The sequence below is a fragment of the Salmo trutta genome, chromosome 25 (assembly GCF_901001165.1).
Source record: "Salmo trutta chromosome 25, fSalTru1.1, whole genome shotgun sequence".
NCBI classification, from domain to species: domain Eukaryota; kingdom Metazoa; phylum Chordata; class Actinopteri; order Salmoniformes; family Salmonidae; genus Salmo; species Salmo trutta.
The window spans coordinates 48,155,767-48,299,945 of record NC_042981.1 but is presented as its reverse complement, the minus strand read 5'-3'; the positions used below and the strand labels follow the sequence as shown (position 1 = coordinate 48,299,945).

At 43.7% G+C, this 144,179-nt stretch overlaps 2 protein-coding genes and 1 non-coding gene across 8 annotated transcripts; 1 reads left to right on the top strand and 2 right to left on the bottom strand.

The window, feature by feature from the left end:
- Positions 1-22,909: 22,909 nt before the first annotated feature.
- Positions 22,910-28,830, bottom strand: LOC115162647 (transcriptional repressor protein YY1). The gene is made up of 5 exons (XM_029714137.1): positions 28,236-28,830; positions 27,036-27,198; positions 26,549-26,609; positions 25,443-25,601; positions 22,910-24,439 (listed from the first exon to the last, which is right to left on the bottom strand). Exons 1-5 carry the CDS (start codon positions 28,729-28,731, stop codon positions 24,257-24,259), a joined length of 1,062 nt encoding a protein of 353 aa, XP_029569997.1. The 5' UTR covers positions 28,732-28,830; the 3' UTR covers positions 22,910-24,256.
- Positions 28,831-30,650: 1,820 nt separating this feature from the next.
- Positions 30,651-30,726, top strand: trnat-ugu (transfer RNA threonine (anticodon UGU)). Its single transcript has one exon. It is a non-coding gene; the product is annotated as a tRNA-Thr (tRNA).
- Positions 30,727-43,877: 13,151 nt separating this feature from the next.
- Positions 43,878-143,969, bottom strand: LOC115162646 (ena/VASP-like protein). 6 transcript variants are annotated; one of them, XM_029714131.1, is made up of 16 exons: positions 136,166-136,851; positions 135,732-135,798; positions 110,521-110,689; positions 109,985-110,162; positions 100,018-100,086; positions 99,657-99,714; positions 74,583-74,659; positions 73,063-73,956; positions 72,461-72,732; positions 72,073-72,191; positions 71,800-71,827; positions 66,535-66,565; positions 66,353-66,413; positions 45,598-45,649; positions 45,414-45,471; positions 43,878-45,069 (listed from the first exon to the last, which is right to left on the bottom strand). In XM_029714131.1, exons 2-16 carry the CDS (start codon positions 135,752-135,754, stop codon positions 45,032-45,034), a joined length of 2,127 nt encoding a protein of 708 aa, XP_029569991.1. In that variant the 5' UTR covers positions 135,755-135,798; positions 136,166-136,851; the 3' UTR covers positions 43,878-45,031. The 6 variants fall into 6 exon arrangements, with proteins under 6 accessions (XP_029569991.1, XP_029569992.1, XP_029569996.1 ...); XM_029714132.1 differs by lacking the exons at positions 135,732-135,798; positions 136,166-136,851 and adding an exon at positions 143,447-143,969; XM_029714136.1 differs by lacking the exons at positions 135,732-135,798; positions 136,166-136,851 and adding an exon at positions 115,279-115,361.
- Between the last annotated feature and the right edge of the window lie 210 nt (positions 143,970-144,179).

The window sequence follows — 144,179 nt, the reverse complement described above, 5'->3', positions numbered from 1 at the left end:
GCACCCTCTATAGCCATTATGGTCTTTAAAAAAATCAAATCTATGAACGTTTGAAAGTGTTTTTCTGTGCTCTATCCTGTTTTGATTTATCCATCGGTCTGACAAGCATGCACACCATGAACCGCTTTTATTGTGCTTCTGCATTGCTTGCTCTTTGAGGTTTTAGGCAGGGTATCTGTAAAGCTCTTTGTGATGCTGTTTTACAACTGCTGATGTAAAAAGGCCTTTATAAAATACATTTGATTTGATGATCTCTAACTTGTGAGCATTGCACATGTAGAACTCAGCACAACTGCCAGTGTGGTTTATTTTGTTCTGCAATAGATTTAATTAGGCCCTTAATTATGTTGTAGGCAGCACAGTCGGACGTTGAAGTTTAGACCTGTCAGATAAAGGGAGACCCTCACAGACAAGAGGATGTTGTTCCTTACCTGTTAGAGATACGTGGAAACTCTCGCAGAACAACAGTAAGTCGCGTAAGTAGTTGCCACATATCTGACCTAAGGTTTTATCCTATCTCTAAACACCCCTTTCTGTCTGGCTTAGCCCTACCAGTAATGACTGCCACATTCCTATACCTTGCTGTGTCCTGGTCCCACAATCTCTTGGCTCTGTATAGCTACTCCCTGTGACTTTATACTCTTATCACCACCACCTGCTGTCACCTGACCCTTTCCACTATATATCCCAGAAACATGAGTTCCCACACCCCTGCTTAATCTATTCTACAGTCGTGGCCAAAAACTTTTGAGAATGACACAAATATTAATTTCCACAAAGTTTGCTGCGTCAGTGTCTTTAGGTATTTTTGTCAGATGTTACTATGGAATACTGAAGTATAATTACAAGCATTTCATGAGTGTCAAAGGTTTTTATTGACAATTACATGAAGTTGATGCAAAGAGTCAATATTTGCAGTGTTGACCTTTCTTTTTCAAGACCTCTGCAATCCGCCCTGGCATGCTGTCAATTAACTTCTGGGCCACATCCTGACGGATGGCAGCCCATTCTTGCATAATCAATGCTTGGAGTTTGTCAGAATTTGTGGGTTTTTGTTTGTCCACCCGCCTCTTGAGGATTGACCACAAGTGCTCAATGGGATTAAGGTCTGGGGAGTTTCCTGGCCATGGACCCAAAATATCGATGTTCTGTTCCCCGAGCCACTTAGTTATCACTTTTGCCTTATGGCAAGGTGCTCCATCATGCTGGAAAAGGCATTGTTCGTCACCAAACTGTTCCTGGAGGGTTGGGAGAAGTTGCTCTCGGAGGATGTGTTGGTACCATTTTTTATTCATGGCTGTGTTCTTAGGCAAAATTGTGAGTGAGCCCACTCCCTTGGCTGAGAAGCAACCCCACACATGAATGGATGCTTTACTGTTGGCATGACACAGGACTGATGGTAGTGCTCACCTTGTCTTCTCCGGACAAGCTTTTTTCCGGATGCCCCAAACAATCGGAAAGAGGATTCATCAGAGAAAATTACTTTACCCCAGTCCTCAGCAGTCCAATCCCTGTATCTTTGGCAGAATACCAGTCTGTCCCTGATGTTTTTCCTGGAGAGAAGTGGCTTCTTTGCTGCCCTTCTTGACACCAGGTCATCGGCCCTGACGCCTTCTTCAAAACAATTGAACTGCTCTCCTTGAAGTTCTTGATGATCCGATAAATGGTTGATTTTAGGTGCAATCTTACTGGTAGCAATATCCTTGCCTGTGAAGATCTTTTTGTGCAAAGCAATGATAACGGCATGTGTTTCCTTGCAGGTAACCATGGTTGACAGAGAAAGAACAATGATTCCAAGCACCACCCTCCTTTTGAAGCTTCCAGTCTGTTATTCGAACTCAATCAGCATGACAGAGTGATCTCCAGCCTTGTCCTCTTCAACACTCACACCTGTGTTAACCTCTCTGGTTAACAGCCAGTTGAATCCCGTGGCGCGTTATTCAAATACCTTAGAAATGCTATTACTTCAATTTCTCAAACATATGACTATTTTACAGCATTTTAAAGACAAGACTCTCATTAATCTAACCACACACTCCGATTTCAAAAAGGCTTTACAACGAAAGCAAAACATTAGATTATGTCAGCAGAGTACCCAGCCAGAAATAATCAGACACCCATTTTTCAAGCTAGCATATAATGTCACATAAACCCAAACCACAGATAAATGTAGCACTAACCTTTGATGATCTTCATCAGATGACAATCCTAGGACATTATGTTATACAATACATGCATGTTTTGTTCAATCAAGTTCATATTTATATCAAAAACCAGCTTTTTACATTAGCATGTGACGTTCAGAACTAGCATACCCCCCGCAAACGTCCGGTGAAATTACTAAATTACTCACGATAAATGTTCACAAAAAAAATAACAATTATTTTAAGAATTATAGATACAGAACTCCTCTATGCACTCGATATGTCCGATTTTAAAATAGCTTTTCGGTGAAAGCACATTTTGCAATATTCTAAGTAGATAGCCCGGCATCACAGGGCTAGCTATTTAGACACCCAGCAAGTTTAGCCCTGACCAAAGTCAGATTTACTATAAGAAAAATGTTATTACCTTTGCTGTCTTCGTCAGAATGCACTCCCAGGACTTCTACTTCAATAACAAATGTTGGTTTGGTCCCAAATAATCCATTGTTATATCCAAATAGCGGCGTTTTGTTCGTGCGTTCAAGACGCTATCCGAAAGGGTAAATAAGGGTTACGAGCACGACGCATTTCGTGACAAAAAAATTCTAAATATTCCATTACCGTACTTCGAAGCATGTCAGCCGCTGTTTAAAATCAATTTTTATGCAATTTTTCTCGTAAAAAAGCGATAATATTCCGACCGGAAAATCGTTTTTTATTACAAAGACGGTGAAAGTAAAAGCATGCTATCCCCTCATGCACGAGCCTCAGTCTAATGGCCCTCTGATAGAGCACTTGCCAAACGCGCTAGTGTGTTTCAGCCTGGGCCTTGAATTAAGTCATTCAGCTTTTTCCCGGGTTCTGAGAGCCTATGGGAGCCCTAGGAAGTGTCACGTCATGCCAGAGATCCTCTGTTTTTGTTAGAGATTATCAAGGAGGGCAAGAAATGGTCAAACAGGCCACTTCCTGTAAGGAATCTTCTCAGGTTTTGGCCTGCCAAATGAGTTCTGTTATACTCACAGACACCATTCAAACAGTTTTAGAAACTTTAGGGTATTTTCTATCCAAAGCCAATAATTATATGCATATTCTAGTTACTGGGCAGGAGTAGTAACCAGATTAAATCGGGTACGTTTTTTATCCGGCCGTGCAAATACTGCCCCCTAAAAAACGTACCCGATTTAATCTGGTTATTACTACTGCCCAGAAACTAGAATATGCATATAATTATTGGCTTTGGATAGAAAACACCCTAAAGTTTCTAAAACTGTTTGAATGGTGTCTGTGAGTATAACAGAACTCATATGGCAGGCAAAAACCTGAGAAGATTCTGTACAGGAAGTGCCCTCTCTGACCATTCCTTGGGCTTCTTGGCTCTCTTTTTGAAAACTGAGGATCTTTGCTGTAACGTGACACTTCCTACGGCTCCCATAGGCTCTCAGAACCCAGGAAAAAGCTGAATGATGTAATTCCAGCCCCTGGCTGAAAAACATTAGCGCCTTTGGTAAGTGGTCTATCAGAGGACAATGAGACTGAGGCGTGTGCACGAGGCGACCCCATGTTTTTATTTTCTCTCTCTTTGAGCTAAAACACAGATTCCCGGTCGGAATATTATCGCTTTTTTACGAGAAAAATTGCATAAAAATTGATTTTAAACAGCGGTTGACATGCTTCGAAGTACGGTAATGGAATATTTAGAATTTTTTTGTCACGAAACGCGTCGGGCGCGTCACCCTTCTTTACACTTCGGATAGTGTCTTGAACTCACGAACAAAACAGAGGATATTTGAACATAACTATGGATTATTTTGAATCAAACCAACATTTGTTATTGAAGTAGAAGTCCTGGGAGTACATTCTGATGAAGAACAGCAAAGGTAATACAATTTTTCTTATAGTAAGTCTGACTTTGGTGAGGGCTAAACTTGGTGGGTGTCTAAATAGCTAGCCCTGTGATGCCGGGCTATCTACTTAGAATATTGCAAAATGTGCTTTCACCGAAAAGCTATTTTAAAATCGGACATAGCGAGTGCATAGAGGAGTTCTGTATCTATAATTCTTAAAATAATTGTTATTTTTTTTGTGAACATTTATCGTGAGTAATTTAGTAATTTCACCGGAAGTTTGCGGGGGGTATGCTAGTTCTGAACATCACATGCTAATGTAAAAAGCTGGTTTTTGATATAAATATGAACTTGATTGAACAAAACATGCATGTATTGTATAACATAATGTCCTAGGATTGTCATCTGATGAAGATCATCAAAGGTTAGTGCTGCATTTAGCTGTGGTTTGGGTTTATGTGACATTATATGCTAGCTTGAAAAATGGGTGTCTGATTATTTCTGGCTGGGTACTCTGCTGACATAATCTAATGTTTTGCTTTCGTTGTAAAGCCTTTTTGAAATCGGACAGTGTGGTTAGATTAATGAGAGTCTTGTCTTTAAAATAGTGTAAAATAGTCATATGTTTGAGAAATTGAAGTAATAGCATTTCTAAGGTATTTGAATAACGCGCCACAGGATTCCTACCCTAGAGAGGTTAACGAGAGAATCACTGACATGTCAGCTGGTCCTTTTGTGGCAGGGCTGAAATGCAGTGGAAATGTTTTTTGGGGATTCAGTTCATTTGCATGGCAAAGAGGGACTTTGCAATTAATTGCAATTCATCTGATCACTCTTCATAACATTCTGGAGTATATGCAAATTGCCATCATACAAACTGAGGCAGCAGACTTTGTGAAAATTAATTTGTGTCATTCTCAAATTTTTGCCACGACTGTACATGAAGTCTTCTGACCTGTGTGCCAACACTTCACACTGCATAATCCACTCAAATGGATTTAGCCTTCCTAACTGGATAGTTTTATGTTGATGCTTTCATACTGTTATATTTTTGCTTATATATTTGTATATTTTCTAGGTCTGACATGATGTCCCCGTCAATCACTGATGATAGGAACGCTCAGTTGACTACTCGGCTTGAAAGGTGAAATCGCTTTTTTTAGTATGCCTCCATCATATTTGTCCCACTGTATTGGGGTTAGTCAATGGAGGTTTTAAACATAAATGTTCACCTTTCAGCCTGGAGAAAAGGTTGAAGGCCATGGAGAAGAGAAACTGGATTGTACGCTGGTTTCTTCAACACTGTGCAGCAATTTTGGAAAGTCTGCAAACTAAGATGACTCTGTCTGCTGGCTACAATCCATAGGCTGGTCCTGTAGCGCTCTTTCTATTGTGGCCTGGTCAGAAAGTATGCAGGTACTGCAGCCAATTGAGTGTTGTTGAACACTGCATCACACCCTAGCATATCACTGCTGTTATCTAAGTCTCATTCACCCAGGTGCTTTGAACTATATGAAAGATTTCTATCATAATTCAAGATTTTTATTAACATTTCTTAAAATTGTTTTTCAGATGGACAAACCGTTGCTGTGCGGCTCTCCAGAAAAATCAAGCGGACATGAGAGAGAATAAAACAGCAGATCAACGCCTACAATTGAAGGAACAAGTCACCTAAATTCCACCCAAGACTGGAGTATGTGGATGTTCTCCAGAAAGACCATACAGTCTGGTCCTAGGTGTCCAACAACTTGGGGGACAGTCTGCTCTGGGCAAAGCAGCGTGCAGTGATGCTGCATAACATGTGCTTTAGGGCAGCAAAGGAGAAGCACCTTATACAAGCAGACCTACAAAATTGCCTTTTTTTATTGCCAGAGAGAGTTGGGGCTTTTTGAAGAGGCCCTTGCTTCTCTTGGGCAGTGTGAGGCTGAGCCAACACGCTTTCACCTGGGTGACTCTGTGCTGCTCCGAAATAAAATGCAGAACATATTAAAGCTCCAGCAAGCATTTTCAATATTGGCTAGTGATGGCTCGGTCAGCACAGATGTAGAGGAGGACAGTGATTCAGAAGATTGAGGAATTAATGTCTGTCTGTGTTTGCGTGTGAGTTCTATAGGGACAAACTATACACTGAGTATTCCAAACATTAGGAACACCTGCCCTCAGAACAGCCTCAATTCATCGGGGCATGGACCTGTACCCCTGCACATTGACTTGATACCAGTACCTCCTGTATATAGCCTCGTTATTTACTTGCTACTTTTTTAAACTTTATTTAGTAAATATTTTCTTAATGTTGGTTAAGGGCTTGTCAGTAAGAATTTCACGGTAAGGTCTACATCTATTGTATTCGACGCATGTGAAAAATACAATTTGATTTGACTCTACAATGTGTTGAAAGCGTTCAACAGGGATGCTGGCCTATGTCGACTCCAATGCTTCCCACAGTTGTGTCAAGTTGGCTGGATGTCCTTTTCCCTGTTCCAGGCCCAGCTCCACTCCCATCTCCAGGCCCAGCTCAACTCCTATCTCCAGCTCTAGACCACCCCCAGCTAAAAACAGATATTCTAAAAATCAAACATTTGCTCCATCTTTTCATAATCAGCAGACATATTGGCCCAGAAAAAAATAAGTGGTAGATGGCCATATATAGCAAAGCCCACCGTTGCCCTTTAGCGAGAGCAGAGAGCAGTGGCCACAATGGGTATCTGTTCAAAGGGAATGTCATGATTATCTAAAGTAATAGGTCAAGCCACTGCCTGTACTGTGCATGTCAATGTTGTTCATCTCAATGACCAAGGCATTACAATTCTGCATTGAAACATTGTAGAGAGTGTTGCATCTTACTTATTGTGAACTTGATGCCACAGCCTGCCACCAAAATGGTAGATAGTTGGTCCATGCCATAGTGGGAGGGCTTTTTTAAAAACTCTATTCCACCTGGCATGCCCTTTACTTCAATGACCACCTTCTTGGCAGCCACAGCCATATGGTACTCTGCCATGTCCACTTGCTTCATCGAAACAGAAATAAGGCTTTAGTGAAGGAAAATCAAGTGTACACATTATTCCAAGCTTCTACCAGTGATCCAGAAATCTGCTTACTTGAATATCAACAATGTAAACCAACAAGGCACAGCTACCACATATGTTTTTATAAATCAAATGTCAGCCCTCTGCCTGAGAATTTTTGTGGGTACATTTTTTAAGCTTGCTTAAAAGCGGAGCAGGACCGTTATTTATTTGTTGAATCACAGATATACAGTACATTTTAATAGTTACTTCAAATAAAATGATACATACTATACTTCTGGTTGAATAGGCTTGTACTCCTTGCACCCTAGCCTTGTCAAACCCTTAAACTTTGACTGTGAAGCTGCAGGTTTGACTAGATGTAACAAAAAGAGGCACAGTACTGTATGAGTGTGTTTAAAGGCATTAGATAGATGTATAATTTAGATGTAGGATCTTAATTTGAGTCAGTTTGCTACAGCAGGAAAATAATCTTGTAGTAACAGGAAATGTGAATTGTTATGTGGATTTTAATAAATTGACATTTTTGTCAGGGTTGCTAAATTTTTCACAAGGGAAAATCATTCTGATTGATTTTTTAAATATGTGTACCAAAAAAGTGTACAGAAAACTTGGCGATCAGATCCTGGCCCTGAACAAATTCCTTTCCCCTTCCAGATGAGGCTGTGCTGACTGGTATGGGGTCATCGGGGTTGTGGACAATGAACGCTGTGTCGACCACCATACCTTCCAACTCGATAACCTAACAAAAAAATAGGTAGAAATAGACAACATAAATAATAAATGAAATTAGATGTAAAAAAATACAATACCTAAAAATCCTTATAGGAAAAGAGTTGTCGAAAAGACTGAAATCCTTCCATAAGAAAAATGCCTGTTCTCTGTATTTTAAATCTGTGTCTCAAATCTAACTCCAACTACCAAATCCAAATTCATTACTTTTGAGGTAAAAGTTTCAACATTTCATGACTTACTATTGTGACCCTATATATTGCCACCATTGATTTCAACTGTCTTAAATAATATTTTACTTTTAATGCCTTCCCCTTCAACTCCTGACCTCTTGCCTGTAGCTTGCAGGCCTCCTCACTGTAATGGGCTTTTGTGGCAGGTGGTAATGCCTGCCAATGCCTACCATTTGCCCTGGGTACCGGGTGTTAAGAGACGCGGTTTGGCGGGTCATGTTTCGGAGGACGCATGACTTGACCTTCGCCTCCCGAGCCCGTTGGGGAGTTGCAGCGATGAGACAAGATCGACAAAGGGGGTAAAATATCAAATAAAGACTGTACAAACCTTTTGCTTTACGGTGATCCCTCATAAACAGGTTGTAAGCTGACACGTTACATGTGTAGAGCTTAGTTTTATTTGAGGGACAGCTTGACTCTGGGCCAATTTTCTTCTTTCATTCCCTAACCAATTCTAGAGGAAATAATAGGAAGATAACACAATAGTAAATAATACTGAATCACATTTTCAAATCAGAGCAATTGCACATTATACTTTATTAAAAGAGTAGAAAAAAACATTGCTCCACCAACTCAGCTTTTTATCTAGCAGATGATTGAAAAAGGAGCCCTTATATAAACTTGAGACAAAACACAAAGAACTATGGGAAAAGTTTAAATAACTTAAGAATTACCATTTATTATCAAAACAGCAGAGGATAGGATCCAGGATTTGAATGTTCTTTTTTCATGAATTTGAAGTCATAACCCTCTGATAGCAAGCCAAGGGGCAGGGGTAAGGAGACCTGACAGCAGTAGTTGGTACTGGTCATATAGTGGGTGTGTCTTAGTAAAATTGTCTGGATTTATGGATGGTTCTTGATTTGTAGAGTAATGGGATGCTTTGAGACTTGGCACTGCCGAATCATACACACTAGGAAGCAGAAGGTTAGGATTCTTTCAATTAATGTCTTATTTAAAAGGTGAGGCCAAAGGAAGTAGTCCTAAGTCAAATGTTTTGCCGAGAACCCACGGAGATATTACAAAAAGACAAAACCATTTCTTATGTTCACAGAATACAAAACAGAACATTAATGACCCTCACCTCCATCACTCTCTCTGACAGTCCGATTCTGGTGAGGCGACTCTGGGATGCTGGCCTTCTAGGCAGAGTTGCAAAGAAAAAGACATATCGCAGACTGGCCAATAAAAAGAAAAGATTAAGATGGGCAAAAGAACAGACACTGGACAGAGGAACTCTGCCTAGAAGGCCAGCATCCCGGAGTCGCCTCTTCACCGTTGACATTGAGACTGGTGTTTTGCAGGTACTATTTAATGAAGCTGCCAGTTGAGGACTTGTGAGGCATCTGTTTCTCAAACTAGACACTCTAATGTACTTGTCCTCTGTGGTGGCTAATTTCCGCATTACCAAATGAGGAGTTACAAAACACACCAGTCCGAGTTAAACTACATCTTTAATACTTAATTAAGATACTTTTGCAAAAGTTCTTGACCCCACTAATGCATTCTCTCGAATGAATCATTTAATGAGGTGATTACAGAATGGCTGCAGGGATCTTTTATAGCAACGATACAGCCCCTTCAACGTACATTGACAAACCACAGATACTTAGTAACAGTTCACAAAGGTTAAGTTTTGTATGACAGATATCAATAAAACACATCAGACAGTAACTGCTATGTCAACAGGATTAATGGTATAGCCCAGTATCTGGTCTCCTTAGAACTGTCCCTCCCTGGTACGGTATTGAACAGAACTATTTCATCCAATGGCATATATCAATTGTCAACTCTAGATACTCCCATCTCAAGCAAACCCCCTCTTGACCCCACTCCTGGACAGGCTCACTGGAGGGAGTGAGCCTCTAGGCCATATATTATCACAGGATAAGTGTGAGATCTAAGAGACCATGGTCCCAGACACTGCCATAAACCTCCCCACAATAAGGAAAAGGAGGGTGTGACTTGCTCACAGACATTGTGGAGACAAGTCATTGGTTCCCCAGTAATCACGCCATCCCTTCACATGGTTTAAGCATAGGTAAAGACACATTCCCATGACGACAAGTCTGACCTCTCCCCTCTCTGGGCCCCAAGTGTCTGAGCCCCAGCTAAGGTAGACATGCAACTGAAAAGACACCAGAGTCCAATGGACACTTTCTAATGACAAGTACCTCAAATAAGCATATTATACTAATAAAACATCTTAATTATCTATGTTACCCAACTAATTCTGATTCATCCACGACACCTCTTACTCAGTTGTGCACTGGGGCCTCCCACTCCTCTTTCTATTCTGGTTAGAGCCAGTTTACGCTGTTCTGTGAAGGGAGTAGTACACAGCGTTGTACGAGATCTTCAGTTTCTTGGCAATTTCTCGCATGGAATAGCCTTAATTTCTCAGAACAAGAATAGACTGACGTGTTTCAGAAGAAAGGTCTTTGTTTCTGACCATTTTGAGCCTGTAATCAAACCCACAAATGCTGATGCTCCAGATACTCAACTAGTCTAAAGAAGGGCAGTTTATTGCTTCTTTAATCAGGACAACAGTTTTTAGCTGTGCTAACATAATTGCAAAAGGGTTTTCTAATGACCAATAAGCCTTTTAAAATGATAAACTTGGATTAGCAAACACAACGTGACATTGGAACACAGAAGTGATGGTTGCTGATAATGGGCCTCTGAACGCCTATGTAGATTTTCCATAAAAAATCTGCCGTTTCCGGATATAATAGTCATTTACAACATTAATAATGTCTACACTGTATTTCTGATCAATTTGATGTTATTTTAATGGACAATTTTTTTTCTCTTCTTTCAGAAACAAGGACATTTCTCAGTGACCCCAAACCTTTGAACGGTAGTGTACATGTAGGTAGAGTTATTAAAGTGACAATGCATAGATAATAACAGAGAGTAGTAGCAGCGTAGAAGAGGGTGGGGGCAATGCAAATAGTCTGGGTAGCCATTTGATTAGCTGTTCAGGAGTCTTATGGCTTGGGGGTAGAAGCTGTTTAGAAGCCTCTGGGACCTAGACTTGGCGCTACAGTACCACTTGCCATGCGGTAGCAGAGAGAACAGTCTATGACTAGGGTAGCTGGAGTCTTTGACAATTTTTAGGGCCTTCCTCTGACACCGCCTGGTATAGAGGTCATGGATTGCAGGAAGCTTGACCCCGGTGATGTACTGGGCCGTAGGCACTTCCCTCTGTAGTGCCTTTCAGTCGGAGGCCGAGCAAGTGCCATACCAGTGTTAGGTTATAATTTTGAGTAAATAATTCACAGACACTAGAGAAGCTGAATCAAGTTTAATTCTTCCCAAAGGGTCAATATAGCTGTAATTCAGACAAAAGACATTTCACACAAGCACTGATATTTAAACCCTTTCTCCTAGGCTGAGTCTCCTCCTACCCATCTGTACAAAAATCATTCTTTACTGCTAGGCAGGACACTAGTGATACGGGCCATAAACTTCTATTTCTCCCTTAAGCTGACCTGACCTCAACCCCCCTCTAACACTAATCCATGGCTCTCTCCCCTTATCAATGCCTGCCACATGTAATCGCTTCCCTGCACTCAACACATTCCAAGCTTAGTTGCACACACTATATATCTTCCTCCTATAACCCTTCTGGTGTAGACTCTCTAAACCTTAGCACTCCATCAATGATATGAATAAGTACACCAGGCAGTGATGCAACCCGTCAGGATGCTCTTGATGGTGCAGCTGTAAAACCTTGTGAGGATCTGAGGACCCATGCCAAATCTTTTCAGTCTCCTGAGGCGGAATAGGTTTTGTCGTACCCTCTTCACGAATGTCTTGGTGTGCTTGGACCATGTTAGTTTGTTGGTGATGTTGACGCCAAGGAACTTGAAGCTACTCCGCTACAGCCCCGTTCATGAGAATGGGGGTGTGCTCGGTCCTCCTTTTCCTGTAGTCTACGATCATCTCCTTTGTCTTGATCACATTGAGGGAGAGGTTGTTGTCCTTGCACCACATGGTCAGGTCTCTGACCTCCCTTTCAGCTGTCTCATCGTTGTCAGTGATCAGGCCTACCACTGTTGTGTCATCAGCAAACTTAATGATGGTGTTGGATTGGGTGCCTGGCCGTTGGGTGCCTGGCCGTGCAGTCATGAGTGAACAGAGAGTACAGGAGGGGACTGAGTACACACCTGAGGGGCCCCCGTGTTGAGGATCAGCGTGGCGGATGTGTTGTTACCTACCCTTACCACCTGGGGGCGGCCCATCAGGAAGTCCAGGATCCAGTTGCAGAGGGAGGTGTTTAGTCCCAGGGTACTTAGCTTAGTGATGAGCTTTGAGGGAACTATGGTGTTGAATGCTGAGCTGTATTCAATGAATAGCATTCTCACATAGGTGTTCCTTTTGTCCAGGTGTGAAAGGGCAGTGTGGAGTGCAATAGAGATTGCATAATCTGTGGATCTGTTGGTGCGGTATGCAAATTGGAGTGGGTCTAGGGTTTCTGGGATTATGGTGTTGATGTGAGCCATGACCAGCCTTTCAAAGCACTTCATGGCTACAGATGTGAGTGCTACGGGTCAGTAGTCATTTAGGCAGGTTACCTTAGTGTTCTTGGGCACAGGGATTATGGTGGTCTGCTTAAAACATGTTGGTATTACAGACTCAGACAGGGAGAGGTTGAAAATGTCAGTTCAGACCCTTGCCAATTGGTCAGCGCATGCTCGGAGTACAGGTCCTGGTAATCCGTCTGGCCCTGCGGCCTTGTGAATGTTGACCTGTTTAAAGGTCTTACTCACATCGGCTGTGGAGAGCGTGATCACCCAGTCGTCCGGAACAGCTGATGCTCTCATGCATGTTTCAGTGTTACTTGCCTCGAAGTGAGCATATAAGTTATTTAGCTCATCTGGTAGGCTCACATCACTGGGCAGCTCTTGGCTGTGCTTCCCTTTTTAGTTTGTAATAGTTTGCGAGCCCTGCCACATCCGACGAGTGTCGGAGCCGGTGTGGTACGATTCTATCTTAGTCCTGTATTGACACTGCCTGTTTGATGGTTCCTCGGAGGTCATAGCAGGATTTCTTATCAGCTTCTGGGTTAGAGTCCCGCTCCTTGAAAGCGGCAGCTCTACCCTTTAGCTCAGTGCGAATGTTTTCTGTAATACATGGCTTCTGGTTGGGGTATGTACGTACAGTCACTGTGGGGACGATGTCCCTGATGCACTTATTGATAAAGCCAGTGACTGATGTGGTGTACTCCTCAATGCCATCTGAAGAATCCCGGAACATAGTCCCGTCTGTGCTAGCAAAGCAGTCCAGTAATTTAGCATCTGCTTCATCTGACCACTTCTTTTATAGACCGAGTACTTCCTGCTTTAATTTTCGCTTGTATGCAGGAATCAGGAGGATAGAATTATGGTCAGTTTTGCCAACTGGAGGGTGAGGGAGAGCTTTGTACGCGTCTCTGTGTGTCGAGTAAAGGTGGTTTAGAATCTTTTACCCTCTGGTTGCACATTTAACATGCTGATAGAATTTAGGTAAAACTGATTTAAGTTTCCCTGCATTAAAGTCCCCAGCCACTAGGACCAACGCCTCTGGATGAGTGTTTTCCTGTTTGCTTATTGTGGTATACAGCTCACTGAGTGCGGTTTTAGTGCCAGCATAGGTCTGTGGTGGTATGTTCACAGCTACAAAAAATACAGATGAAAACTCTCTAGGTAGATAGTGTGGTCTACAGCTTATCATGAGATATTCTACCTCAGGTGAGCAAAACCTTGAGACTTCCTTAGATATCGTGCACCAGCTGTTGTTTATACACTGCTCAAAAAAATAAAGTGAACACTAAAATAACACATCCTAGATCTGAATGAATGAAATAATCTTATTAAATACTTTTTTCTTTACATAGTTGAATGTGCTGACAACAAAATCACACAAAAATAATCAATGGAAATCCAATTTATCAACCCATGGAGGTCTGGATTTGGAGTCACACTCAAAATTAAAGTGGAAAACCACACTACAGGCTGATCCAACTTTGATGTAATGTCCTTAAAACAAGTCAAAATGAGGCTCAGTAGTGTGTGTGGCCTCCACGTGACTGTATGACCTCCCTACAATGCCTGGGCATGCTCCTGATGAGGTGGCGGATGGTCTCCTGAGGGATCTCCTCCCAGACCTGGACTAAAGCATCCGCCAACTCCTGGACAGTCTGTGGTGCAACGTGGCGTTGGTGGATGGAGCGAGACATGATGTCCCAGATGTGCTCAATTGTATTCAGGTCTGGGGAACGGGCGGGCCAGTCCATAGCATCAATGCCTTCCTCTTGCAGGAACTGCTGACACACTCCAGCCACATGAGGTCTAGCATTGTCTTGCATTAGGAGGAACCCAGGGCCAACCGCACCAGCATATGGTCTCACAAGGGGTCTGAGGATCTCATCTCGGTACCTAATGGCAGTCAGGCTACCTCTGGCGAGCACATGGAGGGCTGTGCGGCCCCCCAAAGAAATGCCACCCCACACCATGACTGACCCACCGCCAAACCGGTCATGCTGGAGGATGTTGCAGGCAGCAGAACGTTCTCCACGGCGTCTCCAGACTCTGTCACGTCTGTCACATGTGCTCAGTGTGAACCTGCTTTCATCTGTGAAGAGCACAGGGCGCCAGTGGCGAATTTGCCAATCTTGGTGTTCTCTGGCAAATGCCAAACGTCCTGCACGGTGTTGGGCTGTAAGCACAACCCCCACCTTTGGACGTCGGGCCCTCATACCACCCTCATGGAGTCTGTTTCTGACCGTTTGAGCAGACACATGCACATTTGTGGCCTGCTGGAGGTCATTTTGCAGGGCTCTGGCAGTGCCCCTCCTGCTCCTCCTTGCACAAAGGCGGCGGTAGCGGTCCTGCTGCTGGGTTGTTGCCGTCCTACGGCCTCCTCCACGTCTCCTGATGTACTGGCCTGTCTCCTGGTAGCGCCTCCATGCTCTGGACACTGCCCTGACAGACACAGCAAACCTTCTTGCCACAGCTCGCATTGATGTGCCATCCTGGATGAGCTGCACTACCTGAGCCACTTGTGTGGGTTGTAGACTCGGTCTCATGCTACCACTAGAGTGAAAGCACTGCCAGCATTCAAAAGTGACGAAAACATCAGCCAGGAAGCATAGGAACTGAGAAGTGGTCTGTGGTTACCACCTGCAGAACCACTCCTTTATTAGGGGTGTCTTGCTAATTGCCTATAATTTCCACCTGTTGTCTATTCCATTTGCACAACAGCATGTGAAATGTATTGTCAATCAGTGTTGCTTCCTAAGTGGACAGTTTGATTTCACAGAAGTGTGATTGACTTGGAGTTACATTGTGTTGTTTAAGTGTTCCCTTTATTTTTTTGAGCAGTATTTATGCATAGGCCTCCGCCCCGTGTCTTACCAGAGGCTGCTGTTCTATCCTGCCGATAGTGTATAACCCGCCAGCTGTATGTTGTTAATGTCGTCGTTCAGCCACGACTCAGTGAAACATAAGATATTTCAGTTTTTAATGTCCCGTTGGTAGTATTGTCATGACGTTGGCCTGTGGGTAAGGTCTATGACCCCCCCATAAATACCTTTCTCCCTTCCCTTTCTCTCTGACTCTACTGAAGGACTCTTGAATAGCCTTTGTTAAACATAGAGAGTCTGGGAACATCAAACAAGTGGGGGGAAAGGAACCATATTTCGGTAATAGAACCAGTTGAAAATATGCGTTGGTACTTAATGACAGGACAACAAACTGTATCTGGGAAAGTCTACACATTCTAGTTATCAGATTCACATGGAATTGTTGTGCAAATTAAATGTTTGAATATTAAACTATTTGTGATAAGATTAAATGTAATTTTAGCTTCCAAATGAGAGAATTGGGTTTTCATAAGGTTAGAGCCCTGCTCAATCAGTGGCCCGCCCCTGTGAAGAGACATGGGTTATAAACTATGAAACACACCCTTCTCTCCCTCCACTATATAAGCCCTTGACGAAAATGTAACCTCCTGTTCCGAAGACGATAGGACGACGGGCCATACGTTAAAAAGGACTAACATGTCAACTACAGAACTAAGCCAACCTCAGCGTGAGCTTTGGTTGGGAATGGTATGAACTTTGAACTCTTATTCACTAAAGAAGTGAGACCTCCTAGCCGTTGAGTTAACAACAACAGCTGTAAACGTGGGCTAGGAAAGGACGGACGACGTATCCAGTCTAACACACAACGAAGATACTACAACGTATCTAATTTACCACCAGAGACATTCTTCCGAGGACAGGAAGATCTCTGTTGTCCAACACCGCCAGCATCTACGACCAACCTACCGAAGCTCAGAGTAAATATTTATTGCATTTTCCTTTTCCCAAATGGGTGGTAATTTAGAATGCATAAGATACTGTATTTACGATAGCACAGCTTCTCCCTTTGTTCCTCAGTCTTCCCACTCTTTCATTCAAGCCCAACCCCCTCTCTTTGTGTAACAAGCCATCATACAGGTTCCGTCCACCAGGGACGTTTTCTGTACGACATCATTTGCATTCTGTGTATATGTAATTCTGTGTGATTAGTTAGGTATTTAGGAAATAAATAATTAAACCCAATTTTGTATTGCTGATTCAACTTGTTAGCCAGGGTTCGTGAAGATAACCAAGAATTTACAACTTTCAGATGAGATTGAAATAAGGTGACGATTAATATTGACTGCTATTGATGTAAAATATTACTAGGTCTTTCAGAGTTTATTATGAAGATAACAGCTCTATAAACACTCTTTCATGGTGCCCCAACTTTCTAGTTAATTACATTTACATGATTAGCTCAATCAGGTAATATTAATTACAGAGAAAGGACTTTATAGAATAGCATGTTATATCACTTAATCCGGCATAGCCAAAGACACGACAGTATATACGTGCTCTCAGTTCGTCCCACTTATTTTCCAGCGATTGAACGTTAGCTAGCAGGACGGAAGGCAAAGGCAGATTAGCCACTCATTGCCTGATCCTCACAAGGCACCCTGATCTTTTTCTGCAAAATCTCAGTTTCCTTCTCCAGCGAATGACGGGGATCTGGGCCTGGTCGGGTGTCTGTAGTAGTATATCCCCTCCGTCCGACTCATTGAAGAAAAACTCTTCGTCTAATCTGAGGTGAGTAATCGCAGTTCTGATGTCCAGAAGCTCTTTTCGGTCATAAGAGATGGAAGCAGCAACATTATGTAAAAAATGTAAAAAAATTATGTACAAAACAAGTTATGAACAACGCGAAAAAACAAACAAAATAGCATGGTTGGTTAAGAGCCGATAAGACGGCAGCCATCCCCTCCATCAGTGTCAATCATGAGCACGGCTGGGTTTTTTGCAGATGCATGAGGTTACGACTGTTCAGAATGATGATATGATAAGAGGTAATGATTAATAAGATGACTATTTATCGATGAAATAGATATACGTTATAGAGATTAATTCAGGAGATGGTAAGCTTGACGCCTTGATAAGTTCCTTTCCTGAGGATGGCTCACCTCTCACAGTTCTAGGTGACTTTAACCTCCCCACGTCTACCTTTGACTCATTCCTCTCTGCCTCCTTCTTTCCACTCCTCTCCTCTTTTGACCTCACCCTCTCACCTCCCCCCCTACTCACAAGGCAGGCAATACGCTTGACCTCATCTTTACTAGATGCTGTTCTTCCACTAATCTCATTGCAACTCCCCTCCAAATCTCCGACCACTACCTTGTATCCTTTTCCCTCTTGCTCTCATCCAACACTTCTCACTCTGCCCCTACTCGGATGGTATTGCGCCGTCCCAACCTTCGCTCTCTCTCTCCCGCTACTCTCTCCTCTTCCATCCTATCATCTCTTCCCTCTGCTCAAACCTTCTCCAACCTATCTCCTGATTCTGCCTCCTCAACCCTCCTCTCCTCCCTTTCTGCATCCTTTGATTTTCTCTGTCCCCTATCCTCCAGGCCGGCTCGGTCCTCCCCTCCTGCTCCGTGGCTCGACGACTCACTGCGAGCTCACAGAACAGGGCTCCGGGCAGCCGAGCGGAAATGGAGGAAAACTCGCCTCCCTGCGGACCTGGCATCCTTTCACTCCCTCCTCTCTACATTCTCCTCTTCTGTCTCTGCTGCTAAAGCCACTTTCTACCACTCTAAATTCCAAGCATCTGCCTCTAACCCTAGGAAGCTCTTTGCTACCTTCTCCTCCCTCCTGAATCCTCCTCCCCCCCCTCCTCCCTCTCTGCGGATGACTTCGTCAACCATTTTGAAAAGAAGGTTGACGATATCCGATCCTCGTTTGCTAAGTCAAACGACACCGCTGGTCCTGCTCACACTGCCCTACCCTGTACTTTGACCTCTTTCTCCCCTCTCTCTCCAGATGAAATCTCGCGTCTTGTGACGGCCGGCCGCCCAACAACCTGCCCACTTGACCCTATCCCCTCCTCTCTTCTCCAGACCATTTCCGGAGACCTTCTCCCTTACCTCACCTCGCTCATCAACTCATCCTTGACCGCTGGCTACGTCCCTTCCGTCTTCAAGAGAGCGAGAGTTGCATCCCTTCTGAAAAAACCTACACTCTATCCCTCCCATGTCAACAACTACAGACCAGTATCCCTTCTTTCTTTTCTCTCCAAAACTCTTGAACGTGCCGTCCTTGGCCAGCTCTCCTGCTATCTCTCTCAGAATGACCTTCTTGATCCTAATCAGTCAGGTTTCAAGACTGGGCATTCAACTGAGACTGCTCTTCTCTGTGTCACGGAGGCTCTCCGCACTGCTAAAGATAACTCTCTCTCCTCTGCTCTCATCCTTCTAGACCTATCTGCTGCCTTTGATACTGTGAACCATCAGATCCTCCTCTCCACCCTCTCCGAGTTGGGCATCTCCGGCGCGGCCCACGCTTGGATTGCGTCCTACCTGACAGGTCGCTCCTACCAGGTGGCGTGGCGAGAATCTGTCTCCGCACCACGCGCTCTCACCACTGGTGTCCCCCAGGGCTCTGTTCTAGGCCCTCTCCTATTCTCGCTATACACCAAGTCACTTGGCTCTGTCATATCCTCACATGGTCTCTCCTATCATTGCTATGCAGACGACACACAATTAATCTTCTCCTTTCCCCCTTCTGATAACCAGGCAGCGAATCGCATCTCTGCATGTCTGGCAGACATATCAGTGTGGATGACGGATCACCACCTCAAGCTGAACCTTGGCAAGACGGAGCTGCTCTTGCTCCCGGGGAAGGACTGCCCGTTCCATGATCTCGCCATCACGGTTGACAACTCCCTTGTGTCCTCCTCCCAGAGTGCTAAGAACCTTGGCGTGATCCTGGACAACACCCTGTCGTTCTCCACTAACATCAAGGCGGTGACCCGATCCTGTAGGTTCATGCTCTACAACATTCGCAGAGTACGACCCTGCCTCACACAGGAAGCGACGCAGGTCCTAATCCAGGCACTTGTCATCTCCCGTCTGGATTACTGCAACTCGCTGTTGGCTGTGCTCCCTGCCTGTGCCATTAAACGCCTACAACTCATCCAGAACGCCGCAGCCCGTCTGGTGTTCAACCTTCCCAAGTTCTCTCACGTCACCCCGCTCCTCCGCTCTCTCCACTGTCTTCCAGTTGAAGCTCGCATCCGCTACAAGACCATGGTGCTTGCCTACGGAGCTGTGAGGGGAACGGCACCTCCATACCTTCAGGCTCTGATCAGGCCCTACACCCAAACAAGGGCACTGCGTTCATCCACCTCTGGCCTGCTGGCCCCCCTACCTCTGAGGAAGCACGGTTCCCGCTCAGCCCAGTCCAAACTGTTCGCTGCTCTGGCACCCCAATGGTGGAACAAGCTCCCTCACGACGCCAGGACAGCGGAGTCAATCACCACCTTCCGGAGACACCTGAAACCCCACCTCTTTAAGGAATACCTGGGATAGGATAAAGTAATCCTTCTAACCCCCCCCCCCTTAAAAGATTTAGATGCACTATTGTAAAGTGGTTGTTCCACTGGATATCATAAGGTCAATGCACCAATTTGTAAGTCGCTCTGGATAAGAGCGTCTGCTAAATGACTTAAATGTAAAAATGTAAATGTAACTCTTTAAACAACCTCTTCCGCGGTACCCCAAATCCTAATGAGTTAATTGTTACATGATTAATTTAATCGGGTAACAATTAAACATAGTTAGTGGATTAACCTCACTAGAGTAGGGGGCAGCATTCGGAATTTTGGATGAAAAGCATGCCCAAATTAAACAATTCAATTTACAAAATCAAACAAGATAATATAAATATAAACAATTAAATGTACAATATCAAACAAGATAATATAAATCATAAGACAGTTATGTATATGCTTCTGTATATGAAATTATATATACATGAACTTAATTAGGATATGCATATAATTGGTAGATTTGGATAGAAAACACTCTAAAGTTTCCAAAACCAAATAATGTCTGTGAGTAAAACAGAACTGATATGGCAGGTGAAAACCTGAGGAAAATCCATCCAGGCAGTGCTATTATTTTGAAATGCCTGTTTTTCCATTGAAAGCCTATCCACCATACAAAGACTTAGGAACCAGTTCACGATCCCTATGGCTTCCACTACATGTGGCCAGTCTTTAGGCATTGTTTCAGGCTTTTACTCTGAAAAATGAGGGAGAAACACCACTTTCAATGAAAGGACAGTGGATATTTCCAGACATGAGTCCTGCGCGTGACCAGGAGCGTGCCTTTCTTGTTTTTCCTTTTGTATTGACAAAGCTATGATCGATTATTTATGACAAAAACAACCTGAGGATTGATTATAAACATTGTTTTACATGTTTCTACGAACTTTTATGGTACTTCTTTGATTTTTCGTCTGTCTGTTGTGACCGCGGTTTGTTCCAATGGACAAAACACACCAACAAAACGGAGGTTTTTGAATATAAAGAGGAACTTTATCGAACAAAACAAACATTTGTGTAACATGGAGTCTTGGGAGTGCAACCATATGAAGATCATCAAAGGTAAGTGATTAATTTTGTCGCTTCTGTGGACAGGTGTCTTTTATACAGGTAACAAACTGAGATTAGGAGCACTCCCTTTAAGTGTGCTCCTAATCTCAGCTTGTTACCTGTATAAAAGACACCTGGGAGCCAGAAATCTTTCTGATTGAGGGGGTCAAACACTTATTTCCCTCATTAAAATGCAAATCAATTTATAACATTTTTGACATGCGTTTTTCTGGATTTTTTGTTGTTATTCTGTCTCTCACTGTTCAAATAAAAATACCATTAAAATTATGGACTGATCATTTCTTTGTCAGTGGGCAAACGTACAAAATCAGCAGGGGATCAAATACTTTTCCCCCTCACAGTAAGGGTGCCTCAATGCCTAGGCTTACCTCCACTGTACTCACATCCTACCATACCCTTGTCTGTACATTATGCCTTGAATCTATTCTTCCGCGCCCAGAAACCTGCTCCTTTTACTCTCTGTTCTGAACGCACTAGACGACCAGTTCTTTTAGCCTTTAGCCGTACTCTTAGCCTACTCCTCCTTTGTTCCTCTGGTGATGTAGAGGTTAACCCAGGCCCTGCAGCCCCCAGCATCACTCCCATTCCCCAGGCACTCTCATTTGTTGACTTCTTTAACAGTAAAAGCCTTGGTTTCATGCATGTTAACATTAGAAGCATCCTGCATAAGTTTGTTTTATTCACTTCATTAGTACGCTCCGACAACCCGGATGTCCTAGCCGTGTCTGAATCCTGGCTTAGGAAGACCACCAAAAACCCTTACATTTCCATCCATAACTTTACCATTTTCCGACAAGATAGACCTGCCAAAGGGGCTGGAGTTGCAATCTACTGCAGGCTATCCAGGTCTATGCCCAAACAATTCGAGCCTTTCCAGAAACAAGTCTCTCACCGTTGCCGCTTGTTATAGACTCCCTTCGGCCCCCAGTTGTGCCCTGGACGCCATATGAGAGTTGATCGCCCCCCATCCATCTTCAGAGTTCGTACTGTTAGGTGACCTAAATTGGGACATGCTTAACACCCCGGCCATCCTACAATCTAAGCTAGATGCCCTCAATCTCACACAAATCATCAAGGAACCTACCAGGTACAACCCTAAATCCATAACCATGGGCACCCTCTTAGATATCATCCTGACCAACCTGCCATCTAAATACTGCCTCATTGCCTACGTGCGTACTGGGTTTGCGGTCAAACGACCACCCCTCATCACTGTCAAACACTGCCTAAAACACTTCAGCAAAAAAATCTATTCACTTCAGCCTTTCTAATTGACCTGGCCCGGGTATCCTGGAAGGATATTGACATCATCCCGTAAGTAAAGGATGACTAGTTGCTCTTCAAAAGTGCTTTCCTTTCCATCTTAAATAAGCATGGCCCATTCAATTTTTTTAAAACTAAGAACAGATATAGCCGTTGATTCACCCCAGACTTGTCTAGCACAGAAACATCCTGTGGCGTTCTGCATTAACATCGAATAGCCCCCGCGATATGCAACTTTTCAGGGAAGTCAGGAACCAATATACTCAGTCAGTTAGGAAAGCTAAGGCTAGCTTTTTCAAACAGAAATTTGCTTCCTGTTGCACGAATTCCAAAAAGTTTTTGGACACCGTAAAGTCCATGGAGAATAAGAGCACCTCCTCCCAGCTGCCCACTGCATTGAGGACAGGAAACACTGTCACCACCGATAAATCTACGATAATCGATCATTTCAATAAACATTTTTCCACGGCTGGCCATGCTTTCCACCTGGCTGCCAACATCGCAGCACCCCCTGCAGCAACAAGAAATTGGGTGTTAATTTTAGGAACAAATCTTACTTTTCAACGTTAGTCAAGGATCTTGTTCAAAGCACTTTATCAGTGCCGGATTATAGGGATAGTCTATATGCAGACCTCAGTAAGTACCTTAAACTCTGGACACAGTGTATCATGGTGTTTTAAGATTTATTACAAATGCTAGATCACTCACCCATCACTGTATGCTATGGTGCAATGGACCTCTCTAAACCACTGGTACACTTGTGTACAAACATTGATAGGACAACTCCCTTTGTATCTCTGTTCCTTACGAACCAGATCAGTCACTCAAAGTCTTCGTTCACAGTCGCTGCTGTCCTTGTCTGTTCCTAAAGCTAGAACTGAGATGGGGATTTTTTTCTCCCATAATGCCCCTTCATCCTGAAACATGCTTCAAAAGACAAAGTTAGGGGACTTAGTGTCCTTGCCTGTTTTTAAGACTGATGGACAACACTGTTTGCAATAGCTTCAGTTGTTTCTAATCTTTAATTGTATCCTACTTGTGACACTGTCTTGTTTGTATTTAGAATTTTTCTGTAATATTTCATGTACACGCTGCTATTTCCTTATTTGCCTTCTTGCCAGGTCACCCTCGCAAAAGAAGTTTGACCTCAATGGGTCTTACCTGGTTAAATTAAAAAAATACAATCTACTGTACATAAAGTAGAAATTTTCTGAAACAAACTAATAATTGCTTGCTTATGGACAGGTTTTTATTGGCCACTTATTGGGGAGGTCAATATTAGCTAAAGTTAATTGTGCCTGTAAAAAATATCTCAATAACACAACTGATCACCAGTTCTGGTTGTATTGTGTGTTCAACTAAACAGAAAGGATTTGATGGATATGACATGTTTTTGCTCTCTGGCAGTGCAGGGAAAAAAGAAAAACACTACTTAAATCACATTGCTATTATTTACATGATTCCAATATCTCTGTACATTACAATTATACAAAATGAAAATCTGTAAAGAACACCCCTACCCACCCAAATAAACGTTTTACAGGGGAGGGAAAGCAGGGAAGTACAATAAACTGCAAATTCTCCTCCAAGAAGAGCCATCATAGATTTCAATTCTCAGGGAAAACAAACATGCATAATACCACTAAGCCAGAGAAAGTGTACAATATGCACACTTAAAATAAGGGTACAAAATTTAAAAGCAATTATTTTGCTATGCTGATGGAGAACATAACTTTAAATGTCAATTCTTTCTCTTTGGGCACTGCAGTATAAATAACTTGTCTTTTCGGTTGCAGGTCCAAGAACTTCCTATCTTCACAAGAAGAAACGTTATGCTTTTCTTTCGAGATTGTGCCAAGGTGGCAGGGTAGGTGTTAAGCATCATCTTTAGAGTTTGTTGTTTTCTTCTCTGTACATTTCCTAGCTCTTAGGTGGCACAAGGTGCTGCCGCTGAGGGAGGCAAAGATATGGGGGTCGGGGGGCGTATCCTCAAAGTGGTTGGTTGGTTCACAGTCACTGATTGTTTTTAGCTTTAGCATGTGTGAGGATGTGAGACTTGAGGTTGGTAGATTGGGCAAACTTCTTGTTGCAGCCGTCGAACGGACAGACGTAGGGTCGGTCTCCAGTGTGAATCCGCACATGCGTGCGTAAGTTAAAGTCCAAAGAGAACCGCTTTCCGCAGCCCTCAAACGTGCACTTAAAGAGAAGGAGAGAGTAGATTTTATTATAAGGCTACAATGCTGGTTGACAATCTGGGCACCTATGGGTGTATGGCTATACATGCCATGTATAAGTTAAGTTGGAAGTGTTGCAAATCATACTAAATGTATACACAGGGATGCAAACTAGTGAGGGGCCAAAAAAAGTGACAAAAAAATGTGCACGGAAACAAGAAAAACAGTGTAAACTGCTAGAATGGGGTTTTCAGAATACCAACATTTTACTAACAATGTGATACCAGGACAAGGATCACAATACCGAGTAGAATTGCAGTAGAAAGCGGAGAAGGTAGCTCCGGTAATATGGGGCATAACTTTTGAGTTGTTTGGGCTAGAAACTGACGGTTTTCAGTGATGTAAAGGCGCAAGCATGACTGTCACTGTGCTCCGTTTTCCCTCTATGGCAGTGTGACAGCAAAGCAGTCAGACTGGCCTGCTTGTTCTTACAGGCAAAAAGAAAAGACACTAATGTTAGCTTGCCAACTTAAGATGCTAACGTCAACTAGCTCGCTATGGTCAGCTTACTAACGTAATAACTTTGTGTGTAATAATTTGTGCTTTCAAATCATACATACAACTATAGTCACAGCACTATTCCAAACACAGGTTGCTTACCTGGAGTTGCATTCCAAATGTCCCAGTTGTGTGGGGTGCGTGATCACACAGGGTGAGACTCAATTGCATACTCCTCACATTCTCTGGCTTTCTCATCCAATGAGTTTTGAGAAGGTGAGGAGAGAGGACACGAGAAGTACGCAATTGAGATTCTCCCAGGGAGATCTGTTCATGCCTCTCTTTTATAGCAGCGCCGCCTGATTTTTACAACTCTACACTATTCATGTGGATTACCTATTGAGAGCAAAACGGCAAATATCGCCAAAAAGTGCAGAGATGGCATCCCTGTGAAACTGTAATTGTTAGACAAGAAGAAGTAGATCTCTCAATATGAAGCCATTTTGAAGGGGCTGGGGGAAACATACCTGGAAAGGCTTCTCTCCGGTATGAACAAGTTGATGCCTCTTCAGTTTAGAGCTTTCAACAAAGGCCTTTCCACATTCGGCGCAGACGTGAACACGCGGTCCGTGGGTATGCAAATGCTTCCTCATCGCCGAGTTATCCCTGAACATTTTAGTGCACCCCTGCAGAGGCAAAGGTAGCAATTAATCATTGTGTAACTTCAGAAATGACAAGACCAAAAAGTCCACATCAGAGCACTTAAAAAAACCTTTCTCCAGGTTTCTGTTTTCCCAAAAGCATACTTTTTTAATAGATGTTTGCTGAACAAATGGCCACTGGACAGATACAAATAATCAAATCATTCTGACAGGTAGCCATGGGCTACTTTTTAGTTAACATTTAACTGAGAAGGTTTTTGGGAACGCCTTTCCATCTCTACCAGAAGAAAGTTATCATTAGCATCATCGCTAACGGCTACACAACGTGTAGACATGCGCACGCACGCACCACACACACACACACCTGAGTTTCAGAAAGTTGCATAAATACGAATAACTGATGCATTAGTTCTGGATTCCGTCCGCAATGCGGATTTTATAGCGCAATCACATTGCATACCGGCTAGGTGACTACCATTATTTACCCAAACACTGCTCTAGTGGCTGTGTTACCATTCTCCAATACCAGTTAGGCCGACATTGGCATAGCGATGTTTTGACGGCGCAACTGCGGTATGAGCTGACAAATTGGTGAGCGTCTGCTCGTGTCAAAAGCCACTCTCTTCCTATTATCCCTACCAAGTTAGAAGTTCAAAAACGGCGCTCGAAAGTCTAGGCTCTATCGATGATAGAAATAATGATAGGCTTATATGCATGTTTTCATGTAAATTTGGATGGCGGGCTATATCTTATCAGTCTAATCGAGCTGTAGACAATAGAACATCACGCATTCAAATGTTTGAACTTGTAGCGCAGTGGCATAAACTTACGTGGCTGCGAGGGATTTGGTACCACTTGTGGATTTGACAACACTAATGCAGTTTCACTTCAACCAAAACAACCGCTATGCAGATTTCGGCTAATTCGGATTTGATAGAATCTAGTCATTAAGACTAGTAGAGCACGCTTACTTTGTGGGGGCAGGCAATCGTCCTGGGAGAGTCGTCCTCCTTTATTTTCCGTGGCTTCATCCTGCAAAAGACATGATAGGTCAAAGAACTTGTATTCACTACACTTGAGGAGAGTTCAAGAGGGGAATGTTGTAACAGTACATAAGCCTACATATGGTTTTATTTATTATATCACGCAACGGGCGGCAGGTAGCCTAGTGGTTAGAGCGTTGGACAAGTAACCAAAAGGTTGTAAGATCGAATCCCCAAGCTGACAAGGTAAAAATCTGTTGTTCTGCCCCTGAACAAGGCAGTTAACTCACTGTTCCTAGGAGTCATTGAAAATAAGAATTTGTTCTTAACTGACTTGCCTAGTTAACTAAAGGTAAATAAAAACAGGAAATGTTTTGCAACAGAAAATGAAAACAAGGGTTTCTAAATGGACAAGTCCTTCCCAGTTTCCCTCCGTTAGGTGCCTAATTAACATGTCCTTGTGTCACTAGCTCACCTGGCGAACTCTGCCAGCTGTTTAGGGTCTGACAGGTCAATCCCTGGGATGCCCCCAGGCGGGAGCTTCTTTCCTGTCATGTACTCGGAGTAATCGGGAGGGGAACTCTCCCCGATGACATGCTCCTCCACCATAGTGTCATGGTCAATTTCCTTCTTGTCATCTGAGTCCGAGCAAAAGAGCAGAGTTAAAACAGGTGCACAGGGATATGATTTGCATTTGATGTCTGACCCAAATGGCCAATTAAAATACCAATCACTATTCCCAGCACCTGGAAAATGTATAGCCTAAAAACTGGGGAGCATAATTGTGTAAAAGATATACAATCTCATATTTTACAGTTGAAGGCAGTATTTGGTCTGCACAGTTGAACAGCAAGTGATTGCACATTTTAGTTCCATTTGAATGGCCCTAGTTTTTAAATGGTACGACTTAGTGTGTTGGTCTTGCAACAATTATTATTATTAGCTTAGTGAATATACTTGCAACAATTCAGACAGACTAACATCGGGATTTGGAAAAACTAAATCAACGTTGCTAGCTAACTGGCTGCCGTTTCAAGTCTGTAAACACACATTAGTTTGTTACTAGTATTAAAGTTAGCTAGCTAGCGAACTGTCTGACGAAAGTCAAATAAATCGAACGACATCTCACTCAGGTCAGTCGGTCTCAAAAAGCCAACAAGGCAGACTTTGCACAATTTAGTAAAAAAAAAAAAAAAGACAAATATAAAGAATTGAGATTCCATTCTTGTCGACTCTTCGCCGCGGTTAGAACGGTGGCTAGCTGTAGCACATCCAGTCTGACATCTACCCTCCCCCGCTCTTCACGAGTTTGGAACAGAGGCCCCTGTGCTGAACTGCGCCACAGCGGCCTACTCCTGGAGCCAGCAACAGCGCCCTCGCTCCCAACCGCCGCCATCTTTCCCCGGCCAAATCAACGCCATTTTTTCGGTCCGCCATACTGTTCCAGGGGAACATGGCGGCGCCCATCAACACATAAAACATGGCTTCCCATAAAAACAAAAACATTACAAATACACGGCATGCAATTTGGACTTGAAAAACAGTTAAGAATTCTGCTAAAATGAGCCAGAGAACAACGCCCGTACGAGGCCCAATTACAGGGCACACAACGCAAGAACACAGCTGGCAAATTTGCAAGAACACACTTTCAATAGAACTCTAACGTTAAACTTACCCGATGCCCACATGGTCACCGAAAACTCTCCTTCCAAAGTCTTTATCTGGACTTGTTTCTGTTCCCATTTTCTACCACTGGCCTCCGGTGCACCCAAGTAACTATTTTTATTTCTCTTCACGTTTCCCCCCTTCTTCATCCGCCCCGAACTCTTCCCGGCGACAGTCACCAGAGTTTGTTCGATATATTCCTCTTCAGCAGCAGGGACAGGTATAAGAATTTGGTCCTCGTAATCATCGTCCCCGTGCATGTCCGAATCATCCTCACCAACCACCTCTTCTCTTGTTTGCACTAATATTACCTCCTGATGATGGTGAAGCATTGAGTGTGGATCATCTGAGTCAAGGGGCTGTAAAGCGATCATGGGCTGTTCATCGTCGTCCTCTCCAACAACTGTTGTCTCTATGGTCTCCACTTCGATTTCATGGAGTTCCACTATCTCAGCTGGCATCTCTGAGCCGTCCGTTTCGATGTACAGGGTATCGCATGATGCCATGTTGGAAACCCCTGAATTCCTCACACCTGTTATGTTTTTTTACTGCCTTCAACCTAGTCAACTCTGTTCAACTGCCGTCTCCACAGCATTGTGAAACTAGCGACTTTAAGGTCACGTGATTATACGGCTACTTTTCAAAATAAAAGTCCCCCTGAAATAATTTATCTAAATTAAAATCACAACAAATATAGTTTAGTTACTTAAACATACATTTATTGAAAAAACGAACAATATATTTTTGAAATCAATTATCAAAGATCTATTTACTGTATTTTAACTACACTGAAAAATATACGCAACATGTAAAGTGTTGGTCTCATGTTTCATGAGCTGAAATAAAAGATCCCAGAAATGTTCCATACGCACAAAAAGGTTATTTCTTTAAAATGTTGTGCACAAATTTGTTTACATCCCTGTTAATGAGCCTTTCTCCATTGCCAAGATAATCCATCCACCTGACAGGTGTGGCATTTCAAGAATCTCATTAAACAGCAAGATCATTGCACAAGTGCACCTTGTGCTGGGGACGATAAAAGGCCACTCTAAAATGTGTAGTTTGCCACACAATACAATGCCATAGATGTCTCAAGTTTTGAGGGAGCGTGCAATTTACATGCTGACTGCCGGAATGTCCAACAGAGCTAATTTTATGTTAATTTCTTTACCATAAGCCGCCGCCAATGTCATTTTAGAGAATTTGGCAGTATGTCCAACCGGCCTCACAACCGCAGACAACGTGCATGGTCTCGTGTGGGTGAGTGGTTTGTTGATGTCAATGTCGTGTGGGCGAGCAGTTTGTTGATATCATGAGTGCCACATGGTGGCGGTGGGGTTATGGTATGGGCAGGCATAAGCTACGGACAACGAAAACAATTGCATTTTATTGATGGCAATTTCAATGCAGAAAAATACCATGATGAGAATTTTTTGCATGTTGAATTTATAATTTTGTTCAGTATATAATGATGATGTTGGTCGTTATAGTCCCCTGTAAAAAAACAAACAATTACCACACAATACCAACACTGTTGCCGGAGGTGTCAGTTCGTAACAGAACAGGATTTAATCATGCTTTGAAGATAACATTTTCAAATTGGTCCATTCCAAGAGTAACTTTGGATGGGGCACAGTGTCCCCCGACAGCCCCGTGCCGGGAGGCTACGGTCAGTCTGTCTTATCTGGTGTACTGTGTGATCTTAGGCATGCTCTCTCTAATTTCCCTCTCTCTCCCTTTCTCTCTTTGTCTCCCCTCTCAGAGGACCTGAGCCCTAGGAACATGCCTCTACCTCGCCTGATGACTCCTGACTGTCCCTGTCCCCAGTCCACCCAGTTGTGATGCTGATACAGTTCTGCAGCTGTGGAACCCTGACCTGATTCAATGGGTGTGCTACCGTGTCCCAGAACAGCTGTTTTCGCTCTCGCTCTCTCTCTCTCTCTCTCTCTCTCTCTCTCTCTCTCTCTCTCAATCTCTCTCTCTCTCTCTCTCTCTCCTGCTGTTTCAACCTCTAAATCACGTGTCAAACTCACTCCATGGAGTGCCGAGTGTCTGCGGATTTCCGCTCCACCGTTGTACTTAATTGATGAATTAAGGTCGCCAATTAGTAAAGAACTCCCCTTGCCTGCTTGTCTAGGTCTTAAATTGAAAGGAGAAAAAACCCCAGAGACACTAGGCCCTCCATGGAATGAGTTTGACACCCCTGCTCTAAACACATTAAACTATCAGTTGTCAACATCCTCAGACCCTCTACTAATAAGATCCAGTGCCATTCCATAAACAAATATTACAGCCCTATACAGCTGTTTTCTACTGTACTGTATAAACTATAGAAGTTGTTAGCATAAAACGGGGGTATTTAGTATCCTCAGAACCTTTTCTAATAAGATCCAGTGTCATACTATAGAGATTGACTGCATGTACTGGTCCCGTGTGGCTCAGTTGGTAGAGCATGGTGTTTGTAACGCCAGGGTTGTGGGTTCGATTCCCACGGGGGACCAGTACAGAGAAAAAAATGTATGAAATGTATGCATTCACTACTGTAAGTCGCTGTGGATAAGAGCGTCTGCTAAATGACAAAAATGTATAAGATACTTTTTTCAGCCAAAATCTACTGTCACCGGTGACGAAAATGGACATTCTCAACATATATGTAGGTCCTCATTACAGCCCTATACAGCTGTTTTCTACTGTACTGTTATAACTATAGAAGTTGTCATCATACAAGGTGGGTATTTTAGTATCACCACTGACGAAAGTTGACATTTTTAACACAGATCCTCATCACAAGTTTCAAGTTTTATTAGTTGTATGTATAGGATATGCATGGTATACATTGTTCAACAAAATGCTTACTTGCAGGTTCCTTCTCGACAATACAAGAACAATAAGAAATAGTAAAACATAAGAATACAAATATATAATACAAATGACAGTAGAATATAATACATATTTTAGCATAAGTATAATACAGGAAGGCACAATTTATAGTACAATATTTACACGTGTATTGGGAAGGAGGGATGGAGGGCAAGTGCGTAAACTGAGCAGTATAATATAGGTCTGGTAGCAGCAGTGATGTGTGATAATGTGCAGAAAGTCAGAGCAGGTGGTCAGTCCAGTTCAAGTGTTCAGCAGTGTGATGGCTTGTAGCTAGTCTCTGAGCCTGTTGACATCAGACCTAATGCTCCGATACCGTCTGCCGACGACGGTAAGGGAGAGAACAGCTCGTGGCTAGGGTGTGTGTGATCCTTGATGATGCTGCGTGCCTTCCTCAGGCACTGTTTTGAATAGATGTCCTGGATGGGTGGAAGCACTGTCCAACTGATGTACTGTGCTATTTTCACCACCCGCCGGAGGGCCTTGCTTGGACGGAGTAATTCCCGTACCAGGCTGTGATGCAACCGGCCAGGACTCTCTTGATGGTGCAGGTGAGCGTGACGGGGCGATAGTCATTTGGGCATGTCACCTTGTTTTTCTTGGGCATTGGGACGATGGTGGTCTCCTTAAAGAAAGTGCGGACTACAGCCAGAGACAGCAACAGGTTGAAGATGTCAGAGAAGACACCCGCCAGCTGGTCAGCACACACTCTAGAGGACGCGGCCAGAGATGTCATTAGGGCCGGCGGCTTTGTGAGTATTCCCTTTTTTGAGAGTTTTCCTCACGTCAGCCTTGGAGAGCAAAAGCACCTGGTCGTACGGAGCAGTGAGAGTCTTCCTGGATGGCTCGGTATTGTCTGCCCAATACAGCTGTTTTCTACTGTGCTGTTAAAACTATAGGCGTTGTCACCATACAAGGGGAATATTTTTGTATCCTCAGGACCTCTCCTATAAGATCCAGTGTTGTACCATAGAGATTGACCACATTAAATACTTTTTTGCCCCCCCCCCCCGCCCAAACAAAAATATGTCCTCATATGTCAGGAAAGTGCAGTCAGCCACGCACTTAAAAAAGGTAATTTATATACACGATATAAGTACTATATTGCAGTCGACTCTTGTACACCACACTAAAGGTGTATCTATTTCTTTACTAGGAGATTTAAAATTGTTTGTTGTTTGTAATGCTACTCTACAGTGTAGGTGCGAGGGCTATCCCGTGCCAATAGTCAATTGATGGTGGATGACCTAGGGACTAGGCTGCTATAGAATTGACATAGATGGATGTGTATAGCAACAAGCTGCTGGAGCCCATCGTCTCCACTATGCTTGAAAATATGGAGAGTGGTACTCAGTAATGTGTTGTATTGGATTTGCCCCAAACACTTTGTATTCAGGACAAAATGTTAATTGCTTTGCCACATTTTTTGCAGTATTACTTTAGTGCCTTGTTGCAAACAGGATGTATGTTTTGTGATATTTTTTATTCTGTACAGGTTTCCTTCATTTGACTCTATCAATTAGGTTAGAATTGTGGCGTAACTACAATGTTGTAGTACAATGTACAATGTCCTCTGTTTTCTCCTATCGCAGCCATTAAATCTGTAACTGTTTTAAAGTTAGATTAGATTTGTTTATTAGTCACATGCACAGTGTCGCAGATGTAATTGCAAGGTACAGTGAAATTCTTAAGCTCCGAGCTCCAAAAGTGCAGGTCACAAAGAGACCATTGGCCTCATGGTGAAATCCCTGAGGGATTTCCTTCCTCTCTGGCAACTGAGTTAGTCTTTGAGTGACTGGGTGTATTGATACACCATCCAAAGTGTAATTAATAACTTCACCATGCTCAAAGGGATATTCAATGTCTGCTTTTACATTTTTTACCCATCTACCAACAGGTGCCCTTCTTTGCGAGGCATTGGAAAACCTCCCTGATCTTTTTGTTGTTGAATGTGTGTTTGAAATTCACTGCTCGGCTGAGTGACCTTACAGATAAAATCATGTTACACACTATTATTGCACAGAGAGTGAGTCCCTACAACTTAGTATGTGACTTATTAAACACATGTTTACCTCTTAACTTATTTTGGCTATCCATAACAAAGGGGTTAAATACTTATTGACTCAAGACATTTCAGCTTTCCAACTTTCCAACTTTTCATTTTTAATTAATTTGTAAAAATCTCAATTTGATTAATTTTAAATTCAGGCGGTAACACAACAAAATGTGGAAAAAGTCAAGGAGTGTGAATACTTTCTGAAGGCACTGTACATGTGCTGTCTTTCCAATTGATGTAAACTTTCCACACAAATATTCATTTGAGAAAGTTAAAGACCTTTACAGGTCTTTGTAGGTCTGTTGTTTTAACAATATAATACCAATGTATAATGTTATACGTGTCTATAACAGTCAATAACAGTGTAACATAACTGTTTATAACAATGTACAGCACATCTAGCAATGCACGGATGTTTCAAAAGCATAAACTATTTGGTTTCTGAATCCTCAGACCCCTGACTGGGAGCAGACTACAAATAACCACTAGAACTCAACAATATGCCTCAATGCCTCCTAACATGGCATCAAAGGGAGTGGATAGGATCAGAGAAATAGAATGTATCTTGAAGCAGGAAAAATATACTACGATTTGTGATCTTGTTCAAGTAAACGTAGGACTTTTAATTTGAAGCTTTTGAGCAATTTTGAAGCCCTGGAACCCTTCTAGCCATGACCCAGTTAATGTCGCTGATTTCATGGGTCTCGCTTTGGCTACGTAGTCTCGCGAACTTGTGTTTTACACACACACACACACACACACACACACACACACACACACACACACACACACACACACACACACACACACACACACACACACACACACACACACACACACACACACAGACCATTCTTATTGCAGCCTATCTCCGTGACCTAGACACACAGGCCACCCACCAAAACAGCCAACAAAACTGCAACGTTCCAACATCATTATGTAGATAATTTATGAATATGAATACTGTGTAGGTAAAAACGTGTAAAATTTAAACGTTAATTTTGCACATTTTTTGGGCATTTTGGGTAATTTCCCTTAGCAACATTGAGGTTGCCATGTTACATATTTTTAGGGAGTCATACTAAACCAAGGTCTCTTTTACAGATAAGCCCTGAATTACAGAAATGACAGAAATAGAAACATTAAAATACAAATAGGCCTACTAAATGCAAGCAGAAAGAAAACACATAAAAAACAGACACATTCTGTCACGCCAAAACCTGAGAGAGACATTTTGTTTCCTCTATTTTGGTTAGGTCAGGGTGTGATGTGGGGTGGGCATTCTATGTCATGTATTTCTTTGTGTTTGGCCGAGTATGGTTCCTAATCAGAGGCAGCTGTCTATCGTTGTCTCTGATTGGGAATCATACTTAGGCAGCCTTTTCCCCACCTGTATTTGTGGGTAATTATTATTTTCTGTGTGTGTTTTGTGTGCGCCTCAGTAGCGTCACGGTCGATTCTGTTTACCTGGTTTTTGTTTTGTTCAGTTTCACTTCAATAAAATAATGTGGAATTACCGGCACGCTGCGCCTTCGTTAATTTACGACAGGGAATTTGAAGATAGCGAACATAACACATTCATAATAAGGTCCCCGATCAGCTCTCTGAATTGCCCTAGAGGCACCAAAACATCCAATATGAGAATATTTATTAGATTGTTCCATAAATACGGTTCAAAAACTGATTTACCTAACTCAGTAAAAACAGAAGGAATTTCCAGAGTTATAGCATCCCTGCAGGCTACCGGACCGAAGGAATCCCGAAACAATACAAGATAAGAAGCTGTTGGAACGTGCTAAATACAGTGCATTCGGAAAGTATTCAGACAGCTATACTTTCTGTATTTATTTTCTTAGTCAACCTTGTGTTCTGTTTCACTGTGTTCTTGAATGTAGCCCTGTTTCTTTGTGTTCTTGAACGTAGCCCTGTTTCTTTGTGTTCTTGAACGTAGCCCTGTCTTTCATTTTTGTTCATTGATTTCACCTGTGTTATTTACTCACCTGGTCTCATCAGCTACTTATTTAGTTCAGCTCATTCTGTTTGTGCCTTTGTGAGGTATTGGTCGTTTTGACTCTACTCAGCCTTTTCCTAACTCGTTTGTGAGAACCAGTTATAGCCTTCAGTCCTTGTTTTGATTCGCCTGCCTGTTTGCCTACCTGTGTATGACCATTGCCTGCCTGTGACCACGATTCCTGCCTTCTGTGAAGGCAAAATAAACACCTGCTGCGCTCTGCGTGGGACTCTACACCTTTTTCTCCCTGAGTATTCATTACAGTGTGCTTAGGGTTGTTGTTGTGTTGGAAAGTGAACCTTCTCCCCAGTCTGAGGTCCTGAGCACTCAAGCAGGTTTTCATCAAGGATCTTTCTGTAGTTTACTCCGTTCATCTTTCCCTCGACCCTGCCGCTGAAAAACATCCCCACAGCATGATACTGCCACCACCATGCTTCACCGTAGGGATGGTGCCAAGTTTCCTCCAGATGTGACACTTGGCATTCAGGCCAAAGAGTTCAATCTTGGTTTCATCAGACCAGAGAATCAGGTTTCTCATGGTCTGAGAGTCTTTAGCTGCCTTTTACTGAGGAGTGGCTTGGTTTTTGCTCTGACATGCACTGTCAACTGTGGGACGGTATATCCAAATCATGTTCAAATCATGTTCAATCAATTGAATTTACCACAGGTGGACTCCAATAAAGTTGTAGAACCATCTCAAGGACAGTTAATGGAAACAGGATGCACCTGAGCTCAATTTCGAGTCTCATAGCAGAGGGTCTGAATATTTATATAAATAATGTATTTCTGCTTTTTATTTTTAATACGTTTGCAAAAATGTCAAAAAACCTGTGTGTGTAGATTGCTGAGGATTTTTTTTATTTAATCAATTTTAGAATAAGGCTGTAACGTAACAAAATGTGGAAAAAGTCAAGGGGTCTGAGTACTTTCTGAAGGCACTGCAGATTTTTCTCAGATGCCATAACAGCAGGACCTTTCTTGTTTTGAGAGCTGTTTGTTGTCCTGTCTTTAGTTTTAATCCAAAGGTCTTATATTAAGTGAGAAAACCATTGTTTAATGGTTGAAACATATTTCCTCGTTTCAAGGTTCATATGGATCAGTAACCCGTTACTTGAGCTGATACAAGGACGAACACAGAATGCACAAATAAGATAACAAAAATGTATGTGCAACTTTTACAAGTTTTGAATCACACAGTAGGCTATAAATAACATGTTGCTGAATTTTTGCAGATCCGTTTTCTGGGTCACGGAACAATACATTTTTGGTGAGTGGCCCTTGCACCAGGCTATATTATAGCTATTAATTCAGTCGTTCTCAATTGGTTATGCCTCACGACCCAAAATAAACCGGTTGGCTCAGTCGCTACTCGTGGCCCAATATTCGTATAGCAAAAAAAACACCAAAATATCTGGAAAAGTATGTTTTAATGCTATACGCAGTTGAAGTCGGAAGTTTACATACATTTTAGCCAAATACATTTCAACTCAGTTTTTCACAATTCCTGACATTTAATCCTCGTAAAAATGACCTGTCTTAGATCAGTTAGAATCACCAACTATATTTTAAGAATGTGAAATGTCAGAATAATAGTAGAGAGAATGATTTATTTCAGCTTTTATTTCTTTCATCACATTCCCAATAGGTCAGAAGTTGACATACACTCAATTAGTATTTGGTAGCATTGCCTTTAAATTGTTTAACTTGGGTCAAATGTTTTGGGTAATAAGCTACCCACAATAAGATGGGTGAATTTTGGCCCATTCCTCCTGAGAGCTGGTGTAACTGAGTCAGGTTTGTAGGCCTCCTTGCTCGCACACGTGTTTTTCAGTGTTGCCCACAAATTTTCTATAGGATTGAGGTCAGGGCTTTGTGATGGCCACTCCAATACCTTGACTTTGTTGTCCTTAAGCCATTTTGACACAACATTGGAAGAATGCTTGGGGTCATTGTCCATTTGGAAGACCCATTTGCGACCTAGCTTTAACTTCCTGACTGATGTCTTGAGATGTTGCTTCAATATATCCACATAATTTTCCGTCCTCATGATGCCATCTATTTTGTGAAGTGCACCAGTCCCTCCTGCAGCAAAGCACCCCCACAACATGATGCTGCCACCCCCGTGCTTCACGGTTGGGATGGTGTTCTTCGGCTTGCAAGTATCCCCTTTTTCCTCCAAACATAACAATGGTCATTATGGCCAAACGGTTCTATTTTTGTTTTATCAGACCAGAGGACATTTCTCCAAAAGGTACGATCTTTGTCTTTGTGCAGTTGCAAACTGTAGTCTGGCTTTTTTATGGCGGTTTTGGAGCAGTGGCTTCTTCCTTGCTGAGCGGCCTTTCAGGTTATGTCGATATAGGACTCATTTTTACTGTAGATTTTTTTACTATAGATACTTTGGTACCTGTTTCCTCCAGCATCTTCACAAGGTCCTTTGCTGTTGTTCTGGGATTGATTTGCACTTTTCGCACCAAAGTACGTTTATCTCTAGGAGACAGAACGCGTCTCCTTCCTGAGCAGTATGACAGCTGCGTGGTCCCATGGTGTTTATACTTGTGTACTATTGTTTGTACAGATGAATGTGGTACCTTCAGGCATTTGGAAATTGCTCCCAAGGATGAACCAGACTTGTGGAGGTCTACAATTTTTTTTCTGAGATCTTGGCTGATTTCTTTTGATTTTCCCATGATGTCACGCAAAGAGGCACTGAGTTTGAAGGTAGGCCTTGAAATACATCCACAGGTACACCTCCAATTGACTCAAATTATGTCAATTAGCCTATCAGAAGCTTCTAAAGCCATGACATCATTTTCTGGAATTTTCCAAGCTGTTTAAAGGCACAGTCAACTTAGTGTATGTAAACTTCTGACCCACTGGAATTGTGATCCAGTGAATTATAAGTGAAATAATCTGTCTGTAAACAATTGTTGGGAAAATTACTTGTGTCATGCACAAAGTAGATGTCCTAACCGACTTGCCAAAACTATAGTTTGTTAACAAGAAATTTGTGTAGTGGTTGAAAAACAAGTTTTAATGACTCCAACCCAAGTGTATGTAAACTTCCGACTTCAACGGTATATTTTGAAAGCAATTACATGACAAATTTGACCATATTCTTGATGAAGAAAGTTAATACGCTCTGATTTGAGATGCTGGCTGGGCTGGACCACAAAATCAACAAGGGCTGGGTTTCCCAAAAGCTTCATTAGCACTAAAATCATCTTAATTCCATTGAAACTTAATGGACGAAGGCTTTTCGGAAACCCAGCCCAGATCCTCTAAATCAGGTATTCCCAAACTGGGGTACGCACAATGCCCTCGTGGGTACGCCAAATAAAAATGTGATTCACATAAAAAAAAAAAATAATATATATATATATATATACACACACAGTATATCACAAAAGAGAGTACACCCCTCACATTTTTGTAAATATTTGAGTATATCTTTTCATGTGACAACACTGAAGAAATGACACTTTCCTACAATGTAAAGCAGTGAGTGTACAGCTTGTATAACAGTGTACATTTGCTGTCCCCTCAAAATAACTCAACACACAGCCATTAATGTGTAAACCGCTGGCAACAAAAGTGAGTACACCCCTAAGTGAAAATGTCCAAATTGGGCCCAATTAGCCATTTTCCCTCCCCGGTGTCATGTGACTCGTTAGTGTTACAAGGTCTCAGGTGTGAATGGGGAGCAGGTGTGTTAAATTTGGTGTCATCACTCTCTCATACTGACTGGTCACTGGAAGTTCAACATGGCACCTCATGGCAAAGAATTCTCTGAGGTTGTGAAAAAAATAATCCTTGCTCTACATAAAGATGGCCTGGGCTATAAGAAGATTGCCAAGACCCTGAAACTGAGCTGCAGCACGGTGGCCAAGACCATACAGCGGTTTAACAGGACAGGTTCCACTCAGAACAGGCCTCGCCATGGTCGACCAAAGAAGTTGAGTGCATGTGCTCAGCGTCATATCCAGAGGTTGTCTTTGGGAAATAGACGTATGAGTGCTGCCAGCATTGCTGCAGAGGTTGAAGGGGTGGGGGGTCAGCCTGTCAGTGCTCAGACCATACGCCGCACACTGCATCAAATTGGTCTGCATGGCTGTTGTCCCAGAAGGAAGCCTCTTCTAAAGATGATGCACAAGAAAGCCCGCAAACAGTTTGCTGAAGACAAGCAGACTAAGGACATGGATTACTGGAACGATGTCATGTGGTCTGATGAGACCAAGATAAACTTATTTGGTGCAGATGGTGTCAAGCGTGTGTGGCGGCAACCAGGTGAGGAGTACAAAGACAAGTGTGTCTTGCCTACAGTCAAGCATGGTGGTGGGAGTGTCATGGTCTGGGGCTGCATGAGTGCTGCCGGCACTGGGGAGCTACAGTTCATTGAGGGAACCATGAATGCCAACATGTACTGTGACATACTGAAGCAGAGCATGATCCCCTCCCTTCGGAGACTGGGCCGCACGGCAGTATTCCAACATGATAACGACCCCAAACACACCTCCAAGACGACCACTGCCTTGCTAAAGAAGCTGAGGGTAAAGGTGATGGACTGGCCAAGCATGTATCCAGACCTAAACCCTATTGAGCATCTGTGGGGCATCCTCAAACGGAAGGTGGAGGAGTGCAAGGTCTCTAACATCCACCAGCTTTGTGATGTCGTCATGGAGGAGTGGAAGAGGACTCCAGTGGCAACCTGTGAAGCTCTGGTGAACTCCATGCCCAAGAGGGTTAAGGCAGTGCTGGAAAATGATGGTGGCCACACAAAATATTGACACTTTGGGCCCAATTTGGATATTTTCACTTAGGGGTGTACTCACTTTTGTTGCCTGCGGTTTAGACATTAATGGCTGTGTGTTGAGTTATTTTGAGGGGACAGCAAATTTACACTGTTATACAAGCTGTACAGTCACTACTTTACATTGTAGCAAAGTGTCATTTTTTCAGTGTTGTCACATGAAAAGATATACTCAAATATTTACAAAAATGTGAGGGTGTACTCACTTTTGTGAGATATATATATATATATATACACACACAGTATTTATTTATTTTTTTCTTCACATTTTCAAACAGTCCATTTATATTTCCCAACGGGGCTATACATTTTGGTGAGGTTTTTTTCTTACCCGAGTAGCCTCGTTTCACTGCTAAAAATGAAACCATCTAGTGTTCAGCGAAATAACAACACAATGTCAAATACAGGTAGGCTAGTCAAATAATTAACATCCAATCACATTAACCGTTACACTCTCGCGTGAATTCCACTAACGGTCCGTATGTAGCCAAACATAGCTGCTGCTGCTCATTCCGTTTGTTCGAAAATTGATAAATTGTTAAAAAAAGTAAGGTCCGCGTCCATAGAGACACTTACCAGCTCAACTGGTAGTACTGCTACTACCAGCAGTTCTACACCTGCATCTGTCGACGACACAAGTTGTTCTGCTTCCACGAGCACATCCAATGCTGCCCCCTTACCCGGGAAAAGCACCGAACAACACCCGGGAAAGCACCGAACAACGGACAGAGACGTTGGACCATTTAAGAGAGGCAAATACGATGAGAACTACATTGCTTTGGGGTTCACTTACATTGGGAGTGGTGTCTTTCCTCAGCCACGGTGTGTTATATGTGCAAAAGTACTATCTCACAACTCGATTAAACCTTCACTCTTGCGCAGACATTTAGAAACAAAACATGGCAATTTGAAAAATAAGCCACGGGTTTTTTGAGCGAGAATTAAGATGACTTTGAGTAGTAAGACATGTATAAAGCAACAGATACCATTAATATGAAGTGGCTAGAAGCGTCTTATATGGTGAGCTACCGAGTGGCTAGGACAGGCAAGCCCCAATACAACAAATTACTGAGTACCACGCTCCATATTTTCAAGCATAGTGGTTGCTGCATCATGTTATGGGTTTGCTTGTAATCGTTAAGGACTGTGGAGTTTTTCAAGATAAAAAAGAAACCGAATGACGCTAAGCACAGGCAAAATCATAGAGGAAAAACACTACACACTGGGAGCATGACAATAACCTAAAACACAAGGCCAAATCTACACTGGTGCTGCTTACCAAGAAGACTGTGAATGTTCTTGAGTGGCCGAGTTAGTTTTGACTTAAATATATTTGAAAATCAATGGAAAGACCTTAAAATGGTTGTCTAGCAATGATCAACAACCAATTTCATGGAGCTTGAAGAATTTTGAAAAGAATAATGGATAAAATCTTGTACAATCCAGGTGTGGACAGCTCTTAGAGACTTACCTAGAAAGACTCACAGCTGTAATCACTGCCTTTTTCATTATGGAGTATTGTGTGTAGATGGGTGAGAGAATTATTATTTTTTGATCCATTTTCAATTCAAACAACAAAATGTGGAAGAAGTCAAGGGGTATGAATACTTTCTTTAGGCACTGTATATGTGGCCTACTTGATTAGTTGTGGCTCATGGAAACGATTGCTGGTTGCTGATGTCTGTCTGAAAGATAACGCTCTAAATGTCACCAGTGGGAGAAGCATCAGATAACAGACGAAAGCCATTTGAACTGCAAATATTGACTGAAAGATTGGCCTGAATTTGTAACTCATTACCTATAGGTGTATCTGCCTGAGAATGACTGTCACGACTCCTACCGAGGGTGGCTCCTCTCCCTGTTCGGGTGGCGCTCGGCGGTCGTCGTCACCGGCCTACTAGCTGCCACCGATCCCCTTTTCCTTTTTCTGTTGGTTATGTCTTTATTAGTTGCACCTGTGTTCATTAGGTAATTAGTGGTGTTATTTAAGCCCGTCTCCCCACCTGTTCTGTGTGTGGGCTTGTTACGTTCAGTTTCACTGTGTTTGTGTAGTGGATCGTGTTTTGGACTTTGGGTTTTGTTACGCCCTGTTGTTTTGGGCATATACTCTTTTGTGGTACTTATTAAAGAAGTATTGTACCAAACATTTTTCTGCCTCCTGCGCCTGACTCCACACCCACGACGTCCGGTCGTTACAATGACAAATATAATAATTTGACACTTAACCTCTACAAACATGAACTCCAAAGTCAACTGTCGCCGGTGTTTTATTTGTCTTCATAAAATGTGTGCACCTCAGTTAGTTTTGTCAGTTTTTGCAAAGATGATTTTGTGCACAGTATTCTCCTTGTAAATGACACGCCTTAGTAATATTTCATGTTATGTTACCTAGGAAGATGTATCAACATCAAATAATGAAGTAACATGTTGCAGTGAGTCAGAAAGTCTTATGTTGGCTCCTCATGCTGACAGAGCACCCTCTAACTAATTGTTATCTGTGGTAGGTGAAGAAGATAGCAACAGAGTTCTATGACTCCCTACCACAGCACACTTCCTGGACCCGGGTGTTGTCGGACTTTGTCCTTGATGCCAGCTTAAGTCCATACGCCAGGATCAAGCGGGAATATGAGCTTGTCAAACAGGAGTGAGTAGGTGCCACAAAAACACCTCAACATCCAGTGCTACTGATTGTAATACTGAAACATTTGTTTCAGACAGGTCAAAGGAGCTCAACTCTGGTTTGAGAAGCACAAATCGAGTGATAGACTGTCCACCACTAAAATCCATGGGCACAAGAACAAGAGAAGCGTCAGAACCATTCAACTCTGATTGGCTGATGACTTGTTCAAATGAGTGACCAATAATTTTAGAATAAAGGGACAAGCAATAGCTAATCAACTGGCTCTACCAGTTAGATAGGAAGATAAAATAAAAAGACCCTAGCTATATACATTCAATACAAAGGATAACAAGCTATTTCAATCTATTGTATTTATGTTTATTCACCATGAGCGTGCAGTACAGTGCAGAGATGAAATGAGCATTGAAACTTACCTTGCAGTAAGAGGAGCTTTCTTCAGTGAAACTCTGTTTGCCGCTCCCCACAGAATAGTTTTTTCATTCAAGAAGAGATATACTAAATATTGTTAACAAGAATTTAGCAATTTCATTTGATTTTTTGAAATTTAAGGTGAGATGATTCTGTGTGTGCATATACATGTGTAATGCCAGAACTATGTAACTGATATTTCTTTACGAGAACTAACTGTTTTCATAATAAAATCACATAACTTCTATATCAGTCAAGTTTTGTATTGCCTACACTGTAAGTACTAGTTGTACATTCAGGGCTCTATTCAATCAGATCCGCTTTAGCCGACATTCGCATAGCGATTGCATTGGCGGTGTTCGAGGTGGAACTGCGTTAGAGCTGTCAAATCCACAAGCGGCTCCGAGCATTATTCCTAAAGCAGACATTGCCATTGGCTACATGGAGTTGCATTAAGATAAATTCCATGCAGCCTTGTTTAGAAGTTCGAACACTGGAATGTGAGATATAATCTACACCTCGATTAGGTTTATAGAATTTGTCAATATTTCATTGAATTTTGCATCATTATTTCTATATAGCCTACACTTTCTCGTTCTGAACTTCTAGCATGAGTGTGGCTTTGTGACAATGATCAACAGCAGCTGCTTACCGATTTGTCAGCTCCAACGCAGTTCCACCTCCGACACTGCCAAAACATCAGCTATGCGTGTCAGCTCTCGCCGGTTAACGCTTGATTTGATTGAATCTAGGCCTCAGTGTCTTTTTCTATGTCATAACGATTTATAAATCAAACACACCACTCTATACTGTAGACAGGTCTATTGTTTTGATTAAATTAATTTACTTTCAGTTTTGACATTTTATTCAGAACTTAGTCAAAGTTAATATAATGTCACAACCAGTATTCAATCAAATATTTTCCTCAAATAAGCATTTTCCTATCATCACAAATCATTTTTGCACTGATGTATGTATTCTTTTCATTTTGCAAGAGCAACTGGCTCTATTTTCACATATCAAATTCAAGTTCAACCTTAAATAGCAAGGAGGACATTCACAAAAACAAACCACCATTGTAAACATACCACTTTTTTTTAAACCCAATTAAAAAATGTATGAAGATCAGATTCATGCATGGTTAAAACACAGGAACAAATCATATACACATACTGTATAGTAGGTTTCATAGCCTATGGATAATTTGATCTATATTGGGAAAACTTAGATGGTGAATTTACAGTTTTGGATACTTTTTTTGTGAATGATCCCCAAATGAAAACCTTTAGCAACGGACAACAAAAATTTGTGTTTCTTATTGGACATGTCCAGGTAGTCCCTCTCTGGTTCAGTCAGTTGTCTTCTGTTTGGTGCCTAATGAACACTGCCCTGTTACTGGTAAATAGACAAAAAGCTTTTTAAAAACTGCTGAGGTCAGGTGACTAAAGCACAGTATGTGCCATATGGGCTTGTCAAACACCCAAGGATAAAGTAAATCATATAAAATATAAAAGGCTGATGTAAATGGTGTGCAACTTTCCTCCAGGACCCGCCAATGTAGAACAACAGTTTTGTCTGTCTCTATATATAATATTAAAAATAATAAAATAATCACTGTTTTTTAAAATAATAAAACAGTACAAACGTAGAAAACAAAAATATTTTCTTTTGTAAGACTTAGAACAGACAGAGCAGAAAACTGCAAACTGAACTGAGTCTGTAAATGCACGGAGAGGAAAAAATGGAAAACGGTGCAAGCGTCCGTCCATCCTTCCGTCCGTACATCCTTTGTTCATTTAACCATTATTTTATCTTGCTCATTCTCCTTTTCATTCTCACTTTTTTTCATCCCTCTGTTCTGCACAGCAGACTCAATATGTTGGCTCAACCTTTCTGCAGCGTCACAGCAATGTTTCATAGCATCACAGAAACGTTGAGAGAACATTTCTTCAGAGCACATCTTATCCTTCATACTTCCAGCACGTCCCTCTGTCCAGATATTATGATGTATGGATTCGACCAATTTCTTGTCTAATGGCTGAAAGAGAACACAAAATTGAGAAAATCACGTGTGCGTGTGTGTGCGTGTTCTGTAGAGAATGGGTACTGGAGGACAGCATTATCACTGAACCTTCATCTATTTCAAAAGGAATGTGGTTTACTATGAAGAAGTAAATAGGTGAACTGTATGCCTAGCATCATCTTAGGACATAATTAATTAGAATACCTTTGTTCGCCGTAATGGAAAAACTGAATTGGACTACAGAAAGTGTATAGAACATGAATAGGAAGGACCTTAGTCAGTTTGCAGGTAAATTGCTCACTGATGCTGGCAAGCCTTTTCAACAACAACAACATGCATAAACACTCTGTATCACCTACCATTAATGATCTCATCTTTCACCTTCTGCAATTCACGTACAACTTCCTCCAAGATTTCCTGTGGGGATAAAAAATACAGTTTATATTTTCTGCTTCTCTCACAATACTTTTATTCCATTAACGATTGAAGAATGCCAATCTGTTCCATCCAATATGTATTACAGTTTTGAAATGAGATTTGTACCTGCTTCATCCTGTCAAAGTCTATGTCTCCTTCACTGCCCACTGGTCGCACCCTGCAAAACAACCAACCACAGGGATGATTGGAAATTATTGCTAAATATTTCATAGTAAATTAAAACCTATACAGTACATTAAAGCAGACATTTTCTACAGCTAATGACAAGTGACAAGCAACATTCATCCTTGATTATTAGATGAAGGTACAGTATCTTATATTGATATAGCATGGTGGTGTTAGCAATGTAAGGCAGCAATCCATTCACTGTTTATTAAGGCGATAAATCCAAATTGTCGGGCCATGTACAGTACCAGTCAAAAGTTTGGACACACCTACTCATTCAAGGGTTTTAATTTATTTTTACTATTTTCTACATTGTGGAATAATAGTGAAGACATCAGAACTATGTAATAACACATATGGAATTATGTGGTAACCAAAAAAAGTGTTAAACAAATCAAAATATATTTTATATTTCAGATTCTTCAAAGTAGCCACCATTTGCCTTAATGACAGCTTTGCACACTCTTGGCTATCTCTCAGCCAGCTTCATGAGGTTGTCACCTGGAATGCATTTCAATTAACAGGTGTGCCTTGTTAAAAGTTAAGTAGTGGAATTTCTTTCCTTCTTAATGTGTTTGAGCCAATCAGTTGTGTTGTGACAAGGTAGGGGTGCTATACAGAAGATAGCCCTATTTGGTAAAATACCAAGTCCTTATTATGGCAAGAACAGCTCAAATAAGCAAAGAGAAACGACAGTCCATCATTACTTTAAGACATGAAGGTCAGTCAATCGGGAACATTTCAAGAATTTTAAAAGTTTCTTCAAGTGCAGTCGCAAAAACCATCATACGCTATGATGAAACTGGCTCTCATGAGGACCGCCACAGGAAAGGAAGACCCAGAGTTAGCTCTGCTGCAGGGTATAAGTTCATTAGAGTTACCAGCCTCAGCAATTGCAGCCCAAAAAAATACTTCACAGAGTTCAAGTAACAGACACATCTCAACATCAACTGTTCAGAGGAGACTGCGTGAAATCAGGCCTTCATGGTCGAATTGATGCAAAGAAACCACTACTAAAAGAGACCTATAAGAAGAAGAGACTTGCTTGGGCCAAGAAACACGAGCAATGGACATTAGACTGGTTGAAATCAGTCCTTTGGTCTTATGAGTCCAAATTTGAGATTTTTGGTTCCAACCTCCGTGTCTTTGTGAGACGCTGAGGAGGTGAACAGATGATGTCCGCATGTGTGGTTCCCACCGTGAAGCATGGAGGACGTGGTGTGAGGGTGCTTTGCTGGTGACACTGTCAGTGATTTATTTAGAATTCAAGGCACACTTAACCAGCATGGCTACCGTAGCATTCTGCAGCCATACGCCATCCCATCTGGTTTGCGCTTAGTGGGACTAAATTTAGTGGGACTATAATAACAACATTTGACTAGTACTGTATATTATCATCACAAGCTTCCTCAATGCATTAAGCAAACACTCCCATGGTTCTTGTTTCCCATTGAAAATACTGAGAATATATTTCAGTGTCTCGGGTTTACCGAGGACGGTGCAACAAACAAAAAAATCCAGTCAGTGGCAGTCCTGTGGGCGAAAACAGCTTGTTGATGGGAGGTCGAAGGCAAGAATCGTGCAAGCTAATAGGCGGGCCACAAATGGCAAATAACGGCACAGTGCAACAGTGGTGTGCAGAACAGCATCTCGGAACGCACAACTCGTCGATCCTTGTCATGGTGGGGCTATTGCAGCAGACGAACACACCGGATTCCACTCCTTTCAGCTAAAAATAAGAAGCTGCTGCTCCAGTGGGCATGCAGTCATCAACACTTGACAATTGAGGAGTGGAAAAACATAGCCTGGTACGACGAATCCTGGTTCCTGTTGCATCATGCTGATGGATTTGGTGTAAGAAGCATGAGTCCATGGCCCCATCCTGCCTGGTGTCAACGGTACAGGCTGGTGGCGGTGGTGTAATGGCCTGGGGAATATTTTCCTGGCACACGTAAGGTCCCTTGATACCAATTGAGCAAAGTTTCCATGTCCCAAATAATTCCGGCTGTTCTGGAGGCAAAGGGGGGTCTGATCCAGTACTAGTGGGTGTACCAAATAAACTGGCTACTAAGTGCATATCTCCTCATCTAAGAGAACATAATGCAATGTAATATGAACCTCTCAATAAATCCCCTTATTTACCTAAAGCTATAGCCTGGTCCCAGATCTGTTTTGCTGTATAGCCAACAACTGCCATAGGAGTTGGCTATACAGATATCACAGATCCAGAACCAGGCTAAACAGTTACTATGCCTCAGATGAGCAAATCCACACTTATCAGTAAAATCCCACATATAAAAAATAATAATTTTACATTTCATTTGTATATAGTGCTTTTATTACAGTGTAATCTACAACACTAAATAGGCAAAATAATAAAGTAACAATATAACATATCAAATAACATATGCAGTGCCTAGAGAAAGTCTACGCAAGTCTTCACATTTTGCTGCCTTAAAATTAAATCTAAAAAGGGATTCAATATAATTTCCCCCCCTTACAGATCTACACAACGTATTCCACATTTTCAAAGTAAAAGAAAGTTAGAGAACATTTACCAAATTTATTAACAAATTAAAAATATAAGATGTCTTGATTGCATATGTCTTCACACTCCAGAGTTAATACTTGGTGGAAACATCTCTGGCAGCCATTGTTAACCCAACCAGGTTAAATGCAGAAGACACATTTCAGTTGTACAACCTACTAGGTATCCCCCATTATTGTTTGCCACATTTCAATAATACATTATTAGATTTTTCCATTGTGTTAATAATGGGCGGATTGATTGATTTCCACGTTTTTTATTTAAGAAAATTCAAGATGAGAAGAGAATTGTCCAGCCCATTGGGTATTTAACTACACCCCCATATGCCATGTGTTGAAATATGCAGACGGACAGATTAGAAGTAAGTTTACATTGTAATACTTCTGACAGCCAACTTTCTAGCTCCGTTCATAACTTTTAGACTTTCCCAGAAAGCATGGATTATTGAATCATGTTCATTTTACCCTTAAGACATGACTCTGCCGTTGTGCTGTAGAATTTGTGAATGTTGTCGCTTGTATAATAAATTATATACATTAGTTTATACAGGATTTAGCATACATTTTTGTTAACTGTAATTTCGTTAGATATGCTCCAACATTCGCTCCATCTTGTGCCAACATCAGTTCTTTTTAAGGCTTGGTTACAATAGTTTATATATTTTTTCCTAAGTGATTTTCAGTTGGATATGCTTTGCTCTCTGCATGGTATTCTATATCTTACTTATCATATGAACATCATTTTCTGACTCAAAAAATATTTTCTCAAGGTTGCTCTGATGTCAAAAAGATTTCAAAATGAAATTTTGTGATATGTAACTTTTAAGTTGCATGTACTGTATTTGAAAATATCTACATTGGTTAGTCCAAAATTGCTTTTTAATTCTGTCATGGAAATACATTTATTTCCTGTTACCATGTCATTTACGGTTTATATGCCTTTAGTTTTCCATGTGGACCAATGTATCAGTGAATTCTGAAAAGCTACCCAATGATTGTTCCATAGCGTTGTGTTTTTAAGGAGTGATATTGGTTCTTGTAGAAATACATTTTATTTTTCTTCCATATTGTTACAGTGTTCTTAACTATGAAGTTGCTAATGTTCTTAGCTTTATCCTTTGAAAATAGACTCGTAAAAAATGTATGAGGATGAGCATGCGCATCTTCAATATTTACCCATTGTTCCTCTTTAGTGCATTTAACTAGTGAATTGATACAATTCCAATTCTGGAAAGTTAAAACCACCCTCAGACTTTATTGCCTATATAAAAGTCTTATGACAGAGTATACTTTTTTAAAGAATATCTTCGGTGGGGTAATTGGTATTACTGAAAATAGATACAGAAACTTTAGGAGCCATGCTCTGCTGAATAGGTTTATTCTACATGTAAGATGTATAGGAAGATCATTCCATTTGATTAGATCTGTTTTGATATTATTCAGTAATGGAAAAAAGTTCTGTATATATTTGTTGTTACAATCTAAGCTTGATGCCCTCACTCTCACACAAATGATCAATGAACCGACCAGGTACAACCCCAAATCTGTAAACACGGGCACCCTCATAAATGTCATCCTAACTAACTTGCCCTCCAAATACACCTCTGCTGTTTTCAATCAAGATCTCAGCGATCACTGCCTCATTGCCTGCATCCGTAATGGGTCTGCGACCAAACGACCACCCCTCATCACTGTCAAACGCTCCCTAAAACACTTCTGCGAGCAGGCCTTTCTAATCGACCTGGCCGGGGTATCCTGGAATGACATTGACCTCATCCTGTCAGTAGATGATGCCTGGCTATTCTTTAAAAGTACCTTCCTCACCATCTTAAATAAGCATGCCCCATTCAATTTTTTTTTAACTAGGAATAGATATAGTCCTTGGTTCACTCCAGACCTGTCTGCCCTTGACCAGCACAAAAACATCCTGTGGCGATCTGCATTAGCATTGAATAGCCCCCGTGATATGCAACTTTTCAGGGAAGTTAGGAACAAATATACACAGGCAGTTAGGAAAGCTAAGGCTAGCTTTTTCAAACAGAAATGTGCATCCTGTAGTACTAACTCCAAAAAGTTCTGGGACACTGTAAAGTCCATGGAGAATAAGAGCACCTCCTCCCAGCTGCCCACTGCTCTGAGGCTAGGAAACACCGTTACCACCAATAAATCCACTATAATTGAGAATTTCAATTAGCATTTCTCTACGGATGGCCAATGCTTTCCAACTGGCTACCCCTACCCCGGTCAACTGCCCGGCACCCTCCACAGCAACCCGCCAAAGCCCCCACAATTTCTCCTTCACCCAAAACCAGATAGCTGATGTTCTGAAAGAGCTGCAAAATCTGGACCCCGACAAATCCGCCGGGCTAGACAATCTGGACCCTCTCTTTCTAAAATGATCTGCCAAAATTGTTGCAACCTAAACTGCTACAGACCTATATCTATCCTACCCTGTCTTTCTAAGGTATTCGAAAGCCAAGTTAACAAACAGATTACTGACCATTTCGAATCCCACCGTACCTTCTCCGCTATGCAATCTGGTTTCAGAGCTGGTCATGGGTGCTCCTCAGCCACACTCAAGGTCCTAAACAACATCATAACCGCCATCGATAAGAGACATTACTGTGCAGCCGTATTCATCGACCTGGCCAAGGCTTTCGAATTTGTCAATCACTAGATTCTTATTGGCAGACTTGACAGCCTTGGTTTCTCATATGATTGCCTCGCCTGGTTCACCAACAACTTCTCTGATAGTGTCAAATCGGAGGGCCTGTTGTCCGGACCTCTGGCAGTCTCTATGGGGGTGCCACAGGGTTCAATTCTCGGGCCGACTCTCTTCTCTGTATACATCAATGATGTCGCTCTTGCTGCTGGTGAGTCTCTGATCCACCTCTACGCAGACGACACCATTCTGTATACTTCTGGCCCTTCTGTGTTAACAACCCTCCAGACGAGCTTCAATGCCATACAACTCTCCTTCCGTGGCCTACAACTGCTCTTAAATACAAGTAAAACTAAATGCATGCTCTTCAACCGATCGCTGCCTGCACCTGCTCGCCCGTCCAGCATCACTACTCTGGACGGTTCTGACTTAGAATGTGTGGGACAACGACAAATACCTAGGTGTCTGGTTAGACTGTAAACTCTCCTTCCAGACTCACATCAAACATCTCCAATCCAAAGTTAAATCTAGAATTGGCTTCCTATTTCGCAACAAAGCATCCTTCACTCATGCTGCCAAATATACCCTCGTACAACTGACCATCCTACCTGTCCTCGACTTCGGTGATGTCATTTACAAAATAGCCTCCAATACCCTACTCAATAAAGGATTTTTGGTGGTGTTCCTAAGCCAGGATTCAGACACGGCTAAGACATCCGGGTTGGCAGAGTGTGCTAAAGCAGTGAGTAAAACAAACTTAGGGAGTAGGCTTCTAATGTTAACATGCATGAAACCAAGGCTTTTACGGTTACAGAAGTCAACAAATGAGAGCACCTGGGGAGTGGGAGTGGAGCTAGGCACTGCAGGACCTGGATTAACCTCTACATCACCAGAGGAACAGAGGAGAAGTAGGATAAGGCTACGGCTAAAGGCCATAAGAACTGGCCGTTCTAGCACGTTCGGAACAGAGAGTAAAAGGAGCAGGTTTCTGGGCACGATAGCATAGATTCAAGGCATAGTGTACAGACAAAGGTAAGGTAGGATGTGAGTACATTGGAGGTAAACCATTGCATATGTAGGAGGTGGAACTAAATGGTTGGTTAAGGCATATTGAGCAGGGCTAGAGGCTCTACAGTGAAAAAAGACAGTAATCACTAACCAGGCCAGTAATGGACGAGGCATATTGATATTAGAGAGAGGCATGCATAGCCAAGTGAACATATGGGTCCAGTGAGTGGTTGGGCTGTCTGGGGACACGGCGATTCAGACAGTTAGCAGGCCGTTGCTAACAAGCTAATAGTTAGTAGACCGGGGCTAAACAAGCTAGCAGTTAGCAGACCGGGGCTAGGCCACTCCAGGACCTTAATGTGCTTCTTCTTGAGCCACTCCTTTGTTGCCTTGGCCATGTGTTTTGGGTCATTGTCATGATGGAATACCCATCCACGACCCATTTTCAATGCCCTGGCAGAGGGAAGGAGGTTCTCTCCCAAGATTTGACGGTACATGGCCCCATCCATCGTCCCTTTGATGCTGTGAAGTTGTCCTGTCCCCTTAGCAGAAAAACACTCCCAAATCATAATGTTTCCACCTCCATGTTTGAAGGTGGGGATGGTATTCTTGGGGTCATAGGCAGCATTCCTCCTCCTCCAAACACGGCGAGTTGAGTTGATGCCAAAGAGCTCCATTTTGGTCTCATCTGACCACAACAGTTTCACCCAGTTGTCCTCTGAATCATTCAGATGTTCATTGGCAAACTTCAGACGGGGATGTATATGTGCTTTCTTGAGCAGGGGGACCTTGCGGCGCTGCAGGATTTCAGTCCTTCACGGCGTAGTGTGTTACCAATTGTTTTCTTGGTGACTATGGTCCCAGCTGCCTTGAGATCATTGACAAGATCCTCCCGTGTAGTTCTGGGCTGATTCCTCACCGTTCTCATGATCATTGCAACTCCACGAGGTGAGATTTTGCATGGAGCCCCAGGCTGAGGGAGATTGACAGTTCTTTTGTGTTTCTTCCATTTGCGAATAATCGCACCAACTGTTGTCACCTTCTCACCAAGCTGCTTGGCGATGGTCTTGTAGCCCATTACTGCCTTGTGTAGGTCTACAATCTTGTCCCTGACATCCTTGGAGAGCTCTTTGGTCTTGGCCATGGAGGAGAGTTTGGAATCTGATTGATTGATTGCTTCTGTGGACAGGTGTCTTTTATACAGGTAACAAACTGAGATTAGGAGCACTCCCTTTAAGAGTGTGCTCCTAATCTCAGCTCGTTACCTGTATAAAAGACACCTGGGAGCCAGAAATCTTTCTGATTGAGAGGGGGTCAAATACTTATTTCCCCCATTAAAATGGAAATCAATTTATTACATTTTTGACATGCGTTTTTCTGGATTCTTTTGTTGTTATTCTGTCTCTCACTGTTCAAATAAACCTACCATTAAAATTATAGACTGATCATTTCTTTATCAGTGGGCAAACGTACAAAATCAGCAGGGGATCAAATACTTTTTTCCCCTCACTGTATTTGCCGCTGGTGGGACAGACAATGAAATCAAGGTGTATTTTTAACCATGTAAAGTACAATTCAACATTAGAAAACATTCTTGGTCCATGTGCTGGGATATAAAGGAAAACAATGTATTCTTATATATCAGGACTCCTACACCTCTGCTGTTACTACAGTAGGCGGCAGCATAGGCTTCTCCAACTCAGCTCCTCTTTAAATATTCCTTTTCTCCTTTTTTTAAATGTAACCCTTGCAAGAATGTGGGCTGAGCAGACATAAAAACAATTGAAAACCAAGCAAAGTAGGTCTTTGTACTTGAGACGCTATGCCTTTTTAGGGCTCTCACCCACAAACACAAACATCCATAGAACAATTATTGAAAATGATTGACTTACAATGCCTTCGGAAAGTATTCAGACCCCTTGATTTTTTCCACATTTTGTTACATTACAGCCTTATCCTAAAATGAATTAAATTGTTTTTTCCCCTCATCAATCTACACACAATACCCCATAATGAAAAAGTGAAGCGGCGACTCTGGGATGCTGGCCTTCTAGGCAGAGTTGCAAAGAAAAATCCATATCTCAGACTAGCCAATAAAAAGAAAAGATTAAGATGGGCAAAAGAACACACACACTGGACAGAGGAACTAGAAGGCTAGCACCCTGGAGTCGCCTCTTCACAGTTTATAATAGTTTTTTTTATTATTATCATCATCATCATCATCATCATCATCATCATCATCATCATCATCATCATTATTATTATTATTATAAGAAAATTGCTACCTCTTTTTCCTCACCAATTTCATCGTATCCAATTGGTAGTTACAGACTTGTCTCATCGCGGCAACTCCTGTAGGGACTCGGGAGAGGCGAAGGTAGAGAGCCGGGCGTCCTCCAAAACACAACCCAACCAAGCCGCACTGCTTCTTGACACAATGCCCACTTAACCCAGAAGCCAGCCGCACCAATGTGTCAGAGGAAATACTGTACACCTGGCGACCGTGTCAGCGTGCACTGCACCCAGCCCGCCACAGGAGTCGCTGGTGCGCGATGGGACAAGGACATCCCTGCCGGCCAAACCCTCCCCTAACCCGGATGACGCTGGGCCAATTGTGCGCCGCCCCATGGGTCTCCCGGCCGCGGCCGGCTGCGACAGAGCCTGGACTCTAACCCAAAATCTCTAGTGGCACAGCTAGCACTGCGACGCAGTGCCTTAGACTACCTTGCCACTTCACTGTTGACATTGAGACTGGTGTTTTGTGTAGATTGCTGAGGATATTTTACATTTAATCTATGTGGAAAAAGTCAAGGGGTGGTGAATACTTTCCGAAGGCACTGTACATGCTATACTTCCTCTTTTATATTGGTATTTTCAGTGTCAATGTATCTTATTGGCACCTGCTAATTCTATAGTTACTTCCTAGAGTAGAACAGTTACTTGTGGACAATAGAGTCCAGATTTTACTGGGGGGAGGGGGAAAGAATATTGTCTCAATTTACGATAAGCTGGTCTTAGGCATCACTGTATGTAGCCTAGTATGCTTATCACTTTTTTCGCGCTTCTTACTCTCCTCGGGGCATAGATCAGCTTTAATATTGCAGATTGTATTTCTAAAATTTTTTAAATATTTTTTCTTATGTATTATTTTCCCCTAACCCTGCCTTCCAACACTTCCCTAATTGGAGTTAACTAATAAACAACAATACTTAGGCTTCTTCCTACAGCTTATACATATTATATAATTAAGCAATAAGGCATGAGGGGGTGTGGTATATGGCCAATATACCATGGCTAAGGGCTGTTCTTACGCACAACGCAATGCGGAGTGCCTGGATACAGCCCTTAGCCGTGGTATAATTGCCATATACCACAAACCCCGAGGTGCCTTATTCCTATTATAAACTGGATACCAAAATTATAAGAACAGTAAAAATAAATGTTTTGTCATACCCGGTCTGATATACCACGGCTGTCAGCCAATCAGCATTCAAGGCTCGAACCACCCAGTTTATAATATATAATTTCCATTATTGTGTTTTATTTTTAAAAATATTATTGTGTTATTATTTTCCCCTAATGTCACGACGGTGACGGATGGTGGCGCCCCTCCTCGGCCGGGCGGGGCTCGGCGGTCGTCGTCGCCGAACTACTAGCTGCCATCGATCCCTGTTTTGTTTCACTTTCGTTTGGTTAGGTCTAGGTAGGCACGCACCTGTTTTGGGTTAGTCATTAGAAAGGGGGGGTTATTTAGGTTAGCGTAGGATGTATGGTTTTTGTACGTGATTGTGTTTCTCTGTTTGCTTCGCTTGGCGACACTCTGATTTAGTATTTTGCAGTAGTGCGTGTGTTTGCACCAACAGTGTTTTGTCCCCCGTGTTTGGGGCACCTTGTTTTGTTGTGCGCTTTGATCGCTGTTTTGGGAAGGCTTGTGTTTTTGCCGTTGTGCTTATTAAAGCCACTACCCTGTATCGCAGCTTCCTGCATTTGATTCCTCACCCACTACACCCAAGCTTGACAGAAATCACGTACCCTAACGTAATGGAGTCAGCAGGAGCTTCAGCGCCAGCCATGTCCATGGAGGAAACCGTGGATCAACACTCTACCCTGCTCCACCGGCTGGGTAACGCCATGGATCAGGTGTTGGCGCGCCTGGAGAGCTGGGACCGACGCGCTCTCGGTCCCCCGAACGCGGCAGTCCAACAGCCTGCGCCCCCCCCAGCACCCACAGCTCCCAGTACCAGTGGGGTGAAACTCGCCCCCCCCAGGGAGTACGATGGAACGGCCGCTGGGTGTAAGGGCTTCTTACTCCAGTTGGAGTTATACCTGGCGACCGTTCGTCCCCCTCCCTCGGGGGAGGAGAGCGTCAGCGTCCTCGTCTCCTGTCTCACGGTAAGGCCCTGGAATGGGCAAACGCCGTGTGGGACAGTCCGGACTCAGCCAGGGACAACTACCCAGAGTTCACCCGCCGCTTTCGGGCAGTATTCGATCATCCCCCGGAGGGGAGAGCGGCGGGTGAGCGGCTGTTTCACCTGAGGCAGGAGACGAGGAGCGCGCAGGATTTCGCTCTCGAGTTCCGGACCCTGGCCGCGGGAGCAGGGTGGAATGAGAGGGCCCTTATAGACCACTACCGTTGTAGTTTGAGGGAGGACGTCCGCCGGGAATTAGCCTGTCGGGACACGACTCACACACTGGACCAACTGGTGGATCTGTCCATCCGACTGGACAATCTGCTGGCCGCCCGCGGACGTCCGACCCGGGCCCTGCTCATTCCACCCTCCAGCCCTCCTGCTCCCACGCCTATGGAGATAGGGGGGGCAGCAGCCAGGAAGACTGGAGGGGGGGGGTCGCTCCTGCACCTCATGTGGTCGCAGAGGGCACACTGTGGACCGGTGCTGGGGAGACTCCCCTAGGAGTCCAGACGGCAGGCAGAGCGCTCCTTTGACACCTCAGGTGAGTCAGCACCAGCCTCACCCAGAGCCCCCTGTACGTCACATGTATGTGTCAGTGTCTTTCCCTTGTTTCTCCCCTCACTCCCGGTTTAAGGCGCTAGTCGATTCAGGCGCAGCAGGGAGTTTTATGGACCGTGGGGTCGCGGCTAAGTTAGGGATTCCCCTAGTCCAGTTGGACCAACCCTTCCCCATACACGCCCTAGACAGTCGACCACTAGGGTCGGGGCTGGTCAGGGAGGTCACTGTACCTCTGGTCATGGTAATGCGGGGGGGTCATGAGGAGCGGATTAGTCTTTTCCTCATCGATTCCCCAGCGTTTCCAGTGGTTCTAGGGATTCCCTGGCTAGCCACTCACAACCCTAAGATTTCGTGGGGACAGAGGGCTCTTAAGGGGTGGTCAAATGAGTGCTCGGGCAGGTGCATAGGAGTTTCCATTGGTGCGACTACAGTGGAGAGTCCAGACCAAGTCTCCACCGTGCACATTCCCTCAGAATATGCCGATTTGGCTATCGCCTTCAGTAAAACGAAGGCGACCCAATTACCACCTCATCGACGAGGAGACTGTGCGATAAACCTCCAGGTGGGCGCTGCCCTTCCTCGTAGTCACGTTTATCCCCTGTCTCAGGAGGAGACAGCGGCTATGGAGACATACGTCACTGAATCCTTGAGGCAGGGATACATTCGGCCATCTCACTCACTCGTCTCCTCGAGCTTCTTTTTCGTGAAGAAAAAGGAGGGAGGTCTGCGCCCGTGCATTGACTATAGAGGTCTAAATGCCATCACAGTGGGTTTCAGTTACCCACTACCTCTCATCGCCTCGGCGATGGAGTCATTTCACGGGGCGCGCTTCTTCACGAAATTGGATCTCAGGAGCGCATATAATCTGGTGCGTATCCGAGGAGGGGACGAGTGGAAAACTGCATTTAGTACCACATCTGGCCATTATGAGTACCTCGTCATGCCGTATGGGTTAAAGAATGCTCCCGCAGTCTTTCAATCCTTTGTGGACGAGATTCTCCGGGACCTGCTCGGTCAGGGTGTAGTGGTGTACATCGATGACATTCTGGTCTACTCCGCTACACGCGCCGAGCATGTGTCTCTGGTGCGTAAAGTGCTTGGGCGACTGGTGGAGCATGACCTATACGTCAAGGCTGAGAAATGTGTTTTCCAAACCAGCCGTCTCTTTCTTGGGGTATCGCATTTCCTCATCAGGGGTAGTGATGGAATGTGAACGCGTCTCAGCCGTGCGTAATTGGCCGACTCCCACCACGGTGAAGGAGGTGCAGCGGTTTTTGGGATTTGCCAATTACTACCGGAGGTTTATCCGGGGCTTTGGGCAGGTGGCGGCTCCCATTACCTCACTGTTGAAGGGGGGCCCGGTGCGGTTGCAGTGGTCCGCGGAGGCGGACAGGGCCTTTAGTCGTCTGAAGGTTCTGTTCACCGACGCCCCGGTGCTGGCGCACCCGGACCCCTCTTTGCCCTTCATAGTGGAGGTGGACGCGTCCGAGGCTGGGGTAGGAGCCGTGCTGTCCCAGCGCTCGGGCGCCCCCCCCAAGCTCCGCCCCTGCGCCTTCTTCTCTAGGAAGTTGAGTCCGGCGGAGCGTAACTATGATGTGGGGGACAGGGAGCTGTTGGCTGTGGTCAGAGCCCTGAAGGTGTGGAGACATTGGCTTGAGGGGGCGCACCACCCTTTTCTCATCTGGACTGACCACCGCAATCTGGAGTACATCCGGGCGGCGAGGAGACTGAACCCGCGTCAAGCCAGGTGGGCGATGTTCTTCACGAGATTTCGGTTTAACATCTCGTATATCCCAGGTTCCCGGAACACTAAGGCCGACGCACTGTCTCGTCTCCATGACGCCGAGGAACGGTCCACCGAGCCCACGCCCATCCTTCCAGCCTCCTGCCTGGTGGCACCGGTGGTCTGGGAGGTGGACGCGGACATCGAGCGGGAGTTACGGACGGAGCCTACTCCTCCGCAGTGTCCAGTGGGTCGTAAGTACGTTCCGCTCGGTGTTCGCGTTCGGCTGATTCGGTGGGCTCACACGCTTCCCTCCTCGGGTCACCCAGGGGTTGAGCGGACAGTGCGTGGTCTTAGTGGGAGATACTGGTGGCCCACCTTGGTGAAGGACGTGGGGCACTATGTCTCCTCCTGTTCGGTGTGCGCTCAGAGTAAGGCTCCCAGGCACCTGCCTAGAGGGAAATTACAACCCCTCCCGGTTCCACAACGACCATGGTCCCACCTGGCGGAGGATTTCTTGACCGATCTCCCGCCGTCTCAGGGCAACACTACGATCCTGGTCGTTGTGGACCGGTTTTCTAAGTCCTGCCGTCTGATTCCGTTACCCGGTCTTCCTACGGCCCTGCAGACCGCGGAAGCCTTATTCACCCACGTCTTCCGGCACTACGGGGTGCCCGAGGATATCGTCTCAGATCGAGGCCCCCAGTTCACGTCCCGAGTGTGGCGGGCGTTTATGGAGCGGCTGGGGGTTTCGGTCAGTCTGACCTCGGGGTTTCACCCCGAAAGTAATGGGCAGGTGGAAAGGGTAAACCAGGAGGTGGGCAGGTTCCTGCGGTCCTATTGCCAGGACCGGCCAGGGGAGTGGGCAAGGTTCGTGCCATGTGCCGAAATGGCTCAGAACTCTTTGCGCCACTCCTCCACCAACATGTCACCATTCCAATGTGTGTTGGGTTATCAGCCGGTCCTGGGGCCATGGCATCAGAGCCAGACGGAGGCCCCTGCGGTGGAGGAATGGGTGCAGCGCTCAAGGGAGACCTGGAACGCTGTGCAGGTATCCCTGGAACGAGCCAGGGAGTGACAGAAAGCGAGCGCTGACCGGCACCGCAGCGAGGCCCCCGAGTTCACCCCAGGGGAGAGAGTCTGGCTCTCGACCCGGAACCTGCCCCTCCGCCTGCCCTGCCGGAAGCTGGGTCCGCGGTTTGTGGGGCCATTTAAAGTCCTGAGGAGAATAAACGAGGTGTGTTACAGATTACAACTTCCTTCTTATTATCGTATTAACCCCTCGTTTCATGTGTCTCTCCTCAGGCCGGTGGTAGCTGGTCCGCTGCAGGAAAATGAGGTACGGGAGGTCCCTCCACCCCCCCTGGACATCGGGGGGGCCCCGGCGTACACAGTCCGATCCATCTTGGACTGCAGACGCCGGGCGAGGGGCCTGCAGTACCTCGTGGACTGGGAGGGGTACGGCCCGGAGGAGAGGTGCTGGGTACCGGTGGAGGACATACTGGACCCAGTGCTCACCCGGGAGTTCCACAGCCTCCATCCGGATCGCCCTGCGCCTCACCCTCCGGGGCGTCCTCGAGGTCGGCGACGGCGCGCTGCGGGAGCCGCGCGTCAGGGGGGGAGTACTGTCATGACGGTGACGGATGGTGGCGCCCCTCCTCGGCCGGGCGGGGCTCGGCGGTCGTCGTCGCCGAACTACTAGCTGCCATCGATCCCTGTTTTGTTTCACTTTCGTTTGGTTAGGTCTAGGTAGGCACGCACCTGTTTTGGGTTAGTCATTAGAAAGGGGGGGTTATTTAGGTTAGCGTAGGATGTATGGTTTTTGTACGTGATTGTGTTTCTCTGTTTGCTTCGCTTGGCGACACTCTGATTTAGTATTTTGCAGTAGTGCGTGTGTTTGCACCAACAGTGTTTTGTCCCCCGTGTTTGGGGCACCTTGTTTTGTTGTGCGCTTTGATCGCTGTTTTGGGAAGGCTTGTGTTTTTGCCGTTGTGCTTATTAAAGCCACTACCCTGTATCGCAGCTTCCTGCATTTGATTCCTCACCCACTACACCCAAGCTTGACACCTAACCCTACCACTCCTCCACTAATTGGAGTAAACTAATGGACAACAATACTTAGGCTTCTACTTACAGCTTATACTAATCCAATGCATTTTACATTAGTTAACTTTTTTAAATTTGTTTTAATTTGTTTTTAGTCCTATGCTTCAGCTCCCCTCAAGCCGTCCCATATATCTCTGAAAACCATCCAGTGTTGATTTCTAGTTGCCATATATTTTTCAACTGTGCTGTACTGTCACAAAAGTTCAGAATCTTTCTATTCTCATAGTTTCTACAGATTGTAAATTAAAGATGAACATTTTTACTAAGAGTATTATTATATTATTGATCAATTGACTATGGCCTTTCAAGTCGCCCAGTAGTGCCATTTGCAGAGTTAGCTCCAGGTAAATGTTAATTTCTTTTTGCCATTCCTGAACCTGCGACCAAAAACAAGCTACATACTGTAGGTACCAAAACAAGTGATCTAATGAGTCTGTCTCTTCACAGCAAAATCTGCTGAGCTGGGATGGTTGTATCCCTCATATACATAACATTCTATATCGGCTGCAAGAATTGTGTATAATAAATTCAATTGTCTTTGTATCAAGGATAAAGGTGTAGCTCTGAGGAACTAACAAGGTTAGCTAGCCAGCTGTATTCGTTCGTGCCGTTTTCGAAACGGCGTCAACACCATAACACCACAGCTAGCTAGCCAACTTATATTACATTTCATTACATTGGAACGATTTGATTAGTGTATTGTTAGCTAGCTACATAGTTGTATCTGCTGTCTTTGTATCAAGATAAAGGCGTAGTACAGAGTAACTATCGAGGTTAGCTAGCCAGCTACATTCTCTAACATAGTCAACAACGCACCCACTGCTAGCTAGCTAACCCTACCAGCTAGCTGTATCATTTTTAGTCAATAAGATTTTTGCAACGTTAGCTTAACTTTCTGAACATTCGAGATGTGTAGTCCACTTGTGTAGCTAGCAGGACTGACTGTGTTAGCTAGCCAATGTTTAATTACTTCTGCGTTATGAACTAGACACGGACACGAATGATCCATTGGTAGCTTGTTGTTACCAAGTATTGGCGTCATAGGACACGGTGCACTAGGTGGGTTTTCATGGAAGAATACTGTACCAAGTTATCTAGCGGAATAAACTAAGTTTGAGCCTATTCCTGGAAACATTGAACCACTGTAGTTTACATCAATTTAAATTTCTAGTGGTAGCTAGAAAAGTTATATTTTAGCGTTTTAGTGTATCAGTAAATTGTTAGTGAGGGAGGCCCTGCTCTCTCGCTTCCCCAGTTGTTTAGTTCATTTTTCATGCCAATCTCCTTTGCATTAGCGTAGCCTCTCCTCTAGCCTATCAACTATGTGTCGGTCTATCCCTGTTCTCTCCTCTCTGCACAGGCCACACAAACACTTCACATCGCGTGGCCGCTGCCACTCTAACCTGGTGGTCCCAGCGCGCACGACCCACGTGGAGTTCCAGGTCTCCGGCAGCCTCTGGAACTGCCGGTCTGCGGCCAACAAGGCAGAGGTCATCTCAGCCTATGCTACCGTCCAGTCCCTCGACTTCTTGGCGCTGACGGAAACATGGATTACCACAGAAAACACTGCTACTCCTACTGCTCTCTCCTCGTCTAACCACGTGTTCTCGCACACCCCGAGGGCATCTGGTCAGCGGGGTGGTGGCACTGGAATCCTCATCTCTCCCAAGTGGACATTCTCTCTTTCTCCCCTGACCGATCTGTCTATCTCCTCCTTTGAATTCCATGCTGTCACAATCACAAGCCCATTCAAGCTTAACATCCTTACCATTTATCGCCCTCCAGGTTCACTTGGAGAGTTCATCAATGAGCTTGACACCTTGATAAGTTCCTTTCCTGAGGATGGCTCACCCCTCACAGTTCTGGGTGACTTTAACCTCCCTACGTCTACCTTTGACTCATTTCTCTCTGCCTCCTTCTTTCCACTCCTCTCCTCTTTTGACCTCACCCTCTCACAAGGCAGGCAATACGCTTGACCTCATCTTCACTAGATGCTGTTCTTCTACTAATCTCACTGCAACTCCCCTCCAAGTCTCCGATCACTACCTTGTATCCTTTTCCCTCTCGCTCTCCTCCAACACTACTCACTCTGCCCCTACTCAGATGGTATTGCGCCGTCGCAACCTTCGCTCTCTCTCTCCTGCTACTCTCTCCTCTTCCATCCTATCATCTCTTCCCTCTGCTCCATCCTTCTCCAACCAATCTCCTGATTCTGCCTCCTCAACCCTCCTCTCCTCCCTTTCTGCATCCTTTGACTCTCTATGTCCCCTATCCTCCCGCCCGGCTCGGTCCTCCCCTCCTGCTCCGTGGCTTGACGACTCATTGCGAGCTCACAGAACAGGGCTCCGGGCAGCCGAGCGGAAATGGAGGAAAACTAGCCTTCCTGCGGACCTGGCATCTTTTCACTTCCTCCTCTCTACATTTTCCTCCTCTGTTTCTGCTGCTAAAGCCACTTTCTACCACTCTAACTTCCAAGCATCTACCTCTAAGCCTAGGTAAGCTCTTTGCCACCTTCTCCTCCCTCCTGAATCCTCCTCCCCCTCCCCCCTCCTCCTTCTCTGCGGATGACTTCGTCAACCATTTTGAAAAGAAGGTCGACAACATCCGATCCTCATTTGTTAAGTCAAACGACACCGCTGGTCCTGCTCACATTGCCCTACCCTATGCTTTGACCTCTTTCTCCCCTCTCTCTCCATATTAAATCTTGCATCTTGTGATGGCCGGCCGCCCAACAACCTGCCCGCTTGACCCTATCCCCTCCTCTCTTCTCCAGACCATTTCCGGAGATCTTCTCCCTTACCTCACCTCGCTCATCAACTCATCCTTGACCGCTGGCTACATCCCTTCCGTCTTCAAGAGAGCGAGAGTTGCACCTCTTCTCAAAAAACTAACACTCGATCCCTCCGATGTCAACAACTACAGACCAGTATCCCTTCTTTCTTTTCTCTCCAAAACTCTTGAACGTGCCGTCCTTGGCCAGCTCTCCTGCTATCTCTCTCAGAAAGACCTTCTCGATCCAAATCAGTCAGGTTTCAAGGCTGGTCATTCAACTGAGACTGCTCTTCTCTGTGTCACGGAGGCTCTCCGCACTGCTAAAGCTAACTCTCTCTCCTCTCATCCTTCTAGACATATCTGCTGCCTTTGATACTGTGAACCATCAGATCATCCTCTCCAGCCTCTCCGAGTTGGGTATCTCTGGCGCGGCTCACTCTTGGATTGCGTCCTACCTGACAGGTCGCTCCTACCAGGTGGCGTGGCGAGAATCCGTCTCCGCACCACGTGCTCTCACCACTGGTGTCCCCCAGGGCTCAGTTCTAGGCCCTCTCCTATTCTCGCTATACACCAAGTCACTTGGCTCTGTCATATCCTCACATGGTCTCTCCTATCATTGCTATTCAGACGACACACAATTAATCTTCTCCTTTCCCCCTTCTGATAACCAGGTGGCGAATCGCATCTCTGCATGTCTGGCAGACATATCAGTGTGGATGACGGGTCACCACCTCAAGCTGAACCTCGACAAGACGGAGCTGCTCTTCCTCCCGGGGAAGGACTGCCCTTTCCATGATCTCGCCATCACGGTGGACAACTCCATTGTGTCCTCCTCCCAGAGTGCTAAGAGCCTCGGCGTGACCCTGGACAACACCCTGTCATTCTCCGCTAACATCAAGGCGGTGACCCGATCCTGTAGGTTCATGCTATACAACATTCGCAGAGTACAACCCTGCCTTACACAGGAAGTGGTGCAGGTCCTAATCCAGGCACTTGTCATCTCCCGTCTGGATTACTGCATCTCCCTGTTGGCGGTGCTCCCTGCCTGTGCTACTAAACCCCTACAACTCATCCAGAACGCCGCATCCCGTCTGGTGTTCAACCTTCCCAAGTTCTCTCACGTCACCCCGCTCCTCCGCACACTCCACTGGCTTCCAGTTGAAGCTTGCATCTGCTACAAGACCATGGTGCTTGCCTACGGAGCTGTGAGGGGAATGGCACCTCCATACCTTCAGGCTCTGATCAGGCCCTACACCCAAACAAGGGCACTGCGTTCATCCACCTCTGGCCTGCTGGCCCCCCTACCACTGCGGAAGCACAGTTCCCGCTCAGCCCAGTCAAAACTGTTCGCTGCTCTGGCACCCCAATGGTGGAACAAGCTCCCTCACGACGCCAGGACAGCGGAGTCAATCACCACCTTCCGTAGACACCTGAAACCCCACCTCTTTAAGGAATACCTGGGATAGTATATAGTAATCCTTCTAACCACCCCCCCCCCAAAAAAAGATGTACTATTGTAAAGTGGTTGTTCCACTGGATATCATAAGGTGAATGCACCAATTTGTAAGTCGCTCTGGATAAGAGCGTCTGCTAAATGACGTAAATGTAAATGTAAAAACTCTACGTTTTGTGTATAAGTTCATACATAAACCATGTGCCATGGAATCGGCACATCAAAAATCTCTTCCCAACTATTTTGCAACCTGTATAGCGCAGCTGTCAATTTATTGGTCCTTAAATGAAACTGGTATACTTATTTTATTTATCACAATTTTCTTTAACCAATTTGGTCTTTAATGTAGGGTCAACAGACAAGTTCCTTACCTTCTTCCCCTTCCACTTGCCTCTTCCATTGTTGCAGTATTGCTGCAATCAGTTGGTGAGTTATGTCACTCATTCTGTTTTCTTGCTGGTCCAGTTCCTCTTCTAAAATTTGCTACTTTGTTTCAAGAAGGCCAATTTTGTTGTCCTGTTTGTCCAAGCATCCGCCCTGTATATGCATATCTGACACGATAGACTCTACTTTCCTTTCGTGATTGTAACAGTTAGTTTGTTTTGATGTTTTCCTGGATATCCTTTAGCTGGTCGTTATTTTCATCTCCAAGGTGTTCTTTGTATTTTCCTCTAAGGGAAGCCATGGCTTGTTGGGTTCGAGTGGGTTGCTTTACCCACAGATTGGTTCGCTGTTGTATATAACTGACCACTCACTCTCTCACGGTTGCTTGATGTATCGACTTTAGAGGCTTAATTTAAACTATATTGTCTGGCTTCTTCATATAATCACAGTTGACAGTACAAAACAGACCTACTGTCCTATCGGTACACGCATGCGCCTCTCAAAAGGTGATTCTAACATGTATTGACTCAGGGGTGGGAATACTTATGTAAATTATGCATTTTTCTATTTAATTTTCTATACATTTCCATGTATTACCAACATCTTTTTACTTAGTTATTATGGGGTATTGTGTTTTTTTAATCCATTTTGAATTCAGGCTGTAACAACAAAATGTGGAATAAGTCGAGGGGTATGAATACTTTCTGAAAGCACTGTATGTTGTGCAATGCTGGTAGAATCTTATTCCAAATGATTCTCAGCTGTAATGTCTGACAAAGGTTCTTCCATCAAGTATCAGCTCTGGGTTGTGAAGACATCTGCAATCAAGACATCTTTTTTTTTTACATTTTGTATTACTTTCTTTCATTTTGAAAATGTGAAGTAGATTGTGTAGATCTGTAGGAAAAAAATCTAATTAAATCCATTTTTAGTTAACATGTTAAGGCACTAACATGTGAAGGGGTGCAAGGGGTGTGTAGACTTTCACTAGGCACTGTATCCCTTGTCATTGTGCCACTAGATCTTTTAAAAGGTTTGGGAGCCCCTATCAAACAGATGACGATACTAACCTTAATACCAGTGAAGACTTGTCTACAGAGTTTGCTCGGTCCCATGGATTCTTCCCAGCACCTAGAAGGAGAGACGATCACAATTAGAAGAGACTCACTTTAAAAAGCAACATCGCTCTATACAGCCAATAAAACATATAATGGTTAGACTCAGAAAAATGTGGAGGCAAGAGTGTGTATACCTGTAGAGTTCTGCCCTGGCTTGGGATCCTCCTATAATGGAAAATGAAAATGGATGATTGTGTGTGTGTGTGGAGATATATATATATATATATACACACACACACGCGCACGCACGCACGCATCAGTCAAAAGTTTGGACACCAACTCATTCAAGGGTTTGTCTTTATTTTTTTTTACCATTTTCTACATTGTAGAATAATAGTGAAGACATCAAAACTATGAAATAACACATATGGCATTATGTACTAACCAAAAAGGTGTTAAACAAATACAAATATATTTTAGATTTTAGTCTTCAAAGTAGCCAAGCTTTGCCTTGATGACAGCTTCGCAAATTCTTGGCATTCTAGTATTGTTAGTATCGTCATTTGGGGCGGCAGGTAACCTAGTGGTTAGAGTGTTGGACTAGTAACCGAAAGGTTGCAAGATCAAATCCCTGAGATGACGAGGTAAAGAATATGTTCTTCTGCCCCTGAACAAGGAAGTTAACCCACTGTTCCTAGGCTGTCATTGAAAATGTGGGAAGTCTTGAAGGACTTCCCACATATACTGAGCACTTGTTGGCTGCTTTTCCTTCACACTGCAGTCCAACTCATCCCAAACCATCTCAATTCGGTTGAGGTCAGGTGATTGTGGAGGCCAGGTCATCTGATGCAGCACTTCATCACTCACCTTCTTGGTCAAATAGCTCTTAAACAGCCTGGATGTGTGTCACTGGACAGCTCTCAGCTGTGCTTCCCTTTGTAGTTTGTAATAGTTTGCAAGCCCTGCCACATCCGACGAGCGTCGGAGCCGGTGTAGTACGATTCGATCTTAGTCCTGTATTGACCCTTTGCCTGTTTGATGGTTCATTGGAGGGCATAGTGTGATTTCTTAGAAGCTTCCGGGTTAGAGTCCTGCTCCCTTTAGCTCAGTGCGAATGTTGCCTGTAATCCATGGCTTCTGGTTGGGGTATGTACATACAGTCACTGTGGGGACGACGTCATCGATGCACTAATTGATGAAGCCAGTGACTGATGTGGTGTACTCCTCAATGCCATCGGAAAAATCCCGGAACATATTCTAGTCTGTGCTAGCAAAACAGTCCTGTAGCTTAGCATCTGCTTCATCTGACCACTTTTATTATTGACCGAGTCACTGGTGCTTCCTGCTTTAATTTTTGCTTGTAAGCAGCTTTCAGGAGGATAGAATTATGGTCAGATTTGCCAAATGGAGGGCGACAGAGAGCTTTGTACGCGTCTCTGTGTGTGGAGTAAAGGTGGTCTAGAGTTTTTTTCCCTCTGGTTGCACATTTAACATGTTGGTAGAAATGAGGTAAAACGGATTTAAGTTCCCCAGCATTAAAGTCCCCGGCTACTAGGAGCGCCGCCTCTGGAGGAGCGTTTTCCTGTTTGCTTATGGCGGTATAGAGCTCATTGAGTGCGGTCTTAGTGCCAGCATCGGTCTGTGGTGGTATGTAGACAGCTATGACAAATACAGATGAAAACTCTCTAGGTGTGGTCTACAGCTTATCATGAGACACTCTACCTCAGGCGAGCAAAACCTCAAGACTTCCGTATATATTGTGCACTTGTTTAAAAATATACATAGACCACCACCCCTTGTCTTACCAGAGGCTGCTGTTCTATCCTGCCGATAGAGTGTATAACCCACCAGCTGTATGTTGTCAATGTCGTCGATCAGCCACGACTTGGTGAAACATAAGATATTACAGTTTTTAATGTCCCGTTGGTAGGATATGTGCATTATGTTCTTCCAATTTATTATCCAGCGATGGTACGTTGGCCAATAGGACCGATGGCGATACCTCTTCCATCTCTTTCTCCTGCAAATGATAAGGATGAGGGCCTGTTTGGGTGTCTGGAGTAAATCCCTCTCGTCCGACTCATTAAAGAAAAATTCTTCATCCAATTCAAGGTGAGTAATCGCTATTCTGATGTCCAGAAGATTATTGAGGTCATACGAGACGGTAGCAGCAACATTATGTACAGTTGAAGTCGGAAGTTTACATACACTAAGTTGACTGTGCCTTTAAACAGCTTGGAATGATGCCATGGCATTAGAAGCTTCTGATAAATGATGTCAATTAGCCTGACATCCTTTGAGTAATTTACTCAAATGATGTCACCTCCAATTTACTGAAATTATGTCAAATGATGTCAATTAGCCTATCAGAAGCTTCTAATGCCATGGCATCATTTTCTGGAATTTTCCAAGCTGTTTAAAGGCACAGTCAACTTAGTGTTGACTGTGGATGTATTTCAAGGCCTACCTTCAAACTCAGTGCCTCTTCGCTTGACATCATGGGAAAATCAAAAGAAAGCCAAGACCTCAGAAAAAATTGTAGACCTCCACAAGTCTGGTTCATCCTTGGGAGCAATTTCCAAACGCCTGAAGGTACCACGTTCATCTGTACAAACAATAGTACGCAATTATAAACACCATAGGCAACGCAGCTGTCATACTGCTCAGGAAGGAGACGCATTCTGTCTACTAGAGATGAACGTACTTTGGTGCGAAAAGTGCAAATCAATCCCAGAACAACAGCAAAGGACCATGTGAAGATGCTGGAGGAAACAGGTACAAAAGTATCTATATCCATAGTAAAACGAGTCCTATATCAACATAACCCGAAAGGCCGCTTAGCAAGGAAGAATTCACTGCTCCAAAACCGCCATAAAAAAGCCAGACTACGGTTTGCAACGGCACATGGGGACAAAGATCGTACTTTTTGGAGAAATGTCCTCTGGTCTGATGAAACACAAATAGAACTGTTTGGCCATAATGACCATCATTATGTTTGGAGGAAAAAGGGGGAGGCTTGCATGCCGAAGAACACCATCCCAACTGTGAAGCACGGAGGTGGCAGCATCATGTTGTGGGGGTGCTTTGCTGCAGGAGGGACTGGTGCACTTCACAAAATAGATGGCATCAGGAGGACGGAAAATTATGTGGATATATTGAAGCAACATCTCAAGACATCAGTCAAAAAGTTCAAGCTTGGTCGCAAATGGGTCTTGCAAATGGACAATGACCCCAAGCATACTTCCAAAGCTGTGGCAAAATGGCTTAAGGACAACAAAGTCAAGGTATTGGAGTGGCCATCACAAAGCCCTGACCTCAATCCCATAGAAAATTTGTGGGCAGAACTGAAAAAGCGTGTGCGAGCAAGGAGGCCTACAAACCTGACTCAGTTACACCAGCTCTGTCAGGAGGAATGGGCCAAAATTCACCCAACTTATTGTGGGAAGCTTGTGGAAGGCTACCCGAAACGTTTGACCCAAGTTAAACAATTTAAAGGTAATGCTACCAAATACTAATTGAGTGTATGTAAACTTCTGACCCACTGGGAATGTGATGAAAGAAATAAAAGCTGAAATAAATCATTCTCTCTACTATTATTCTGACATTTCACATTCTTAAAATAAAGTGGTGATCCTAACTGACCAAAGACAGGGACAATTTTTTCTTGGATTAAATGTCAGGAATTGTGAAAAACTGAGTTTAAATGTATTTGGCTAACGTGTATGTAAACTTCCAACTTCAACTGTACAAAATAAGTTACAAACAATGCGGAAAAACAAACAAAATAGCACGTTTGGTTAAGAGCCAATGAAACTGCAGCCATCCTCTCCATCCACCCCCACACAATCACACCTCTTCCTCAATGCTTCACGGTGGGAAGCACATATGCAGAGATCATCCTTTCATCTATTCTGTCTCACAACATTTTTACATTTGGACTCATCTGTCCAAAGGACAGATTTTCAACGGTCTAATGTCCATTGCTCGTGTTTCTTGGCCCAACTTATTCTTATTGGTGTCCTTTAGTAGTGATTTATTTGCAGCAATTCGACCATGAAGGCCTGATTCACACATTCTCATCTGAACAGTTGATGTTGAGATGTGTCTATTACTTGAACTCTGTGACGCATTTAATTGGTCTGTAATCTGAGGTGCAGTTAACTCTAATTAACTTATCCTCTGCAGCAGAGGTGACTCTGGGTCTTCCTTTCCTGTTCGGATCCTCATGAGAGCCAGTTTTATCATAGTGCTTGATGGTTTTCGCGACTGCACTTGAAGAACCTTTGAAAGTTCTTGAAATGTTCCGGATTGACTGACCTTCATGTCTTAAAGTAAAGATGAGACTGTCGTTTTCTTTGCTTATTTGAGCTGTTCTTGACATAATATGGACTTGGTACTTTACCAAATAGGGCTATCTTCTGTATACCACCCCTACCTTGTCACAACTCAACTGATTAGCTCAAACGCATTAAGGAAAACAATTCCACAAATTCACTTTTAACAAGGCACACCTGTTAATTGAAATGCATTCCAGGTTGGTTGAGAGAATGCCAAGAGAGTGCAAATCTGGCATCGAGGCGAAGGGTGGCTATTTTGAAGAATCTAAAATATCAAATATATTTTGATTAGTTCTTTTGGTTACTACATGATTCCATATGTGCTATTTCATAGTTTTGATGTCTTCACTATTATGCTACAATGTAGAAAATAGTAAAAATAAAGAAAAACAGTTGAATGAGTACATGTGTCCAAACTTTTGACTGGTACTGTGTGTGTATATATATATATATATATATTATTTTTTTTTATACTGAATGTACAAAACATTAGGAACAACTTCTCTTTTTATGACAGAGGGACCATGTGAAAGCTATGATCCCTTTTTGATGTCACCTGTTAAATCCACTTTGATCAGTTTAGATGAAGGGGAGGCGACAGGTTAAAGAAGGATTTTTAAGCCTTGAGACAATTGAGACATGGGTTGTGTATGTGTGCTTTTCAGAGGGTGAATGGGCAAGACAAAATATTTAAGTGCCTTTGAGCGGTGTATGGTAGTAGGTGCCAGGCGCACCGGTTTGAGTGTGTAAAGAACTGTAACACTGCTAGGTTTTTCACGCCTAACAGTTTCCCATGTGCGTCAAGAATGGTCCACCATTCAAAGGACATCCAGCCAACTTGACACAACTGTGGGAGGCATTGGAGTCAACATGGGCCAGCATCCCTGCGGAACGCTTTCGACACCTTGTAGAGTCCATGCCCCGACGAATTAAGGTTGTTCTGAGGGCAAAAGGGTGTGCAAATCAATATTAGGAAGGTGTTCCTATTGTTTTGTACACTCAGTGTATGAGTAAGTGTGTGCACAAGTCTCTTTAGATTGCTTGAATGCAATTATTGTTGCTGGATATACCCACCCTGGGAAACTAATACTTGATATTTTAAAAGAAGATAAACTGCATTACCTCTTCAGGTCTCTCTGAGGCTTTCCGTCTGCAGGAAAAGCAAATTCAGGCATTTAGATAATGAAAAAGACAACTCCAGTCATTTTGTGTTATTTCACAGGCTAGTAGCCTACTTACTTACAATCGCATCAAGGAATACATTTTTGAACTCCAGAATGTTCATTTAAAAAATGTGGTCTTTTGATGTGCTTTAGTTGGGATAGGGATTTTCAATTACATGTATTTCAATTCGATTAAATAAATATTTCTTTCACACTGTTGTTTTCCTCTCACCTGCGTGCTAGAAGGGCGTTCATTTCCTGCATCAGCCCCTCCCCTCCAGCACCACTACCTCCACTCGAGCGGTTGGCATCGTTCTTGGCTCCACCTGTTCCTGGTGGACTGTTCTCATCCTGAGGAGACACAACATTGGTCACCATACGAGTTCCATCTTATAGAAGCCAACCAACAGGTAATGTGTATATGGTTTGAATGTCCAAGCAATTTTCACAGATATGAATGGTCTTGTTCAGTGGGTCACACCGTAGCAAAACATTTTCAAATGTATTGCAAAGAAAGAAAAAAATTAAGTTTCTTATTGGACATGTTTAGGTAGTACCTCCTTGTTTCAAAACGTTTTCTTCTTACTGACCATGATCCAAGTCTAAGCTGAGATACTAACCCTTGCAACTTTACGGAGTTTGGCTCCAGCGAGGGCAGCCGCCAGTCCTGAGAGTGGCTGCGCCAGCTCATTCCCTGCCTCCCCTACCGGTGGCCCCCCGGGCCCTCCACCAACCGGCAGTGGAGGGGGCATGGGCGGTGGCACCGTGGCCGGAGGCGGGGGGCCCGGTGGAGGAGGGGGGGCCATGGGTGCCATAGGGGCAGGGGGGGGCATAGTTATAGGTGGGGCCACTGGTGGGGCCAAAGCCAGCAATGCGGGAAGAGAAACCGGACCTGGGAGAGAAACAGCATAGGTTCACATCAGGTGACATCGGATTCCTCATTGGCTAACACTGCTGGCGAGCACTGATTGGAACTGATTAGATTAACAGTCTCAGATAAGAAGAATTTAATTTAAAGTTAATCAAAATGCAAAAGTACAGTAACAGATGGCTGAATTTTCTATGGGGACTGTTATAGTATTCATAATAGGTATATGCTTCCATCCACATACGCCAAATGCATGTTGTGCGAGGTGTGTGGAGTGGAGTCCCCCGACACACACACATAGGTCACACACCAGTTGTCCAAGTGCCTTGCTCATTGAGCTATGCTTATACTTACTGCAGCTGGCCGTGGCAGCCTGAGTGACAGGAGAGGTTGTCTGCTTGGGCGAGCCCCCCTCTGATTGGGCTGTGGTGTATGAGGGGGGAGAGAATTGGGGTGCTGGTGGTGGTGGGGGCGTGGCCTGGTACATCTGCTGCTGGGGGTGAAAGGAGGAGGGGTACTGGGGCTGGTGGGCAGAGACAGGGACGGGGCCCTGGGCAGACTGACCAATCAGAGGGGGTAAGGACGTAGCCTCGCCGTAACCTAGCTGCTGCTGTTGCTGCTGAGCAAGGTTATAATAGTCCTCTGATTGGCCGTTGGCGTGGGGGAGGTGGGACGGGATGTGGGGTTGGTCAGGCTGGTCCAGGGGGTGGGTCTTGACGCGGCTGTGGAGGGGCGGCAGAGGGTGGGCCACGGGGACGACATGCTGGGGCACAGGAGGCATGTGCACAGGCATCATGCCCACCAAGGGGGGCGTGGAGGGCATGGGACCATACATGTGGGTGTGGGAGGCTGACCAGGTGCCATGTTTGGGGGGCAGCACAGGGTCCTGCAGGGCATGGCCCTGGTGGAGTGACTGGGTGTGGTGGAGGGCCCGAGCAGTGGGGGGAGAGAGGGGGATCTGGCGCACCTGCCGGGTCGGGGCCATGGGCACCCCTGGCTGCACGGGTGAGAAGGCCGAGGCCAGGGAGGTGGAGAGCTGGGAGAGCTGGGCGGAGTTGTCGCCAGCCCGTCCGCCCAGCACCTCTCTTTCCTGGGAGGAGGAGGAGGAGGAGGAGGAAGGGGAGGAGTTGGAGGCCACTCGGGCGTAGGAAGGCGGCAATGTGGCGGCCCGGTAGTGTCTGTACTCAGGAGGGGTGTTTGACGGGTGAGAGGGAGGGGAGGACACCTTATATTGGAGGGTGGAAGCAACTATAACACACAGACGGAGGAGGGTGGGGTAGAAAACAAAGGATGTAAAAGAGAGTATAATGAGAAACAAAGCAAAGATGAAGAAATAAAAAAGAAACAAAGACAAACAATTACATAAGAAAAATAAGCAAAATGCGAACTCTCAGGAAAGCAGGAAGTCGCATTGCCACGCAGCTGCCGATAGCACACTGGCAGAATGAGTGTGGCTCCTGTTTGTGCATGGATAAGCATGAGTAAATAAAGAGGGGGGGGGGGGGGGGTTCAACACAAGCACAGATGTGTCCGAGGTAGCTCTCTATCCATGGTCGTATTCATTAGGGTACACTGTAGCACAACATTTTGCAACGGAATACGATAATGAGCATATCTTATTGGACATATTCAGGTAGTCCCTCCCTGTTTCAGTCTGTTTTCTCACCATTGGTGCCTAATGAATACGACCCATATGCGCTGCTACACTAGGCTGTGTTTGGTTACCATGATTGTCATGCTATTCCCATGGAGAGAATAACATCTTAAGATGTTATCTGACTTGTGTAAAATGTATTGTGGCTTGTGTGTTGACAGACCCTTGTCTAACATGGTAGTGTTTGTCCACAGTAAGTATGTTTGTCTGCAGGCCTTACCTGAGCCAGACGTCCGTCGTTCCCTCTCTTTGTGGGCCACTCCCTGCATCTGCATCTGATGCTGCTCCATCATTTGCCTGCAGATACACAGAGGACACAAACACAAGTTTTAGCCTCTCCCTATTTCCAGACTTTCAATCTGGGCCCACGAATACATTGTTTCAGAGAGAGAGTGAATAGACACAGAGCATGGGCTCCTGAGTTCTTCTGCAAAAATATAAAATTAGAGTTGGATAAATGTAGATAAACGTGCATTTTTTTGCAAGGACTTATACAGGATACTAACCTCAACATCAAAACCTTAGTTCCAATTCACAATTCCATACCTAAAACCTTGATTTTGGACAAAATTACCTGAATGGACTATTACTACCAAGGACTATCAAGAAAAAAGCAAGCCAAAACCAACAGAAGAAACACAGCGGAACCTGGAAATACCATCAAACACAAAATTGAGTGAGTAATGTTCAGTCTGAAGGTACTTTCTGAAGCCAAAAAGTAAAAGACAATAACCTCTTGGTAATTTTGTTATATAAAGCTTAATAAATAAGGCTACCAAGCTGCTAGGAAAGAACCTGACTGAAATTAGCACTTAAGTGTGAAGAAAGAGGTGTGAAAACTCTTAAGCCTAACAATGGCAGGAGAGTTTCACAGCCCCTTCCCAACCTAAATGCAGAGGCCTTTGAAGCCCCTCCATCTGTGCAGAGAAGATATCCTCCTCAGAATCCCCAAAATACAACAGCCACAGGACAACTTTGTTTGGACGTTGTAAAGGATCATTCGCCGATACTGAAAAGATATAGCTAGCTAACGATCTTCTTTTCCACGTGGAAAAGACGGACAGAGGCTTGTGAGCTACGTTAGCTAGCTAGCTGGGATTTTCTACAAGGAATCTGCCTCCCGAAAAAAACTTCTCCTAAGTGGGTGTCACACCTACTCCCGGTGCCTGCTGCACTGCTGCTTGGATTCCACCTGGCGATCTGTTCACCATCTGCCCTGGCCTGTCTCCCCCTGTCTGGTATAGGTACCCTCGCCACACTCCCCCCTCTCTCCCGAGCTTTAGTTCGCCTCCAGCACACATGCACTGTTGAGGCGAGTGACTGAACTTGCAATGGCTAGCCCCAAGTTGTTATATTTTCCGCTTGTACTCTATGCTATTTGCCTTATGACTCCTGTGTTCTTTGTTGACTATGAACTTGCTTGTTTACCCAACCGGGGGACAGTTTGTTTATTCCCACACTCGGGACTCTGACTCTCTATTGTTTACACAGACTCTTGGACTCCCATCCTATTCTAACCACCTCTTGTCGGCTTTGTGATCATGTTACCTGATGAAATTGCTGTACAATATGATCTTGTTGCCATCTAATGCACATTGAAATGTTATAAATCAACACTGCAGAGCTCTCCCTGTCCTCTGCCATGCCCTGATTGTATTACTGCTGATTGTATATGGAAATGTGCATGTACACCCTGGCCCATCTACTGTTGCTAGCCCCAATTCTGATTTGTGCTCTGAAATCTGCTTCACTGATTTCTGCTCTCGTAAAAGCCTGGGTTTTCTGCACGTTAACACTAGACGCTTATTACCTGAAATGTATCAATTGAAAGTGTGGATTCACAGCTCCAATCCTGATGTGTAGGTCATTACTGAGACATGGTTAAGAAAGAGTGTTTTGAACACTGATGTTAACCTTTCAGGTTATAACCTTTTTGGGCAAGAAAGATCTTCCAAAAGTGGTGGAGTGGCAATCTTTACCAAGTGTCATGACTGTCCTGATCAGGTCAGGGTACAGGAGACCACCACCCTACAGATTATCTCCCAAACCCCCAACAGAGGAGGAGAGATCTAGGGGTCTGAAGATGTGGGGGTTTTATGACACCTCATGCCCATAATACAGAGAAATTCCTTTGTCCTAACAATGGAGAACTGGCCTCAGAACCTTAAACATGCAATAAAGGGACTTTGGAACAATGGTTTCCGTCAGCCACAATGGTGGTTATGACGAAAAGTGGAATATTAAAATGTATGTAACTTTTGTATTTGTTTTTAAAGGTTAAGAGATGACGTTATTATGAAAACATTGTACCTTTAAGAGTTTTCCCAGTATATGCCTGATGTTTATACATTGTACGCTGTTTGGAAAATATCCAAATCAAACAGAATGTTTTGATAAAGATGAAATGTGAAGTTAGTGTCTAAAATCGGATTTTTAGCCAAATCTAAGCCTTGCCCCCCTTTACTTGGTCCGCCCAGAGAATCGCCCTAAAGGCTGTTACACCCACTTCTGACCCGAGGGTATAAGACAGGAGAGTGAAGAATTAACATAGAAGACTATTGACCCCAAGCTGCAGCCAAGGTCTAACAAAGTCGACGAACCCCAAAACGAAACACAAGGTTGAAGACAAAGAAATATTTTTCTACACGAGCTACGGACGAGTAGCTGTGTCTAAGCGGGTGAATTCAAGCCGAACCACCCAGCCTCCACTCTCCATTGAATCGTGGTATCGACACCATTCGAGCCGAAGCTGTGAGCTCTGAGCTACAGAGCTGTCTGTCCTCAGAAGACCCCTTTCCGATCAAGGGTGAGGATCAGACCACTTAGCCAAGAAGGACACTGACATCGTGAGGACAACCAGAGAGTTGCGCCGGAGAACTGCGTCATTTAGAAGCCTAAACGACCCACGCGGAGCTTCCCACCTGAGAACTCCAACACGTAATTACACCATTATATTCTGACCCATAAGAGCGGCAGTTCGGGGCAAGGCTAATTTTAAATAAGCATGGCTGACAAATGAACCCAAATGTATATTTCTCTCGTGTACTTCCTTTATTTCTCTCTCTTTAAAATCACCATTTTGGGTAACAAGCGCCATAGTGTGTTGGCCCGTTATACTAAGTCCTAATCGATAGCTAGACTGTGTTGTGTGTATGTGCATTTTTATCATCATTTTAGCTTGCTAGTAAATAAATAATCAACTAAGATTGGTGTGGTAAATTCAGTGGTAAAGCCCGGGTCCGTGCAGATTCCCGGATTATACGACTTTCAGATTATGAGACTGTAGAGGAAATTGATTAATTTAGCGACTGTTGTAATCGATATTCTGATATCCTTTGAGTTAATTTGGGAAATAGAAACTCAATCAAAACAATGTTCCCATGGTGCCCCAGGTTAATGAGTTAATAATTGCTTGATTCATTGCTTAATTCATTTAATCACGTAATTATAAACCGTTAATCATTCGATGAGCAACAGTCGTCACATTAACTAATACAACGTCACGACATATGGTGCCCCCTGTGAGGAATCTAAGATAGGACTAGGCCGCACTGTTGTGTTATTCCATATCAATTGTGTAGCAATATATATACATTCCATTAATAGCTATAGGCAGGACTAGTGCGGGAGAGAAGTGTGTGTGTGTCGTTCCATTTGACCCAGATACTGGTCGGGAGAGAACGACCCCTGTTGTATATCTGACCAAAGCCAGTGTGAAGGGGGTCTACTGAATGCTACGAGCTAGGGCATATGTACCAGCCGATGCAGGCATTCTGAGAAATAATACTAGTTGGGCCTAACGTAGTGTTATTTCTGTCGATCGCTTTCAGGAGTGATCTGACTCGGTCATAAGTAATTCCTAGAGCAGAGGACATATGAGCCAGCCATTACGGAAATTAGAGTAGATATATTAGTTTGACCGAAGCGAAGTTATTATCTCTCTACCTCTCGCGTTGGGTAACGGGGAGAGGTTAAGGGTTGAACGTGAGACGTCACCAAGTAAACCCGTTCCCTTGTTGGAGGGAACATCCCTTGTGCGGCGAGGGGGAAACCCCGCGCAAGGAAAGCTGAGCCTTGCGCCAGATGCTAAGCTAACAAAGGGGAGCCGCCATTTTTGTTTTCCTCTTTGTTCATAGTGAATTCCCGCGTTAGACGGGAATCCTGTGTGACCTCAGCTTGGGCTATCCGTAACCTCTGGCGAAGAATCGCCAGTCATTTTTCGTGAAATAAGTCAGGTTACGCTGTAGGATATCAAACCAGTCTTAACTGATTAGATATCATTGTCTTGTTCAATTTTATACATACATTAAATTGATACACTACCTCTCCAGGTTGGTTATGGGAATAATACACACACGAATGTGCCATAACCAATGAGACATGGTTAAACTGTTCCACGTTAACTTAGATATAGCAACTATTTCAGGTTAATTAAAGCTAATTCCTTTAGCCTATACGGGGTTGACTAATCATTCAAATTGATTAATAGATTAAAGCTGTTTTACCAGCTTAATGGTGTTTAGGTAGACTTTTTAACAGTTTTGTAAAATTCTATTTTCACTGATACCCTGTCGATTTTAGCTTGTGTTAACAGTGACCTCCGGTGGTGAAGAATCACCAGTAATTATTTTTAAATAATTCAGGTTATGCTGTACGATATCTAACCGGTCTCAACTGATTGGATATCATTGTCTCGTTCAATTTAATATACATTAAATTGCTACACTACCGTCCAGGTTGGTTATTGGAATAATACGCAAACTAATGTGTTCTAACCAATGAGACATAGTTAAACTTTTCAATGTTAACTTAGATATAGCAATTACTTCAGGTTAATTAAAGCTAATTCCTTTAGCCTATACGGGGTTGACTAATCATTCAAATTGATTAATAGATTAAAGCTGTTTTACCAGCTTAATGGTGTTTAGGTAGACTTTTTAACAGTTTTGTAAAATTCTATTTTCACTGGTACCCTGTCGATTTTAGCTTGTGTTAACAGTGACCTCCGGTGGTGAAGAATCACCAGTAATTATTTTGAAATAATTCAGGTTATGCTGTACGATATCTAACCAGTCTCAACTGATTGGATATCATTGTCTCGTTCAATTTAATATACATTAAATTGCTACACTACCGTCCAGGTTGGTTATTGGAATAATACGCAAACTAATGTGTACTAACCCATGAGACATAGATAAACTTTTCAATGTTAACTTAGAGATAGCAACTCTTTCAGGTGAATTAAAATTAAAATTCCCAAATAGCCGATACAGGTTAGATTTATCATTAAAATCGATTTAATCAATTAAACCTGTTTTGGCAAGGTCAGTAATAACCAACTCACATTACTGACCCAGTCTTGATGATTCACTGACGTTTACAAACTGAGTTAAATCGTGTTTGCAGCCTCCAACTAAAAACCCCAAACATTACGTAAATTGAAATAACTGACAATCATAATAATGAGCAATCCCTCAGATGGGTTTCCACCCATTTCCCCTCTAATCAGTGGACCTTCACCCACGGAAAGATTGATCGCGGACCTCAGCAACGATGCAAATCCTAACTATGCCGAGGGGCTGAAAATGTTAGATTTCAATGCCATAAGCGAGAAAAATGCAGACATTGCGACAGACGCTCTTCAAAATAGACCATCAGGCGGAGGCCTTGTGAAGGTTCTCTCCAGTTTAGCCCTCAACTATGCCCACCAGCAGAGATGGACAGTGCACCAGTACCTCAGTGCCCAGCAGAGGCACGAGCAGGAAGCTGGGGAGTTCAAGGTACAGGTGGAGAGAACCAGGGAGCTGGCATCGAAAGCCGAAAAAGATAAGCTACTGCTAGCTGAGGAACTGTGTGTGAGAACAGATAAATTGGAAGATCTGTCTAACACTTATAACAAAGAACGCGAACAGACTCTTGACCAAGTCCGTATTCTAAAAGAACAACTCGGTTTAGCCAAAACTAAATACGATGAAGTCCACGCGAAACTAGATGAATCGGACGAGCTAGCTAGAAAATGGGGCGAGCAAATTGATGCCCTACAAACGGTTGTGAATGAAACCACTCAAAGCAATAATGCTCTATTCCAAAAGCTGCAGACCAAAGACGATCAGTTAATGAACACAATGACCAAGTTGGAGGACAAAACAGCAGAACTCATTGAAGTCGCTGATTTAATGAAGGATGAGAAAGACCAGGTGAGAAAGTTGGAAAATGTGACCTCTAAACAAAAGGAGGACATCGCATCACTGGATCTCTCACTCCACACTCGCGACCTCTCCCTGCAAACCATGACAGACAAGTATGAGGCCGAGCGAAAAAAGGGCGACACCTACGTGTCGAAAATAAACACCCTCAACTCCCAGGTGGACTCTGCGATGCAGCATAACACCACCCTTAGGTATCATCTGGAGGAACTCCAGAACAGTCACGCGCTATCGCGGGACAACCAAACCAAGCAACCTAGCTCACATCCGGAGCTAAGAGAACGAGGGAATGTAGATGACAGGAGATTTCAGCCTCTTTCTCTTGGCCATTCGGCCCACAGTGAATTGGGGCCTCCTCGCCAACACAACCACAGCTTGACTTTTCCTCTTGGCCTCTCGGCCGACAATTCTCCACGGGAGAGTGCAGATGCTCCCCGCGCACTTGGCGGGGATCGCCTTGACAAAATCGTCAAAAACTTCCGCCTCTTCGACCCCGTTCCGGGAAAGCCAAACGACACTGAGACATTCTTAGCCGACATAGAGGACGCCTTGGATGGCTACCCAAACGCTACGAATGCAGACAGGCTCTATCTTTTGAAGCGAACGTCCAACAGACACGTGACAAGGTTCATCCGTCTACAAGAGCAACACGTGCAAAACGACTATGCTAAACTTGCCACGGTTTTGAAAATAGAATTCAGTGTTTCTGCGACTCGCAAACACGATAGTTCGTTGGCTAACAATATCAGACAAGCTCGAAATGAACACCCACAAGCCTACTATCACCGGCTTCGTTCAGCTTACTTTGGCATGCTCACTGAAACAGGAATGGAAGACCTATTACCGTTCAAACAACTTTTTCTGTCAAACATGTCTCCCAACTTCATTAACTACTTGGGCCCTACTGCCCACGTCGGGTTGCCAATCTCGACGCTCCGAGAGCTGGCAAGCACCGCTTTTGAAGCGTCAAAAGCAAGCCGGGCTAAGAGCCCGGACACCTCGACTTTCGAGCTTAGGCGGGAACCATCACTCGAAATAGAAGGGGCTGCATCAGGGACATATGCTGTAAAAGAGGACGATCAAAGGGGGTGGCTACCAAGTAACCACCACCCCGACAACCACCGCCGTAACAATAGCTACGATGAACGTCCCCAATCTAACAGGTCCCGTAGAGATCAACCTAGCCGACATGCCCCTCCGCCTAACTCTCACAAAGGGTCAGGACACAAGGGTAACAAGCGTAACAAGGGCAACAAAGTGTTCAACAATGATTTAAACGCTAACCGAAATGATATAGAAGCTCTGATAAAAGATGTACTGCATCGTAAGAAATTTGAGAAAGAGGACAAGGATAAATCCTCATGACTAGGCGTAAAATCGTTGGAAACCGAGTCCGCCGAAATTCATGCAATTCAAGAGGACGCAAACATTTCCATTACCCCCGCCCCCACTCGAATCCCTGTCCAGGTACCGCCCGTTCTAGACACAAGCCCGCAGGTTTTGTCTACAGACTTGGACACGGAGGTGGAGATGCACGAGATAAGCAGCTTTGCAACAGATGATTCCTCTACCATTCCAATAGAGGACCCACTGGGTCACGTAGGTGACTTATCTGTCTTGGAAATCGACGCAGATTACAAACCGCTCCGTTCTCCCAACCCACTCCATTTTGTTGGGGATATGACGAGAAAAACCAACTCGAACAGGCCATACCTTAGAACAGTCCTGGAGGACTGTGTGACCTGTCACGCTCTGATAGATTCGGGTTCAACAATTTCCCTCATATCCGAAACCTTGCTGGATGAACTAAAAAGGGCAGTGGACCCAACAAAACGTTGGTTGAAAACGGAACATTGCGATACGAATCTTCGAGGTTTCACTCAAGCTACCTCGCCCCTAACCAAACGTCTCCTACTTAAACTCAACTTCGAAAGCGTGTCACTGATACACCCCGTGTATGTGACTAGCATCGAAATCGAACGAATGCTGATTGGGAGTGATTTAATTGACCGTTTGGTACCACTAATGGATTGGAAAACCAATCAAATCTGGTCACAAATACCTATGCCTACTCCGTTGACTTCGCCGCATTCTTCCAAGGCTACCTGCCTTACATTGTGCAACGACGAGGGTCCGACGTCAGCATCTGACGCAAACCCTGTGAACTTGGCCATGAGTCCGCCATTTGTGGCAAAGGACAATGTGAGTTCGACTCGGAACCGAACATGTGGTTTTCTTGTGCGGCTTGGGTGATTCACCAGCCGACACTTACCGCCCTCCTCTGATAGGGGGCGTGTGCCTAAACGGCACTATGGCTGAGGATACCAGGCTGGCCACCTGGTCAGAAAAATCAGCAATCAGTTTGGAAATGTTCAACGAAATTTCGAAAACGGCTAACTGCCATCCCCTTGTGCCGAAAACGTTTAGATTTCCACTGGGAACAACTCCCCAGACAACACTCACCGCAATAGGGGTGTGTGCGCTATCGATCCGCATTGGAACCAAGGAATTATCCCACTACCTACTGGTTGTCGCGGACCTCCCACATACAGTCTATGTGGGAGCGGACATTTTGGTAAGATTGGGTGTTAAACTTGATACCATACACCAAGTTCTTTGGTCTTTGGCGCAGCCAAACCAACATGCCTTGTCTTTCGACCCGGTGCGAATGGCTTCCGGGCAGACTATTCCTGAAGCTTGCAAGACGATAACTGAGTCCGCCATGTTGATACCGGCAAGAACCACAGAGGTTTCTGTAAGACTGAACCTGGCGCCCGGATACCGGATGGAAGGCACCACTGCGTTCTTCCAACCCTCTCCAAAACTATTCGACTTGGGGCTAACTATCAATGGCAACCCACTGTTGGAACTAACCGCTAGATCCACTTACCTCCTGGTACAAAATCTGACTCAAGCGGATATTTCCATTCCTCGGCACACTCAGCTAGGAACATTGATCGATTACGCCTTCCATGATTTTGAACTAGTTGTTCCTGTGATTGGGCCTCTTCCGTCCTCCCTAGACCTAGATGGCGAGGGAGGTACGCTGTTTACTTGTCAGTCAAAAGCAATAGCACTAACTCCTGTATTGCCACTGGACGACACATCGGCATTCCGGCTGGATGTCGATCCTGACAGCAACCAGTTAATATACTCCATCGTCACGGAGGATGATATTGCGTCTCCTCCTGCATGCGAAGTACACTCTTGTGAGGTAACAACCGATGACTCTTCCAAAAGTGACATGCCGTCACCACCCGATGAAGACCTGTACAACTTCGCCGAACCATATCCTGGTTTCCATGCACAGGTAATACAACTACTGTCGGAGGCTGATGCACTTGTCAATGACACTGAACGCCATCAGTTGAGAGAATTGTTTAACAAACACAGTGAGATCTGGTCGACAGACTCGCTGGATTGTGGGGTTACGAGTATCCATGTGGTGCGTATTCCTACGCCACCCGGAGCAACTCCTACGTTCGTTAGACAATACAAAATCCCGCTCGCAGCATACGCAGCAGTACAAGAGATTATCGATTCCTTATTAGCTAAACGGATAATCAGGGAATGTAACAGTACGTACAGCGCTCCCGTGTGGCCCGTTCTGAAACCAACGGGTAAATGGCGTCTTACCATTGACTATAGACAACTCAACAAACTGGTTCCGTTGTCTCGTTGGCCAATGACACAGCTCGACCAAGAGTTGCCAAAGGTGGCAAACGCCAAGTACTTCTCCACCGTCGACGTGGCAAATGGTTTCTGGACCATGACAGTCGACCCGCGTGACCAACACAAGTTGGCTTTCTCTTTCTCGAACAAGCTCTTCACGTTCAATCGTTGCCCATTCGGGTATGCGAACTCCCCCTCAGAGTTCAACATCTTCCTGCACAAGGCGATGCCAGACGCAGCCTCTAGGGGGACGATAATTTACGTGGACGACGTTCTCATGAGAAGTGAGACTTGGTCACATCACCTCAATGAAATGGACCACGTTCTCACCCAACTCGGGACTGCAGGGGCTAAGTTGGCCATCATGAAAGGGCAATGGTGCAGGACCAAGGTAAACTACGTTGGGCTTCTGGTGGGTGCCGAGGGCATCCTGCCACAGTCTAACCGAATCCAAGCAGTCCGCAACATCAAAACACCTACAAACCTTCACGAGGTGCGCAGCTTCTTGGGAGTATGTAATTACTCCCGTCAATTCATCGAAAACTACGCCGACTTGTCAAAACCGTTGACTCACCTTCTTCAGAAAGACACCCCATTCGTTTGGGATGTCACTCACAACGAAGCGGTGGCTTCCTTGAAAAACATGCTTTGCGAGGCACCCTGCCTGGTATACCCCAACAAAGACAAGACATTCTTTTTGGAAGTCGGTTTCTCAGAGCACTGCCTTAGCGCTGGGTTGTACCAAAAATACGACCAAGACAAACGTGTGGTTGCTTACGCGAGCAAAACACTCAACCCCGCCGAACACAAATACTCAGACTGCGAAAAAGCGCTGCGGTCGACAGTCTGGGCGATCAAACACTTCACCAGTTATGTCGGCGGACAAAAGGTGATCATAGAAACATGTCACCAGCCTGTGACTTCTCTGAAAAGCCAACGAATCCGTGAGGGTGCTGTACACAACAGCAGGATAGCGGCTTGGCTCATGACGCTGCAGAGCCATGATGTAGTAATCAACTACGCAAAAGCAAAGAACCTGCCTTTGGGCAGTGCTTTGGCGGTGGGTCAACACTGTAGTGACGATGAAACCGACTCCGGACCACCCCCGCGCGACATCGCTCCGCCATTGCCTTCGAACCATCACTATTTCGAAGAGAACGTGTGTCTCGACATGCCGATGGCATTTGTAGATGGCTGTTCTTACCGCCATCTAGACCACTTGCAAGCTGGGGTGGGATTGGTATGGCACAACGACATTCCGTGCAAACCACTTCAATTTCAGCTTGGCAACAAGACCAGCCAGTTTGCAGAAGTGGCTGGCGTGCTGATCACCCTGCAAGCAGCGGTGAAACACGAATTGGCAGAACTGGCGATCTGCACCGACTCTAACTACGCGAGACTCACCTTCTTATGCCACTTGCCGTTTTGGAAACAAAAGCACATGACTACTTCAAGTGGTAAAGAGGTGAAAAACAAAGAGCTCATTCTAGCTTGTGATGATCTCATCACCAAACACGACATACAGGTGTATTGGAAGAAAGTCAAGGGACACTCCAAATCACCTGGTCGTGACAAACTTGGCAACGACCATGCTGACAACATGGCGAAATCTGGTGCAATTCACGGCACCCCTTGGGTGTTTGCTGCTCGAGACGAAAAACCCACTGAGGAAGCTATGGTGTCTGCGGTAACGCGTAGCCATGTAGCACCACGGAAAACGTTGTCGCACAAACATAATGTGTTGCTAACGCATTCATTCATGAATGGCGACCTGGTAGCAATGCAACACCAAGATGAGTCCCTCGCCACTTTGATGGCATTCCTGTCGGATCCTGTCAACCACCCAGTGTCCGAACTGGCTTTGGCAGGTTCACACGACTTGCGTTCGCTGTACGCAACTAAACAGCACCTCACACTTGTAGATGACCTATTGGTGTATGTTTCAGAAACCGACACCGCTCGAAGGTGGGTGGTTCCTAAAACACAGAGGGGGATAATGATAGCTCATGCCCACGACGAGCCATGTGGAGGCCATAGGGGGGTCAAGGCTACATGCGAAACATTGCGACAGGTGGCCCACTGGCCTCACATGGAACAAGACGTGGCACGATACGTGAGGGGGTGTCTAGTTTGCTGCCAGTTTCAACCCACCAAGCCACTTCACAGAGCACCCCTGCAACGCACGGGTGTGTCTTACCCCTGGAGCTCGATCCAGATCGACTGGGTCGGCCCAGTTGCCAGGTCTGCCAGAGGCAACAAGTACCTCCTCACAGTGACTTGCGCATTCACAAAGTGGGTGGAGTGCCTGCCGGCGACCAATGACACAGCGGAAACCACTGCCGTTCTTTTGCTAAACCACGTTTTCAGTCGTTTCGGCCTGCCAGGAGAAACCGTGGACAGCGACAGAGGAACCCACTTTTCGGCAGCTGTAATGACCGAACTGTGGAAGCTCCTGGGAGTCAAAGCTAAACTCCACATCGCGTACCACCCTAGGAGCTCGGGGGGGGGGGGGGGGGGGGGGGGGTAGACCAGAGCAAACAATCAATTGTCAGAATCTTGAGGAAATATGTGGCAGCCAACCACAAAGATTGGGACCTCAAACTCCCATTGGTACTGATGGCAATCAGAGCCACACGCAACAAGTCTACGGGAATGACACCCTTTGAGATGATGACGGGCCGGCAAATTACCCTTCCTCTGCATCTCCTGTACCAACCGGGAGATGTCGCCGCAGCCACCGCCTACACGGCTCATCAATACGTGACCGACTTGCGGAACCATCTCCAGACTACCTTTGCGTACGCTCAAGGACAATTGGAAAGAAGTGCAGAAGGTGACAAGACCTATTACGACAAAAAAGCCTCACACCAGGTGTTCGAGGTCGGAGATAAGGTGTGGTACTACATATACACCAAACCCGCGGGCGTCGCAACAAAGTTCCTGCCCCACTGGACGGGGCCACACGAGATTGTGGTGAAGCTATCACCTGTAGCTTACCAGATCAAAATCAGCAAAGGTCGACAAACCGCCACATTAAAGTGGGTCCACCGGAACCAAATCAAGTTGTACACTCCCCCCATGGGAATAGAAGGGGTGCTAGCCAGCACCGAATAGATAAAAACCCTAGCAAAAAAACCAGAGGTACTAAGAAAATTCTTAAGTACCCTCAGCTGATCCCTTCCAGGAGACCAGTACGTTGCACCTAATATCTTTTATTCTCTTCCCAGCTACCAGATATACATCTGTTGTCACTAGTGATATCGTCCTGCGCTGTACTGATTAAAAATAAGAAAAACAGAAAAATAGTTGTCAAAACAATTTTTGTTTACGAATACAAATAACTGAAATAATCCAACAATCTCTGATTATGCGTTTCTGTAGGATGGAGTTCCTTTGGATGATCCTGACACTCTGCGCCCTGGTCAAAACCAACCCAGCAGACGTAATCACGAACGGACCCCCTACGGGAATCGTTCTCCGCGACGATCCAGGACTCCTCATAACTAACTGCAGAGTACACACGCAGAGGGTATATGTCCGCCTAGATGCAGAGAATGTGTACCGCCAACACATTCCACCTGCGGCGCATTTGAGTTGGGCCGGGGCTGACTGGACCAGCCAGGCAATTAAGCACGCCCAGCTAGACACTGCCCATATGTTGGCCCAACTCCAAAAGTTCACAGTAACCCAGTCAGAACTAGCTGAGCCCAGGCGAGAAAAACGATTCGTCGGGGCGCTACTATCGATAGGGGCAGCCGTAGGGTCACTATTTGCCCTAGGTACCACTGCCGTCAACGCAGTCAGTCTAGCCACAGTCAAGAGGAATGTTAGGGAAATTACTGAAGAGATGCCACTTATCCAGCAGCAGATGAAGGCACAGGCCCTTAGGTTGCAACATGTGGGAAAGTCTCTCCAGGACACTATTCTGGTGGTCAACACACACGCTACTCTCCTGAACAAAACTATCCTGTCTGTAGGAAAGCTAGCAGAGGTCATGAACCATGACTATGCCCATGTCCAATTGGTTCGATTGTTACTGGAGGATTTTCTCCGTGAAGTTAGCTCTTCTATGGACCACTTGGCCATGAATAGAATCCCCTCATATCTAGTGCCCCTCTCAATGGTGCACGACATATTGACCTCAGCTACTTCAACCACACTAAGGCCGTTACAATCACATTTGGCCTATAGTCTGGGGTCGGCCATCCCAATACACGTTGATGTTGATCGTAATGAAGTGGGTTTTCTACTGACGCTGCCGGTTGTTGAACTGGAGAATATCTATAGATTGAAAACGGTTCTCAATGTAGGATTTTGGCGCGACAGTACCCACGTAAAGATTGCCACGCCCCCAGTTGTAGCTTACCAGGAAAACAACCCAGATTTCTATCTCACCCCTAACCTGCTAATGTGTACTCTAACCAAAGATGTCCACTACCTTTGTCCTAGCAAACCATTTGTCAGGGATAACACTGAGCGTCTTTGTGGTATTAAAGCTATCACCAGCGAAGAACGCTGTAGAGCCAAACTAACAGCCAGGGATGGGGCCACCACCACACAAGTGGAGGTGGTAGGGAACCGATGGTTGGTCAACACACCGTTCGCGTCCGCCACTATGACTTACGAACGCCATGACTCCATCACCCAATTGAACCTCCCCAACCAGACTGTTTTTGTTACGGTACCAGAGGGGGCGATTATTCACGTAGACGACCTCGCTCTATACCACCTTCCCGACGACCGGATAGACACAGAGATTGAAATGCCGGACGCTTTTGCTAAACGTTCCCTTGAGTTACCACAAGCCATTCAATACCAAATCCAGTACGAGGGACCTATGACTGTCGATCTTAGCGTACTGGATGAGGCACTGTTAGTCGACCCGACTGACTACAGACCAAAAGATTGGTCTGTCGCCCGCTCTTGGACGGTGCCGGACAGTATCCTGACTGTTACCATGATCCTTGGTCTCATTTCCCTTGGCGTGTGCACCTACTTACACAGGCGCACACGTGCAATGGAAGACCTAATGAGGTCTTATACTAGGATCACCCGTGGGACGGAAGCGATCCCGATTTTTGGAAAGGTGGCAATGGATCCGGAAACCCTCTTACAGGGCCCAGTCCCAGCCTCCTCTCCCGAACTCGCTAGGTCAGCCCAGTAATGTCCCTAATGTAAGCTTGGCCTTCAGGGGCCAAGTTTTTCCAAGTGCCTTAACTACCCACCTGCAAGTAGGATCAACCTAGACATGACATTAGAGACAATGCCATGATAGAGCTATTTAGCCAAGGCCTTGGACATATATAGAACATAGTCCATATTAGATGATTAAGGTGTGGTAGACATATTTTGTATACTTTTATGTTTTTATTCCAATTTTTCGTTTCATTACCTTTGACACTTAGGAAGCCTTAGAGCCAAGACACCGCTCCTTTGGGGAGGAAATGTAATGATGTATTGCCTGAGTGTTGTGCGTTATTAACGTCTGCCAAGTTACTGCCTAGGTCCACTAACCGGGATAACCGGACGACGGGCCGGAACACAGAGCCACTGCCAGACCTCCTTGATCCATTCTGGTGGTGATCCACAGCTTGCGGAAAGCCTACCAGGGGGAACCACTAAAGGGGGGGGGGCTGCTCTGATGATCCACAGACCAGGACATCCGATGGTCATTCTTATGGTGGGTTGCAACATGCAGAATCATTCCAAGTTGAACCTACCAGAGGGGGACTGTCATGACTGTCCTGATCAGGTCAGGGTACAGGAGACCACCACCCTACAGATTATCTCCCAAACCCCCAACAGAGGAGGAGAGATCTAGGGGTCTGAAGATGTGGGGGTTTTATGACACCTCATGCCCATAATACAGAGAAATTCCTTTGTCCTAACAATGGAGAACTGGCCTCAGAACCTTAAACATGCAATAAAGGGACTTTGGAACAATGGTTTCCGTCAGCCACAATGGTGGTTATGACGAAAAGTGGAATATTAAAATGTATGTAACTTTTGTATTTGTTTTTAAAGGTTAAGAGATGACGTTATTATGAAAACATTGTACCTTTAAGAGTTTTCCCAGTATATGCCTGATGTTTATACATTGTACGCTGTTTGGAAAATATCCAAATCAAACAGAATGTTTTGATAAAGATGAAATGTGAAGTTAGTGTCTAAAATCGGATTTTTAGCCAAATCTAAGCCTTGCCCCCCTTTACTTGGTCCGCCCAGAGAATCGCCCTAAAGGCTGTTACACCCACTTCTGACCCGAGGGTATAAGACAGGAGAGTGAAGAATTAACATAGAAGACTATTGACCCCAAGCTGCAGCCAAGGTCTAACAAAGTCGACGAACCCCAAAACGAAACACAAGGTTGAAGACAAAGAAATATTTTTCTACACGAGCTACGGACGAGTAGCTGTGTCTAAGCGGGTGAATTCAAGCCGAACCACCCAGCCTCCACTCTCCATTGAATCGTGGTATCGACACCATTCGAGCCGAAGCTGTGAGCTCTGAGCTACAGAGCTGTCTGTCCTCAGAAGACCCCTTTCCGATCAAGGGTGAGGATCAGACCACTTAGCCAAGAAGGACACTGACATCGTGAGGACAACCAGAGAGTTGCGCCGGAGAACTGCGTCATTTAGAAGCCTAAACGACCCACGCGGAGCTTCCCACCTGAGAACTCCAACACGTAATTACACCATTATATTCTGACCCATAAGAGCGGCAGTTCGGGGCAAGGCTAATTTTAAATAAGCATGGCTGACAAATGAACCCAAATGTATATTTCTCTCGTGTACTTCCTTTATTTCTCTCTCTTTAAAATCACCATTTTGGGTAACAAGCGCCATAGTGTGTTGGCCCGTTATACTAAGTCCTAATCGATAGCTAGACTGTGTTGTGTGTATGTGCATTTTTATCATCATTTTAGCTTGCTAGTAAATAAATAATCAACTAAGATTGGTGTGGTAAATTCAGTGGTAAAGCCCGGGTCCGTGCAGATTCCCGGATTATACGACTTTCAGATTATGAGACTGTAGAGGAAATTGATTAATTTAGCGACTGTTGTAATCAATATTCTGATATCCTTTGAGTTAATTTGGGAAATAGAAACTCAATCAAAACAATGTTCCCATGGTGCCCCAGGTTAATGAGTTAATAATTGCTTGATTCATTGCTTAATTCATTTAATCATGTAATTATAAACCGTTAATCATTCGATGAGCAACAGTCGTCACATTAACTAATACAACGTCACGACACAAGGAACACTTTCAGTGCTCGGTTGTCTCCACCAAGTCATTCCCCAAACAATTTGATTTGCTGGTTTTACGCATTAAGCTTTCAAATAAATCTTTGTTGACTGTTGCTGGGTGTTATTGGCCACCATCAGCACCGGCCTGTAACCGAAATGCCCTAAGCTCTCTCCTGGCCCCTTACACTAAGTCTGAATTTGTCCTGCTAGGTGACCTAAACTGGGACATGCGTAAATCACCTGACCAAGTCCTAAAGCAATGGGACTCCCAAAATCTTTCTCAGATTATTACCAATCCCACAAGGTATGACTCCAAACACCCAGAAAAGGCTACTCTCCTTGATGTTATCCTTACAAATAATCCTGATAGGTATCAGTCTGGTGTTTTCTGTAATGACCTTAGTGATCATTGTTTCACAGCCTGTGTACATAATGGCTACTCAGTGAAACGACCTGTCCTGACTTGTCATAGACTTTAATGAGCAAGCCTTCCTTCATGATCTGGCCTCTGTAAATTGATATATAAATCAGCTTTATCTCTTATGCCAAAGACACTTGGACCTTCTTTTTTGATATTTTCAGTGGTATTGTTAACAAACACGCACCCATAAAGAAAATGAGAATTAAAAACAGGTTCAGCCCCTGGTTCGACCGTGATCTGGCAGAGTTACTCCACCTCAAGAATTCCATTTGGCAAATCGCTTGGCACATGCTGTCATGACGTGAATTTCGTTAATGTGATGACTGTTATTTATTCAATCCACTAACTATGTTCATTTGTTACCCGATTTAAATTAACTATAACAATTAACTCATTAGGAATTTGGGGCACCATGGAAGAAGTTGTTTAAAGAGTTACCATCTCCCGAATTAAACTCTAGAAGATATAAATATATTGATAACAGTCACTTATTAATCATTACCTCATAATCAGCTCTCATTCTGAACAGTTGTGACCCTCTTGGATCCGCAAGAACCTCAACCTTTGTTGATTATTCAGTAATACACAAATTGGTTTAATTATTTATTTACTAACTTACTAAATAATAACACAGAATACACATACACACTCACATGAGACAAAAGTCCCTAGTGGACTGACAAGATATGACGGCTTGTTACAACATAACGTTAGATGGAGAAGGGGAAAGAGAAAGACAAAGGGACAAAGTGAATACTTATCGTACATTTGGAAACTACACTCACAGTAAACATTTACTTTGAACACGAAACACCGCCCGTTTTGGGATAAGAAGTAATGCATGTATTTACATGTGGATGTCTTTGTTTGTCGTCTATCTCTGTTGAAACCAATCAATCCTTCTATGGGAAGGGGTCGATGGGTGTAAGGCTCTGGTTGTCCACCAGAGGTCACAATGTCCTTCTTCTTAGTTTTCCTGGCTTGTAGTGGAGTGTTTTCAGAGCAGATACTTAGATGCTTCTCTGAGATGGGATTGTCTCCTTCCTTCCTTCCTTCCTTGGGTAGATAGTCAAAGTTCCACATCACTTTACACGCGCGCTGCAGACTGGTGTTGTTTCTGGTCTGGTAGGTGAGGTTATCTACTTCACCTCGTGTTGAGGCTAAGTTCTAACCATTTCCAAAATGTAGCTAACGCTCCAGGCTTTACTGGTCTAAAGTAATTATTCAGTCATTATCCCGACCACTTTACACACCAGTAGCAACCCGACAATGTTATCTTCTCATCTAGTGTTGAGAGTTGCAGAGTTTCCAACCATTTCAAGGTGTGGACCGTGGTCTCACGTCTTTTGGTCTTGTAGTGGAGTGTTCAAATAGAACAGATACTCGGTGATTGTCTGAGATGGGATTTTCTCCTTCCCACCTCGTGTCTTTAGTCAAAGTTCTAGGACCACTTTTACATGCCCAGCTGCAGACTGGCAATGTTAAGGTCTAGTCTTTATCTTCTCATCTAGTGTTATCTTCACATCTTCTTGTATGGTATGTTAATTCTTAGCGAGTCCTTTTAAGCACTCTGGTCCATCACACTGACGCGCTCTTCTGACCTCATTTGGGGTGTGGCTACTTAATGTGCAAAGGGCATGAAAAACCATGATCTTATTAGAAAACCAAAATCACATTGCTATCTTAAAAAAAAAGTTTAATCGTTCTTCATATTGTATTCACAATGTATTGGATGGAAACTTGACAGCCAAAGGGGGTTTCTTTCCTAAGTTAGAGTATTTGGTTCATACTGTTTTTAATAACATCACAAAATGACAAGTAATATGACATCATTATTCTTTAGATCCGCACTGACCATTCCTATCTTAGAAATATCATTCCAGTTTTCACTTTTTGGGTGTTATAGTTTTGGCTGCAAAAGTCTTCTGGGGAACAAAGGCATTCCTTTGGTTGATACTGAAGAGCAGGAGGGAGATTCCCTTCCTCCCTAATTTATGACAGAGTGTTAAGGTGTCAAAACCGGCCCAGCCCCCCCTTTCCTCTTCTGTGGGTGAGAGGGGTGTGGTCATCATCAGCCATTTGCCAAGCTGATCTGATGCCTTGGCTCCTCAGCCAGCAGAGTCATGACAATGCATACTCAAGCTGACTGGCTATTGTCCAGGCAAATTAGAAATAAGTGCACTCAGGCTATCCAGAAGGCCAAAGTTAGTTACTTTAAGGAGCAGTTCTCTTTCTGTGGGTCTAACCCCAAGAAGTTCTGGAAAATGGTTAAAGACCTGGAGAATATACCCTCCTCCTCACGGCTGCCCATGTCCCTTAATGTTGACGATGATGAGCACATGGCTGAGCTCTTTAATCACCACTTCATTAAGTCAGGATTCCTATTTGACTCTGCCATGCCTCCTTGCCTGTCCAACATTTCCTCATCTCCCACCCCTTTTAATGTGACTATCCCCGATCATCCTCCGTCTTTTTCTCCTGCCCCGCAACAAAGTTTCTCCCTGCAGGCGGTCACTGAGTCCGAGGTGCTAAAGGAGCACCTTAACTTCTTTGGGCTCAACTCCCGTTAACGGGATCGATTTAACAACATCCGGTGAAATGGCAGAGCGCCAAATTCCCAAAAATTATTACAAATATTTAACTTTCATACATTCACAAGTACAACACACCAAATTAAAGCTTAACTTCTCATTAATCTAGCCACCATGTCAGATTTAAAAAAGGCTTTACGGCAAAAGCAAACCATGCGATTATCTTAGGACAGCGCCCAGCATACCAACACATGAAAATCAGATTTCAACCCGCCAGGCGCAACACAAAAGTCAGAAATAACGATTTAATTCATGCATTACCTTTGAAGAACTTATTCTGTTGGCACTCCAATATGTCCCATAAACATCACAAATGGCCCTTTTGTTTGATTTAATTCCGTCGTTATATCTCCAAAATGTCAATTTATTTGCCGCATTTGATTCAGAAAAACACCAGTTCCAACTCGCCCAGCATGACTACAAAATATCTAATAAGTTACCTGTAAACGCTGTCCAAACATTTGAAACAACTTTCCTAATACAACTTTAGGTATTTTTTAACGTAAATAATCGATACAATTTAAGATGGGATAAACGGTGTTCAATACAGGATAAAAACAACGTGAAGCACGTGACCTGGAGCGCGCATCAAAACAGAGTGCACTAGGCTGGACCCTCGTTCTGAACTGCCGTACTTCTTAATTTCTCTAAAGAAAAACATCAACCAATTTCTAAAGACTGTTGACATCCAGTGGAAGCGGTAGGAACTGCAAGCAAGTGCCTTATAAATCTAGACACACATTGAAAACACTGTCACCTCAATAACAAAAAAATCCTGGATGGTTTGTCCTCGGGGTTTTGCCTGCCAAATAAGTTCTGTTATACTCACAGACATAATTTTAACAGTTTAAGAAACTTTAGAGTGTTTTCTATCCAAATCTACCAATTATATGCATATCCTAGCTGGGCCTGAGTAGCAGGCAGTTTACTTTGGGCACGTTTTTCATCTGGACGTGAAAATACTGCCCCCTAGCCCAAAGAAGTTAAACTTGACCCCCCCCCAAAACAATCTGGTTCAGACCCTTTCTTCTTTAAGGTTGCTGCTCCTATCGTCGCCAAGCCTGTCTCTCCTCTCTGGGGAGGTTCCCATTGCTTGGAATGCAGCCACGGCGTGTCATTTATTTAAAAGGGGAGATCAAGCTGATCCCAACTGTTATAAGGCCAATTTCTATTTTGCCCTTTTTATCAAAAATGTTGGAAAAACTTGTCAATAATTAAGTGACTAGCTTTCTTGATGTCTATAGTATGCTTTCAGGTATGTAATCTGATTTCGGTTCAGGTTATGGATGTGTCACTGCAACCTTAAATGTTGTAAATGATGTCACCATTGCCCTTGACTAAGAAATGTTGGGCTGCTATTTTTATTGACTTGGCCAAAGCTTTTGATACGGTAGACCATTCCATTCTTGTGGGCCGGCTAAGGAGTTTTGGTATCTCTGAGGGGTCTTTGGCCTGGTTTGCTAACTACCTCTCTCAAAGAGTGCAGTGTACAAAGTTAGAACATCTGCCTTCTCAACCACTGCCTGTCACCAAGGGAGTACCCCACGCTCTTCTCAATTTACATCAACAACATAGCTCAAGCAGTAGGAAGCTCTCTCATTCATATGCAGGTGTTAAAAGCTCTACAACAAAGCTTTCTTAGTGTCCAACAAGCTTTCTCTGCCCTTAACCTTGTTCTGAACACCTCCAAAACAAAAGGTCACATGGTTTGGTAAGAAGAATGGCCCTTTCCCCACCGGTGTGATTACTACCTCTGAGGGTTTAGCGCTTGAGGTAGTCACCTCATACAAGTACTTAGGAGTATGGCTAGACGGTACTCAGCACATATCAAAGCTTCAGGCTAAGGTTACATCTAGACTTGCGTTTCCTCTATCGTAATCGCTCCTCTTTCACCACAGCTGCCAAACTAACCCTGATTCAGATGACCATCCTACCCATGCTAGATTACGGAGATGTAATTTATAGATCGGCAGGTAAGGGTGCTCTCGAGTGGCTAGATGTTCTTTACCATTCGACCATCAGATTTGCCACCAATGGCCTCCCAAGTGGCACAGTGGTCTAAGGCATTGCATCGCAGTGCTAGCTGTGCCACTAGAGATTCTGGTTCGAGTCCAGGCTCTGTCGCAGCCGGCCGCGACCGGGAGACCCATGGGACAGCACACAATTGGCCCAGCATCGTCCGGGTTAGGGGAGGGTTTGGCCGGCAGGGATGTTCTTGTCCCATCGTGTACTAGTGACTCTTGTCGCCAGGTGCACAGTGTTTCCTCCGACACATTGGTGCTTCCGGGTTATGCGGGCAGTGCGGATTGGCTGGGTTGTGTTTTGGGGGACGCACGGCTCTCGACATTCGCCTCTCCCGAGTCTGTACGGGAGTTGCAGCGATGGGACAAGACTGTAATAACCAATTGGATACCACGAAATTGGGGAGAGAAATAAAATATTTGCCACCAATGCTCCTTATAGGACACATCACTGCACTCAATACTCCTCTGTAAATAGGTCATATCTGCATACCCGTCACAAGACCCCACTGGTTGATGCTTATTTATAAAACCCTCTTAGGCCTCACTCCCCCCTATCTGAGATACCTACTGCAGCCCTCATCCTCCACATACAACACCCGTTCTGCCAGTCACATTCTGTTAAAGATCCCCAAAGCAGGGTCGCTCCTCTTTTTAGTTCGCTGCAGCTGGCGACTGGAACGAGCTGCAAAAAACTCTCAAACTGGAACGTTTTATCTCCATCTCTTAATTCAAAGACTCAATCATGGACAGTCTTACTGACAGTTGTGGCTGCTTCATGTGATTGTTGTCTCTACCTTCTTGCCCTTTTCGCTGTTGTCTGTGCCCAATAATGTTTGTACCATGTTTTGTGCTGCGACCATGTTGTGCTGCTGTCACGTTGTGTTGCTACCATGTTGTTGTCATGTTGGGTTGCTACCATGCTGTGTTTTCATGTGTTGCTGCCATGCTATGTTGTCATCTTAGGTCTCTCTTTATGCAGTGTTGTGGTGTCTCTCTTATTATGATGTGTTTTTTAATTTTTAACCCTGAGGGGGAAAAGGTTTGGTCGTGCCCTCTTCACGACTGTTTTGGTGTGTTTGGACCATGATAGTTCATTGTTGATGTTGACACCAAGGAACTTGAAACTCTCGACCTGCTCCACTACAGCCCTGTCGATGTTAATGGGGGGCCTGTTTGGCACCCGCCTTTTCCTGTAGTCCATGATCAGCTCCTTTGTCTTGCTCACATTGAGGGAGAGGTTGTTGTCCTTGCACCACACTGCCAGCCTGTACTGCAGGGCCATCACCGGAGTTTCATAACATTTGGGTCCAAAATAGATAATCCTGTTCTAGATTGATACACTATATATATATATATATATATATATATATATATATACACAAAAGTACGTGGACAACCCTTTTATATTACTGGATTTGGCTATTTCAGCCACACTCGTTGCTGACAGGTGTATAAAATTGAGCACACAGCCATGCAATCTCCATAGACAAACATTAAAATGGCCTTATTGAAGAGCTCAGTGACTTTCAACATGGTACCGTCATAGGATGCCACCTTTTCAACAAGTCAGTTCAGCAAAATTCTGCCCTGCTAGAGCTACCCCGGTCTGTGCTATTATTGTGTTGTGGAAATGTCTAGGAGCAACAACGGCTAAGCCGTGAAGTGGTACGCCACACAAGCTCACAGAACGGGACCGCTGAAACACGTGGCGCGTAAAAATTGTCTGTCCTCGGTTGCAACACTCACTACCGAGTTCCAAACTGCCTCTGAAAGCAACGTCAGCACAATAACTGTTTGTCGGGAGCTTCATGAAATTGTTTTCCATGGACGAGCAGCCACACACAAGCCTAAGATCAGCACGCGCAATGCAAAGTGTCGGCTGGAGTGGTGTAATGTTCGCCACCATTGGAGCAGTGGAAATGCGTTCTCTGGATTGATGAATCACGCTTCACCATCTGGCAGTGCGATGGACGAATCTGGGTTTGGCGGATGCCAGGAGAACGCTACCTGCATGCCAGTCAAGTTCTTCCACACAGATCTCAACAAACCATTTCGGTATGGTTTTTCCCCAGAAAGTTTGAAGCACAGAATCGTCTAGTATGTCATTGTATGCTGTAGTTTTAAGAGTTCCAGCCACTAGAACTAAGGGGCCTAGCCCAAACCATGAAAAACAGCCCCTGACCATTATTCCTCCTCCACCAAACAGTTGGCACTATGCATTCGAGCAGGTAGCGTTCTCCTGGCATCCGCCAAACCCAGATTTGTCAGTCGGACTGCCAGATGGTGAAGCGTGACTCATCCCTCCAGAGTCCAATGGTGGCGAGCTTTATACCACTCCAGCCGACGATTGGAATTGTGCATAATTGAGGCTGCTCAGCTCTGGAAACCCGTTTCATGAAGCTTCCAAGTTGAGTCACAGCTCTTCAGTAAGGACTTTCTATTGCCAATGTTTGTCTAAAGGAGATTGCATGGCTGTGTGCTTGATTTTATACACCTGTCAGCAACGGGTGTGGCTGAAATAGCTGAATCCACTAATTTGAAGTGGTGTCCACATACTTTTGTTTATATAGTCTATGTATTGGATAGTGACACAATCATTTGGGCTTTTTGGGCTTGGGCTCATTAAATGTTGTTAATGTCGAGCTCGGCTCATAAAATGTATTTAATATATATATGGCTCATCAGGCTCAGGTAGCATCAGGTTTGAATTTTCATGCTGATCAAAGCTCTAATCAAATCCAGACATATTTATTTTCTTTTGAATGACACTTCTGGTTTTAGCGAAAAATACTGGGTTACGCGGGAGAAAAATGATTTATTCTCGGGATGGAATATTTGTAAAATACGGCGAAAATATTCAACCCTAATGTGAGTTTAGCACCTCTTTCCACTACTAGAGTGGACTAAGAACACAACACGAGCCACTGGATATGTGGTAGGCCTGATGTGTTTTGTACCCTTAAACAAACTACCTTCAGACAAATTAAACGAAGAACACTTTCAGTGATGGATACAAGCAAGTTTTCAAACCAGTTTCTTTATCAATGTCTTTGTTTTGTGAGTTCTATTGTGCACCACGCTTTATTTGTCATCACTATTTGGTGTTTTTATGAAGGTCAGAGGGGTCTTACCTCCTGTGTGCATCGGGGTCTTCTGAGGAGGGCCCATTTTTATGTTGGACAGCAGGGCCTGAGGTAAGGAACAGAAACAGATTTTTAGCTTTTAGAAAAAGACAACCTGTATGAAAGGACATATATTCTTGTGTATCGTTGGTGTTTGTGAATAGTTTCTTCACACGCCACACCCTCCCTTGCAGTAATAGAGATATATATTTAGCATATTGAATGTAGGCCTGAGGTTACAAACAGTATAACAATAACCAACAGATACATAATGATGTAAGGGTCTGGTTCGCCTCAAGCGATAGTCACAACAAATGTTATGTTTTATGCACCCCTCATCACACTACTCAAGTACTGTATATGCTGTTACCTATTAAACAGTGCTTTATCGGTTTATTCAGATCCCCATTAGCTTTTGCCGAAGCTGCAGCTATTCTTCCTGGGGTCCACACAAAAACATAAAACACGACAAGTAACAAAACACTGATAGACAAGAACAATCACACACATTTTAATACAACGATATACAACTAAAGCATAATGTGTGTGTAGACTGTGTGTGTTAGAGTGTGTGTCAAATAGACTCCGGCAGCAGTGTCTATTTTGCCTGTGGGTCTGTCTTTTTACAACACTGAGCACATACTATACTGTATTTGTACAGTATATAGGTGCTGATATGGTGAGATGTGTCAATTTAGTTTAACAAGAAGTTGTGACAACCACAATATCGCTCATGGCTCTGCCTTTTCTAGTTGAATGTAAAAAAATAAAGAATGACAATATGACCTAACAGCCAAAATAACCGCCTCAAATGCAGACAGGGCTTTGACAGACAGCCAGTTAATTCCATAAATTGCATGCTGGGTCAAATGGCATGTGTCATCTCACAAGGGAAGTGTGTCCCTCCCCCGTCCTCCCTCTTGCTGCTACTGTGTATCCTCACGCACTCCTCTCCTCTAAATTCTCCTGAGAAAGACATAGGATTAGCCATGGCATGTCTTAGTTGTTGACATTAGGATATTAGCATTACCATGGTGTTCAATACATTAGCACTAGACATTATTAGTATGTCTTGCTTGTTTACATTGGAAGTGGTTTATTGTTGTCTGTCAGCTTATTTTGACATTAGGAATTATTTTACAAACATATGCCTGGTTTAGATCCTGCCCAGACATAAATAGTTGTCCTAATGATGATACTGAGACTTTCTGAGACAGTCTTAATAAGTACAAGGAGTTGATGTCTGGAGTGGGGTGGATGCAGGGTAACCTGGTCCGAGATATGTTTGTGCTGTCTTGTCAACTCCTATGTGCTCATTGGCATGACAATGACCATAGGAGTTGGCTATCCAGTACAAGCAGATCTGGGACCAGGCTATGCGGGTAGGAATAGTCAGTTGTGAAACACACCACACATCACATGAGGTGCTATGCCTCTGCCCTGAAGAGACAGACTGTGTTTTCCCCATAGCATGATTGATGTAAATCACAGGCATTTCCACAGGAAACCTCAACTAAACAGGGCCAGCAGCACCGTGGACCAGAATAGACCTGACCTGCCTTCCCCTCCTTCCCATACACATCTGGGTACAATTTCTACAGTGCATTCTGCATTCAACACAACAAATGCCTGAATCCCAACCTTCCTTAACCGCCAATCCTGAACCAGATTCAAGGGCAAACATGATTGTATTGAACATGATTGTATGAACATTTGAACATCTTGGCCATGTTCTGTTATAACCTCCACCTGGCACAGCCAGAAGAGGACTGGCCACCCCTCATAGCCTGGTTCCTCTCTAGGTTTCTTCCTAGGTTTTGGCCTTTCTAGGGAGTTTTTCCTAGCCACCGTGCTTCTACACCTGCATTGCTTGCTGTTTGGGGTTTTAGGCTGGGTTTCTGTACAGCACTTTGAGATATCAGCTGATGTAAGAAGGGCTATATGAATACATTTGATTTGATTTATTGGATTGAATGTAATATTCTTCATTTCCATTGGAAAAACGTCTAACTTCACCAGTCTTTGTTGAAAAATATTCAACACCAGGATCAACAATGACGGACATAGATGGACAATGGCCCAGTGCAAAACAAAAAAACCCAGCGGACAAAACTGTCATTATGACATCACGGTGAGGTATACCAGACATTTTTAGACATCTTTTTAGTGACCAGATAACCAAAATAGGCCGTCTTTGCTTGAAGTCGTTACGACGTGCTTTGATGTCACTGTGGTAGTGTATACTGACTGGGGTACTGCATAGTGTGAACTAAGTGGTTACTGAGTCATACCCTACTGCCCCAACTGAGGATGAGACCCTATTCTGACACCGAGCAATTAAAAAGGGCTATCCGGGAGACCACGTATTTCATATCAGGAATACCGAACAATAAACCCTAGACTCCCCTTTGCAACACTTGAGCGCCCTTGGGTGTCATTTCCGCTGGGTGTGTTCGGCATGAGGGACACATGGAACATCTTTATATGGATACTGCTTACCCAGTGAGCACAAGATATTGAAAATACTTATTTTCAACCAAAAATACGTCTTTTCAACGTCAGAAACAGAGACGAGTCCCTACCATATCCAACCATTTGTAGGTTTGGAATCTTGGTTTGTTTTCAGAATTCGCTTGACATTACTGATGTATTCCAGTTGGCTTTAAAATACATTAATCTCATTCTTAATGAGCAACTAAGGCGAGGATGTTGGCTTCATTTGTGCTGATGGCTGTTTTTTAATTAATAAGGCACTGTAACGCTTTCTAAAACCAGATGAATTCCCAATCCCAAACAGTCTTTCATGTTTCATCTCCCACAGTCATCATCTCATGAAGGGGAAATATTTTAATATTCTATCATCATCATCAAACAGAGCCAATCATAGGCTTCACATTTCTTCCACCTTTTTTTTCAGAAAATAGCGCATAAATATAAATCATGCCCTACTGTACATTGTTTCATCACTACACTGCCTATGAGGAGTTTAGTTGTGTGTGTCCCTGTCTGTGTGTGTGCTGCTCTTCTTTGTTCTCTCAGCCTGCAGCTCTCTGATAGGTGATGTCTTGGGATGTCGTGTTCACATTCTTCTTGACACTACTCTGAACTCCCCTTGTTAGCAGCTGATAATTATCTGTAATGCTTTGTACCTAATGTTAGCACATATCCAGCTAGAGCTTATGTCATAAAACAGCCAAAATACTCATCATAATCGCCATTGAGGGTAGTAATCGATGATGGTGTCTGAGCCAGTTACTCCAACCTGATCTTTTCACGGTTTTGTTTGGAATACATGAAACCAAGAATTTGAACTATATACTGTATACTATTTGCGATCAAAGGAAACCACTGCAAAGCTAATATGCTATTTAGATTTAGATTACTGCACCTGTACATAGTCCATCTATAATTTAGCCCAAACAACTACCTCTTCCCCTACTGTATTTATTTATTTTGCTCCTTTGCACCCCATTATTTCTATTTCTACTTTGCACTTTCTTCCACTGCAAATCTACCATTCCAGTGTTTTACTTGCTATATTATATTTACTTCGCCACCATGGCCTTTTTTGCCTTTACCTCCCTTATCTCACCTCATTTGCTCACTTTGTATATAGACTTATTTTTCTACTATATTATTGACTGTATGTTTGTTTTACTCCATGTGTAACTCTGTGTTGTTGTATGTGTCAAACTGCTTGCTTTATCTTGGCCAGGTCGCAATTGTAAATGAGAACTTGTTCTCAACTTGCCTACCTGGTTAAATAAAGGTGAAATAAATACAAATTTGATGCTATCTTTTGGTAGACATACTTTTGTAGCTACTAGGGATGCACGATATATTGGTGAACATGTCGGTATCGGACGATATTAGCTAAAAAAGTCAACATCGGTATCGGCCCGATGTGTAGTTTAACGCCGATGTGCAAAACCGATGTCAAAGCTGCCGTACATACCTATATAATATAACATTTTGCGCAACACGTGCAACACAGCATTCCTAACCTAGTCCACAATGTCTGCTGTATGGATCGAGCATTCAACAAATCGAGCAGTCATTTGAAAGAGTAAGAAAATTTCAGCGAGACAACTCAATGGTAAAATCCATTAACGCCAAGATGATGTAATTCACTGCCCTTGACAATCAACCGTTCTCTGTCATGGGTGATGTTGGCTTTCGCCACTGGTCGAGCACCAGTACACACTACCAAGTGCCCTATTTTTCAGATGTTGCCCTACCGGAGTTACACAGTAATACTAGCTTCACGGCATACTATGGAAAGCCGTTTGGGTCTTTGCGTGTCAAAAAAGATACACGTCAAATAACACTATTTGACGCGTTAAATACGTTTGACATATCAAATAACACAGTTCTATTATAGAATGTTGTGTGTTCTGAATTTGCACATGCAAGCCAAGCACCACCACCTACTATCAGTAGCATTGTAAAAGCTGTACAAAAAAGTCTGCAAACAAGCAAACACCTGCCACGAACGATGTGTTTACAATACCGCGTTGGTAATAGAGCATTATTTGTTTGACCGCAACTTCTGGGGTAGTTAGCTAGCTTTAGCTTGGTACCTAGCTAGCACCAATACAACCAGCCTGAAAACAATGACCATTAGAAACTGCAGTCAATTTCACTATTCTTAGCAATGATTTAGGAATTCTTGTGAGTAAGAATTAGCTAGGTAGCCACTTGTTGTTTGCCTAATGAAATTGAACTTCAGTTCATGAAAATAAATAGCTAGCCAGCTACTTAACCCTGTTGCTCAAAGCGAACATTATAAGCAGCCAGCTAGCTTCATCTGGTTAGTGAGGCTCGACCAGCCTGGGTTGTGTTGTGAAGCTAGCCACAATTTTACCTCTTGGGGATGTCATTCGAAAACATAATGTTAAATTTCACTGCTATGCGTATGACACACAGCTGTACATTTCAATGAAACATGGTGAAGACCCAAAATTGCCCTCACTAGAAGCCTGTGTCTCAGACATAAGGAAGTGGATGGCTGCAAACTTTCTACTCTTAAACTCGGACAAAACAGAGATGCTTGTTCTAGGTCCCAAGAAACAAAGAGATCTTCTGTTGAATCTGACAATTAATCTGGATGGTTGTACAGTCGTCTCAAATAAAACTGTGAAGGACCTCGGCGTTACTCTGGACCCTGATCTCTCTTTTGAAGAACATATCAAGACTGTAACAAGGACAGCTTTTTTCCATCTACGTAACATTGCAAAAATCAGAAACTTTTTGTCCAAAAATGACGCAGAAAAATTAATCCATGTCTTTGTTACTTCTAGGTTGGACTACTGAAATGCTCTACTTTCCGGCTACCCGGATAAAGCACTAAATAAACTTCAGTTAGTGCTAAATACGGCTGCTAGAATCCTGACTAGAACCAAAAAATTTGATCATATTACTCCAGTGCTAGCCTCCCTACACTGGCTTCCTGTTAAGGCAAGGGCTGATTTCAAGGTTTTACTGCTAACCTACAAAGCATTACATGGGCTTGCTCCTACCTATCTTTCCGATTTGGTCCTGCCGTTCATACCTACACGTACGCTACGGTCACAAGACGCGGGCCTACTAATTGTTCCTAGAATTTCTAAGCAAACAGCTGGAGGCAGGGCTTTCTCCTATAGAGCTCCATTTTTATGGAATAGTCTGTCTACCCATGTGAGAGACGCAGACTCAGTCTCAACCTTTAAGTCTTTACTGAAGACATATCTCTTCAGTAGGTCCTATGATTAAGTGTAGTCTGGCCCAGGGGTGTGAAGGTGAACGGAAAGGCTGGAGCAACGAATCGCCCTTGCTGTCTCTGCCTGGCCGGTTTCCCCTCTTTCCACTGGGATTCTCTGCCTCTACCCCTATTACGGGGGCTGAGTCACTGGCTTGCTGGTGTTCTTTCATGCCGTCCCTGGGAGGGGTGCGTCACTTGAGTGGGTTGAGTCACTGATGTGGTCTTCCTGTCTGGGTTGGTGCCCCCCCTTGGGCTGTGCCGTGGCGGAGATCTTTGTGGGCTATACTCGGCCTTGTCCCGGGATGGTATGTTGGTGGTTGGAGATATCCCTCCAGTGGTGTGGAGGCTGTGCTTTGGCAAAGTGGGTGGGGTTATATCCTACCTGTTTGGCCCTGTCCGGGGGTTTCATCGGATGGGGCCACAGTGTCTCCTGACCCCTCCTGTCTCAGCCTCCAGTATTTATGCTGCAGTAGTTTATGTGTCGGGGGGCTAGGGTCAGTCTGTCACATCTGGAGTATTTCTCTTGTCTTTTCCGGTGTCCTGTGTGAATTTAAATATGCTCTCTCTAATTCTCTCTTTCTTTCTCTCTCTCGGAGGACCTGAGCCCTAGGACCATGCCTCAGGACTACCTGGCTTGATGACTCCTTGCTGTCCCCAGTTCACCTGGTCGTGCTGCTGCTCCAGTTCCAACTGTTCTGCCCGCAGCTATGGAACCCTGACCTGTTCACCGGACGTGCTACCTGTCCCAGACCTGCTGTCCCAGACCTGCTGGAACTCTGACCTATTCACCGGACGTGCTACCTGTCCCAGACCTGCTGTTTTCAACTCTCTAGAGACAGCAGGAGCGGTAGAGATACTCTCAAAGATCGGCTATGAAAAAGCCAACTGACACTTACTCTTGTGTTACTGACTTGTTGCACCCTCGACAACTACTATGATTATTATTATTTGACCATGCTGGTCATTTATGAACATTTGAACATCTAGGCCATGTGCTGTTATAATCTCCACCCGGCACAGACAGAAGAGGACTGGCCACCCCTCATAGCCTGGTTCCTCTCTAGGTTTCTTCCTAGGTTTTGGCCTTTCTAGGGAGTTTTTCCTAGCCACCGTGCTTCTACACCTGCATTGCTTGCTGTTTGGGGTTTTAGGCTGGGTTTCTGTACAGCACTTTGAGATATCAGCTGATGTAAGAAGGGCTATTTGAATAAGGATTGGGCACAATAGTGGAATTTACGGTTTGCCTTCAAAATAAAAGTACCTCTTTCAAAGTGATGCAGAAGGTTACAATTGGTGGAATCATGCCATATTTAGACTAGATAATGTTAAACAAGGTTAGAATGTGAAGAAATGAAATGGGGTATCAGTCTACTCGGTGACACCCACAGAACCCAACTGTGAAGAGTTTACGCAAATATTAGTGTTGTAGCTCTTATCGCGGGACTGTGAATCACCTCCCCAGTCAGCCTATTGGGTGTATTGGCATTCATATTGCACTGTACAGCTTTACCTAAGGATTGGGGATCAATGAAATGGGGTATCAGTCTACTCAATACCCAATATATTTTTTCCCAATACTGTGGTGACTGTGGTGACGCCTCATGCAGTGCCTTAGACCGCTGCGTCTGTGTTAACTATTTATCTGTACTAGAATGCTTAAGGCCCCTAACATTTTAAATATCGGTTATCGGTATCGGGTTTTTGGGCAAGGAAAATATTGGGTATCGGACAAAAATGTAATATCGGTACATCACTATTAGCCACCTACTTTCAGATCCAGACAACAAAGTAACTAAACATAAGATACGTTGGTATTAGGCTGGTAAAGAGTTGCCTGATATTTCAAATACAACAATGTGGACCACTCTAGTCAATATCACTTGACAACTGCAGCCTCACAGCCTAGCGACTGCACAATTAAAGGCTTTTAGATTAGTACACAATAGCCAACACCATTAACACAATCAAGGGTTATTATGAACGCTATACAACACATCTGTTAACAGGAAGGTTGTGTATTTGCCAAATGAGCTTAGCTAGTGCCTAATGTTGCACAGAGAGGCCTGACATGGTGAGGTGAGAGATAGTGACCCAGAGGAGTGCTAGGGCTTGATCAGGCCTGTGCACATTTAAGGACAGAAGCGCTCAAGGGACATAATGAGGCCTGCTTTTTCTCACACTCTAACTCAGATGGTGTTTACCTAATTGCCTAAATGTGAGTTGAGGGAAATATGATGCTAAAAAAACAGTATTCCAAACCTCAGGAGACACGTCTAAGCACCCTGTGGTGCTGTAGCCCCAAAACATGATCAAATATAAATGCTACTTTGCCCCTTAGGGCCACCATGGTGTTTCAGTGGTGATTAAATGGAAAACTTTCATTGGCAGTCAACAGAAATGCATACAGCTTAAGCTTTACATGATTAGTGATGATTAACAGCTTACACATCTGCATAGTGATTTCCAGAACTTCACCTCCCTATTTTAGCCCTACAATGCCACCCAGAGAGGTGTTGCCAATTCCATCAGCCTCACATTCCCAGCAGCACCATCATGCAATAGATCACCCTGATTCCACCCTGATTCCACCCCTCCCTCTATCACCTACTCTACTTACTGAGGGTGATCTTCGCAGAAGTGCACCTTCTGATAGTGGCTGGTGACATCTCTGGAGTAAGAATAATCGTGAGACCCTCTCTGCTGTTCTTACAATGTCTTTAGCAAGCAATTACTGTATGCATTATGCATACTAACTATGGCTTCTAGTCAGGCAGCTGGCCAGACTACTGGAATAGCATTAGCCACGAGTCGGTGATCCAACATGGGACCCCAGTAGCATGTATAAAGCAGGAGAATGCCTGCGACTGCGTTCCCTGGACCGAAGAAGCACCTTGGGTTTGCTTGAGGAGCCCCATAGCTCAGCTCACCTCCAACGTGGCCCACTCCGGTCACATCAAAGTTTCCCCAAAAAAGGAGAGTGCCATGTGAGATTTGGCGGTCTAAGACAGTTTGGCTCCATGGGTATTTTAGCCAGGCTGTGCACCAATAGGAAGGCTAGGGGACGGAATGGAGCCGTCACCGGACTCCCCCTCCCAACAGCGTATAAGTAGCAGCCTGTAACAGGAGAGGCACATGTGCTATTTGTTAAGTATGGGTAGAGTCAGGCAGGCTTCATATAAAGACCTCACTACATTTATGTTGTCATAAACTAGACAGAACCAGAACCATACCATACCATACATCTCCTCTAACTACAGGTCTTTACATAAGTGTCTTTCCTGGCGTGATAGTGTTAATAGTTAATAGTTGTAATAGTTGTAATGGTTAGTTTGGATAGTGTTGCATTAGGCATGCAGTATTGTCACAACTGTCTGCAATCGGCCCTCATACTTTATGCTTAAATGACTAATGTCCAGGCTACTGAACATATCTGGCAGCCTGGGCCCTAGCCTGGGTTGTGTTCAGTAGGGAAAAACATTTTGAAACTAAGTGAAATGGGGATGTACAGTGAGGGAAAAAGTATTTGATCCCCTGCTGATTTTGTACGTTTGCCCACTGACAAAGAAATGATCAGTCTATAATTTTTATGGTAGGTTTATTACAATGCAAATCATTTCATAACATTTTTTACATTTGTTTTTCTGGATTTTTTTGTTGTTATTCTGTCTCTCACTGTTCAAATAAACCTACCATTAAAATTATAGACTGATAATTTCTTTGTCAGTGGGCAAACATACAAAATCAGCAGAGGATCAAATGCTTTTTTCCCTTACTGTACTATTTGAACTTGTCCAATAAGGCCTTTTAAATAATTTTCTGTACAATAACATTTTTAAAAGTTTTGCTACAATGTGCCCTACTGAACACGACATAGGTCACTGAGTTTATAGTCTAGCAGGGTTCTATGGTTTGTTTTGTATTACCAATTTCCCACACACTGCTGAAAGATTTCACCCTGAGCCATACAGATATACTAGTTATGCCTCTGTTTTCACCTTAGAGCTTGATATCCAGCAGAGGGAGGTAGAACGGCAGCAGGTAGCCTCGTGGTTAGAGTGTTGGGCCAGTAACCAAAAGGTTGATAGATCAAATCCCCGAGCTGCCAAGGTAAAAATATGTTGTTCTGCCCCTGAACAAGGCAGTTAACCCACTGTTCCTAGGCCGTCATTGTAAATAAGAATTTGTTCTTAACTGACTTGCCTAGTAAAAAAAAAAAAAAAAGAACTCAGTTGAGATCAACCCAGCAGTCAGACTGACTAGCACCTACAGCCCTAATGTCATTGGCTGAACCAAGTGTAAACTGAAAAGGTTGAAATCCTTTCTGAAAATAGATTATATCTATAAGATATACTATCAACCTAAACATGTTCAACAAAATATTTTGTTGATCCAACAATCCTGGGATAATAGTGGAGTTAAACTGGCCACAAATGACTGGATAAAAATATTTGCATTTTGACTGACAATTAGTAGCTAGCGTGTCGAGTACAAATGACAATTAACATTCATCAGTTTCAGCTACAGCCCAGCTAAACCCTTTGACTGTGACATAAACAGACTGACATACAGGTTATTGCCACACTGGAAAGGGTCCCACCTCCGTCTTGCGAGCTGAGCACATTGAGGGCAAACATCATGGCGGTGGAGAAGGTGGTGGCCTCCTCCTTGCTGGCGAAGTTGAGACCGTACACCTGCCTGGCATCACGCCACTGGTGGAAGGTGGGTGTGGCCTGATTATACTTCAGCCCCTTTACTATGGAGTAGTTGATCACTACCTGAGAGACAGACAGCCAAGTACTCATCATTCATTCATTATTTGCCAAATACTATTGTCAGCTTAGATCAGTGTACAAGATGGAATGCCATCAATAGTACCATAGAGATTACTGGTACATTTCAAAAACATTGTTTGCATTTTTATTTTTATCACAGTACTGAATTTGAAAGAGATTGTTCTTGCATAAGAGATGGACTCTATCTCTATTATTATCCTTAAGGCAGTGTGTGTGATGAAGATGAATAGGCTTGCAGTGTGACATGTCTTCCCACATATCTACGTCACATATGTAGGTCCATAGAAATTACTAGAACAGACAAATTCACCATAGCAATTGTGTGTGTGTGTGTGTGTACCTGCTGGTCCTGTAGTTTGACCCCGACCACGCGGAAGGTGTTGTTGGCTGTGTTGTGGTAGATGTTGATGCGGCTGAAGCCCTGTTGTCCCGGCTTGATTGGCACCCACTTCTTACTGGCGTCATCGTACACCATGACCGAGGCGCGGGCTTGGCAGATACTCTGTTCACTGTGGAGGAGGAAGACACAAGGGTTAGAGGTCAACAAAAAAGACATAGGGTTAATGTAAAAAAATATATAATCGTCAATTTCACCTGTTCTGGCAATGTTTATTTTTAGGTTCCTTGAAAGTTTCCCTGGGAGGTTTTATTAACGCAGGACTGACTTTGGAAAACCCTGATTTAAGAGTATGAATAACAATATGGTGTGATATTCCTGACAGCATGACAGGGTATTGATGTTTCACACATAGAGCTCTAAAAGGTGAGATTGGTTTATGCCCTCAGGGGACTGTGAAGTGACAAAAAGTTTTAAAATGTTCACCTTGAATACCAAAGGGACAGCGAAGCTCTGCTATTTGAGTTAACCTCTCTAGGGTAGGGGGCAGTATTTGCACGGCCGGATAAAAAACGTACCCGATTTAATCTGGTTATTACTACTGCCCAGAAACTAGAATATGCATATAATTGTTTGATTTGGATAGAAAACACCCTAAAGTTGTCTGTGAGTATAACAGAACTCATATGGCAGGCAAAAACCTGAGAAGATTCCTTACAGGAAGTGCCCTCTCTGACCATTTCTTGGCCTTCTACACTCTCTTTATTGAAAACTGAGGATCTCTGCTGTAACATGACACTTCCTACGGCTCCCATAGGCTCTCAGAGGGCGCCAGAACGTTGAATGATGACTTTGCAGGCCATGGCTGAAAAACAGTAGCACATTTGGTAAGTGGTCGATCAGAGAACAATGAGACGGGGGCGCGCTTGCACGTGAAGAGTCCATTTTAGATTTTTAGTCTTTGAACGAAAACAGGGTTTCCCGGTCGGAATATTATCTCTTTTTTACGAGAAAAATCGCATAAAAATTGATTTTAAACAGCGGTTGACATGCTTCGGTAATGGAATATTGACGGTAATGGAATATTTAGAATTTTTTTGTCACGATACGCGCCGGGCGTGTCACCCTTCACTACCCTTCGGATAGTGTCTTGAACGCACGAACAAAACAGAGGATATTTGAACATAACTATGGATTATTTTGAACCAAACCAACATTTGTTATTGAAGTAGAAGTCCTGGGAGTGCATTCTGACGAAGAACAGCAAAGGTAATCCAATTTTTCTTATAGTAAATCTGAGTTTAGTGAGTGCCAAACTTGGTGGGTGTCAAAATAGCTAGCCCGTGATGGCGAGCTATCTACTCAGAATATTGCAAAATGTGCTTTTGCCGAAAAGCTATTTTAAAATCGGACATAGCGATTGCATAAAGGAGTTCTGTATCTATAATTCTTAAAATAATTGTTATGTTTTTTGTGAACGTTTATCGTGAGTAATTTAGTAAATTCACCGGAAGTTTGCGGTGGGTATGCTAGTTCTGAACGTCACATGCTAATGTAAAAAGCTGGTTTTTGATATAAATATGAACTTGATTGAACAAAACATGCATGTATTGTATAACATAATGTCCTAGAAGTGTCATCTGATGAAGATCATCAAAGGTTAGTGCTGCATTTAGCTGTGGTTTGGGTTTATGTGACATTATATGCTAGCTTGAAAAATGGGTGGTCTGATTATTTCTGGCTGGGTACTCTGCTGACATAATCTAATGTGTTGCTTTCGTTGTAAAGCCTTTTTGAAATCGGACAGTGTGGTTAGATTAACGAGAGTCTTGTCTTTAAAATGGTGTAAAATAGTCATATGTTTGAGAAATTGAAGTAATAGCATTTCTAAGGTATTTGAATATCGCGCCACGGGATTCCACTGGCTGTTGAGTAGGTGGGACAATTTCATCCCACATACCCTAGAGAGGTTAACTGCTTTAAATAATTATCTTACTCAGCTACTTCAGGCGACCCAACATTCTTAGTCTTTATTGTACAGACTGGCAAATTAGCACTGCATTCACAGCTGTCATTTCAAGACACCAATTCTTAAAGGAAATATTTTGCAAAGTGGGTGCCTCAACATAGAAAGCCTTTTCAATATCCAAAATAAGTATTTAAAATATCGCAGCTAAATCAAGATTCCACGAGAGACAGACAATGGGTCATCTTCACTCTAAGGCCCCTAGGACATCACTAGCATTCAAATGCCAGCATGTGGCCTTCCTCTGTGATCTCCTTCCTCCCTAAATCAAATCAAATCAAATTTATTTATATAGCCCTTCGTACATCAGCTGAAATCTCAAAGTGCTGTACAGAAACCCAGCCTAAAACCCCAAACAGCAAGCAATGCATGTGAAAGAAGCACGGTGGCTGGGAAAAACTCCCTAGGAAAAACTCCTGAGAAAGGCCTAGAGAGGAACCAGGCTATGAGGGGTGGCCAGTCCTCTTCTGGCTGTGCCGGGTGGATATTATAACAGAACATGGTCAAGATGTTAAAATGTTCTCCACCTCCCTAGGAGGTGGAGAACATGGAGACTGACACTTCAGCCATGTCTCAGCACAGCGAATGGGTGAGGCAGTATGAGTGCAGGATTCAGAACCTCTTGTACCAACATCTACTACCGTTTTCACACTATTGTGCCATCCCGAACCGAACAGCTCAGATAGTTTATTTTCACACTGTCCTTTACCAGGACAGTTCCAGCAACTATGGCAGATGTGTAATCAGGCCAGCGCAGTACACTACAACAATATTAGAGGGTCAGAGGGTCTGAAAGAATGCCACAGGACAGAGACTGACAGCTGTCCCTCCTTGATTACTAACCTACTGTAAGCCTGGCACTGACACATTCTCACTACTCTTCAGTATCAACCATCAGACAGTCATCACACAACCAGTCACCATTACTATCCTTGCAAGTGCTTTTCAAATTAAATTGAAGTGCAGTGTGGTAATCAATCAATTACAGATAATCTAAACATCCAATAATTGCACAGTAAGTCCTTGAGGAGACATTGAACATGCAATCGGATATAGCAAGTTTGGTTTACCCTTTATGTGACATCTCAGCCAGTTAGCGCAGCTGTGCTTCATTTGAGGTTTTGAGTGAGGTTTAGTTTGACACAGTAGGTGAAATAATATCTCAGCAAAAGAAGCAAAGGCTAACAGCTAATAACTAAAGGCTAACAGCAATAAATGGAGGAGAAGGTTTGAGAGCATCTTCATTTACCACATTCAAAATAGGGAAGTCTTGGGCTCAATTGAGTCAATAACTCCATCAATATGGAATCAATAAAAGCCATTCAAATAAATCCAAAATTAGCAAAACCTTACAGAAAACAACCTTATGCCTCTCTGGTATCCTGGCAACCACAGGTAGACCCCAACATGTTTTAGACTCAACTGTGGGCATAGTTCACCAGTCATCTTACTCAGTCAAGTAGGACTTAGTCATGGAGGATATCCCGAGTCAACACATGATGGATTTCCTTACTCAAAGCTTTCAAAGACATTACTGGGACTTAGACCATAAAGATATATTCTATCTGGTTCTAAATTGAGTTGGGCTCAATCTAACCACATAACAGGCGCTTCTACACAGTACAGAGACCACCCATGTCCCTGAGGAGATACTGAGTTCTTTAGTGTCTGACAGATCCCCTTACAAAAACAAGCCCTATTTCTGGAGTCATTTGGGGTCGAGGGTTTATATGCCTTCTCTGTGAAGCATTGGTTTCAGTACCCCACCAGGCTAAGTCAGAAATAAAGCATAGTGCCGTCAATTTGTCTGACTGACATTGCTCAATCATTGCATGTGATGCAACCGAAAGCTTAACGATTGTAGGCTCCTCGAATGTCACTGGGGCTTGCCATCCAGGACCTCTTACCAGGCGGTGTCAGAGGAAGGCCCCAACAATTGACAGACTCCAGCCACCCAAGTCATAGACTGTTCTCTCTGCTACCGCACGACAAGCGGTACCGGAGCGTCCAAGTCTGGGACCAAAAGGCTCCTGAACAGCTTCTACCCACAAGCCATAATACTGCTGAACAGGTAATCAAATACCTACCCAGACTTTTTTTTTTTGCACTGACACTTATGCGCACACACACTTCTGCTACATTGTCACTCCAACACACACACCCACACACACAGACACACATACTGCTACATTGACACTCCAACACACACACACACACACACGCTGCTGCTACTCTGTTTATTATCTATCCTGATTGCCAAGTGACCTTTACCCCTACCTACATGTAGATATTACCTCAATCACCTCAACTACTTCGTAACCCCAGCACATTAAATCGGTACCGGTACTCCTTGTATACCCTCGGTATTGTTATTTTATTGCATTTCAATTATTATTTCTTTGGGGTGCAAATGTTCACAGTTTTTCATACTTTTTTAAATTTTATTTGATGTAGGCTAGTCACTCTCAAATCAGATTCCTGTCTTCTACCACTACAGAAGATAGTGCTATTGTAACCACATTAGAGCTATGCATATAATTTTGGGTTATGACCACTCTTAATGAGGATACTTGCTGTACAACAACCACATGTGTCACGCCCTGATCTGTGTCACCTGTCCTTGTGCTCGTTTCCATCCCCTCCAGGAGTCGCCCATCTTCCCCACTTATCCTCTGGGTATTTATACCTGTGTTTTCTGTCTGTCTGTGCCAGTTCATCTTGTTTGTCAAGCTTACCAGTGCTTGTTCCTGTCAGAGCCAGTCTTTCGCCAGCCTCGCTTTTTCTCGTCCTCTTGGTTTTTGACCCTTGCCTGTCCTGACCCTGTACCCGCCCGCCCGACCATTCTGCCTGTCCCTGAACCTGCCTGCCGTTCTGTACCTTTGCTCCTACTCTGGATTATCGACCCCTGCCTGCCTTGACCTGTCGTTTGCCTGCCCCTGTTACAATAAACATTGGTTACGTCACACAATCTGCACTTGGGTCTTACCTTGCTTCATGATAACATACTTTACAAGAGACACAGATCTCTTATTAATAGTCATCTGATGCTAGCGGCTGTCTCCAAAGCCATTTTTTAAAGAACTCAAATACTTTGCAGTCGCTGGGGACGTAAAAATAACTTAGAGAAAAGGGCAGCCTGACAAATACAACTAAGCTAAAGGGAGCTACAGAATTGCAAGTCAGGGTGACAGAGTGGGCAATGACTACATGACACAATGGGAATGGTCAAATCATACAGAGTGCAAACTCAGTCATACAACTGCAGCACATCTTTAACACATTCTATATTGGGTTAGCCTACACTGACTGGTTTGTGGTTAGAGAATGCTAATATTAGCACTTGGTGGTAGTGGCTGTGTATACAAACACCAACATCTTCCTGATCCAAGACCGGTTCTCATAGGTTGCATACTGCACTGCACCTACAAATCATAAACAGTATACAACGAGCTGAAAATATTGGGACAGTGACAAATGTTTTTTTTTTGTTTTGGCTCTGTACTCCAGCACTTTGGATTTGAAATGATACGATGGCTATGAGGTTAAGGTGCAGACTGTCAGCTGAGGGTAGTTTCTTCCATATCGGGTGAATCGTTTAGAAATTACAGCACTTTTTGTACATAGTTCTCCCATTCTAGGGGACCAAAAGTATTGGGACATTCACTTGTGTATTAAAGTAGTAAAAAGTTAAGTATTTGGTCCCACATTCATAGCACACACCGACTACATCAAGCTTGTGTGTTGGATGCATTTGCTGTTTGTTTTGGTTGTGTTTCAGATTATTTTGTGCCCAATAGAAATGAATAAAAAATAATGTATTGTGTCACTTTTATTGTAAATAAAAATAGAATATGTTTCTAAACACTTCTACATTAATGTGGATGCTACCATGATTACGGATAATCCTGAATGAATCGTGAATAATGATGAGTGAGAAAGTTACAGGTGCACAAATATCATGATTGCATCCACATTAATGTAGAAGTTAAGTGAGGACGTAAGTGGCGACTCTGGCTCTCCAGGTCAGTCACTATGGGCTTAAACTCTGTCGGTCTTCCTTATACTCAAGACTACACCTTTAAAAAACGGATATGCACTTTTCATGTCCAAGTCATGAATAAAAGTCTAAATATTGATAAAAAACACAAATTAACAGAATTATCAGGGGAACAAAACAGACAATAATATGGGGTCTTTGTTTCTAAACACCCCTGAATAATTAAATGGCCATTGACAGGCTGTGTGTGTGTAATATCTACTGGAGACTGTGTGACTTATTTCGTTTTAAGGAACATCCATTCAATATAACACTCAAAACAATATAGCCAGTCAATAACAATGTAGATAAATACAATTAAAATCACCCCTGTACCTGTGTAAGTGTATAGGCCTATCCCACTGAGCAAAATCAGTTGAAAATACATATACTGCTCCAAAAAATAAAGGGAACACTTAAACAACACAATGTAACTCCAAGTCAATCACACTTCTGTGAAATCAAACTGTCCACTTAGGAAGCAACACTGATGGACAATAAATTTCACATGCTGTTGTGCAAATGGAATAGACAACAGGTGGAAATAATAATCAATTAGCAAGACACCCCTAATAAAGGAGTGGTTCTGCAGGTGGGGACCACAGACCACTTCTCAGTTCCTATGCTTCCTGGCTGATGTTTTGGTCACTTTTGAATGCTGGCGGTGCTTTCACTCTAGTGGTAGCATGAGACGGAGTCTACAACCCACACAAGTGGCTCAGGTAGTGCAGTTCATCCAGGATGGCACATCAATGCGAGCTGTAGCAAGAAGGTTTGCTGTGTCTGTCAGCGTAGTGTCCAGAGCATGGAGGCGCTACCAGGAGACAGGCCAGTACATCAGGAGACGTGGAGGAGGCCGTAGGAGGGCAACAACCCAGCAGCAGCACCGCTACCTCCGCCTTTGTGCAAGGAGGAGCAGGAGAAGCACTGCCAGAGCACTGCAAAATGACCTCCAGCAGGCCACAAATGTGCATGTGTCTGCTCAAATGGTCAGAAACAGACTCTATGAGGGTGGTATGAGGGCCCGACGTCCACAGGTGGGGGTTGTGCTTACAGCCCAACACCGTGCAGGACGTTTGGCATTTGCCAGAGAACACCAAGATTGGCAAATTCGCCACTGGCGCCCTGTGCTCTTCACAGATGAAAGCAGGTTCACACTGAGCACGTGACAGACGTGACAGAGTCTGGAGACGCCGTGGAGAACGTTCTGCTGCCTGCAACATCCTCCAGCATGACCGGTTTGGCGGTGGGTCAGTCATGGTGTGGGGTGGCATTTCTTTGGGGGGCCGCACAGCCCTCCATGTGCTCGCCAGAGGTAGCCTGACTGCCATTAGGTACCGAGATGAGATCCTCAGACCCCTTGTGAGACCATATGCTGGTGCGGTTGGCCCTGGGTTCCTCCTAATGCAAGACAATGCTAGACCTCATGTGGCTGGAGTGTGTCAGCAGTTCCTGCAAGAGGAAGGCATTGACGCTATGGACTGGCCCGCCCGTTCCCCAGACCTGAATCCAATGAGCACATCTGGGACATCATGTCTCGCTCCATCCACCAACGCCACGTTGCACCACAGACTGTCCAGGAGTTGGCGGATGCTTTAGTCCAGGTCTGGGAGGAGATCCCTCAGGAGACCATCCGCCACCTCATCAGGAGCATGCCCAGGCATTGTAGGGAGGTCATACAGGCACGTGGAGGCCACACACACTACTGAGCCTCATTTTTACTTGTTTTAAGGACATTACATCAAAGTTGGATCAGCCTGTAGTGTGGTTTTCCACTTTAATTTTGAGTGTGACTCCAAATCCAAACCTCCATGGGTTGATAAATTGGATTTCCATTGATTATTTTTGTGTGATTTTGTTGTCAGCACATTCAACTATGTAAAGAAAAAAGTATTTAATAAGATTATTTCATTCATTCAGATCTAGGATGTGTTATTTTAGTGTTCCCTTTATTTTTTTGAGCAGTGTACTTTCAACCAGTTTTGCAGTTGAAATGACATATTTACAACCAGTTTTGCTTACTGGGATTGGACAGGAGTGCTCAGACACATCACAATTATAATATGGTATTTGCTTTTTCTTTGGGGATACCTTGAAATAGCTTTTACACAGAGGTAGTACAACATCCATTACGATGGCTTATAAGGATCTTGAGGCAGAAGTTGTGATAATGCTAGCCTCCAGACATGTTCTAGCTAGACGACTGGGAGTGAGATGCTGGATGGAGGCTTCTGCTACATTGAGTGCTTAACCATGTCAAATAAGCCTCATGGGTGAGCTGGATAAAGGAGGCCACCATGTTTCTAGCCTTTTGAATTAAGCAAGCTCTGACCCTACACACACACATTAAGCAAGCCTCTGCTGTACATACACCCACACGCACATACACAGGGTCTTTCATGTAACATGGATGTTGGGTTTCGGTGTAATGTGCTGTATGTACCCCATCCATTAGCTGAGTACTTTCTGGTAGTACAGTTCTGGGATGTATTCACTAGCAACCAAACGGAAGCAAACGGCAGAAACAGGGATGTACTAACCTGAACTTGTCCAGTAAGAAACTCTATTTTTCGTTGCAAACCGTTTTTAGTTGCAAAAGTTTTTACAACGGTGTGCACACTCCTGGTTGGCCGGCTTTGTCCAGGAATACTCAAATTGGGGATGGGTTAAATTAATAGTAAGGTAAGGGGCAGCGTTTTTCTAAAAGCAGGATGCCGGTTTGGCACAGAAGTTGTTGGCCTAATTTCCCCATCATGACAAATAAATAACATTTTGCCTAGGAACAATTCAGGGTTTCCATGGGAACCCTGGAGGCAGAGCGGGCATCAAGCGGTGAGAGGACAACATCCCTAGGTGGTGACCAGCCAGCCAGTGGGCAAACCCTTTGTTGCCAGGCAGGGTAATTGTTTAATGATGCTGGTTCAGTGGAACGTACCCGAACAGACCCAAATAACAGAACACAACATCACTCTCTCTGTCTGCTGCATCATGTGAGCTACGGTATTTGATTGGTAAGGCCTTTCTCTCTCACTCCCTGTTTACTGGGTAACAATGATATGTCTGCTAGTCTGCTAATTGTAGTTCACATTTCAGTCACATCAAGTGCAAAGCCAAAAATAAAGTATGAGACCTGTAATAAAAAATGTGTAAAGCAGATTAAGAAATCCCACAGCTGCCTCCAAATGTAAGGCTGATGATAAAAAATGAAGAACCAGGGACACTATCCAGCCTAAAGTGGACAAATAAAATACAAAAAATAAAAGCAGAGATCGTGCACCTGCAGTGGCACCAAAATCTAAGCTTGAGATCTCCCAGCAACCCCTGCTCTATACTTCAGAGCCAGAGTCTACGCTGTCAAAATAAGAGTCTCTCAATACAGGTCCCACACATGCATGCTGTGGAGTACAGCATTGTCTCTTGTCTTACACAGACAGGTGTTAAGGCAAGGGCTGATTTCAAGGTTTTACTGCTAACCTACAAAGCATTACATGGGCTTGCTCCTACCCATCTTTCCGATTTGGTCCTGCCGTACATACCTACACGTACGCTACGGTCATAAGACGCAGGCCTCCTAATTGTCCCTAGAATTTCTAAGCAAATAGCTGGAGGCAGGGATTTCTCCTATAGAGCTCCATTTTTATGCAATGGTCTGCCTACCCATGTGAGAGATGCAAACTCGGTCTCAACCTTTAAGTCTTTACTGAAGACTCATCTCTTCAGTGGGTCCTATGATTGAGTGTAGTCTGGCCCAGGAGTGTGAAGGTGAACGGAAAGGCTCTGGAGCAACGAACCGCCCTTGCTGTCTCTGCCTGGCCGGTTTCCCTCTCTCCACTGGGATTCTCTGCCTCTAACCCTATTACAGGGGCTGAGTCACTGGCTTATTGGTGTTCTTCCATGCCGTCCCTAGGAGGGGTGCGTCACTTGAGTGGGTTGAGTCACTGACGTGGTCTTCCTGTCTGGGTTGGCGCCCCCCCTTGGGTTGTGCCGTGGCGGAGATCTTTGTGGCCTATACTCGGCCTTGTCTCAGGATGGTAAGTTGGTGTTTGAAGATATCCCTCTAGTGGTGTGGGGGCTGTGCTTTGGCAAAGTGGGTGGGGTTATATCCTTCCTGTTTGGCCCTGTCCGGGGGTATCGTCGGATGGGGCCACAGTGTCTCCTGACCCCTCCTGTCTCAGCCTCCAGTATTTATGCTGCAGTAGTTTGTGTCGGGGGGCTAGGGTCAGTATGTTATATCTGGAGTATTTCTCCTGTTTTATCCGGTGTCCTGTGTGAATTTAAGTATGCTCTCTCTAATTCTCTCTTTCTTTCTTTCTCTCTCTCAGGGGACCTGAGCCCTAGGACCATGCCTCAGGACTACCTGACATGATGACTCCTTGCTGTCCCCAGTCCACCTGGCCGTGCTGCTGCTCCAATTTCAACTGTTCTGCCTGCGGCTATGGAACTCTGACCTGTTCACCGGACGTGCTACCTGTCCCAGACCTGCTGTTTTCAACTCTTTAGAGACAGCAGGAGCGGGAGAGATACTCTCAATGATCGGCTATGAAAAGCCAACTAACATTTACTCTTGAGGTGCTGACTTGTTGCACCCTCGACAACTGTGATTATTATTATTTTACCATGCTGGTCATTTATGAACATTTGAACATCTTGGCCATGTTCTGTTATAATCTCCACCCGGCACAGCCAGAAGAGGACTGGCCACCCCTCATAGCCTGGTTCCTCTCTAGGTTTCTTCCTAGGTTTTGGCCTTTCTAGGGAGTTTTTCCTAGCCACCGTGCTTCTACACCTGCATTGCTTGCTGTTTGGGGTTTTAGGCTGGGTTTCTGTACAGCACTTTGAGATATCAGCTGATGTAAGAAGGGCTATATAAATACATTTGATTTGATTTAGACTCATCCTCAGGTGTAGTAGAGAGACCAGTGAGAATGAAACCAGAGCTGCCAGTCCCATCAGCAGTAGAGAGGGACTCCCATTAGAACAGCAGACTTAATTAAAGTTCCCTCTCCCATTCAGTCTGTATTCTGTACCCTCCCTGACTCCTTGCTCAACACACCGACGATGAAGAAAAACAGCAGCATGCACATTTTGGTGAATGAGTTAAAAAAGGAGAAGTGGAGTTCCTTCCCTGTTATTAAAGAGAGGGCAGCAGGGAGGGGATAGAGTGGATTATACACTCTAGTGTTTTTCCCAGAGTGCAGTGCAGTATAATCATTTTTGGGCAGCTCCACCACACACACATGCACCAGCTGACAGAGAGCAACTCAGTGGCGGGATTACAGGCGACTTCCGAGGAGATCGTTACCTCACTCCCGTTTTAAGGCTAAATTAACTAGGGCTTAACTCTCATTTAGGCACCAGGCTGTAATCTCAGCACAGAGAAAGTCCCACTGGAAGGGAGTTCTGCGAGGACAGAGGCCTTCAGTAATTGTGTGGGGCAACTTCCCAGAAGGCCTGGGTGGTATTCATTAGGCACCAAATGGTAGAAAATGGACAGAAACAGGGAGGGACTACATGATTTTGTCCAAAAATAAAACACTTGTTTTCCATTCCAAAATGTTTTGTTAAGGTGTAACCTATTGAAGACCTGGTGGCAAGTGTGGTTATATAAGGGACAGAACAGACTGCCAAGACCATTTTCGGACAATAGTAAACTTCTTTGAGACCATTTCAAATATTGCACAATAATGCCATAAAGTATGAGGATTTACATAGCTGTAAACTGAGCATTAAAAGAAAAGATAAATACAAAATAAACCTCTTTGTGCTCATTAATGCACTGCATTTTTTTCAGCCAACAATACATAATACTCTATGTCACCAAACTCCAACTTCAATCCCTAGGAATCACTTTGAAAGACACTACATTATGGACAAGCTCAATGTTTTACCCTGCCCCCACCACTCTTACATTTGAAAGTAAAGCACGTTGAATGGATGAGAAATAAGACATATACAGGAGAGAGGGATGTGGTACTTAATGGTCTTTTCCTCCTGCTCCATTAATGTGCTTATCGTCTTAGCTAAATGTCCCTCCTTGTGAAAAAACGGCACACACACACACACACAGTTAGTTCTAAGCCTCCTCCACCACACCCCACCTGCCAAAGTACCACCCAAATTGCATTGTCTAAAACCATTGATGTTCAATAACACTCAGATACTGTTGCTGTCCAGTGTTCACCACTGTGATATCATGTTCTGTAAACTATAACTCCCACTCAAACTAACAGAAACAGCTAAAGCTGACTTGGACCACTTTGTATGTAGGTCAATGGCTGGCACATTAGTGTTTGGCATGAGTGACATTGACTTCAGCTGAAGTGAAACAGAGTCACCATATTGCTGAGATGATTTTCGGCAACAAATGATGAAGGTATACATGCATGCTATTCAGCATAGAGGTCGACCGCTTAATCGGAATGGCCGATTAATTAGGGCCGATTTCAAGTTTTCATAACAATCGGAAATCGGTATTTTTGGACGCCGATTTGGCCGATTTTTTTTATTAGAATTTTTTTAGACCTTTATTTGATGACGGCCTTGGATGACGGCCTTGGAACGGTGGGTTAACTGCCTTGTTCAGGGGCAGAACGGCAGATTTTTACCTTGTCAGCTCAGGGATTCAATCTTGCAACCTTACGGTTAACTAGTCCAACACTCTAACCACCTGCTTTACATTGCACTCCACAAGGTTACATGAATGCAGTAAGAAGCCAAGGTAAGCTAGCTAGCATTAAACTTATCTTATAAAAAACAATCAGTCAATCATAATCACTAGTTAACTACACATTGTTGATGATATTACTAGTTTGTCTAGCCTGTCCTGCGTTGCATATAATCGCTTAGGTACACGTTGCTAGAACCATAAACATCAATGCCTTTCTTAAAATCAATACACAAGTATATATTTTTAAACCTGCATATTTAATTAATATTGTCTGCTAATATGAATTTCTTTTAACTAGGGAAAATGTGTCACTTCTCTTGCATCAGAGTCAGGGTATATGCAGCAGTTTGGGCCACCTGGCTCATTGCGAACTGTGAAGACTATTTCTTCCTAACAAAGACAGCCGACTTCGCCAAACGGGGATGATTTAAAAAAAGCGCATTTGCGAAAAAAGCACAATCGTTGCACGACTGTACCTAACCATAAACATCAATGCCTTTCTTAAAATCAATACTCAGAAGTATATTTTTAAACCTGCATATTTAGCTAAATGAAATCCATGTTAGCAGGCAATATTAACCAGGTGAAATTGTGTCATTTTCCGTTCATTGCACGCAGTCAGGGTATATGCAACACTTTCGGTAATTTGTCAGAATTCTACGTAATTATGACATAACAACTGAAGGTTGTGCAATGTAACGTTTTGTTTTCGAGATGATAGTTTCCGGATTCGACCATATTAAATGACCTAAGGCTCGTGTTTCTGTATGTTATTATGTTATAATTAAGTCTATGATTTGATAGAGCAGTCTGACTGAGCGATGGTAGGCAGCAGCAGGCTCGTAAGCATTCATTCAAAATAGCACTTTCGTGCGTTTTGCCAGCAGCCCTTCGCAATGCATTGCGCTGTTTATGACTTCAAGCCTATCTACTCCTGAGATTAGGCTGGTGTAACCGATGTGAAATGGCTAGCTAGTTAGCCGGGTGCGCGCTAATAGCGTTTCAAACGTCACTCGTTCTGAGACTTGGAGGAGTTTTTTCCCTTCCTCTACATGGGTAACGCTGCTTCGAGGGTGGCTGTTGTCGATGTGTTCCTGGTTTGAGCCCAGGTAGGAGCGAGGAGAGGGACGGAAGCTATACTGTTACACTGGCAATACTAAAGTGCCTATTGTAATGCGTGTCGTTTGTGGAGGACCAAGACGCAACAGGGAAGTGTATACTCATCTTCTTTTTATTAATATTGAAGATGGAGAAACAAATGAAACACGTATACAATTAACAGAAAACGACACTAACAGTTCTGTCAGGTGATAAGCACAAAACAGAATACAACTACCCACAATCCACAATACAAACAAACCCCTAATTATAGGACCTTCAATCAGAAGCAACGAGGAGCCGCTGCTTCCAATTGAAGATCAAGAACAAAAACTGCACATAGAAACAGAGTGACTAGAATAAACATAGAAAATGCCCTAACATAAAACATATACCAAAACTCTAGACCACTCTAATCAAACACCCCTTGTCTATACACATAGACTAACAATCCCCGAAACATGTAAACAAAATACCCCCTGCCACGTCCTGACCATACTAAACACTAACAAATAACGCCTTTACAGGTCAGAACGTGACAGTACCCCCCCCTCCCAAAGGTGCAAACCCCGGATGCACCTAACAAAAGGAAAATACAGAAATAAACCCCAAAACAAAAAAATCCCAGCTATTATGGGAGGGATCACCGACGATGCCTCTGCAACGCTCCCCCTTCCCGCATACTCGTCCCTATGGAGGTGGCTCTGGAGCGGTGGGTATCCCTCGCTCCGCCACTTGCTCACCCCTCTTCTTGGCAGACTCTGGAGCGAGGTCCCTCTTTGTCGACCTCAGACTTGGGATCCTCGCTACGGGCGACTCTGATTGCACTGGACTGTCGTGTGACTCTGGCCGTGGACTGTGGGCCACTTCTCTCTCGGGCATAGGTGCCGGACACTCGGGCTGAGGCACTGTCGTCGGGCACTCTGACTGAGACGCTGTTGTCTGCCACTCTGGGTTAGGCGCTGTCATTGGCCACTCTGGGCGAGACGCTGTCGCTGTGCCATCTGGGCGAGGCGTGTGCACTGAAGGCCTGGTACGTGGGGCTGGCGTAGGGAACGCCGGACTAGGCCCACGTACCTCAGGGCTAGTGCTAGGGGCAAGAGTAGGACGAGTTGGGCTGGGTTGCCGCACTGGGAGCCTGGTGCGTGGTGCTGGCTTCGGGGGAGTCAGACTAGAGACACGCACCTGTAGGCTTGTGCGGGGAGCCAGAATAGGTCGAGCTGGACTAGGCTGCCGCTCGGGAAGCCTGGTGCGCGGTGCTGGCTTCGGAGGAGCCAGACTGGATACACGCACCTGAGGCCTTCTACGAGGAGCAGGAGTAGGATACACCGGGCCTTGGGTGAGTACTGGAAGTCTCGAGCTCACCTCCTGCACAACCCGTCCTGGCTGGATGGCAGTAGTAGCCCTGTACGTTCAGGGTGCTGGAACAGGGCGGACTGGGCTATGCAGGGGCCTGATGGTCGCCGTGCGTAGAGGAGGAGTCCTGTAGCCTAGACTTCGGAGGCGTACCGGTGGCCAGACGTATTGGGCTGGCATCCTCCTTCCAGGCTGGATGCCCACTCTAGCACGGCTTTGTTTGGGGCTGAGATCACACTCACCGGACTGTGCGTGCGCATGGGCGAGATCTTGCGTACCTCTTCGTACTTCGGCGCTCTCCACTCCATGTGCTCCCCATAATAAGAACGAGGTGTTGGCTTCAGGGGCATCCTTTGCCCAGCCACCCACCCCGTGTGCCCCCCCCAAAAAATGTATTGGGGCTGCCTCTCAGGCTTCCTTGCTAACCGTGTCCCAACGTACTTCTCCCGGTCCTCACCGTTCCTTCGCCACGGACCTTCTCCCGCCAGGATTTCCTCCCATGACCACGATTCCCTGTAATCCTCCTGCTTCCTTGGCTGCTCCCTCTTCTGTTGCTTGGTCCGGGTCTGGTGGGTAGTTCTGTAACGCGTGTCGTGTGTGGAGGATCAAGACGCAACAGGGAAGTGTATACTCATCTTCAATATTAATAAAAAGAAGATGAGTATACACTTCCCTGTTGCGTCTTGGTCCTCCACACACACGACACGCGTTACACCAATAAGAACATCCAATAGTCAAAGGTATATGAAATGCAAATCGTATAGAGAGAAATCGTCCTATAATTCCTATAATAACTACAATCTAAAACATCTTACCTGGGAATATTGAAGACTCATGTTAAAAGGAACCACCAGCTTTCATATGTTCTCATGTTCTGAGCAAGGAACTTAAACGTTAGCTTTTTTACATGGCACATATTGCACTTTTACTTTCTTCTCCAACACTTTGTTTTTGCATTATTGAGGCTAAATTGATTTTATTGATGTATTATATTAAGTTAAAATAAGTGTTCATTCAGTATTGTTGTAATTGTCATTATTACAAAAAAATAATAATAATAATAATTAAAAAAATAAAAGAAAATATATATAAAATATAAAAGAAAAAAGACAAAAAAATAAAAAAAAAAAGAAGAAAAAAATAAATAAAAAAAATATCGGCCGATTAATCGGTATCGGCTTTTTTTGGTCCTCCAATAATCGGTATCGGCATTGAAAAATCCTAATCGGTCGACCTCTAATTCAGCATGAACATTAAATTAACATTTTAATGGTAGAAAGTTTGTGCAAATTGTGTGTGCCTCTGTCCTAAATGAAGAACTATCGAATGGTGTCCAAACTAGTGTCACGCAAACTAGACAAAAGTCGAGGTAACAGTTAGGTAAGCAAATTTCCATTTGACGCTACAAAAACATATTCTCGACTTAATCAGGTTAATTACATTGGTTTCTTCCCAGTCTCTAATAGCACGTGGGGATGTGTGAAACTTACTCCTCAGCCTGAAGAGTCCCAACTTGCACCAGCGAATAGCTAGCTTTTCAAGTGGTGCTGACTGGTAAGATGTTTTGGGAGGGTGGTCATGTGTGCTAGCAAGGCAGATGTCCTGGGTTTGAGGCTTGGTGTGAGCCAAATCAGGAGGAAGCAGTACTCACTAAGCAACCAGCATGTCATATGCACAATGCATGCTTAAAGGAAAGTGAAGGCTACTATAAGCCTGGTCCCAAATCAGTTGTACTGTATTCATGATCAGTTGTGCTGTATAGCCAACTCCTATTATAGACAGCACAAACAGATCTGAAACGAAGTGAAAAGTAGTCTTCACTGCATCCAGCCATCTCCATCTGGGACAGCAACAAAACATTCCATCCATCTTTTCAGGAAGAACATAAGGGCATTGGAGCGAAACCCAATGTTGAGTTTAGCCTGAAGCCGTGCTTCAATACGAGTGTAAATTAAACATGGTTCCTTATACAGTGTCTATTCAGAGATTCAGATAATATAGTGCACCCTGAAAAAAGATTGTTCAGTGTAGCATTCACATGCTGTTCTATTCTTATCATGATCAGTGGGTGGATGTTGGTTGCTTTAACATATAACGTTAACACCAGGGGGTTAATAAATTAGAACGATTTGAGACTATATTAGAAGTATTCCTTTGGATGTGTCATTTCAGTCACGTGGTCATTTTAGTCAGGCAGTCATTTCAGTCACAAGGTCATTTCAGAAATGTTCCATGTAATTTCAGTCAAGTCCATTTGTCATTCCCTGGATGAAGAAGCTACCTTTGTTAGTACTCAGTAGGTCAAAATAGAAATGTTCAAAAGTTCTGTTAACCACTTACATCTGCAAAACATTTGTGTATGCCTTACAATTCCAGTGAAATAAATGCATTTCAATCAATAATAAAATACTGTTTTTAAATGGGAGAATATTCAGCGATGAATCCAGAATATTTAAGGTCCATTTAACATTTTAACACCAGGGGATTTGCTGCTGTATGCATTAGAATCTATTGTGACATTAGCATTAGAAGTTTACAATGTTTTTATTTTTTGTTAGAATAACTAAGTCACTCTCATTAACCTCCCTAACAGTTGCCAATTGGCCATAGTAAAATGTGTTGGTTACTCTTCATAAAAACATTTATGAATTAGACATTATAAATGCTCATGCATGTGTATAAATGCTTATTAATACTTTTTAACAACTTGCAAACTGTTAAAAAAACATGTATTAATGCTTATTCATTAATGATCATGAAGTGTTGCCAAATGAATGCACAACCAACCTGGCTGAATAGTTGCTGTAGAAGAGTCCAGAATCACTGACACTCTGAGGCATGTAGAACCGTAGTGCTTGGAGCTGGTGGCTATCCATATTGATTACAAAAAAACACTTGTTTTTGAAAAACACCTTTGTTTTTGTTGCAAAACTGTCACATTACTGGGCTTGCTTCCAGAATGCCATACCACGCTTTAAAATGTAACTCTACAGATCAGATGTTTTATTATCCTCAAAGGATTATTCAAACCCACCAGGGAACAACTTGACAGTAGTCATAAAACTGTTTTTTTTAATTAAGAGGGGACTCTCACAAACCCCCCCAAATATGCCCCTTTTTTTTTAGTCTGAGTGCAGAGTAAACACAAATCCAGCAACAAAGAGATTAGCGACGATGAGGTCACTGAAAGGCCTGTTGTAGGGCCTGCTGCAGACGGCTTGTGATCATATTAAAGATGGCTGATGCTCCTAGTGGTGCTGCTCCTGTAGGCATCACCCCTGAGTGAGGCATCCTGTTGTTCTTCTGTTTGCTTCTGGGATATTAGCCCATATCCAACCCCAACCCCCCACCCAGCTGTGACAGGGTGCAGACCAAACATACACACACTGAGAACTTACAGATTGCGTGCGTGTGCGCACACGCGTACACACACACACACCCCTTAAACCAGCCAGCTGTCGCCATGGCCACCCAGCATGCAAGGCCTGTTCGTATAGTCTGTTTTAATTGGGATGCCCCTTGCTGTGCCATCCAGCACTGGATTTACACTGAAGACAATGGGACAATGATGGAGTGATGAGTGTTTGCACTTGTCACCTTGTGGAAGGGGGCCGTCTGAATAAGGTCAAATACATATAGTTGATCTGTCTGGCACGCAAGTCAATTAGTATACATACAGACAATCATATACAGTGCAATTGGAAAATATTCGGGCCCCTTGACTTTTTCCACATTTTGTTATGTAACAGCCTTAATCTAAAATGGATTAAATAAATACAAATCCTCATCAATCTACACACAATACCCCATAATGCCAAAACAAAAAAGGTTGAGAAATGTTAGCAAATTTATTACAAATAAAAAAAACAGAAATACCTTATTTACATAAGTATTCAGACCTTTTGCTACGAGACTTGAAATTGAGCTCAGGTGCATCATGTATCCTTTGATCATCCTTGAGATGTTTCTACAACCTTATTGGGGTCCACCTGTGGTAAATTCAATTGATTGGACTTGATTTGGAAAGGCTGTCGATATAAGGTCCCACAGTTGACAGTGCATGCCTGAGCAAAAATCAAGCCATGAGGTCAAAGGAATTGTCCATAAAGCTCTGAGACAGGATTGTGTTGAGGCACAGATCTGGGGAAGGGTACAAAAACATTTCTGCAGCATTGAAGATCCCCAAGAACACATTGGACTCCATCATTCGTAAATGGAATAAGTTTGGAACCACCAAGACTCTTCCTACAGCTGGCCACCCAGCCAAAACTGAGCAATCGGAGGAGAAGGGCCATCAGGTGACCAGGACCCGATGGTCACTGACAGAACATCATAGTTTCTTTGTGGAGATGGGAGAACCTTCCAGAAGGACATCTCTGCATCACTCCACCAATCAGGCCTTTATCGTCGAGTGGCCAAACAGAAGCCACTTGACAGCCCGCTTGGAGTTTGCCAAAAAGTACCTGAAGGACTCAGACCATGCGAAACAAGATTCTCTGGTCTGATGAAACCAAGATTGAACTCTTTGGCCTGACTGTCAAGTGTCACGTCTGGAGGAAACCTGGCACCATCCCTACAGTGAAGCGTGGTGGTAGCATCATGCTGTGGGGATATTTTTCAGCGGCAGGGATTGGGAGACTAGTCAGGATCGAGGGGAAAATGAACAGAGCAAAGTACAGAGAAATCCTTGATGAAAACCTGCTCGAGAGCGCTCAGAACCTCAGACTGGGGGCAAAGGTTCACCTTCCAACAGGACAACGATCCTAAGCACATAGCCAAAACAACGCAGGAGTGGCTTCGGGACAAGTCTCTGAATGTCCTTCAGGGGCCCAGCCAGAACCCAGACTTGAACCCGATCTAACATCTCTGGAGAGACTTGAAAATAGTTGTGCAGCGACGCGCTCCATCCAACCTGACAGAGCTTGAGAGGAACTGCAGAAAGAATGGGAGAAACTCCCCAAATACAGGTGTGCCAAGCTTGTAGCGTCATACCCAAGATGAATCGAGGCTGTAATCGCTGCCAAAGGTGCTTCAACAAAGTACTGAGTAAAGGGTCTGAATACTTATGTAAATGTGATATTTAAGCTTTATATTTTTAATACATTAGCTAAAATTTCTAAAGACCTATTTTTGCTTTGTCATTATTGGGTATTGTGTGTAGATTGATGAGTAAAAAACACGGTTTAATCCATTTTACAATAAGGCTGTAACATAACAAAATGTGGAAAAAGTCAAGGGGTCTGAAAACTTTTTGAATGCACTGTACACGCAAGCACACATGCACAAGCACATACACGCATCTCAGCAGACATAAAGTACCATGACACATACAACTTAATTGGAAATGGAATGTTGTGATTTGAGTAATGGTGGGTGGTTGACATATGAGCCAGAGGGCAGTCTCTAAACTACACTGTGTGGATGAGCCGTCCCATGCTTTGTCCTCCAACCCTCTACACCCTCAATAACACAATTTCGTGTTGTGTCAGATAAAAAGCGGAACAATCTCAAATGTCAATATGATAGCTACGCTACACTCTGACTAGTTGACATGGAGTCGCTGAGGGTGAGAGCACCACTATGGGTTGAACCACTGTTTTGGATTGGTTAAATTTGTCCTCCTCAGTTAGGATTGGTGGGCAGAGCATTGGGACAAACTAGGCTGAACATAGGCCATTGTCAAGCTGAATTACTATAAGTGACTCTGTCGCTCCAGGAATAAAAATAAAAAAACGGATCCATGATGCTAACATATAGCCTGTGGCAAAGATATTGTTGGTATCAAACATTGAAGAGAGACACAGAGATGGGTGGGTCATCCCAGTAGACTACAAGTCTTCCAAACTGAAAGGAATTGCAGTAATGACATGGTGTGTGATCACCAAGGATAAGAAAGGGGTAAGTAAGTAGTAGACACATGGCTACTGGATACAGCCCTTCCCCCCCACCTCAAGCCCTCTGTAAAGGCAGGTCCCCATCTGTCACTAATCATTATCCTTAAAGGGAAATGCAGCCAATTTGGTACTGTAGCGACTAGCTAGTTATGGGCCTGAGGAAGCACTACCACTGGGAAGTTAGGCTAGCAGCTAGTACAATTTATCTGTTTGATGTTATGGGTCAGTCGTCAACTGAAAGGTAAGGAAGATAGCAGAGGGGGAGAGAATGTCAGAGAGAGAACGAGAGCAGGGGGAGTTAGGGTTAGAGAGGGGGGAGAGAGAGGGTGAGGTAGTTTAAAAGCCAATAACTGCAGGTTCAGCAACAGCAAAGCTCCCCAGGATTGTCAGGCCCTGTTGTGCCTCCTGAATGCAGATCCCTGACCAGAGTGAAATCTATATGCTTGTCATTCTATATGGACTGTTATTTCCGACCAAATGTAATTTTCACAAGCTCATAAGCATAATATATATTATAAGCTTGTTATTATATCATTAAAATGTTCAGCGGTCAGTTCACTTTGGCAGTAAATGCATTCAGTTTGTCAAGTGACAATGTACCTAAAGCTGTTACTCCTTCCGGAGATTAGTTATGTCATCATTGCACCTACAGTCAGTTGTAAGCCCCACACACTGACAGAAAGGATTTGTGCACAGTCCTGTGTGAGAAACATGGTATTGGGCCTTAGCAAGAAAGTCATAAAACAGCTACATTCCCCTCCTTCAAATCAACAAACAATGCACAAACATAACGAGGTTGTAAAATCCCAGTGATGTCATATAAAGCATCCCTAGGTTATTCTTCCCGCATACTGACTACATCACCTGGGTTGTGTTCAATAGGGCACTCTGTAGCGAAATCTCCAGGTTGTCCTTCCCTGTTTAACTCTGTTTTTTTCTTCAGTTTGGCACTTAATGAACACAACCCTAAAAATCCAATCCTCACAAATCGCCATGTCCAAGTCAGGGCCAATTCCATTTCAATTCAAGAAGTATTCCTATTCCCCTCTATTTCAGTTTACTTCCTGAATTGACTGAATTGAAATGGAATTGACCCCGACCCTGGTCCCAGTCTTTCTAATCTCCTTCGTTTTTGAGACCCAGCTAGCTAGCTTGTGGTGGGAATCCCACCATACTACACAAATTAGCATTAGTTTAGCATTCCTAAGCATGGACAGTCTGTACACAAGCGTAAGATGGGATCAATCCTCTCTGAGGCAAAGCTGACACACTGATTGAAACTCATCTCCTTTTCCTCTGGGAAGAATGGAGAGATTTATCAAACTCATTCCTCTGAACAGCTGGCTGCAGTCTCAGCTCAGTGGATTGAAAGAAACACTCCCTGGAACTGTTAAGTGCTTTTACTGACACAAACAGCCAACAGCTCTATGGTTTCTTACCGAGCTGAAAAGAGAGATTCCGTTTTGTATAGGAACTATCTACCAAAACCATTTTCCTCTAGGCCATAAACATTTGATATTATTGTATTTACATCGTTGTCCAATCACATCTCTGATGATACACTTCATACCTGAATAGTAATATGTCTAACAACTTATTTAAGTAGGCAAATCAGTTAAAAACAAATTCATATTTACTAGAGGTCGACCGATTATGATTTTTCAATGCCGATACCGATGCCGATTATTGGGGTGCCAAAACAAGCCGATGCCGATTAATCGGCCAATTTTTTAATTGTTTTTTTATTTTATTTGTAATAATGACAATTACAACAATACTGAATTAACACTTATTTTAACTTAATATAATACATCAATAAAATCAATTTAGCCTCAAATAAATAATGAAACATGTTCAATTTGGTTTAAATAATGCAAAACAAAGTGTTAGAGAAGAAAGTAAAAGTGCAATATGTGCCATGTAAGAAAGCTAACGTTTAAGTGCCTTGCTCAGAACATGGGAACATATGAAAGCTGGTGGTTCCTTTTAACATGAGTCTTCAATATTCCCAGGTAAGAAGTTTTAGGTTGTAGTTATTATAGGAATTATAGGACTATTTCTCTCTATACGATTTGTATTTCATATACCTTTGACTATTGGATGTTCTTATAGGCACTTTAGTATTGCCAGTGTAACAGTATAGCTTCCGTCCCTCTCCTCGCTCCTACCTGGGCTCGAATCAGGAACACATCGACAACAGCCACCCTCGAAGCAGCGTTACCCATGTAGAGGAAGGGGAACAACTACTCCAAGTCTCAGAGCGAGTGACGTTTGAAACGCTATTAGCGTGCACCCCGCTAACTAGCTAGCCATTTCACATCGGTTACACCAGCCTCATCTTGGGAGTTGATAGGCTTGAAGGGGTGGGTATAATTTGTGGAACATCCCAACAGGAATCTGTTCCAAAAAACATAAAGTAAAAGGTTGCCAACCAACAACGCATACAAAGTAGCAACGCATACAAACCTAGCTAACTAGCTGCCGAATAGGCATCAACTCACCACGAAGCTTATTCTTAATGTTTGTCCATAGGCAACCAGAGTGAGGACAGACATTTTTCGGAATAAACGTGATGAGTGAAAAACGCAATGAAATAGACCACTCCCTACCCGGTATCTTATTCTGCCGCTATACAACTTTGTATGCGTTGTTTTTTGGCAACCTTGTTATTTACGAAGTTTTTGGATAGATTCTTGTTGGAATGTTCCACAAATTATACCCACCCGGGTTGAAGTCATAAACAGTGCAATGCTTGAAGCACAGCGAAGGGCTGCTGGCAAAACGCACGAAAGTGCTGTTTGAATGAATGCTTACGAGCCTGCTGGTGCCTACCACCGCTCAGTCAGACTGCTCTATCAAATCATAGACTTAATTATAATATAATAAACACACAGAAATACGAGCCTTAGGTCATTAATATGGTCGAATCCGGAAACTATCATCTCGAAAACAAAAGTTTTTTCTTTCAGTGAAATAAGGAACCGTTCCGTATTTTATCTAACGGGTGGCATCCCTAAGTCTAAATATTCCCGTTACATTGCACAACCTTCAATTTTATGTCATAATTACGTACAATTCTAGCAAATTAGTTTGCAACGAGCCAGGCGGCCCAAACTGTTGCATATACCCTGACTCTGCGTGCAATGAACGCTAGGTGACACAATTTCATGTTAGCAGGCAATATTAATTAAATATGCAGGTTTAAAAATATATACTTGTGTATTGATTTTAAAGAAAGGCATTGATGTTTATGGTTAGGTACATTGGTGCAACGACAGTGCTTTTATCGCAAATGCGCTTGTTAAATCAACACCCGTTTGTCAAAGTAGGCTTTGATTCAATGAGAAATGAACAGGCACCGCATCGATTATATGCAACGCAGGACACGTTAGATAAACTAGTAATATCATCAACCATGTGTAGTTAACTAGTGATTATGTTAAGATTGATCGTTTTTTTATAAGATAAGTTTAATGCTAGCTAGCAACTTACCTTGGCTTCTTGCTGCCCTCGCGTAACAGGTAGTCAGCCTGCCATGCAGGCTCCTCGTGGAGGGCAATGTCAGGTAGGTGGTTAGAGCGTTGGACTAGTAACCGAAGGTTGCAAAAACGAATCCCCCCTGAACAAGGCAGTTAACCCCCGTTCCTAGGCCATCATTGAAAATAAGAATGTGTTCTTAATCTGACTTGCCGAGTTAAATAAAGGTGTAAAAAAAAAAAAAGAATAATACATTTTTTTTTTTTTTAAATAAAAAAGAATTCGGTGGCCAAAAATACCGATTACCGATTGTTATGAAAACTTGAAATCGGCCGTAATTAAACGGCCGACCTCTAATATTTACAATGACAGTGGGTTAACTGACTTCTTCAGGGGCAGAACAACACATTTTTACCTTGACAGCTCAGGGATTTGATCTAGCAACCTTCTGGTTACTGGCCCAACACTCTATCCACTAGGCTACCTGCCACCCTGTGGCAGAGAGCAACTTCAGTTTTATATCTAATAACTAGCTACCAAAACCATTTCTCATCTAGGATGAGAAAGTCAAGCCTATTCCTGAACATATAGTATAAACAGAAAATTCTGAGGCAGATGGACAAGGCAAAGCAACACAGTGAGAAAGGCAATTATCCTTACCCGAAGTCATCAAAGGAATACATGGTTGGCAGATGGTGTCAATGGAGGAGGTAGAAGTGAAATCCTTCTGCATAAAATGAAAAGTGGCGGAGATTACATGGAAAGGAAAGCATTAGAGAGACTGGAGAGCATGTGGAACGCACACCTCATCTTCTATCTTCTTCAGACAGGTAAAAATAAATAATCATTCTAGAAGCACAAGAATCCTCATTAAACTGATGTGAAGGAAAAAGAGTACAGCTGGCTTAGAGAGTGAGTGAAGAGAAATGGAAGGAGTGAGCGTGACAGTGTGTTTGTGTGAGAGTGGAAGGGAAAGAGAGAGAGAGAAGGCGATAGCGAGTGCGTGCGAGAAAGTCAGAGAGAGAGTCAGTAAGAGAGAGTCAGAGAGAGAAGGAGAGAGAACAGAGAACATGTGATCACGCCAGCCCAGTCACCTTGCCTATACCCACATCCACTCAAAGGATTGGAGGTTTGTATAGCCTATCTGCTTCTGAGGAGTCTCGCCCATTGAAAGCACTGAAAGAGCCACATGATCCCTGTAACCAGTATATAACCACGGCATGATAGCCTGGTCCCAGATCTGTTTGTGTTGTATAGCCATATAGTCGTTGTCAATGCCAAACAGCAGATCAGGGACAAGTCTAACAGCATGATAGGAACTTGTAAAAATGTCTCTTGGCAACACTGTCACACATGCACCTATCTTAGATTTTGTATTTTGACCAACACAATTAGTATTTAGTATTTTGACCAACACAATTTCACATTAACATTTTATTCCTTTCATTCTGTTGCCAAATAAATTAAAACTCTGGTCATTTAACCAAATTTTTGTCAGATCTTACCTAATATGGATAAGCAGGTTTTTCATGACTTTCACTTGACCTATTTGCCACTGCACAGCTTCTACACTTAGTGTTACTGCAGTTATTTATGGCATCATTAATTAGGGGGATTCTTCCTCAATGAGATTCCATCAGGCTGATGCAAACATAGATCAATAAACTGCTATGCAACAAAGCAAAGTGTGGAAAACAAAGAGCATTCTCTCAGCCCTGCAAAGGAGGGTTTAGGTTCATTGCTTCAAGGAGCCTTCAAGGAGCCATATATAGGGTTAATTGCTACTACAAGGAAACAATATGCTAGTGGGAATCTGTAGTCCAACAGACAGTCGAACCAGGGTGTATTGGGTCTGTTCACACACACACACACACACACACACACACACACACACACACACACACACACACACACACACACACACACACACACTGAAAACAACATGCAAAATAAGGACTCCTCTACATGCATGGTTGGTTTCTACATGGAGTGGGAATACAAGAAGCAGAATCGGGATCTTCATCAATAAACTGCAGACGACATTATCTTTAGTAGAATACGATGCATATGATAAGGTTAGGGCTCGTCGAGCTGGATCACACGAAAAGCCACTGATCTGAAAAGCCTGCAGGAAAACGCATAACTCAGCGTTTTCACATCGCCAGCTACCTTTTTTTCGGTAGATGAGTCACCGCGGCAACCCCGCTCAAAAATCATTCGGCATTAACGTTTCCCAGGAGATTTTCTCCATACGCAATGACTGAGTATGGCTGGCAGGGAGAATACAAAGTCATCATAGCATGATAAAACACTAATGCTAAAGCTATAAATAGCCGTGCATAGGACAGCAGTGGAGTGCAGTGGCTGCAATGGAAGCACTGAGGTTGAATAAATCATTTAATTGAATCTTTCCAGTCACCTTGTGTCCTTCTGAAGATGTAAGACTTCCCTTTGGCTTCCTGACTGAAAGAACAGCCTCTGGCCAGACATAGGCTACAGGACACATGGAGAGCTTCAAAAAGCATGATATAAGACACTTACACACATTCATCCCTCTATACAATGAGACAATATATGAATCATATAATACATGTATACTATGGTGTTAAATGAGATGCATCAACTTGTCAAACATGTATCAACTGCATTTCAGTGATGTTACACGCCAGCAGATTTGGAGGCATGGGGATGTATCCTTAGCACAATGTGCCATTTTTCTGTGTAGTGTTTATCAGGATATAGCGATCTATCTTTCATCATTTGGGGTAAATGGAAAACTGTGCCTTAGGCCTATAACAACGTCACAGTGGTGCTAAATGGCTACAAAGAAAGCATGACCACACGTGGTGTGTGCATGTGTGTGTACACTAGGGTTAGTCTGATAGCTACCAGTGTTTAATATTAGTCTGTGTACTTTGTGAAAATGTAACATTTGACCGCTGTAGCGCATTCGACTGTGTTAATATAAAGCCATAACTCTTCGCTCTATACAGCTCTATGAGCGCATATACAGCCATACATGCCATCACTGTCACCATGAAGACAATCACATGCGCAACCACAAATAGTTCCCACACAAAAGAGTGCCCTGCACATGCTGATGAGCGAATATCTAAAAACAAAGAGTATAGGACAAGGACCTACACCTGTGTCCAGCTGTCAGAGAATATCCAAAGCTTCAAATCTGGGGCAGCAGGTAGCCTAGTGGTTAGAGCATTGGTCCAATAACCGAAAGGTTGCTGGATCAATTCCCGGAGCTGACAAGGTAAAAATCTGTTATTCCGCCCCTGAACAAGGCAGTTAACCCACTGTTCCCTGGTAAGGCATCATTGTAAATAAGAATGTGTTTTTAACTGACATGCCTAGTTACATTTGAAAAATTCTCTTGAATTATTGCTTCATTTTGACAACTAGAAACAAGCAGATAAAGAGACTGCACAGATAGATTTACAGAGACTCCCTACTGTATTTTTCCGTAGAGTATTCAGGTAGGCTATTCAGGTCTTGGTGACTGTATAGCCTGCTGCATACCAACATAACCGAAGGTCCCAAAATACAATTGACCCACAGGGCACAGGATTTATTTGACACTTGAAGGCCATAGACTTACAATATTCTTTCTCCACCCAGAGAGCTGAGAACTGTCATTTGTGTCATAGCTCCCAATCATTCTATTGTCTCTGCTAATCTTGACTGATCTGATCTACCATAATGATGCAGCTAGATATTGGATCACTAAAAAAATACAACTTTTACATTTACTGTGTAGTTTACCAATAAATGGTCTGACGGTGAAGTGGACATACTCGGTATTCATATCCCGAAACAAATAAATGATCTTACTACAATACATTTTAATAGACAGTTGGCAAAAATAGATAAGATCTTGCTACTGTGGAAAATAAAATACTTGTATATTTGTGAGAAAAGAAAATCACCCTGATTATCTCTGTAGTAATATCCCAGTTTACCTATTTGCTTATGGCCTTGCCTAAACCTAGCGACTTGTTTTTTTAAATTATATGAACAAAAAAATAGTCCATTTTATTTGTAACGGCAAGCCAGACAAAATACAACAGGCCTATTTATATAATGAATATGAATTCGGAGGGCAGAAATGATAAAAAATGAGAGCATTAGATCTCACTTAAGACTTTAGTCATACAAAAGTTATACTTAGTTCCAAACTGGTTCTCTAGCAGATTGGTAAGAATGTCTCACCCCATGTTCAAGAATGGCCTTTTTCCCTTTATTCAGATTACAATCTCTCACTTTCGGTTATTTGAAAATGAAATAATCTCCAAAATATCGCTGTTTTTAAAACAAGCCATAGAAGGTTGGTTGTAATTTCTGTTTAATCCACCAGAAAAAAAAGAACAAATATTACAACAGATATTATGGTTAAACTCAAATATACTAATTGATTAAAAATATATATTTTTGGAAATAATGATTAAAAAAAATGTATAATCTTTGTAAATAATATCATAAATAGGACTGGTGGAGTAATGTCACACATGCAGCTAACAAAAATATATGGATATGTCTGCTCTATTCAAAATTACATGCAACTAATTGCAGCATTACCTCAAATGGAAGAGGCAAGTGGAAGGAACTTGTGTCGGCCCTACATTAAATACCAAAGTTGGCTAATGAAAATGGTGATAAATAAAACAGTATACCAGTTTCATTTAAGGACCAAAAAATGTACAGTTGTGCCATATAGATTGCAAAATAGTTTATGAACTGATACACAAAACAACGCTGGATTCAAAACTTAAGAGTTTTTCAATTTCAATTTCAATTATTATCCCAAATTCTTGCAACCCAATTGTATGTTATATATATGGGAGATACAACCATCCCAGCTCTGCAGATTATGCTGCGAAGAGACAGTGTCACGTTTGCTCCCTCTCCAGGTCACTAGGCTGCTGATTGCGCACACCTGTCCCCATCGTCATGTGCATCATGACACTCACCTGGACTACATCACCTCCTTGATTACCTGCCCTATTTATGTCACTCCCTTTGGTTCTTTCCCCAGGCATTATTGTTTCTGTTTCATGTCTGTGCGTTGTTTGTGTTTTGTAATATGTTTAGTTTATTGATTAAATGATTCACTCCCTGAACTTGCTTCCCGACTCCCAGAACACACGTTATAGACAGAATAATTTGATCATTTGTTTTGGTACTGTCCATATGTAGCTTGTTTTTGGTCGCAGGTTCGGGAATGGCTGAAGAATTGCAACATTTACCTGGAGTTAACTGTGCATATAGCACTGCTGGGTGATTTTAAAAAGTCATAGTCAATTGATCAATATTATAATAATACTCTTAGCAAAACTGTTTATATTGAATTTACAATATGTAGAATCTATGAGAATACTAAGGTTCAGAACTTTTGTGAAACATCACAGCACAGTTGAAAAATATGACACATAGAAATCAAAACTGGATGGTGTTCGGAGATAGATAGGAGGGGTTGAGTGGAGCTGAAGGATGGGACTAAAAACAAAAGATAACTATTGTAAAATATACTGTGTCTGGAAAATGTATATAGTATGTATAAGCTAGAAGTAGAACCCTAAGTATTGTTGTCCATTAGTTTACTCCAATGAGGGGAGGGATGGTAGGGTTAGGGAAAATAAGTCAGAAAGTCTTCAGACCCCTTGACTTTCCCCCCATTTTTAAGTTTAAGTTACAGCCTTATTCTAAAATTGATTAAATGACATGTTTTCCTCATCAATCTACACACAACCTATAATGACAAAACAAAAACAGGTTTTAGACATTTTTGCAAATGTATTAAAAATTGAAATACCTTATTTACATAAGTATTCAGACCCTTTGCTATGAGACTCAAAATTGAGCTCAGGTGCATCATGTTTCCATTGATCATCCTTGAGATGTTTCTACAACTTGATTGGAGTCCACCTGTGGTAAATTCAATTGATTAGACATGATTTGGAAAGGCACACACCTGTCTATATAAGGTCCCACAGTTGACAGTACATGTCTGAGCAAAAACCAAGCCATGAGGTCGAAGGAATTGTCCGCAGAGCTCTGAGACAGGATTGTGTTGAGGCACCAATCTGGAGAAGGGTACAAAAACATTTATGCAACATTGAAGGTCCCCAAGAACACAGTGACCACAGTCATTCTTAAATGGAAGATGTTTGGAACTACCAAGACTCTTCCGAGAGCTGGCTGCCCGGCCAAACTGAGCAATCAGGGGAGAAGGGCCTCAGGGAGGTGACCAAGAACCCGATTGTCACTCTGACAGTGCTCCAGAGCTCTTCTGTGGAGATGGGAGAACCTTCCAGAAGGACAACCATCTCTGCAGCATACCACCAATCAGGCCTTTATGCTAGAGTGGCCAGACGGAAGCCACTTCTCAGTAAAAGGCACATGACAGCCCCCTTGAAATTTGCCAAGAGGCCCCTAAAGGACTCAGACCATGAGAAACAAGATTATCTGGTCTGATGAAACCAAGATTGAACTGAATGCTAAATGTCACGTCTGGAGGAAACCTGACACCATCTCTATGGTGAAGCATGGTAGTGGTAGCATCATGCTGTGGGGATGTTTTTCAGCCGCAGGGATTGGGAGACTAGTCAGAGAGAAAGATGAACGGAGCAAAGTACAGAGAGATCCTTGATGAAAACATGCTCCATAGTAATCAGGACCTCAGACTGGGGAGAATGTACATCTTCCAACAGGACAACGACCCTAAGCACACAGCCAAGACAACGCAGGAGTGGCTTCGGGACAAGTCTGAGTGGCCTTGCCAGAGCCCGGAATTGAACCCGATAGAACATATCTGGAGAGGGGCCTGAAAATAGTTGTGCAGCGACGCTCCCAATCCAACCTGACAGAGCTTGAGAGGATCTGCAGAGAAGAATGGGAGAAACTCCCCAAATACAGATGTGCCAAGCTTGTAGCATCATACCCAAGAAGACTCGAGGCTGTAATCCCTACCAAAGGTGTTAACAAATTACTGAGTTAAGGGTCTGAATACTTATGTAAATGTGATTTGTTGTTTGTATTATTTTTTTTAAAATCAATTTGCAATCATTTCTAAAAACCTGTTTTTGCTTTCCATTATGTGGACCAGTATGGAGAAGAAAAAAAATGTATGAAAAAAAAAAAAAAATTATGAAATGTATGCATTCACTACTGTAAGTCACTCTGGATAGGCGCGTCTGATAAATGACTAAAATGTAAAATGTAAATGTAGATTGAGGGACAAACTATTTCATTCATTTTAGAACAAGGCTGTAATGTAACAAAATGTGGAAAGTCAAGGGGTTTGAATACTTTCCGTAGGCACTGCATTTTATACATTTACAAAAAATATGGGGGATTGGAAATTATGCAGACAATTACATTGATGGAAGCCAGTCTATCTGCAATATTAAAGCTGATCTACCCCCTAAAGAAAAATAAATAAATGCAGCTAAACCAGTCAATAAAATAGTTTGTGTGGTCTCCTTTCAATGACAACATTGCTATTTCATGCAGACAATCCAATAAAGGAAATGGATAGGTGTGTACAGAAGAAAGATGAATGGAATAGTATGCTATGGACTAGAATAGGAAAAAAGGTTGATTCCATAGCTCTATATTCTGTGGGCTACTCTATAGACTGTACAGGACACACTGACTTCACGCACAGTGCGCGCGCGACTATTGGCGGCAGTAAGAAAGCCATCACCATCTGTGGCCATGTAACATATGTTAGATTTAAGTTATTACTTCGAAACAAAAACATTTCTGGGTTATGCTTACAGTGATGTTTTGCTTCTTGCTTGAACAATTGCTAAGACTATTTGTTTGGGATCTTTACAAAATAACTATTTTGGATGCAGCAATTGGTAGCAAGACCAGTAAAATGGCCAAAGGGCCATTTTATACTTAAAAAAAAAAACTTCAACCAGTAATGTTGATTTGCGATGACACAAACATTAAGCAGGACATTCTTACGATCCTCAAAAGTAATGTGAAATGCACTCCTAAGCAACATGTTAATATAGTTTGTTTTGCTGGCGTTCTATAAGAACAGCCCCCTTGTTCTGCCACCAATTTGCGCGCATCGCCCTCGTGCAGAAATGTTTGCAGAAATGTTTGCAAACGCAGAAAGGTTTGTAGAATACCCGGTTCATTTTACCAGTGATCCTTCACAGATAATGGATTTGTCTATTGTTTAAATTATCTAATGTATGAATTGGCTACTTTGAAAATGTAACCTACCATGTTGTGATGACTGATATACAATATATAGTGGAAACGTTCACATACACATTACTATAAAGGAACATGTCGCGTTCTGACAAATGATGCCACAATGCAAACCCAATACATGCGCAATTGCTTACCTCATTTTTCTCTCCTATTCAATGAGACGATGACATGAAAAAAATGGACGTATATGGATGTTTACCTGTCAGACCGTTTGTAAAGCAGAACGTTCTAATTCACTATAACTAAAAGATCATTCACCAATGTAGGCTACACCAATTATGTATGCCTGTTGGCAATGTAATGTCAGTCTGTTGCTGAAATGCAATGTGAGGTTACGAACGTTCTCTTTCTCACTCAAAAGCTTTGCACTCCGTTTATTCTCTTGCATCCTTAATTCCATGTTGAAAAAATGGTCGATGTTGTCTGAATTAGAAGACGGGGGGGATTGTGGCTGACTGCAGCCTCTGAGTTGCCATATTTTCCCCGTATTTCTGGTGTTTTGGAAAGTGGAGATTTCATAAAAATAGCCGACATCAGCATGCGACCGGTCCATTGCTGCCCACTTGCGACGACCACCTAGAACAGCATCCTCTTCATCTTCCTCCGCCTCATCTCTCTCTCTCTCAGAACAATATAATTAGATTATAATATAATCACTCATAATAAATATTATACCCTGCATCAATTGCAAATATCAGACCTTTCCTTTCCCAGTCATGTCATCATTTCAACACACCTAAAATAAACTTTGGAATTTCAAAATGTAAAGAAGAGGACAACAAATCAGTAACAAAAACGTGAAGGATTTTCATATTGTGTTTACTGTATTCATACGTGTATTCATAAACCATTTTACATTCACTCTGA

Bases quoted from the DNA above. Each gene is read 5' to 3' on its own strand.
- LOC115162647 (XM_029714137.1), bottom strand. From the start codon at position 28,731: ATGGCATCATGCGATACCCTGTACATCGAAACGGACGGCTCAGAGATG. The intron at 25,602-26,548 runs GTAAGCGTGCTC...TTGCCTCTGCAG, and splicing joins CGATTGCCTGCCCCCACAAA to GGGTGCACTAAAATGTTCAG. The intron at 24,440-25,442 runs GTATGTTTCCCC...CTTCTCTTTAAG, and splicing joins CCGGAGAGAAGCCTTTCCAG to TGCACGTTTGAGGGCTGCGG.
- LOC115162646 (XM_029714131.1), bottom strand. From the start codon at position 135,754: ATGTATTCCTTTGATGACTTCGG. The intron at 72,733-73,062 runs GTAAGTATAAGC...TTTCTCTCCCAG, and splicing joins GGCTGCCACGGCCAGCTGCA to GTCCGGTTTCTCTTCCCGCA. The intron at 45,650-66,352 runs GTTAGTATCGTC...GTTGTTTTGCAG, and splicing joins AAGTCTTCACTGGTATTAAG to GGTGCGACCAGTGGGCAGTG.